Below are 115,981 nucleotides of genomic sequence, written 5' to 3'. Positions count from 1 at the left end.
CTACTTTGAGCTCGCTCTGCTGAATAACCAGCCGTATGGCCATGGTTTTACTGCTCACAGCTCAGTGGATGAGCCCAATTTATGTTTCATAGCAATCGTTTAGCTTAAGCAAATGCATACTAGAAATAACGAATTATCTGGAAGTATAAGGTTGCATGATTTTTAATATACTTGCTGCTTCATGTTACTTAGGAAGCTAAAATCTTTGCTGTAAAAGAAAACTTTGTAACTAATCTTTGCTAAAATCTGGAGCTGTAAAGTTCTGCTCATATTTACCAAAAGCACCTACAAACTACACTGAAGACTTGCAAGATAAGGTCTGGTTCACACTTTGCTGGGAAGAACGGAACTGACTGGGGAAAAAAATAACAATGCAAGGCTAACGTGGAGGCATCACAGACGTCTGCAGAACGGGGCCTGTTTGGCACTTTGCTGAGAAGAAAAGGATTTATTCACACAAACAGTACCCGGAAGGCTATGGACCATAAACAGTGTCTACAGCTGAACTAAACAAAGGCACACGTGATATCAGTGAAAAGACCCAGTGAGAAGCCAGAAGACCCCAAAGGGAAATATTACTCTTATTGTTATCAAATAATTTTGAGATCAATGCTAAAATAATTTTGAGGTGCAGTGCTAAAATGGAGATATTGTCTTGAATAAGTAACTGTGATCCAACTGCATATTTGAACTTGGTACTTGGTTGTCATATCTGAGCTCAGTATTTTAGTTGGCATATATATATATATATGTATTTCGTACCAAAAGAATTTTGTTTGGGGAGATAATTACGAAATGGGAACCGGTTCCGCTGCTAAAATACCACCTTGCTCCCCCTTAGGATGCATCCTTACGCATTAGAGTAACTTTTGGGGAAATATTCTGATAAAAGAAACTTGAAACGATACTGTACTCGAATGTGGCTTAAATGTGGAATTCTGGGTTTTAGTGCTGTATTGCAATTAATGTTGTTCTGCAGAACTTTGGAAAAAATGGGATGAAGTATGGTACTCTAAGTTAATTTACTCTTATTGTTATCTAATAATTTTTAGACCAGGAAAGAATTTAAATTGTTAAACTCTGATTCCGATTGGGGGGGAAAAAAAATCCACAAAAACCCCCCACAAAACCAAAACCAAAACAAACCCGAAATGCTATGATGGATGGGAACTTGATATTGTATGAGGTTGTATTTAAAAGTTGCTGGAATGTGAACTGATTTGGATCTAGGAATCTCCGTGAGTCTGTGTGTATTGTCTGAAGGCCTCTAACGCTTTGGGGAAGGAAGGGGTGTTTATATTTTTTAGGATAGTGATTGCTGTTAACTTCTTGAATGTCAAACACATCTGTGTGACATTTTATTCACAGAAACAGCCCCTCCCACCCCCAAATTCACGCACAGTTTCCCTTCTCACTGAATTACCCAGACTGCAATCTGATTTGCTCAAATCTTGTTTGCCAAAGGGTGAAAGTTGTACTTTCTTGTACTTCCATATGGTGCCTCAGCTTGTCCTACGCTTTCTCCAGCCCCCGCCTTGGGCAAGCGCAGGAACACTACAGGAGAAACAGGACTATGATTTCTGCAAGTGACTTCTCGCTACATTTTATATCCATCTTGAAGACTGCAAAAGACCTGATTTACAGAGTAGCAACGACTGCAGGTTTCTGTCTCTCAGTGATCCAGACTCTCTTCCAGTGCAAAGAAAGGTGATCCTGTGTGCGGCACGTCAAGATAAAGCAAAGTGGGTGTCTGAAGTCACTGGCATCATAGGGAAGAAATCCCGTTTCTGCCTACTAGAGCAGGAGGGGAAGCAGGTAGGTAACTCAGGGGCAGGTGTTTGCATGGCACCTATCTACATAAGTCTTCATATATACATATATATATCCATATATTCCTTAGCTGCTTAGAGTCACCTAAGAAGAGGCAAGCCATTCTTGTTGACCGTTGGCCAACCTCACGCGTGGTGCCATGAGAAAGGCACAGCTGTTTAGAGTGTAAATGGCAGTAGGAATTACTCCTATGGAGGCAAAGTCAGGATGCCCAAAAATCAGGGCTTTTCAGGAAAAAATATCCCACAGAGGTCTGACAAATGGGCCCGATCTCTCGTAGCGCGGTTAAGCCTGCCTGGGCTCTGCCAGCATCGCTGACACCCGCTGCGTGGAGTCCCCACAGAGCACGGGCAGGGTGAGGGTGCCCAACAGCCAGCAGTTTCGAACTTCCTTCCCTCCTGCCACACAGCCGCTCTCAGGCCCCTGTGACACGCTTTATGCCAACCCAGGGGTCCGCAGAGGAGCTTTCGGAGGTGTCCCCATCCCACCTCGGCTCCAGCCTGCCTTTCCTGCCAGGGGCTGTGGAACAAAAGGGTCGGGAGCCCCAGCAGAGCTTTGGCAGAGCCCAGCTGCCCGCCATGGCTTTCCTCTCCCCAGGCACGGCTCCTGCCTGGGGTGCCATTGTCCCTGTGGCACACGGTGGTTCCTGCACAGCTCTGGGCGCCCCGCAGTGCCCTGGCTGGGCGAGCCCCCGGATGCTTTCCCCTGCAGCTCGGCTCCCCAGGGTGCCCAGGCTCTTCCTCCTCCTCCTCTTCCTCCTCCTCCTCCCGCTCCTGTCCGGGATGTGCAGCTGCGGCAGGCTCCGTGCCAGGGACGCGGGGTGCAGGGGCACAAAGAGCAGGGCCGCAGCCGAGCCGGTACAGCAGAGCCTTGGGGAGGGCTGCCCTTGGAGCAGGGCTGAGGCTGAGGCTCCAGCCCTCTTCCCTGCAGTGGCCTTTCCCTGCGCCACTGCCCAGCGCAGCTTCCACAGCCGCCAAGGAAACACCCACAGTGTCAGACCCAGCGGTTTGCAGGTGGGGCTTTACTGAACAGAAGGGAGAGCTGGTGTCAGCAGCCTGGCTGGCCGGCACTGGCGCTCGTCACGCCGGAGGAGGCTCTTGCTGGACGTGTCTCTCGCGAGCCTCAGCGCCTGAGACGGTCTCCTGGCACTGGCCGACGTGGAGTAGATCTCGTACCGCTTCTGGGGGACGCTGTTGTCCTCAGGGACGCTGGGGGGCTCTTCTCCGGCCTCTTCCCAGCCCTCCATGTTCATCTCCAGCAGGTCACAGCTGGACTCGTCTGACTCCACGCTGCTCGAGGAGCTGTCTGAGGAGCACTCGGGGGAGCTGGATTCCTGCACAGGAGGAGACTCTCATACAACAGCCCTGCACCCGGAGGGTGCTGCTTCCCAGCACGCAGACCCCAGAACACTTCTGAATGGACCACACGGGACGGGGAGAGCCGGGAGAAGGAGCTCAGCAGGCCCTGGGGTGACCTCTGAGTGTCACCAGGGTTTCACTGCAACTCTGTGTCCCCCTTCTTGCTCAGGAAGGGCAGCATCACCCGCCCGGTTCTGCTGCAGCAAGGCTGCTATGACGGCTTGGGTACCAGGGTACTTTGCAGTCTCAGCCGCCCCACGGGAGAAAGTGCTCTTTTTCTGCAGGAATCCCAAGTACCTGGCTCCTCTGCATCTCCTTTGGCTTTTCTCCATTTCCTTCCACATTGGGCATCTCCTCTTCTGCCTCGGCCTCTGCCAGCTCTGTTTCCTTCTCTTCCTGTTCTTCCAGGTATTTCTGGATATACGGTGGAAGCTGCTCCTCCTTCTTCTCCCATTTATTCTGGGGGACAAACAAAATGCAATAGCAGGCAGCATTAGCCTTCCCTGCCACGGCTGAGCTGTTTTCCTTCCTTCCTTCCTTCCTTCCTTCCTTCCTTCCTTCCTTCCTTCCTTCCTTCCTTCCTGCCTCCCTCCCTCCCTCCCTCCCTCCCTCCCCCCCTCCCTTCTCTTCTGCCTTGCTGTCCACGCTGGTTTGCTCCCAGGTTCCCGCAGGCTCCACCGAGGAGCCCGTCTGGAATGACCAGGGAGATAAGCCACCACTGGGCTACAAACCAGCCGGCAGCTGGCGAGCCCAGACAAGCCCTGCAGTCACCTGGCCGACAGAAACGGCCTCAAGTGAGGGCTCTGGGGGTGTTTCCAGGCTACTGGAAGTGACAAGTGTATTCTCAACTGACAGTGACCCGCCTCCCTTCAAGCAAACACCAAAGCAACTGGTCAGTGGTCCCGTGAACACCCAGTGAAGAATCTTGTGAGCACTGGCACGTGTGGAGCAACGCTGCTCTACAGTCCAGTACGATGTGCTCCTGCAGCATCCGGTGTCGGGTACCTTTTCTCTCCTCTCAATGGCTCTGGCTATGAAGTCCACTTCTCTGGGTGCAACCAGAGGCGGTAGCTTTCCTTTCTCCTCCTTTTCCTTCAAGCAGCTCCTCTGGATGACCGGTAGCTGCCTGCAAAGACACAACAGGGCGTGTTGGCAGGAGCGCAGGAGGAGCTGGTTCTGCATCCTGTGCTTCCAGGTGGCGCACCTGCTTCTGCAGCAGAACGTGCTCTGCTCGCATCCTTGTGATCAAGTCCCCAGACACAGAGAAGACCCCAAGCTGTCAGCCTCGGATGGGCCCAACAGCCCCCCCTGCAACCCAGGATGCCCAGGTCTCGGCCCTCTCTTGCTGGAGCAACCAGAGGAACAGGGTCCTGTGCCCGGAGATAGCGCTATGCCCTGTACGGGCAGGTTGGGCGCTGGGGACACAGTGTCAAAGGGAGGAGGACACGACCCCACGAGAAGGGCCATCCTGCCACTGGGCTCTGCGTAAGACAGGCGTCAGCGTAGAAGAGGCTCCTGGTTGCTCAGGGCAATCCTCTGCAGTAACTAACTGCAGAACTCTGTTCTCAGCAAACAGAAAGGCCAGGCTCATTTCAACCTGAAGGGAAAGCCAAAATGACCTTCTGCTCCTGGAATCAACCTTTGCACTTGGTTACTCAAGAGATCTGCACATCGGAAGGGAAGAAAGAAATAGTGGTGCCAGCAGAGTCTGCCAAGAAGCTACAAGACACTGCCATGACCAAGAAACCATGAGTTAGTGGGACATGGGAAAAGCGCACTTGGGGTGTTTCCAGGAGAAACGTCTCGCTCCCACAGAGCCCGGAGCAGGGGGTCACGCTCACCCATTTATGCGAGTGTCTCACCTGGCGCGAGGCTCACTCCCCTCAGCTTTCTGACCCTGCTCCGGCTTCACAGTCAGGGCAGGTAACCGATTTGGAGGAAGCCTTGCTCGACGGAGGAGGCGCTTCTCGGCAGCATCCTCTAGAAACGGGAAAGGAGACGGTTCTTCAGAACAGCATCTCGGTGTTGTTCTGGGAACCGGGTGCCACTTGTGTGCCAGTTCCAAGGAGAGTGACGTGCGGGTCTGCTCAGGGCTGTGGTAACACTGGGGAAGGTGGTCCTTTTCATCCCTTTGGGGGAAAGCCATGTTTCCTGGGAGGTCTTAGGCCTTTTCTGACACTGTTTTAACATCCAATGCCCCATGCCTACAGTGCACCGTTATTCCCTGGGGAAGACTGTTTGCATGGCTTTCTCTCATCCGTGTGCTGAAACGGGGGGTTCCATGGGAGATACTCGTGCTGTCCAGGAGCCATTCTGGGGAGGGGAATCATTTATCTCAAGGGAATCCGGCTCTGGGGTTTCTGCATTGGTCCCGTGCACACAGATTTGCTGCTGGGGCAGGTTCACACCACAGGCCATCACCTTTTCCCTTCACACATCCTTTCAGGTCTATCAGCGCTGGCATTTTCGGCACGGTCTCAAGTTGGTACCTGGAAGAGCAAGAAGGTACCAGGCTGAAGAAAGGACACCACATTGTTTCCCAAGGCAGCCCAACCCGGAGGGCTGCAGTAGAAACTCCAGTGCCGGGAGGGCTAGGTGAGACCCCGTCAGCCTGTGCCCACTTTTTTCCATCCTTCCCGTGAGAATGGCCGTCCTCCCACAAAACCCCCTTGCTGCTTCTGGGGAAATGATCCTGCTCACAGTGCACATGGAGAGCAGAATATTATCTAGTGCTCTGATTTTCTAACACCCTTTCGAATTCTGATCTTGCCCTCCAAGTTCCTTGTAGAGCCTTGCAGATTAACGTTTCCGGACCTAAGAGCAGTCTCTCCCACAGAGGAAAGAAAAGGAGCAGGAGAAACGTAGTGGGAAATGTTGCCTAAATGCGTCTCTAGCTCCACAGTAGGACAGATGCATAAGCCGTGCCACTGTCCCACGTTCCTCCAAGTGAAGTCAAACATACCATGGCAGGACGATAACACGTCCAGAGGAGGTCTGGGAAGCAGCGGTGTCATGGCGTGAGATGACTGAGTCCCTCATCTCCGGCATCTGCAACGAGGACAGAGACGGATGACGGGAGGAGCGGACACTGGGAAGGGCCGGCTGCTCGCTCCGCCTCAGCCCAGCGCCAGCAAAGAGCCAGAGCCGCCCAAGGGCTCTGGGCTCAGCAAGCCTTGCTCTGCCTGTGCCTCTGCTCCCGGCCCCCAGAGTGGGGCACGCAGCGCTCCGCGCCATCAACGCCGGCCTTTTCTCGCAAAGTGCAGCTCCTCTGGGGGTGGCTCTTGCAAAGCCAGGCCATTGCACGCCAGGGAGGTGCTCTGCAGAGAGCCTGCTGTGCTCTAGAGCTCCAGGAGCCCAGGTGACTGAACAAGGCATGGTCGGCCAGGGGAAAGCAGCCCCCAGAAAGCATTTCAGAAGCAGCAGGAGTGGGGCTGGGAAAGTGAAAATCCTACCTCGAGAAGAGCTTGCAGCATCTTGCCAGTGCCATTCAGCCTTTCCAAAAAGTGTAAGTAAAATCTCTTTTTTATCTCTTTTCCCTCGGCAATCAGCATGCCCACGTCCCTCCAGATGATGGCAACGTTCTTCCTGTTCTCTAGGCAGGCATGGAAAAGGTGCGTGGTCCTTTCCATGTAGAGCTGCACGGTGCCCTCAGAGACAGCGTTCTCTGAGGCTATCTCAGCATACGGCAGTTGTTCGAAATCTTGATGGCCTGAAAGACAAGAGAAGAGGAACACATGAGCTTGCAGACCTGCTGGGCAGGCTACAATCAAAGGTCTGCAGCCTCCAGGCCCTCGGGCAACACTTTGGTACTGGGCTGTCTGGCTGGGCCAGCGCCTCTGAGGAGACGCTCGGCTTGTCCTTTCCTCTTAAAGTGGACAGTGAGGTGCGGAGCAGACAGCTGTGGTTTCTCTGATACAGAAAGGGAAACAAAGAGTCTTAGGCACTTGGTGGGAAGAAGAGTGACTGCGGGACAAAGTGGGGAGATAGGCACCAGGTCCCAGGGCAAGCTGGAGGGTGCCAGCCCACACTCGGTGCTGTCTTTGTCTTTAGAGAGAAACGCACCCCAAACACAGCCCCAAGCTCTGGGTGCTCCCCAGGGTCCCACAACAGCTGCCCCAAAGGCAGTAGTGACTAGAAGGCGCAGGTGTCGCCGTCACTGGCTTTTGGAAGGAACCATCTTACCCCCCTGGGTTTCCCCTGCTTTTCCCCCGTGCAAGGAGGCTGAGGGAGCTGGGAAGAGCCCCGGCATTTGCCTGGAGGAGGTCTAGTGCAGCGGAAAGGGGGAGCAAGAGTTGAAGCATCACGGAACCAGAAGACACCACACCAAGGAAGCTGTGAGGGAACCTGTTGTTGAAGCAGGACAAAGAGAGTGCGCTCTTAGCTGTATTGTCCTCTGGTGATTCTTTAAAACAAACAGCTAGGCAGGGTCCTTTCACAGCCGGCTGGTTTTGTCGAGTGAAGCTCTTGGCAGGACCGCGGTGGGTGGCTGGTACTCCCCTCAGTCACCTCTGGGGAGCAGAGCACCCCTCCCCACCCTGCTCAAGGGCCAGCGCCGCTTTCACGCTGCTTACCAGGGAAGTCTTTGCAACCATAGCGGAGCTCATGGTCCTGCACAACAGCCTTTTCAGGTCGAAACACGGGTCTCTCCACGATCACCAGATCCTGCTCGCTGAGGGCTACTCGCTTTCTGACAACCGCAAAAGTCCCGATTCCGGGAATGCGGACAGCCTGGAACAGAGGAGATGGCGGATGGGAAGAAGTCTTGGAGGGGCAGACGGGTGACTTGTCAGAGGAGGCTGATGGCGTTTAGTGCCCTGCCCTGGCCTGAGGCACAAAGGAGCAAGATGGGCTCCTTGGGAGAACACAAACAGGGGCTGCGCTTTTCCCTCTCACCCCCCTTCAGCTACGAAGAACCAAATAGGTGAGGGAAAGCTGACAAACACCCTCTGGCTCAATCAGATAGAAGGCAGGGGGTTCCCACGCTTGGAATAAATCCAGATGTGTCCCAGGCTTCCAGGTTTTCACATGCAACTCTGACGGGGGGACCTTCTTGTACATCTGAATGGACAGAGAAGGTGTCCATGTCACTGTGTGCATTGCAGTGTCGTGCTGGGGCGTTGCTCCCGCTTTCAACGCAGGGGAAGAACAGCTGCACCCCATGGCAAAGGGCTGTCAGGACTTGATCAGCGTTCATCAGGGTGTGAGGGGAGAAGGAGGTAAGGCCCACCTGGTGGAGAGCCAGCTGCAGGCTGAGGTGATACGATGTGCTGGCCCAAATCTTAGCGAACTCTGGAAAAACAAGGGAAAGACCTGTCATGCTCTGAGGCAGCAAGCTCAAGACCATTCGGCCCACTCCTGTCCAAGGAGCGATGCATCTTTCACTCAGGCATTTCAGGTGGTCTCTCTCCAGCCCGGCAAGAACCAAAGGACACCTCATGCTGCCTCCAAGGGGCTCCTTTCCTTGCAGGTGCAGCTCTCCAGGGTGTGACCCACTCCCACGGGAAGCCGGCAGTGCTTTGCCATGCCCGCGGGGGCACGGGGCTGTGCTCCACGCGGCTCTCGGAGGCTCAGGGCAGGCCCTGGTGTCTCCCCAGCAGGGGCCAGTTTTGCCGGGTCACATCTCTGAACACACAGAGCCCACGTGGCCCACGAGCACCTTCAGCTCTTCCATTCAGACATGAGCTCAGCGTGGGCAATGCCCAGCGCCAGGCAAGGGCAGCCCTTTGGGGTCAGGGGTTTCTGCCTGGGCTGCCCCAGGAAGGCAGGGGCCACGTCAGGAAGGGAACCAGGAGCCCTGGCTGCCACATCAGCCCCTCAGCCCTTTGGGATGGTCAAGCAGGTCCCTCCTTGCAGTCACCACTCCTGAGCAACCACCCCCCACAGTCCTTGGGTTTCCATCCTGATTTCAGAGATGTCCTTGACCCAGACACACATGTGAAATTGGGCCTGAAGGCCTTACCATAACGCTCGAGCTTCTCAATAGTTGGGCTCAGGTGAGGCTGCAAGAAGAGCTGTCTTGCCATCTTAGTTCCACTGCTGCTTCAAGTCAACAACTGCAGCAAGTGGCTGGACAATGGCTTTACTGCTTCTCCTTGTCCTCCTCCTTCTCCTCCTCCTCCTTCTCCTCCTCCTCCTCCTCCTTCTTTTTCTCTTCTCCTCCTCCTCCTCCTTCTCCTTCTCCTCCTCCTCCTCCTTCTCCTTCTCCTTCTCCTCCTCCTCCTCCTTCTCCTTCTCCACCTTTCACACTCCTTGGTGCTGTCGTGCTCCCTCTCTCCGCCTTCTCCTCCTCACTGCAGAGCAGCTACTCCAGAGCAGAGCGGTGGCGAGAGCAGCTCTCAGCACTTGGAGTCGACTCGGCCTCACCGGGGTGAGTGGGGCAGATGCTGGTCACGACAGGGAAAGGGGGACTGTCACCACTGTGACGTCTGGCTGTCCCACTGTGACCTCGGACCGTGTCACAGAGGGGCTGCACACACCTGCCCCCCAGGCCCTGCCAGGGGCTCTGCAGTGGGCAGGGGTTTCTGGGAGCTGCCCCCACCCCACTGTCTCCCGAGCGGGAGGGGTTTCCCCAGGCCGCCCCTGCCATGTCCCCACATGGGGACACCGGGCTGCAAGCGCCGATGGGCTTTCTTCTACCCTTCCCCGCTTCTTCCTGCCTCTCTCACCCAACGTGTCTGCAGCGGGGAGCGCGGCTGCCCTGCCACAGTAGGGGCGTGCAGAGAAGACGTGAAGCTTCTAGACCGCCCACAGTCAGATCTGACACGGATATAAACGGGGTCCCGTTGAATGGCCGTTTGTGGTCTTCTCGGAGCTGCGGGTCTGTCTGCCTGAAGCCTCCCCTTAGGCAGGATCGCCACCTAAAGTAGCCTCCCGGGATTGGGTCAGCCTCGTCGCCTCGCTGGGGTGAGCGATAACTTACTAGGTAGAACTGAGCTATTTCCTCACCAGATCAGCGAGTGTATTAAATAATTCCTCGCCGCTTGGGCGGGTGTTTTCCTCATTATAAACCCGTGGATTTTCTTGAATAATTCCTTGCCAGATTCAGGCAAGCGTATATCCGTAATATAATTTCTCACTAAACACGTGGGTGTATTTTTCCTGGGGTTAGAGACTGTAATAGACTTAACGATATATTTGTTAATCAAACTGGCCTAAATGGATATGTTATCAGTGGCTGTGAAACCTGAGCATATAATATTAGTACATGCTGCCATTAAACAATGCAACCTGTATGTAGTCTTTGTAGAAAAAAACCTGTTCCACAGATATGTCTAAAAGCCTAATTTAGCATACCCTGCAGAACATTCGGGAAGAGGGTGACAGAGAGAAGGGCTCAGGGTCATTAGGAGATGGGAGTGCCGAGGCGCCAGTGAGCCGCTGGGTGCCCGCGGCCAGTGTGGGGGATGTTTGGAGGCTTCAGGGGCACCCCACAACCGGTGTGGGGGTGCAGAGAAGCTTCTAGAATGCCTAGAGTCAGGTCTGATCAGCCTATAAAAAACGGGACTCTCGTCGAGACTCCGCCCATTGTCGCGGGTCTCTCGGAGCACGGGCGAGATGCTGCCGCCGAGAGCCCTCCTCCCCGGGATGGAGACTCCGCTTGCCTTGCCGCCACGGGTGTGAGTAAAACGGCTCGCAGGATTGCGAGTATATTTATACTTTCCGTGCACATTTGCACCTGTAACTTCCCGTGCTTAATATAAGCATGTATAAAATTATTTGCTCGCATAATCGCGAGTGTATTTATACTTTCCGTGCACATATGCACGAGTAACCTTCTGTGCACATTTGCACACGTATAAAATTATTTCCTCGCATAATCGCGAGTGTATTTTCCTCCCGTGCTTCCATATAAGCACGTGTAGTATTCCGTGCACATTTGCACGTGTAAGTAAATTAACCCTCGCAGGATTGCGAGTGTATTATAAATTTACCCTCGCGGAATCGCGAGCGTACACTTTCCGTACTCACTACGAGTACCTATATCCCTTTAAGAATAATCCCGCACCGTGTTCAGGCAAGCGTGTACTCCTCTGGGCCTCAGGGGCGGTTCCGGCATTGTTTTGGGTGAAGCCACGTGCATGCACACTGTGGACCTCCTGTTGTACTAGTTGCTGCCCCTTCATAATTTTCCTCAACTGATACCCGAACCTATATTTAAGTCACTTTTGGAGGGCTAAAACCCTGTTTCTCACCGGTTTAATAAAAGTTGTTTTGGACCCTCTTGTCCCTTAAACTAATCTCGGGGTGCATTCCGTGACACGCTGGCTGTCTTCTTGCTTTGGATCAGCAGCTGCCCCTCCCTCTTGATGTCTTCCCGGGTGGGGACGTGCTCGTCATCTTCGTCATCAGATTTAGAGGATTCTGGAGGAGGGAACAGAGAGAAACGGGCCGGGGAGGGTCTGCAGGGCCACTTCTGCTGTGCCCATGTCACCAGGGAGAGCCAGCACGCTTTGGAGGGCTGGTGACATCACAGGGAGCTTTCCTGCCAAGCCCTGGCTCTTCCTGCCCAGCATCCCAGGCTGACCTGCAGGGCCTGGCAGTGCCGCTGCTGTGGCCCATCCCCAGCTGCTGGGGCTTCCCAGAAAGGTCTGGAGCCACGCGGTGCTGGACGCAGCTCCAGCTTCATTCAAAACAGGTGGCAAGCTCAGAAACTCAGTGGCTCCTCCAAGAGCATCCAATAGGAAGAGGCCACAGACAGACCCCAGCACTGGTTGTTCTTCACAACCAGGTGATTTCGAAGACAAGGCTCTCCCTCCTTGCCCCACAGCATCTTTTCTTGTTCCTTCTGTGGTTCGATGCTCACCACCCCGCCAGCTGCCTTCATGCTCCCACATCCCCACCTAAAAGCACCACCCATGCTCAAAGCCTTGGAGACAGCCCCAAGGTCTGGAGAGAACTCATGGGCTGGGCTCTGCTGGGACAGGGAGAGACAGGCGAGGATGGTCACAAATCCCAACAGGCAGGGGCAGGGACAGTCGCCGTGGGACACGTCCCCGCTAAGCTCTCCTACCGTCATCGCTGCTGTCTCTCTCCTCAAAGGAAACCACCACGTTCTGAGGATCACTCGACATTTTTTTCTCCAGAAAATCCCTGGCCTTCACAAAAATCTGTGAAAGACACCCTGGGTTAATTGCTGAAGGGGAGGTGGGTGTTACAACCCAAGAGGTGCCCTTGATGTCCCCCTGGGGGACACTTGGGACGGGCCATCAGGAGGAGCCTGCTGCGGGTCCCCGAAGACCCCAGCAGGGATGGACATCCCACGTATCTCGTTGCTCTTATCCAGGATCTTGCACTCAGGGGGCAGGTGGGCCGCCCGCTGTGCCAGGTACTGCAGCTTCTGGCCCAGGTACTGGAGCTTCTCCTCCACCCCCCGGGACAGGAGAGAGTCATCCTGGAGACGGAGAGAACCACCTTGGTGGGCAAAATGAGCCACCTGGGGTGACGGTGGCTGCGCCAAGTGTCACCGCGCTGCGTCACTGCGCCACCCAGCGCTGGGTGAATACCTGGCCAGGCACGGTGATGCCGTGCAGATGGAAGAGGAGGCGGTCGATTCTGTTTTCAAATTCAAGGAGAAGCTCCTCGTTCTTCAGCAGCTGGGCTCGCGACCGGTCTCGCCGGGCCTCTTCGGACTGCAGTTTTGCCCTCAGCTCCTCCTCCAGCATCCTGCAGCCAAGCACAGTCACATCCATACAACTGCACAGGGGTGCAGAGACACCACAAATCCGTTGCAAAAGCTGCCCAAGTTGCAACCCACCACACCCCCTGCCCTGAGTAGGGACATTGTCACCAGCTCAGGTTGCTCAGAGCCCCGTCCAGCCTGGCCTGGGATGTCTCCAGGGACGGGGCATCCACCACCTCTCTGGCCAACCTGGGCCAGGCTCTCACCACCCTAAGCGTAACAAGCGATAAGACAAACAGAAATGGCCTCAAGTTGCGCCGGGGGAAGTTGAGGTTGGATCTGGGGAACAATTTCTTCCCCAAACGGCTGTCAGGCATTGGAACAGGCTGCCCAGGGCAGTGGTGGGGTCACCATCCCTGGAGGGTTGGACAGACGGAGATGAGGTTCTCAGGGACGTGGGTTAGTGCCAGGGCTGGGTTAACGGTTGGACTCAATGATCTTGAGGGTCTTTCCCAACCAAAATGAGTCTGTGATTCTATGACACGGCTGTCCCAAGGGACATACAGGGATGGTGACTCCACCACTGCCATGGGCAGCCTGTTCCAATGCCCGACAGCCCTTTTCAGGAAGAAATTGTCCCCTATATCCCACCTAAAACCTCCCCTGGTGCCAGTTGTTTCAGGCTCTTGGTCTGGTCTTTGCACTCTGGCCAACAGAGAAGCCACAAAACGTGTTGAAGACTTCTCTCTGACAAAGCTGGACTCCATTTTTCCATCTCAGTTTTTGGAGAATCCGGTCTGTGGCCTGTTTGCCAGATGCAAGGGAACACTGAGATGCTTTAGCTGCCTTGAAAGGAGGGGAAGAGCAACGACACGCAGCAACACAGGAATTTCAGGTCTCCTGAAACTGTTAAGTTGTGAGCAGAAGATAAAGGCCAACTGCTTTATCATGAGCATTCCCTGAATGTGTTCAGACACCGCATCCCAACTCCTCACCATGTCTGCGAGGCGAGGAGAAGACGTCACCCCACCAGCGAGCTCCTGCCCGGGAGACAACACTGGGTGCAATCGGACTGACTGCCGCTGTCTTAGCCTGGCCCGGGAGAGGCGCCCGTGGAAATGGATGTGACAAGTGGCAAAAAGGTACAGGAGCGAGTGGGAAGACACCAGAGGCAATGCCTGGGTTTCTAGAGTAAGAAAACACCAAAATACAACCAACCAGGAAGGCAGCAGCAGGGTCAGGAGCATCCCTCTGCCAAAGTGACCCCTGAGCCACACAGGACAGCCCTGCCTGGGACAGCCTGCCTGCACTGGGCAGGGGAGCTGCATGGGGCACAGTAGGGCACTGTCCCCACCCCATGGGGGCCATGGGGCAGTAGAGCCCATGTCGGGGCGTCCCCATGATGGAGGTCATAAAATCATTGAATTATTTTGGCTGGAAGAGACCCTCAAGATCATGGAATCCAACCATAACCCACCCCTAGCACTAACCCATGTCCCTGAGAACCTCATCTCTGCATCTGTCCAACCCCTCCAATGATGGTGACGCCACCAGTGCGCAGGGGAGCACACACATTCCCAAACACTGGAAAAAGAAAGGTTGCACGGTGCCCTCCAATATAGGAAAATTAATAATGTAAGGAATAAATTAAAAAATGCAGGGGAGGGAAAGGGCTGATGCCATTGGGGTTTCATTAGGTGGCAGGTGGGGGGGGGTGACACAGCCCAGGGAAGGAAAGGAGAGATTTCCTCTTCTGCCCTGAGAGACCCTTATTCCTTCCACAACAACCACTGCCAAAGGCTTGACAGGAGCTCCAGCGCAGTTGTCTGCAGCCGCTGCCGGTGAGAAACCTAAAATAGGACACGGGAGAATTTGCACGGGAGCGTTCACCACGCGGAAATATCTCTGCCCTGGGAGGGCTGAGGTTGAGTGCGTTGGAGGTTTGTTTTTGTTTTCAAGGATGTGATCAAAATCACATGAAATGACACACAACGAAGGATAGGCACAGGCTGGGACTGACACCGGAGCCTCAGCACCGGGTTTTATCACTCATGGAGAAAGGGAACCAGGCTAAATCAGCCAGCTGGAGGCCAAAACAAGCAGCTCCTTTGGCTGTTCTGGGACGGGAGATGCAGGCAGGGCCACCAGTGTGGGGTCTGTCCTGGAGCTGCAAGGGTGGGATGTGGGAGGAGGCAGCCAGAGCTGCTTCCACACAAGGAGGCACAAACATCTGCCATTTCCATGTTGGTTTTAGGAGGGTTAATATAAGTGTGGGTCAAAACTCACCATCACATCGCCTGGGTTGGCATTGCCAGCCACAGGTTGGGTTTTAGCATCGTTCTAAAATGCTGGAGGGCCTGAGGCAGCACTGGTGACAGAGGGACAGACCCCCTGGGGTCCATGTCTGTCTTGCGCTGGGGACCCCAGAGCTGGACTCAGTTCTCTGGGGGGCCCCAGGAGAGCAGAGCAGAGGGGGAAGCATCCCCTCCCTCCACCTGCTGGTGATGTGGCCCAGGACACACTTGGCTTTCTGGGCTGCAAGAGCACACTGCCAGCTTATGGCCCTTTTGTTACCCACCAGCCCTTCTCCACAGGGTTGCTGCCCATCCGTCTGACCCTCCCTCCCTCCCCCAGTCTGTGCTGGTACTGGGTATTGCCCTGACCCAGGTGCAGGACCTCGCACTTGGCCTGGATGAATTTCACAAGATTCACATGGACCCCCCAGCCTGTCCAGGTCCCTCTGGATGTCACCCCTTCCCTCCAGTGCATCGACTGCACCACTCAGCTTGGTGGAAAACCAAAAGTGAAGTGTCTTGGGTGATGCAGACATCAGAGAAAGGCATCTGGCTTTAGCTCTCTGCCAAGCACAGCTGGGGAAACCCTTTGAAATGCTTCAGCCACTTTAGCAGAGAAAAATAACACTCCCACACAGTTGCCAGGCTTTATCGCTTACAATTTCTAACTGTTGGTGGAAATCTTCATTCTCAATCACTTTAATCAGCACCTTGAGCTTCTCTTTCAGTTTCTTCCCCTCCCTTGCTGGAAGAATAAATCGCAGCCTCATGTGAGCACGTTTGATTTGCATGGTCTCCTTTAACTGTCTGATCACTTCCAGTGCCTACAAAGGTGTTAAAAACAAAGAGCATTTACACACCTGCTTGAAAACCATCACACAGACCAAAACCTCAAATCCTTCGCATCAGCTTCTGACACTTTTGTCAGCGCTGCAGGGAGTTTGCTCGAACGCTGCTTTGGTAGATTAACAAGGAAAGGCAGAGTTCTTGTTATTCGTGATCCCTCCAACACTTAAAAAACCCGTCTGAAATCTTAAATAGCACTTATACTGCAAACCAACATGTGGCTCAGATGCAAGGCCCAATCTATTACCTCAATCAAACTAAAGGACAAAACTTTTCTTTCTGTTCCAGGCGTATCACTGTTGCTGCTTTAATTAGTTTCTTTCTTTCTTTCTCCCTTCCCTGAATTGTTAGAAAACAAACTGCACGAGTTTCAGCAGCTGTTTGCATCCAGCATTCAACCACCGGCTGGATGAAGAATCACTCTGCAGAATTCAGCCCCCAGGGCTTTGCTGATCCCTCTGTGGCTGCAAACAGAGAAATTACACTTGAAGCCACCACCTCTGACCTGAAACCGATTTTGCAAGAAAACAGACCTGCTGCTTCGTGCTCTTGTTTGGTTTGACGGAGTAGTGAATGTCCTTCACGGCTCTTTCTATGACGATCACTGTGTACGGCCTCTTTGTTTTGGGATTCACGCATTTGTCAGCGACAATGGTCGCGATGTCTCTAAACATCTACTCCAGCTGCGTGTGCCGTTCTTTGTCCGATACCTGCAGCTCTCCTTCTGTTAAAATCTGGACAGTAAATAACTAAAAAAACCCAGTTAATAAATGTCATGGGTTTGACTACAGAGTGAAAAATCTAGTAACTCTGTTAAATTTAACAATTGCTTGAATGGTTTGGTCAGATGTGAAGTGGATAAAAAAAATAACAGTATTAATAATGTATGTCATTATGACAGACAGCACGGAGAGACTTCAAAGAAAAAACTCACCACAGAAAAACTACAAAAAAAGATGCGCAGATTTCCTTGAATTCACAACAAGCCCACAGTTCATATCCTACCAAGAAGGACTAAGAAATTAGATCTGTTCTTAACATTTCATTGGACTTCCCCAAGTGAGCAACTGTCCCCTTTGCATCCCCTGCATCCTTAAAAATATACCTTAGGTGAGAAACTCTTCAGCACTGGTAATTCTTTTTTTTTCTGTGTCCACAGACATCAGTGTATAAAAGCTGTATATTCTACAGAGTATTCAGAACTCTTTTCAGCTAAATACATATCAAATATTCAAGACTTGGAGCACAAGTGTGATGGGAGCAGCTGAGGGACCTGGGGGGTTCAGCTGGAGAACAGGAGCTGAGGGGAGACCTTCTGATCTCTGAACTGCCTGAAAGGAGCTTGGCGCCAGGGGGGTCGGGCTCTGCTCCCCAGGAACAAGCGCCAGGAGCAGAGGAAACGGCCTCAAGTTGCCCCAGGGGAGGCTGAGGTTGGATCTTGGAACAATTTCTTCCCCAAAGGGCTGTGGGGCATTGGAACAGGCTGCCCAGGGCAGTGCTGGAGTCACCAGCCCTGGAGGGGAAAGTCTTCTCCAAGCTTTTATAAAGCTGCTAACCGCGAAGTGGTTGAAACCTACCATCTTACAGATTTCTGTTTGGTCATCCGTCACAAATGCTTTAACAAGATCATCTTTCTTTGCCACCTGGCCTTTGAAAATGTTGACAAACACTCTGTGTGTCTGCAGGACCTCATCAAAATCTTTCTCTAAGAGATTAGGGCACGGTTAGAAAATTTGTGAAGTCAACAATATAAAAAAGAACATGAGTTTTTAGCAAGGAGGAACAACCTGTGCTGCCAACGAGCCTGGAAACTTCTACTCCTGAGATGTAACTCCCCAGGAAAGCGCAGGGCACTGCCCTGTGCCCAAGGGCGCTCCGCGTACCCGGATTCACACAGATCCCACCACCTTCCTGGGCTGGAGAGCCGCGTACCACAAAAGCTCCCCGGCTCCACAGCCAGGCCCCACCTGGGCCTCTCCCCTGCCACAGCTGGGTGCCCACACGGGGCTGCCCCACAAAACTGGGTCATAGAATCACAGAATGTGCTGACTTGGAAGGCACCTACACGGATCACAGAATAGTTTGGCTTGAAAGGGGCCTTCCCAGCTCCCCCAGTGCCACCAGGATCACGGAGTCCAACTCCTGTCCCTGCACAGGACACCCCACAGGTCACCTCGTGTGCCTGAGGACATTGTCCAGTCTCTCCTTGAACACTGCCAGACTTGGGGCCATGACACCTCCCTGGGAGCCTGTTCAGTGTCCAGCACCTCTGGGTGAAGAACCTTTTCCTCATGTCCCACTGACCCTCCCTGGCACATCTTCTGCCATTCCCCGGGCTCTGTCACTGTCACAGAGAAGAGCTCAGACCTGCCCCTCCTGCTCCTGCTGAGGAACCTGCAGCCCATGAGCTCTGCCCTCAGTCTGCTCTGCTCCAGCTGAACAAACCCAGGGACTTCAGCCGCTGCTCATCCGGCTTCCCCTCCAAACCTTCACCAGCTTCGCAGCCTCCTCTGGACACGCTGCAGTAGCTTTGTCTCCTTTTCTCCTGTGTCCCCAGCCTTGCACACAGTGGATGCTCCAGGTGAGGCCGCCCCAGCGCAGAGTAGAGCGGGACAATCCCCCCCTGCCCGCCTGGCCGTGCTGTGCTGGGTGCACCAGGACACGGGGCCCTCTTGGCTCCAGGGACACCGGTGGCTCACGTTCAACTTGCCGTCCACCAGAACCCCCGATCCCTCTCCATGGAGCTGCTCTCCAGCAGCTCGTCCCCCAGTCTGTCTGTACAGCCGGGGTTGGCTCAGGTGCAGGATCCGGCACTTGCTCTTGTTGAACTTCATGTGCTTAGTGATTGCCCAGCTCTGCAATTTGTCCCGGTCCCTCTGCAGGGCCCCTCTGCTCTTCAGAGTGTCCAAGGGAGGTCCACACAAGCCCCCCCCCAGCCGGGCCCCACACGGGCCTGCGCCCCACACGGGCCTGCGCCCCACACGGGCCTGCGCCCCACACGGGCCGGCCGGCCGGCCTCCCTCCCGCCCTCGGGCAGGCCCCGGGCCGGCACTCACGCTCCGCTGCGCCATCCCATGGCCTTGTTGCGGTAACAGGCGATCCCGAAGCGCCTCCCGGCGCTTTCCCCCTGGTTGGTGGGGGTGAAGACGGACACGGCGGCGGCCGCCGCTGCGCCACGGCCGAGGGGCCGCCTCACGCTGCCTTCCCATTGGTGGCCGCCGCCCCCAGGAGCGCCAGCAAGAACCGTCCGGCGGGAAACGGTGGCCGGAAGGGGCGGGGGTCTGGGGAGCTTGCGGTGTATGGGGGGGAGGAATAACCGTGAGGGACGTGAACCTGTGAGGACTGTGGGGGGTGACCGTAGGGTTTGGGCTAAATAACTCTGAGGGCCAGTGGTAATAACGGGGCGGGGGAAGGGGTGTGTGTGAGGGGCGGAGTAATGACCATGAGAGGAGGGTGGGTGTGGGGGGTTGATAGCGGCGGGGTCGGGGGTAATGACTTGGGGAGGTGTGAGTGGGAACCGTAGGGTGTGTGGGGGTAATAACGGGGCGAAGCAATAACCCTGAGGGGGGAGTGCATGTGTGTGTGTGGGGGTAATAGCTGTGCATGTGGGGGTAATAACTGGGGGGATGCGAGGGGTAGTAACTGTGAGAGGGACAAATAACGGTGTTGGTGATGACTGTGTGTGTGTGAGTGATAACCCCGGGGGGGTGTGTGTGGGGTAATAACTGTGCGTGAAGGTAATAACTGGGCTGGGGGGGCGGGGGGTGTGAGGGAGGGAAGAGTAATAACCCTTGGGGGCAATAATTGTGGGGAGGGGAGAAGTGTGTGGGGGTAATAACTGGGGGGGCTGTGAGGGGTGGGTGTGGGTAATAACTATGGAGGGGGCAATAACTGTGTGTGTGAATAATAGCCATGGGGGGGTGGGTGATAGCTGTAGGGTGGGGGGTGATAACTGGGGGTGTAATGATGTTGAGGTGGGGAGAGTGTGTGTGTGTGGGGGTAATAACTGGGAGTGTGTGTGTGTGAGGGGGGAAGGGTAATAACCACGGGGCGGGAAAATGTGTGTGTGTGTGTGTGGGGGGGTGATATCTGGGGGTATGTGAAGGGGTAATAACTGGGGGGGGTGGTTCTGAGGCAGTTACTGGGGTGTGGGATGTGGGGGTCAGTGTGAGGGGTTTGTATGGGGGGTTAGAGGGGTGGGTGAACACGGGAGGGATGGGCTGGGGGTGCAGGATGGCGCGTGCTGGGGTGGGCACAGGGTGTGGGGTACTTGGGCTGCTGCAGGTTTCTGGAGCCCCCTGGAGGGGTAAAACCCACCCCTGTGGGCTGCCCACATAAACCAGTCGTGCTGGAGGCACAGGATGAGCTGCTGAACGGGCCTGGGAGCCCCTCGGCTCTTTTCTTTTTTGGGGTTCAGTATTAACTGTGGAGGGGTGAGGGGGAAAGAAGCTTTTTTAGCATTAGTAACAGCCCAGGGGAAAAATAAGTTAGCAAAGCTTCCAGCCTCTTGGAAATGCTCGGTTTCTGAGCTCGTCTCACGTCTGCAGAAACAAGATCCAAGAGGACTGTGGATAACAGCAGGAGGGTGTCATCTGCGTTCCTCAGTCCATCAGTGTTGCAAACAAACCTTATTTAAACTCTTAAATGCTTTTTTTTTTTTTTTTGAGCTAGGTAGTGTCGGTGACTGCACAGGTGCACTCCTGGCTGCAGCGTTATGTACCCTGAATTTTTAAGTTGGTTCAGAACAGTGTGGGTTGTTCTGAACCAACCGTCACCCACATGATAGAATTCTGAAAAAGTACTTTGAAGGTTTCCAGGTTTCAGTCTGGCCTTGAAACTCTGGGTCGAAGCTGTTGTTGTAACCAGTGTGGTGTCTCATGTACACAAGCAAGGGCTGTGTTCGGCAGCAGCCTCTGTGGCAGTGATTTCTCCCCTGACATGGAGCTTTTTAGCTCCAGAGATCTGCCTGTGTCAGGTCCGCGCAAAACTAAGGCCAGCGAACGTTTTGCAAGGACTCTTTACTTTCAGGCACTTGCACAGCACAAAAGTATTTTCTGCCTTTCCTTAGAACAGAACCTGTATGATTATTTTTCTTGTGTGCTTACACTGAATTCATCCTGTAGGAATCTGCTTTCGCTAAATCTGTTATTTATTCCAGATCTAGATGTCTCAATGGATACGTGGAACTTCTTCTATACTTCCCTGGTGTCCTTATGGCTGCACAGACTTTACGTTGATTCTGTTGTTGCTGTTGGTGAGGCGTGGAATGACCTTACAACCCTTGAGGTTATAAGGAAGGTATGTATTTAGGTACGATGCCGGACACACGGGGAATCATTTCACCTAATACGTGTGTAAAATTACAGTAGCTGTGAGCTTGATTAAATGCAGTAAAGCGTTACATATTCACGGAAGTTTTAGGAACACCTGTACATATTCATAACCTGTCCCCGAGAAGGCGGTTCTTATTGCAATGAGTTCAGGAGACCATTTCCAGAGTCTCCGGCTCCTCCTGGTTGCAGCTGCGCAGTGATCGTGACCCCGGGTCCTCTTCTCTGTACCCGATCACCTTTGGTCCAGTGTGATGAGTTGGTTGGGTCTCAGACTGCTGAGTTGGTTAAAACTGTGTCCAAGTTTCTGTAATCTAGTTCACCCAAGGATGCACCCGAGGATTGTGATCTTTGCAAGGCGTCAGTGAAGTCCTGTTTTTCGTACAATAAGTTACACAGAGTTAAACAAGGCTAGGCAATAGTGATGTGGGTTAAAGGGTTAGCTCTCTAAGTGTCTTTAGTGATGTGGGGTAGGGTTAGTTCCTTAAGTGTCAAGTGTTAATTAGTTAATTGTCAGTTCCCTGTATCATTCCCCCCTTTGCTAAGAGGTTAGTAAATTCTTTTACTAATGTGATGATTGTCTATGTTTTCTCTGGCCGCAGGTAAGAAGGCTACTTCTACCTGAGAAAACCCATCTCTATCCTTCAACAGATTTTTAATGTTAATGCAAAAGTCAGGCTCCTGGTGTTTGTCTTCTGCGCTGCTGAGCTCTTTGGGGGCAGCTGACAGCCATGTGGCTGGTGCTCCGGCAGGAATGGCATCTTCTGGGCTGCGACGGGAGCTTGCGTTCTTTGGCGTGGTGACCCCGCTCACTGCAGCTGTAGCATTTGTCTTCTCTTTCGGGTTTCTTCTTGCTGAGGTAGGAAGTGCCGTTTGGGTTGGTCACCCAGAAGGACCAAAGGGACCAAAAGGTTACCCAGAAGGTCCAGAAGGACCAAAACATGTCAGGGTGGACATAACCTAATTTCTTTGATAGAATTTCAGAAAGGTTTTGGTTAATTACTACAAATGTAAAGCTTTCTTCTGCGGAAGTGGGCAATGTAATATATACACTCTGATGGTTTTGATTCCAAAGCACCAATTTAAAGCGTTCCCCCATGGTTTTATTCAGATCTTGCTCATGGCAATTTTCGTCCCATCCGTGTGCTAGGGTTATGACCGTAAGAAACGGCATTTTCCAGGTTGCGCCTGGGTTACCCTTCGTGGTGCTTTGCAGACTTTCTTCACTCTAGAATGATGGATTCGGGCATTCCGTTCTTTAATCTTGGTAGCAGTGAAGGATGCCAGGAGGACTTGAAATGGGCTTCCTGTTGTGATTCCAAAGTCCTTTTCTGCAAGAGACTTCACAGACACATAATCGCCCAATTGGATGTTATGTACTGGCCCATCCAGACCCCTACTCCAAGTTCCAAACACTCTTCCCAATTTTGTTAAGTTGTTTACGCAATATAACCATATAAAAAGTCATAATTTCATCCCCTTCTTGTGCAGACATCCCCTTCTGTACACTATAGGGTCTCCCATCCAGGATTTCAAAAGGATTTAACCCTTCTTTGCCCTTGGCCTTGTTCATATGCAAGAGGGACAAAGGTGAAGATTGAGACCAAGCCAAATTTGCCTCCTGCCCCAGATTTACAATTTGTTGTTCAATTAGATGACTCACTTCATCTTTTTTTTTTTCTTTCTACCTGGCCACTGGAGGAAGAATGATAAGGTGTATGTAGTTGCCAGTCTATTCTCAAGTGCTGACTGATTTGCTGTACAATTTTTGATTTAAAATGTGGCCCTTTATCAGAGGATATATCAGCTGGAACACCAAGCCTTGGTATTGTTTCTTGTGCTCATGTTTTAGTTACCTCCCGAGCTTTTGCTGTTCTGGTAGGGAGTGCTTCTGGCCAACCTGAAAAGGTATCAGTTAGTACCAACCAATATCAGCACCCCCCTTTTCTTGGGAGTTCCGAAAAATCAATTTACCATTATTGCCCAGGTCCGTTTCCTTTCCCAATTTGACCCATTTCTAGCTTAGGTATATTCTTAGGATTAGTCTGGAGGCAAAGAGCGCGTTGCTGTGTCACCTGTCTTACAGTAGTGTACCAATTTGTAGTTACTATTTTTGATCAAATGTTCGTATAATGTTTCTGCTACTAAAGGGCAAACTAAATAGGAGGTAACAATAAGTTTTCTCTTGTGGGGCGTGAGCCCACCCTTCCTCATGATATGATTCCTCTAAATCTATACTAAGTTTCTGGTCTTCCTTAGTATATTCTGGCTTACCTTCTAAAATAACCTGCCCGTCGGGGACTAGGGCACTTTCCGCTTTTACCTTTTGCTTAGGCACCAGTTTTGCCTCCCTGTCCACCAGCTCATTTCCTTTTTTCCAATTCCGAGCTCGCTTTCTGGTGCGCCTGGATATGCATGATTGCCACCTTCTTAGGAAGTTGAGCTGCCGATATTTCTCCTGCACGTTTGATATGTGTGCCTTGAGAGTTCAAGAGTCCTTCTTCTTTCCAAATTGTTCCGTGCACGACCCTGAAAGCATACTTAGAGTCCATATAAACGTTCACAGTTTTACCTTCGGCTAGTTCCAGAGCACAGGTAAGGGCGATTATTTCTGCCTTTTGTGCTGAAGTACTTTCAGACAGAGGCCCAGATTCCATCACTTCATGGCTAGTAGTTATAGCATAACCAGCGTGCCTTTCACCGTTCAGGATATTGCTGCTTTCGTCCGTAAGGCAGTTCTCAGTGTTCTCCATAATCCTATGTCCTTTAGATCTGCTTGGCTGGATTATGTTGTTTCAATGGTTTCCAGGCAATTATGATGAACTGGTTTTCCAGTGTTGTCACTGAGGAAAGAAGCTGGCTTGACAGTGTTAGTGAGGATGATTTAGCTTGATATTTGAGAAATCTTTGTGGGGAAAGCCAACGTCCCCCTTTTTCTTTTAGAACTGTAGGCACCGTGTGGGATACCAGCACAGCCATTTTCTGACCCATGGTAAATTTCCGGGCCTCCTGTATGTTCAGTACCGCTGCAGCAACTGCCCGCGGGCATCCCGGCCACCCTTTTGCAGTTGCATCTGATTGTCTGGAGAAATAGGCCGCTGCTCATCGGTACGGGCCAAGATCCTGTGCCAGTGTACCCAAGGCTATTCCCTGCTTCTCGTGAGAGAATAGAAAAAATGGTTTACTCACACCTGGGAGTCCTAGAGCAGGCGCTGTCAAAGCCTTACCAAGTTCTTCAAAGGCTCGTGTAGCTCCTTTATTCCATTGCAGGTGTTCCTGATCTGTGGCTGCTGGCACATACAGTGGCTTGACAAACAATCCATAATTATAAATACACAACCGGCACCACTCTGTCATGCCCAAGAAGGGTCCGTAATTCTTTTACAGTTTGAGGCTTTGATGTTTGGCATACGGCCTCCTTTCGAGCCTGGCCCAGGGTCCTCTGCCCTACGCTGATTTCATAGCCCAAATGAGTTACTCATGAGTTGCTGTATCATCTGGGCTGTCTTCTGTGATACCTGGTATCCTTGGAGCCCCCAAAGTTCAATAAGCTTACAGTTCAGGTTATGCATGTCTTCTGTGTCCTGGTAGCGATCATCCACATATTGTTGCATCTGTCCTTCATCAGATGGGGCTTCCCAAGATTCAAGATCTTTAGCGAGCTGATTTCCTAGTACTGTTGGGCTGTTTTTAAATCCTTGTAGCAACACCATCCAGGTGAGCTGGGTTTTACATAAATATTGTCTGGCTGGCTTCACGGAGAGAGAGGCAAAAAGGCATCTTTCAAATCTAAAACAGTAAGCCAAATCAAATTAGAGTTAATACAGTCAGAAAGGTGTTTGCTACCACTGGGTAGAGGTCCTTTATTATTCTGTTTATAACCTGACTTGTATTAATTTCTCTATTACTGGCCAAATTCCTTCTCCCAAAAAGGTTGGAAGGAATTGGACATATATAGAAATTTATCAATACCTACTTGTTTACCCAATTTGTATTTCAAAGGTTCACAAAAATATGCCCGTTCACTTTGGCCAGTGACTCCCTTTACCTACTATGTAATTGTTACTTGTTGTCAATCCACCAAAAATTCCACTTGTTTCTGTTCATTCCAGGTTCCCATCAGTCTTTTTCAAAACTTGCTACTGTCTGTTTCTCTCTCTGCCTACTTCCTCTGTACCTTCCCCAACGTTCATTTTCCCAACATATATACTGACCTCTCTCTAAAGGCTTTCAAAGCCTTCCAACCTCTTCAGTTCCATACTTACTTATCCTTTCAAGAATCTTCCTTGTCCCTGTTACTGAATACTCTCCAAGCTTCATCTAACAACCTTTCCAAATTTCTACTTTCTGTTGCCCTCAGTTTCTACAACTTCTCCAGGGGAGAAGGTCAATTCCCTGTATCATTGGGATCAGCATTTGGATCATCGTTCAGTTCCTCACCACCAAAACCAGAAAGAAGGCAAGGGAAGATGGAAGTGCTTTTGTCCAAGAAGGCCCCGAAATCTGCGTGTGGAGGCGAGTGGCTGCCGGGTGACGGTCCCCACTGGTGCAGTGACACGTGCTGCCCCACTGTGGGCCCCCCCGTGGGTCACTGCGGAGCCCAGGTGTGGTCGTGTAGGAAACGATCACCTTGCCAATAGAACAGGCCCAGGCAGGATCTCTCAGCAAAGCACATTTTGTTAATGATTTTGCAAGACCGGGTGTTCTCCCTAAAGGCAGGCACGCATAATAGGGCAAAAAGCCCCCGTTTATATCCCCCCAAACCCTGGGTGCAATTTCCCTCCCCTGTTGCCCACTGGTCGGTTCTTCAGGGTTTACAGAGCACCCGACACCTGCCTCAGTTTACGTATTTCATTCATCTAATCCGAACAACACCCTTTCCCTTATTGATCTATTTAAAAATGGGTTCCTGGCTCTTTGGCCGTCCTTCCCTCTAGATTAACTTGTAAATACAGGTGTCAGTTTGCATTCTGGGATTAGTTTGAAGAGATTTTGTTTTACATTCAGGATTCACAGTCTGATGTGTCTCGGTCCCTTCCCTCGCGGGGGTCAGGTGCCAGCTCCCCAGTTTTGTGAAAACAACGTTTCTTCCTTGAACGTTCCTTACAGTTCAGTGCACCTGAGGGTTATAATCCGCAGCCTGGACGGTCTCATGTTTGTGGGTGACTCGGTGCCCTCGTTGCTCTGATGTTGGAGCAGCTCTCTGCTGAACGCTTCTCCCGTCGTTACTGAGAGATCGTGTCAGCCTGGGTTGCTCTGTCACTGCAAATCAATCACTCTACTTGTGCTGGAGTTCTCGGGTTCCTCTTTCCATTGATGTTACTGATGAGGTTGGGCTGGTTTTAGGACGGGAGTGGGATTAGGCTGTTCAGGATGGTAAAAGCTCCTTGCGCAGGTGAGCAAAGTTCTGCTGCGCGAGTTGGGAGGTTCCTGCGTTCAGCTGGATCCGGCTGCGTGTGACCTGAGTTTATTGGAGCGTGGCCTAGTTCAGAGACGTGGTTGTGTCTTTCTCTGGGTGTGAGAAGCTAAAATGCTTTGATAGCCTCATTTAATTAGTGCTGAGAGTCTGTTCACAGGATAGGTGTTTTAAGTGGTTTTGGGAGAATGGGGTTAACATCACTTTGAAAAGGGATTGAATGAGAAGTGGTGCTTGTTTCTTAGGGTGAAAAATCCAATGGGAATCCAGCTTCTTCTGAAGGAATAGAAGACAAACTCGTAAATGGATCAGCCACCCTGGAGGCAAAGTAAAGATTTTCTATGGGTCTCAGACTGGCACAGCAAAGGTATCAGTTACTTTTTTTTTTCCCCACCTACGTGAAGTAATTTGAAATATTGAGACTCAAGTCTGTTGCTTGCCTTAGAAGTATTGCACAGTGTAAACATCAGAAAGTTCATTAGCTCATGAGAAGTCATTGCCCAACATGAAAGATAACGTAAAATTATGTAAAAATAACATTTTTTTCTACTTGCTTTAAATGGCGCATGCAGTAGAGACATTGATGATGAAGTTTAAAGTTTACTCTTGCCGTACCCGTAGTTGCGAGCGGGTCTTCTCAGAGACAAGTACTGGTTTAGGTGCTTTTGAAAAAAATGGTGTGTGTAAATGTGAAATCATTAGTCATTAAAATTCATGTCACTCTCTTCTTGCAGCCAATATACTTGATTTTTTTTTTTCTTAACATGAGGAATTCTAGGTCCAGTGTCCAGTTCTCGGATGTCTTTGTTCTTTCTGTTGTGGGAGGTGTCTTGTGACTGGGCGTGTGGGGGTTGTTTGGTCGCTACCATGCTTGGGTTGAAGCAATTGATAAATTCCTATTTTTTTTTTTTTTTGGAGGTTTGCCAGAGGTCTGGCTGAAGCCGTTATCTCACTTTGCTTGCCTGTGGAAGTCATCAGCATGGGAGATTATGATCCAGAGGAGGTAAGTACCTTATAAATATGACTAATAAAGAAAAGCTTTTCCTTGTGTTGCGAAGGCTCTTTTCCCCTTGTATTTCTCTCCTATTATTCTGGAAATTCCCAATGCTGTGTGTTAAAAGTCGCTTCCCTTCTGTATAAGTGTAGCCCATCAACCCTCAGCAGAAAACACCTAAATTTTGAATATTCCTAGGAGAGGATTGCCTAGAGTATTTTGATGGTGACAGTGACTTGGTATGAGCTGGTTCTGTAACTCAGGTGTGAGTTCAGTGAGAGCGGTTGCACCAGGTCCCTCTGTTCTGTCTCTGTATCCCCAGGGAAGGGTTCAAAGCCAGAACAAGCAGATGGTGACAATTTGCAGCCTTCACAGGCTCATAAGCTAAAAACTCCTTGCTGGTCATATTTAGATGGAGTAATCCTTGAGGCATTTTTCTTCTGTGAATATTGATAGTTGTTTTTTTGAATCAGTGAGAAACTTGATTGCTGCAAGAGTCTGCTCAAGAAGCTGTTGATTGGGGTGGGGAAGGGAGATGTTCTGTTCTCTTGTACCACCTCTGTGAAGCAGCAGACAGACAGTTTGATCTCTCCTGGCTAATTTAAGGCGTCTCTGCAGGGGGGATGGCCGTTCGCCACTGTTGGGGTTATCACCTGCAGCATCCCACACCAAAATCCCACTTAGAAAAAACCTCATCTTTTAACTTCTTCCAACTCCCCATGTGTTCCAGTTGTCTTACTAATGGGAAGCGTTCTGAGAAATGCACCGATCTCTTCTATTCTCTTGATATTATTAGACAACCGGCAGGAACGTTTGTGTGTTCTTGGTAGCTACGTACACTGACGGGCAGCCAACCGAGAGTGCAGCGTGGTTCTGCAAGGGGTTAGAAGAGGCAGCGCGTGACTTTCGCTTTGGGAAAACGTATCTGAAAGGCCTGAGATACGCTGTGTTTGGCTTGGGAAATGCGGTTTATGTCGATCATTACAACACTGTAAGTATCTGCTCTGCACCTTTCTGAAGTTTCTGCTCCGCTGAAAGGCTGAGCTTCCCAAAATGCTCCAAAACTGAATGATAACTGGTAGCTTGTGTGAGATTTGCAGCCTTTGTGTGGACTGGGTTTAGGGCACAGGCAGTGCAGTTTTGAAGCAAGTGTGCTGCCCCTTGAAATGGGAAAGGAGGTTGTTAGCCAATCTTGCAGCCTGAGAAAATGCTGATTCCCTTTCCATCAGTGTTCAGTCTTGCATAAAAATACAAATACAGCACAAACTAAGTGCCTGCAAGCAACACAGAGCTGGAGAGAGGCTGATGGTTCAGGTATTTGGCTGGGTTCTATTTGCAGTGCTTCCATTTTGCTGTGTGAACGCTTTAGTAATTTAATCTGTTCAGGTAGGTGTCAGGAACTAAAATGCAGATAGAAGCACTTTTCATATTAGTGTCTCCTGTGGTGATTAGTAGGTACAGCCTAACACGTTCTTATTTGTTTCTGCAGTTGCTTGTAGCTGCTTGAAACAGTTCCTGCTGGGCTCAAAGTTTGGGTGGTGGGTTTTTTGTGTGGTTTTCTTTTTCCCAGGAAGTACATTTAAATCTTTCTTCAGCCTTAGAGGGAGGCTCAAGCTGCTGTTCTCATAGGAAAGATGACTGGGGGAAAAAAAGGCACTCAACCAAAACCAAAATGGGCCCAAACAAACAAAACAACCAAAAAAAAAACCCAAACTAAAAACAAGAGCAGCAAAAACCCCAAACAAACCCCCAGTGTGACTCCACAGATATTCCTTCAGTGTCCTCTTATTTTATGGGTGCAAAAATATTGATTGTCTTTTAGACTTCCCTGCTGCTGTAAAGTCAGCACAGACCTGTGCTCTGGTGGGTTGTTCACCATCGTTAGTTTTAACCGCTCCTTGATTTGCCAAATGATTTATTGGGAGCGATAGCTGGATATGAGGCTGGGCTGTGGTGGGCGCTGGAGGAACCCAGATGTCCTTTCGTGGGGAGAGTAGATGGGTGTGAGGGGAAAGCCCAGGGTCCCGTTGCTCTGGCCCTGGCAGGGGAGCTGGGACCGGGAAACTGGTTCTTCTGTGACACAACCTGTTCTCGAGTCCCATCCTGTGGTTTTATTTGGATTTTTCTTTTCTGCTTGCTTTGCAGCCCAAACGTGAACTGCGTGCGCTCTTGTGTCTTCCCAACCTCCCCGTGGGGACCCTTTGAGGGGATTTTGTCTTGCTGGTCTTTTTCTTGGGTGCAGTGTCCAAGAGCAGTTGGAAGATGGTTTTTGGAGGTGGCTGGTTAGTTCTGTTTTCTTAGGATTGTTCTGGCGGATGGTGATGGGTTTTAAATCTAAAATCTCTTGGCAAAAGTTTGGCCTCAAACTTCAGGTAAGGGCAGAGAACTCATCAGTCAAGTGTGATACAGATGATAGTGATGTCCTCACACTATCTATGGAGTATCTCTCATTTATTTTATGTGGATAGTGGTGATACACTTCAATAATCATTGTAGATTCTGTTCTCCAAATAAGGAAATATGTGACATCTTCATAGGTCTTCCGAATTCTTCTGTGGGCAATCTAACAGCACAGGTGCGTGACACAGCTGCTGTTAATGGACAAAATGGCCTGAGAAGATGATCTGCCAGTGTCTATTAGTTTCAGAATGCTTTTATTATAGCAATAGGTTTTTTTCATTCAAATTAGTTGCTAAAAGAGTAACAGTTCCTCCAGAATCTAATTCAAGAATTGAAGGGAGCAGCCTGGGATGGCGAAGCCAATGTAGGAATTAGTGAATCTACTTGGGCTGAGGGACGGATGTCTCTTCTCCATCTCACCTGGGTGAGAGGAGCTCTCAAGAACTTGCAGGTAGATTTGGGGGAGGGATTGAAATGGGATGAGCTGCCGTGTGGTCGATACCCATGGCCTCACTTCCATAAGACACGGTTTGCCGTGGTTGCCACTAGTGGAGGTCACCAATGTGAGATCTTCATGGCAGATGTTTTGCGACAGGCTCAGCAAGCGTTCTGACTTACCACGGGGCTTATTGTGAAAGGTCCAGGATTTTGGTTTTTCTTCAGTACTAGTTGATGGAGGTGAAAGTATCATCTAGATCTTTTACTTAGGTGACACATCTTACCGTCTTTGGTGGAGCAATTTGAATCCCAGAATGTCCAGTAAGAGGAAGATTGATGTGGAAGGAAGGCGATTTATTGATAGATGGGAAAGCAAATACGTGTTTGTGTTTCAGGGAGGAAAAGCCAGTATGTCTTTTGTGTTACGAGACAGAGTCGGCGATACAGGAGCACGATGCACATAACAAACACAAGCCCTGTGGGCCAAATCCTCAATTTGAATGCAACTGCGGGGCTGCTGTGGCCTCCGGTGAAAATGTTCGACAGCCCATCATAGGCTTAGTTTGACAAGAAATTATGCGCTTATGTATTGGAAATTTTTGTTATTCCTGTTGTCCCCTGCTGCAAAGCAGAAGGGGCTCTTGGATTAAAATGGGCATCTGGGTTTAGGCAAAAAGCCAGATCCTAACAATCTTTTAGCTCTTTTCTGCTCAGCTGTTGAGGTTGGTATTTCTTACAGCTCCTGGCATTCCCAGCCCTGAACTCTGCCAGTCTCGTTTTCTTGACACCAGGTTCGGCTTGGCTTGCCTGCTGAAGCAGCTGCATTTTTCACTGACCTTAGCAGGCTTTTACTACGTGTTAAAAATGTCCAAGGTGTTCTTAGTTTCCTGTATGACGAGAAGGATCTGAAGCAGCATCACGGAAAGACCAAGCTTTCCATCCATTTTGCGACTGCAGTATTTTTGCGTGTCAAGTAGAGCCCTGTAATATCCCCTCTCGTGTTCTCACTCCTGCTTTCAGTTCACGGAAGCAAACCCTTCCACAAATCTCAAGCCTTTTATACTTTTCAACAGCGCTTTCTTTTCTTTTAAGGGAAAGAGGAAGCCTAAAGAATAGCTCTTGGTGGCCTTTCAAGGGTTTCTCAAAGACTGAGCAGCCCTAGGAATGAAACTGGAGTTTTCTCCTGTCGCACTTGGGCAAACTGAAAAATTCCGCTGCCCGGATTCCACTTCTATTCTGGTATAAAAAGCTGAAATAATTTGAACAGGTTCCTTTCACCAACAGTGACATTTTCTCGCTTTAGTCAGAACATTCTTTTGGGTGGTGGCTCAAGTGCAGCAATTGTGTTCCAGCCAATGCTCCTGAAGTCGGTGGTGATGGATTTGCCGCTGTGTCTGACCTTCGGCTCCGGCACACTCCTGTAAAACAGCGGGAAACTGGGACGTTTTTTCCCCCTGTAAAGATCTCCTGCTGTGAAGCTCCCTTTTCTGCACCGAAATGTTTCAGCTTTAACAGACAATCATTGCTTCCAACCCCAGGGCTTTTGTGGAGGTTGCTTGGTAGACCCACACTGATTTGCCAGCTGTGTATTTCCCTCCTCAGAAGAAAAGCCCTCTGGAGGTCGTTGAGGAGTTTGTGAAGCACAATGTGACATCAGATGGGCTATAACCGAGCTCATGGTGGCTGCATTTTTGGAGGAGGATGGCTGAGTCTTTCTTGTGACTTCTGGGCATTTTTCAACCACTGCTCTACTTCATTCCTTTGTAATTATGCCTTTTTGTGTATGCTTTCCAAGCCTTTTCTTGCAATGAGTTTTTGGTGGTGTAGAGATCTGTGCCGGAAGGTGTCTTTGGGTTTTCTTCTGGACTTTTTGCCATGTTGGGATGCTCAGCAACCTGGTCCAGTGGAAGGTGTCCCTGCCCATGGCTGGGGGGTGGACACTAGATGATTTTTAAGGTCCCTTCCATCCCAAACCACTTCATGAGGGACCTGGGGGGGTTCAGCTGGAGAACAGGAGCTGAGGGGAGACCTTCTGATCTCTGAACTGCCTGAAAGGAGCTTGGAGCCAGGGGGGTCGGGCTCTGCTCCCCAGGAACAAGCGCCAGGAGCAGAGGAAACGGCCTCAAGTTGCACCGGGGAGGCTGAGGTTGGATGTGGGGAACAATTTCTTCCCCAAAGGGCTGTGGGGCATTGGAGCAGGCTGCCCAGGGCAGTGCTGGAGTCACCATCCCTGGAGGGGTTTAAAAGGTGTTTAAATGAGGTTCTCAGGGACATGGGGCAGTGCCAGGCGTGGGTTATGGTTGGACTCCCTGATCTTGAGGGGCTTTTCCAACCAAAATGATTCTATGACTATTGACCTGCTGCAGGTGAAATGGGTTTTCAGCTGCTGGATTTTCCATATGCACTGCAGCTGCCTGTCTTCTCAGATCTCTACTGAGGAGGAAGACTTAAAGGTTAATTTTGACACTCATCTCAAGTCTCACATCATGCACACCTTAAGCTTGATGTAAAGCAGAACTGAAGCTTTCTCTGCTTGTTGTTTCTTTTTTAGACCCTGTGGTTGGGGTGTTACAGCCTCTGTGTGGCTGTGAGCTGTGCTGGTCATTTGATTTGGTGCAGGGAGACAGGAATTCCATACCCACGCTCCTCTCTACTGGTTGCATGTCAGCACAGCTTACTAATCCTCCAGCCAGGACTAGCTGTACGCTTTCTGCTTTAAACCACGTTTGCAGATTCTTAGTCACGCAAGACTGAATGTAGAACTGCAGGGACCAGTGACTGGGTAGGATAAACGTTACCTTCTATTAGCAGGTACCACCTGTGCCATTGGAGACGTATGAAGTGATAGTCTGGATCTACTGTTGGCAAAATGTTTTTAATACAAATGTCATGCCTCACCGTTCTTGTCTCGTGTGCACAAAGTTGCAGATAAGGCGGCTGCAATTCTTTTTCTTTTTCTGGATCTCTTCTTTTAGGCTTTTGACACTTGTAGATTCTGCCAATGTTTCCGACCGCTGCAGCTCCCCCAAGATCTCTGAGGAAGAGTCCGAGGAGCCTGTTTGTTCTCTGTGCATCACTTTGGCAAGAAATGCTGCAGTTCAGCCACTTTCCTGGGAACTGGGTATCGTTGTGTTTGCCTGGTTGTGACTGACACATTTTGGCCCCGTGCCAGCCGGCACGTGCGGAGCCAGCATCCAAACAGACTCAGAAAATTGGGGGTATTTGTAAAAAATGTGGCTTGACTCTGCACTGGAGCCCTTCCCCCTCATTCCTGGAAGTGCTACAGCCCTGATAGATGCCAAACAGATGCAGATTTAGCACGTGGCAGCTTTTTTGGAGGGCAGGAAAAGCAGATAATTCGTTGGTGTGGTTCCCTGCAAGGCAGCGATTGTGCAGCGTTGAGCTCCTGAGGCTGCTGCATCGGGAGCCAAGGGGAGACAAAACCCGCTTTAGTTACTGCAACATCGCTAAGTCCTAATTCTCCCTAGAAAAATAGACTGAAAAGATCCATTATTGCTCTCAGCTGGTCTTGCTGCGTTTGTAGTGTCTCTTTAGCTTAATTGTCTATATAGAAATGTGCGAGTGACCAAATGTTTTAATCAATTAGAGCAAGTGTGGGGACTGGGGGTTTCTGGCACTGCTATGGCGCAGTCACCAGGCAAACCTGATTTGATTGTGTTTTCTGGCTGAGTGTCTAAAGCCCAATCAATTATTGCAGAGAGATGGAACAGCTAAATAAGACTTAAATTAATAGGGTTTATTATTTTTGCGCCTGAGGAGGCGGCAAACCAGACAGAGTGAGATATCCTGTAAAGAAATTGGTTCATATTTCTTCTTCTGTAACTTTCTGGTGTTTATACCTGTACTTGGATGTTCAGCTCTAACTTACAGGCAACAGCTGAAGTTCTGTTCGGATGAGCTGAATAAGTGTGTGGCCAAAAGCCAGCAATCACAGTAAGCCCTGCAAAATGAAGAGATGAGTAACAGGAGGGCTAATTAAAGAGGTCTTTTAAAAAAAAATGAAGAAGAAACTGAAAACATAGATTAAAACAAAAGTTTCTTCTCATTAAGTAACTTGACTCAAGGGCCTAAATTCTTCAGGGAAATATAAATTTTATGATATTAAAGGAGTGGACACTGCAGGTTTGTGAAACTCAGGACCTGAGCCTGAAAGTTCAGAGTCTCTGTCCATCTCCAGCCACCAGTCCTTGTTCTGCTGAGTTAATAATCTCTTCTCCCAGTGTTTCAATCTGCTTATTTTTTGTTTCCAGAATTAATACATTGTGACCCAAGCTTCCTTGTTTCCTTCCGATTAGATTATTTGCTGGTTTCTTGACCTTTGGGCCTGCCTGTCTTCCAGGAGCTCTTGAAATAACCCTCTAGATGGGGTGAGGGACAGGACATGAGAGAATACACCTAATTCATGCCCCTGTGAATGGTAAAAGTGAAGTCTTGGTGCCTTTCTGTGCTGCTCTGCCAGCACTGTAACAACCTGAGGCTTTTCTAGGAGGAAATGTGAAGGTGGTCGGTGGGGTGAGATGGGTGCGGACCCTGGTGAGCGGCTCAGCCGGGTGTGTATGTGTGTGGGTTTAACCATCCAAGTGAAAACATTGCATTTAGATTAAATATCTCTGACCTGTCCTCTCCCTACTCCTGTCTGGGCTCTTCCTTGTTAGCCCTTTTGGATGTCCTTTGTTAGTTTTATCTGATTTTCTGCCTTGACCTTTCTGATTATGACCCTGTCTTCTTGTGCTTTTCCTTTTATTTTCAGCTGGAGGATCACAAGGGTGCAGAAGAGCCTGTGATTCTGCCAGATTGGTTTCTTGTTACGCTTGCGATCTTCGCTTTATTATTGGCACCGTTTGCACTGAACAGGGTTTGAAAAACTGCCAGTTGTCCTGAACTCCTTTGCCCTTCAACTCTCCTCCTCTGGGATCTCACCTGTGGTTCAGGGAAGTCTCATTTCTTGAGTTTTCATGTTCATTGTTCTTCTTCTCCTTTCGTGGTCACCACCACCAGCATCTCCCCACCTTCTTGGTCCCCAGCAGGTATCCACGTCAATCACTACATCACTGGAGTCAATGATACTTTATACCTGTGCTGCATTTTCCCTCAAAGTTTCTTCCAAGACTCCACAGCACTAAGCATTGCTCAAGGAACAGAGCAACCATTATAGGAGGGGATAAAGCAAAAGCTGATAAAAATAATACCCAGGGGAGTGGGGAGGGGGATGCGCTGCATCTCTACTAAAAATGAAATATTCTGCGGGCAGCTGGGACAAGTCTCTAATAAAATACGGGCTTACGATCGTGAGACTTCTCTAATAAAAATCTTTGTGGTGTGGGGGGTTTTGAGTGAGATTTTTTGCTTATTTTTGGAAGGGCAGGAATATTGTGCACAGTTATGTGGGACTATGGTGGGTCTGTGGATTCCCTGACGGAGGGCATGGGAACAAAAATTAGCCTTGAAGATATGAAGGCCTACCCATGAGAAAGATGGGAGTGATGGAGTATCCGGAGATGTTAAGGATGTACCCGGGAGGGAGAAGGGAGTAAAAGAGTAACATTGATGACAGCAAAAATAGCCAAAGAGATGTTACTGCTGTAACTTGTAACCAATAGTGAAGAGACACTTGAATTGGTAAAACTGTATAAAAATGCACTTGTGGCAATAAATGGCATCTGCTGCTTTTATCCTCAGAGAACTTGGTCTATGCCATTTGTCCGTCTCAACCGTGACACAGGAGGCTCCATGTGAACATGAGCAGAAACTTGTTTGCTGGGAGGTGCCAGAGCCTGGCCCAGGCTGCCCAGAGCGGGTGTGGAGTCTCCTTCTCTGAGACATCCAAAGCCGCCTGGACCCACCTGTGTGATCTGCTCTGTGACCCTGTGTGAGCAGGGCTGGGCTGGGGATCTGCAGAGCTCCTGCAGCCCAACCACTCTGATTCTGTGACTCCCAAGAGGACCACGTGGTGATCAGGCTGCTGGGGTGGATGGAGTCCATCCTGGGGCTGGCTCCAGGGAAGGGACCGGGGCAGCTGTGGTGCACGAGGAGGAACGATACAGGTTCCCAGGTGTGGTGGATGCACTTGACCCCCTCCAGCCAGCCCAGCGGCAGTTTGGTTCAGACTCCAGAGGAGGGAAAGGCCTGGGCTGCAGCCAGGCCAAGAGCTCCTTCCAGGAGACCCACAGGGAAGCAGAACAGCAGCTGAACACCAATGGGTTGTGGGTGCAGGGGGTCTTGTGCAGACCTTTCCCACTGTCTGCAATTTGACTATGAGCCAACAACTTTATTTTATAAATATGACAGCCTGGATGAGCCTACTTTGAGCTCGCTCTGCTGAATAACCAGCCGTATGGCCATGGTTTTACTGCTCACAGCTCAGTGGATGAGCCCAATTTATGTTTCATAGCAATCGTTTAGCTTAAGCAAATGCATACTAGAAATAACGAATTATCTGGAAGTATAAGGTTGCATGATTTTTAATATACTTGCTGCTTCATGTTACTTAGGAAGCTAAAATCTTTGCTGTAAAAGAAAACTTTGTAACTAATCTTTGCTAAAATCTGGAGCTGTAAAGTTCTGCTCATATTTACCAAAAGCACCTACAAACTACACTGAAGACTTGCAAGATAAGGTCTGGTTCACACTTTGCTGGGAAGAACGGAACTGACTGGGGAAAAAAATAACAATGCAAGGCTAACGTGGAGGCATCACAGACGTCTGCAGAACGGGGCCTGTTTGGCACTTTGCTGAGAAGAAAAGGATTTATTCACACAAACAGTACCCGGAAGGCTATGGACCATAAACAGTGTCTACAGCTGAACTAAACAAAGGCACACGTGATATCAGTGAAAAGACCCAGTGAGAAGCCAGAAGACCCCAAAGGGAAATATTACTCTTATTGTTATCAAATAATTTTGAGATCAATGCTAAAATAATTTTGAGGTGCAGTGCTAAAATGGAGATATTGTCTTGAATAAGTAACTGTGATCCAACTGCATATTTGAACTTGGTACTTGGTTGTCATATCTGAGCTCAGTATTTTAGTTGGCATATATATATATATATGTATTTCGTACCAAAAGAATTTTGTTTGGGGAGATAATTACGAAATGGGAACCGGTTCCGCTGCTAAAATACCACCTTGCTCCCCCTTAGGATGCATCCTTACGCATTAGAGTAACTTTTGGGGAAATATTCTGATAAAAGAAACTTGAAACGATACTGTACTCAAATGTGGCTTAAATGTGGAATTCTGGGTTTTAGTGCTGTATTGCAATTAATGTTGTTCTGCAGAACTTTGGAAAAAATGGGATGAAGTATGGTACTCTAAGGTAATTTACTCTTATTGTTATCTAATAATTTTTAGACCAGGAAAGAATTTAAATTGTTAAACTCTGATTCCGATTGGGGGGAAAAAAAAATCCACAAAAACCCCCCACAAAACCAAAACCAAAACAAACCCGAAATGCTATGATGGATGGGAACTTGATATTGTATGAGGTTGTATTTAAAAGTTGCTGGAATGTGAACTGATTTGGATCTAGGAATCTCCGTGAGTCTGTGTGTATTGTCTGAAGGCCTCTAACGCTTTGGGGAAGGAAGGGGTGTTTATATTTTTTAGGATAGTGATTGCTGTTAACTTCTTGAATGTCAAACACATCTGTGTGACATTTTATTCACAGAAACAGCCCCTCCCACCCCCAAATTCACGCACAGTTTCCCTTCTCACTGAATTACCCAGACTGCAATCTGATTTGCTCAAATCTTGTTTGCCAAAGGGTGAAAGTTGTACTTTCTTGTACTTCCATATGGTGCCTCAGCTTGTCCTACGCTTTCTCCAGCCCCCGCCTTGGGCAAGCGCAGGAACACTACAGGAGAAACAGGACTATGATTTCTGCAAGTGACTTCTCGCTACATTTTATATCCATCTTGAAGACTGCAAAAGACCTGATTTACAGAGTAGCAACGACTGCAGGTTTCTGTCTCTCAGTGATCCAGACTCTCTTCCAGTGCAAAGAAAGGTGATCCTGTGTGCGGCACGTCAAGATAAAGCAAAGTGGGTGTCTGAAGTCACTGGCATCATAGGGAAGAAATCCCGTTTCTGCCTACTAGAGCAGGAGGGGAAGCAGGTAGGTAACTCAGGGGCAGGTGTTTGCATGGCACCTATCTACATAAGTCTTCATATATACATATATATATCCATATATTCCTTAGCTGCTTAGATTCACCTAAGAAGAGGCAAGCCATTCTTGTTGACCGTTGGCCAACCTCACGCGTGGTGCCATGAGAAAGGCACAGCTGTTTAGAGTGTAAATGGCAGTAGGAATTACTCCTATGGAGGCAAAGTCAGGATGCCCAAAAATCAGGGCTTTTCAGGAAAAAATATCCCACAGAGGTCTGACAAATGGGCCCGATCTCTCGTAGCGCGGTTAAGCCTGCCTGGGCTCTGCCAGCATCGCTGACACCCGCTGCGTGGAGTCCCCACAGAGCACGGGCAGGGTGAGGGTGCCCAACAGCCAGCAGTTTCGAACTTCCTTCCCTCCTGCCACACAGCCGCTCTCAGGCCCCTGTGACACGCTTTATGCCAACCCAGGGCTCCGCAGAGGAGCTTTCGGAGGTGTCCCCATCCCACCTCGGCTCCAGCCTGCCTTTCCTGCCAGGGGCTGTGGAACAAAAGGGTCGGGAGCCCCAGCAGAGCTTTGGCAGAGCCCAGCTGCCCGCCATGGCTTTCCTCTCCCCAGGCACGGCTCCTGCCTGGGGTGCCATTGTCCCTGTGGCACACGGTGGTTCCTGCACAGCTCTGGGCGCCCCGCAGTGCCCTGGCTGGGCGAGCCCCCGGATGCTTTCCCCTGCAGCTCGGCTCCCCAGGGTGCCCAGGCTCTTCCTCCTCCTCCTCTTCCTCCTCCTCCTCCTTCTCCTCCCGCTCCTGTCCGGGATGTGCAGCTGCGGCAGGCTCCGTGCCAGGGACGCGGGGTGCAGGGGCACAAAGAGCAGGGCCGCAGCCGAGCCGGTACAGCAGAGCCTTGGGGAGGGCTGCCCTTGGAGCAGGGCTGAGGCTGAGGCTCCAGCCCTCTTCCCTGCAGTGGCCTTTCCCTGCGCCACTGCCCAGCGCAGCTTCCACAGCCGCCAAGGAAACACCCACAGTGTCAGACCCAGCGGTTTGCAGGTGGGGCTTTACTGAACAGAAGGGAGAGCTGGTGTCAGCAGCCTGGCTGGCCGGCACTGGCGCTCGTCACGCCGGAGGAGGCTCTTGCTGGACGTGTCTCTCGCGAGCCTCAGCGCCTGAGACGGTCTCCTGGCACTGGCCGACGTGGAGTAGATCTGTTCTCCAGAACTGAGGAGTTGAATACAAAGCTCTGTAGTCTTGTATGCACAGAGAGGTGCAGAGCAACAAGTCTGGTCAGGACACATGTGGTGGGATCTGCTGCTGTCTGGAGAGAGCAGGTCCAGGTCCCTGGGATGCAGTCCCACCCTGCTGCTCTCCGTGCCCCCAGGGCTGTCAGGAAAACACCCTCTTTGCCCAGCTCTGGCCTGAAGCTGGCCCACACCCCCTTTTTCAGAGGCGAGCACTCCAAAAGGCAAACACTCAACTGGGAATGCTCTTTCCCCAGTTGTTTTTCACTGCCTGCGGTACCTGGGCCTCCCATTGCTCTGGCTCTTTTTTCCAGGCCTTTGGCGGTGCCACTGCTGCGCTTCTGCTCTATCTTGCTGCACAAGGACTCCCAGAGCTTGCGTGTTTCCTCCTCCGTGCACACGCGGGGCTGCGCCTGCAGGACCACAGCAATGCAGCAGCAGGCAGTGTTAGTGTCCCTGGCAAGGGCTGGGGGGATTTCAGCGCTCCCCCTCCCTCCTGCCCCTTCTTTTCAGCCTCTCCATCAGCCCTGCTTTGCTCACGGTCCTGACTGCAGAGCCTTTCTGCAACGACCCCTGAGCCAAGGGAGCGCGGGGCTGAAAGCAACCCGGCTGCTTGCTGTCCCAGACCAGCCTGGCCGCACCGTTGCGCCGTCGCCATTACAAACGCCACCACATCAAGCCTTGGGGACGTACCGGTCCTGCCCTCCTCTTCCCCGCCTTGGCAGGGGGTGCAGCTTGGGGTGCAGCTTCCCGCAGGTGTTGGCTGCTGCCTGCCTCTTTCCCCGACCGTTCCCACCGCAGCACTGCCAGCTCGCTGCAGACACACAGCGGGAAGAGGTGGTGTGAGCACAGGAGAGCGCTCCAGCCGGGCTCCCAGCTGGGCGCCAGCCGCGGCCGCAGGAGCGGCTCTGCCGAGAGGCCGGTGCCAGGAGAAGCGGCTCTCTCCCGCGGGGCTGCGGGGAGCAGGAGGAAGGGACTGCGGGAGAGGAAGCACTGCCCGTGTCCGGAGAGATTTACCACTGGAGCTTGTCCTGCAGATCCAGCTGCTCATCCCTCTCCCCTCTTCTCTTGCGGGCCACCTGCCCCAGGATGCAGGTCACCACCTCCCGCAGGGCCCGGTCTGTCCGTGGGGAAAGGCTCCTGCAACAGCAAGGACAAAGTCTCCCTGACTCTGCAGCTGGGACCGTCCTGCCTCTTCCCACACTCAGCCCCACACCTGCTTTGGCCCCTGCCGTGGGGTCTAACCCAGCCCGTTCCCGTGGCTGCAGAAATCCCGGGGCGTCCTGTGCAGCCCCGTGGCTCAGGGTTTGGCTCCCCGTACCCACCACCACCGGCTCACGCCCCACCGCCCCCGGGGCTCGGCTGGAGCGGGCACACTCGTACCGCTTCTGGGGGACGCTGTTGTCCTCAGGGACGCTGGGGGGCTCTTCTCCGGCCTCTTCCCAGCCCTCCATGTTCATCTCCAGCAGGTCACAGCTGGACTCGTCTGACTCCACGCTGCTCGAGGAGCTGTCTGAGGAGCACTCGGGGGAGCTGGATTCCTGCACAGGAGGAGACTCTCATACAACAGCCCTGCACCCGGAGGGTGCTGCTTCCCAGCACGCAGACCCCAGAACACTTCTGAATGGACCACACGGGACGGGGAGAGCCGGGAGAAGGAGCTCAGCAGGCCCTGGGGTGACCTCTGAGTGTCACCAGGGTTTCACTGCAACTCTGTGTCCCCCTTCTTGCTCAGGAAGGGCAGCATCACCCGCCCGGTTCTGCTGCAGCAAGGCTGCTATGACGGCTTGGGTACCAGGGTACTTTGCAGTCTCAGCCGCCCCACGGGAGAAAGTGCTCTTTTTCTGCAGGAATCCCAAGTACCTGGCTCCTCTGCATCTCCTTTGGCTTTTCTCCATTTCCTTCCACATTGGGCATCTCCTCTTCTGCCTCGGCCTCTGCCAGCTCTGTTTCCTTCTCTTCCTGTTCTTCCAGGTATTTCTGGATATACGGTGGAAGCTGCTCCTCCTTCTTCTCCCATTTATTCTGGGGGACAAACAAAATGCAATAGCAGGCAGCATTAGCCTTCCCTGCCACGGCTGAGCTGTTTTCCTTCCTTCCTCCCTCCCTTCCTTCCTTCCTCCCTTCCTCCCTTCCTCCCTTCCTCCCTCCCTCCCTTCCTTCCTTCCTTCCTCCCTTCCTTCCTTCCTTCCTTCCTTCCTTCCTTCCTTCCTTCCTTCCTTCCTTCCTTCCTTCCTTCCTTCCTTCCCTCCCTCCCTCCCTCCCTCCCTCCCTCCCTCCCTCCCTCCCTCCCTCCCTCCCTCCCTCCTCTTCTGCCTTGCTGTCCACGCTGGTTTGCTCCCAGGTTCCCGCAGGCTCCACCGAGGAGCCCGTCTGGAATGACCAGGGAGATAAGCCACCACCGGGCTACAAACCAGCCGGCAGCTGGCGAGCCCAGACAAGCCCTGCAGTCACCTGGCCGACAGAAACGGCCTCAAGTGAGGGCTCTGGGGGTGTTTCCAGGCTACTGGAAGTGACAAGTATATTCTCAACTGACAGTGACCCGCCTCCCTTCAAGCAAACACCAAAGCAACTGGTCAGTGGTCCCGTGAACACCCAGTGAAGAATCTTGTGAGCACTGGCACGTGTGGAGCAACGCTGCTCTACAGTCCAGTAGGATGTGCTCCTGCAGCATCCGGTGTCGGGTACCTTTTCTCTCCTCTCAATGGCTCTGGCTATGAAGTCCACTTCTCTGGGTGCAAGCAGAGGCGGTAGCTTTCCTTTCTCCTCCTTTTCCTTCAAGCAGCTCCTCTGGATGACCGGTAGCTGCCTGCAAAGACACAACAGGGCGTGTTGGCAGGAGCGCAGGAGGAGCTGGTTCTGCATCCTGTGCTTCCAGGTGGCGCACCTGCTTCTGCAGCAGAACGTGCTCTGCTCACATCCTTGTGATCAAGTCCCCAGACACAGAGAAGACCCCAAGCTGTCAGCCTCGGATGGGCCCAACAGCCCCCCTGCAACTCAGGATGCCCAGGTCTCGGCCCTCTCTTGCTGGAGCAACCAGAGGAACAGGGTCCTGTGCCCGGAGATAGCGCTACGCCCTGTACGGGCAGGTTGGGCGCTGGGGACACAGTGTCAAAGGGAGGAGGACACGACCCCACGAGAAGGGCCATCCTGCCACTGGGCTCTGCGTAAGACAGGCGTCAGCGTAGAAGAGGCTCCTGGTTGCTCAGGGCAATCCTCTGCAGTAACTAACTGCAGAACTCTGTTCTCAGCAAACAGAAAGGCCAGGCTCATTTCAACCTGAAGGGAAAGCCAAAATGACCTTCTGCTCCTGGAACGAGCCTTTGCACTTGGCTACTCAAGAGTTCTGCACATCGGAAGGGAAGAAAGAAATAGTGGTGCCAGCAGAGTCTGCCAAGAAGCTACAAGACACTGCCATGAGCAAGAAACCATGAGTTAGTGGGACGTGGGAAAAGCGCACTTGGGGTGTTTCCAGGAGAAACGTCTCGCTCCCACAGAGCCCGGAGCAGGGGGTCACGCTCACCCATTTATGCGAGTGTCTCACCTGGCGCGAGGCTCACTCCCCTCAGCTTTCTGACCCTGCTCCGGCTTCACAGTCAGTGCAGGTAACCGATTTGGAGGAAGCCTGGTTCGACGGAGGAGGCGCTTCTCGGCAGCATCCTCTAGAAAGGGGAAAGGAGACGGTTCTTCAGAACAGCATCTCGGTGTTGTTCTGGGAACCGGGTGCCACTTGTGTGCCAGTTCCAAGGAGAGTGACGTGCGGGTCTGCTCAGGGCTGTGGTAACACTGGGGAAGGTGGTCCTTTTCATCCCTTTGGGGGAAAGCCATGTTTCCTGGGAGGTCTTAGGCCTTTTCTGACACTGTTTTTCTGGTCCAGCTCCTCGTGCCTACAGTGCACTATTATTCCCTGGGGTTCCCTGGGGAAAACTATCTGGATGGCTTTCTCTCATCCTTGTGCTGAAACAGGGGGTTCCCTGGCAGAGCCGGTGGTCTCCGGGAGTCATTCTGGGAAGGGGAATCATTTTGCTCAAGGGAACCCAGCTCTGGGATTTCTGCATTGGTCCTGTGTACACACATTTGCTGCTGGAGCAGGTTCACACCACAGGCATTGCCTCTGAGACATCTGAGCACATGATGGAAAGAAGCAGGCTTAGAGCTTTGCACTGTTTGCAGCCCAAGCAGGGAGTGGAGGCCACTGGAAAGGTGTCCTTCAGCAGTCCAAGAGGCCCTTTGTGGTGCAGGACTGTCCTGAGACCTTGTCCCATGATGGGGCACCGGAGCATTACCATGATGGGTCCAGAGAGTCACAGGAGGAGCCTCTCCCTCTTCCAGGCCTCCTGGGGTAACCTCAGTTCTGATCCCCTCCATGTGCCGTGGAAGGAAACCCTGCAGCCCCCTGCCAGCAACCCACTGGTCCCCGACCTTTCTTTCCACTGCCATCACCTTTTCCCTGCACACGTCCCGTCAGGTCTATCAGCGTTGGCATCTTAGGCACGGTCTCAAGTTGGCACCTGAAGAGCAAGAAGGTACCAGGCTGAAGAAAGGACACCACATTGTTTCCCAAGGCAGCCCAACCCGGAGGGCTGCAGTAGAAACTCCAGTGCCGGGAGGGCTAGGTGAGACCCCGTCAGCCTGTGCCCGCTTTTTTCCATCCTTCCCGTGAGAATGGTCGTCCTCCCACAAAACCCCCTTGCTGCTTCTGGGGAAATGATCCTGCTCACAGTGCACATGGAGAGCAGAATATTATCTAGTGCTCTGATTTTCTAACACCCTTTTGAATTCTGATCTTGCCCTCCAAGTTCCTGTAGAGCCTTGCAGATTAACGTTTCCGGACCTAAGAGCAGTCTCTCCCACAGAGGAAAGAAAAGGAGCAGGAGAAACGTAGTGGGAAATGTTGCCTAAATGCGTCTCTAGCTCCACAGTAGGACAGATGCATAAGCCGTGCCACTGTCCCACGTTCCTCCAAGTGAAGTCAAACATACCATGGCAGGACGATAACACGTCCAGAGGAGGTCTGGGAAGCAGCGGTGTCATGGCGTGAGATGACTGAGTCCCTCATCTCCGGCATCTGCAACGAGGACAGAGACGGATGACGGGAGGAGCGGACACTGGGAAGGGCCGGCTGCTTGCTCCGCCTCAGCCCAGCGCCAGCAAAGAGCCAGAGCCGCCCAAGGGCTCTGGGCTCAGCAAGCCTTGCTCTGCCTGTGCCTCTGCTCCCGGCCCCCAGAGTGGGGCACGCAGCGCTCCCCGCCATCAACGCCGGCCTTTTCTCGCAAAGTGCAGCTCCTCTGGGGGTGGCTCTTGCAAAGCCAGGCCATTGCACGCCAGGGAGGTGCTCTGCAGAGAGCCTGCTGTGCTCTAGAGCTCCAGGAGCCCAGGTGACTGAACAAGGCATGGTCGGCCAGGGGAAAGCAGCCCCCAGAAAGCATTTCAGAAGCAGCAGGAGTGGGGCTGGGAAAGTGAAAATCCTACCTCGAGAAGAGCTTGCAGCATCTTGCCAGTGCCATTCAGCCTTTCCAAAAAGTGTAAGTAAAATCTCTTTTTTATCTCTTTTCCCTCGGCAATCAGCATGCCCACGTCCCTCCAGATGATGGCAACGTTCTTCCTGTTCTCTAGGTAGGCATGGAAAAGGTGCGTGGTCCTTTCCATGTAGAGCTGCACGGTGCCCTCAGAGACAGCGTTCTCTGAGGCTATCTCAGCATACGGCAGTTGTTCGAAATCTTGATGGCCTGAAAGACAAGAGAAGAGGAACACATGAGCTTGCAGACCTGCTGGGCAGGCTACAATCAAAGGTCTGCAGCCTCCAGGCCCTCAGGCAACACTTTGGTACTGGGCTGCCTGGCTGGGCCAGCGCCTCTGAGGAGACGCTCGGCTTGTCCCTTCCTCTTAAAGTGGACAGTGAGGTGCGGAGCAGACAGCTGTGGCTTCTCTGATACAGAAAGGGAAACAAAGAGTCTTAGGCACTTGGTGGGAAGAAGAGTGACTGCGGGACAAAGTGGGGAGATAGGCACCAGGTCCCAGGGCAAGCTGGAGGGTGCCAGCCCACACTCGGTGCTGTCTTTGTCTTTAGAGAGAAACGCACCCCAAACACAGCCCCAAGCTCTGGGTGCTCCCCAGGGTCCCACAACAGCTGCCCCAAAGGCAGTAGTGACTAGAAGGCGCAGGTGTCGCCGTCACTGGCTTTTGGAAGGAACCGTCTTACCCCCCTGGGTTTCCCCTGCTTTTCCCCTGTGCAAGGAGGCTGAGGGAGCTGGGAAGAGCCCTGGCATTTGCCTGGAGGAGGTCTAGTGCAGCGGAAAGGGGGAGCAAGAGTTGAAGCATCACAGAACCAGAAGACACCACACCAAGGAAGCTGTGAGGGAACCTGTTGTTGAAGCAGGACAAAGAGAGTGCGCTCTTAGCTGTATTGTCCTCTGGTGATTCTTTAAAACAAACAGCTAGGCAGGGTCCTTTCACAGCCGGCTGGTTTTGTCGAGTGAAGCTCTTGGCAGGACCGCGGTGGGTGGCTGGTACTCCCCTCAGTCACCTCTGGGGAGCAGAGCACCCCTCCCCACCCTGCTCAAGGGCCAGCGCCGCTTTCACGCTGCTTACCAGGGAAGTCTTTGCAACCATAGCGGAGCTCATAGTCCTGCACAACAGCCTTGTCAGGTCGAAACACGGGTCTCTCCACGATCACCAGATCCTGCTCGCTGAGGGCTACTCGCTTTCTGACAACCGCAAAAGTCCCGATTCCGGGAATGCAGACAGCCTGGAACAGAGGAGATGGCGGATGGGAAGAAGTCTTGGAGGGGCAGACGGGTGACTTGTCAGAGGAGGCTGATGGTGTTTAGTGCCCTGCCCTGGCCTGAGGCACAAAGGAGCAAGATGGGCTCCTTGGGAGAACACAAACAGGGGCTGCGCTTTTCCCTCTCACCCCCCTTCAGCTACGAAGAACCAAATAGGTGAGGGAAAGCTGACAAACACCCTCTGGCTCAATCAGATAGAAGGCAGGGGGTTCCCACACTTGGAATAAATCCAGATGTGTCCCAGGCTTCCAGGTTTTCACATGCAACTCTGACGGGGGGACCTTCTTGTACATCTGAATGGACAGAGAAGGTGTCCATGTCACTGTGTGCATTGCAGTGTCGTGCTGGGGCGTTGCTCCTGCTTTCAACGCAGGGGAAGAACAGCTGCACCCCATGGCAAAGGGCTGTCAGGACTTGATCAGCGTTCATCAGGGTGTGAGGGGAGAAGGAGGTAAGGCCCACCTGGTGGAGAGCCAGCTGCAGGCTGAGGTGATACGATGTGCTGGCCCAAATCTTAGCGAACTCTGGAAAAACAAGGGAAAGACCTGTCATGCTCTGAGGCAGCAAGCTCAAGACCATTCGGCCCACTCCTGTCCAAGGAGCGATGCATCTTTCACTCAGGCATTTCAGGTGGTCTCTCTCCAGCCCGGCAAGAACCAAAGGACACCTCATGCTGCCTCCAAGGGGCTCCTTTCCTTGCAGGTGCAGCTCTCCAGGGTGTGACCCACTCCCACGGGAAGCCGGCAGTGCTTTGCCATGCCCGCGGGGGCACGGGGCTGTGCTCCACGCGGCTCTCGGAGGCTCAGGGCAGGCCCTGGTGTCTCCCCAGCAGGGGCCAGTTTTGCCGGGTCACATCTCTGAACACACAGAGCCCACGTGGCCCACGAGCACCTTCAGCTCTTCCATTCAGACATGAGCTCAGCGTGGGTAATGCCCAGCGCCAGGCAAGGGCAGCCCTTTGGGGTCAGGGGTTTCTGCCTGGGCTGCCCCAGGAAGGCAGGGGCCACGTCAGGAAGGGAACCAGGAGCCCTGGCTGCCACATCAGCCCCTCAGCCCTTTGGGATGGTCAAGCAGGTCCCTCCTTGCAGTCACCACTCCTGAGCAACCACCCCCCACAGTCCTCGGGTTTCCATCCTGATTTCAGAGATGTCCTTGACCCAGACACACATGTGAAATTGGGCCTGAAGGCCTTACCATAACGCTCGAGCTTCTCAATAGTTGGGCTCAGGTGAGGCTGCAAGAAGAGCTGTCTTGCCATCTTAGTTCCACTGCTGCTTCAAGTCAACAACAGCAGCAAGTGGCTGGACAATGGCTTTACTGCTTCTCCTTGTCCTCCTCCTTGTCCTCCTCCTTCTTCTCCTTCTTCTCCTCCTTCTCCTCCTTCTTTTTCTCTTCTCCTCCTCCTCCTCCTCCTTCTTTTTCTCTTCTCCTCCTCCTCCTCCTTCTCCTTCTCCTCCTCCTCCTCCTTCTCCTTCTCCTCCTCCTCCTCCTTCTCCTTCTCCACCTTTCACACTCCTTGGTGCTGTCGTGCTCCCTCTCTCCACCTTCTCCTCCTCACTGCAGAGCAGCTACTCCAGAGCAGAGCGGTGGCGAGAGCAGCTCTCAGCACTTGGAGTCGACTCGGCCTCACCGGGGTGAGTGGGGCAGATGCTGGTCACGACAGGGAAAGGGGGACTGTCACCACTGTGACGTCTGGCTGTCCCACTGTGACCTCGGACCGTGTCACAGAGGGGCTGCACACACCTGCCCCCCAGGCCCTGCCAGGGGCTCTGCAGTGGGCAGGGGTTTCTGGGAGCTGCCCCCACCCCACTGTCTCCTGAGTGGGAGGGGTTTCCCCAGGCCGCCCCTGCCATGTCCCCACATGGGGACACAGGGCTGCAAGCGCCGATGGGCTTCCTTCTACCCTTCCCCGCTTCTTCCTGCCTCTCTCACCCAACGTGTCTGCAGCGGGGAGCGCGGCTGCCCTGCCACAGTAGGGGCGTGCAGAGAAGACGTGAAGCTTCTAGACCGCCCACAGTCAGATCTGACACGGATATAAACGGGGTCCCGTTGAATGGCCGTTTGTGGTCTTCTCGGAGCTGCGGGTCTGTCTGCCTGAAGCCTCCCCTTAGGCAGGATCGCCACCTAAAGTAGCCTCCCGGGATTGGGTCAGCCTCGTCGCCTCGCTGGGGTGAGCGATAACTTACTAGGTAGAACTGAGCTATTTCCTCACCAGATCAGCGAGTGTATTAAACAATTCCTCGCCGCTTGGGCAGGTGTTTTCCTCATTATAAACCCGTGGATTTTCTTGAATAATTCCTTGCCAGATTCAGGCAAGCGTATATCCATAATATAATTTCTCACTAAACACGTGGGTGTATTTTTCCTGGGGTTAGAGACTGTAATAGACTTAACGATATATTTGTTAATCAAACTGGTCTAAATGGATATGTTATCAGTGGCTGTGAAACCTGAGCATATAATATTAGTACATGCTGCCATTAAACAATGCAACCTGTATGTAGTCTTTGTAGAAAAAAACTGTTCCACAGATATGTGTAAAAGCCTAATTTAGCGTACCCTGCAGAACATTCGGGAAGAGGCTGACAGAGAGAAGGGCTCAGGGTCATTAGGAGACGGGAGTGCCGAGGCGCCAGTGAGCCGCTGGGTGCCCGCGGCCAGTGTGGGGGATGTTTGGAGGCTTCAGGGGCACCCCACAACCGGTGTGGGGGTGCAGAGAAGCTTCTAGAATGCCTAGAGTCAGGTCTGATCAGCCTATAAAAAACGGGACTCTCGTCGAGACTCCGCCCATTGTCGCGGGTCTCTCGGAGCACGAGCGAGATGCTGCCGCCGAGAGCCCTCCTCCCCGGGATGGAGACTCCGCTTGCCTTGCCGCCACGGGTGTGAGTAAAACGGCTCGCAGGATTGCGAGTATATTTATACTTTCCGTGCACATTTGCACCTGTAACTTCCCGTGCTTAATATAAGCATGTATAAAATTATTTGCTCGCATAAGCGCGAGTGTATTTATACTTTCCGTGCACATATGCACGAGTAACCTTCTGTGCACATTGGCACACGTATAAAATTATTTCCTCGCATAATCGCGAGTGTATTTTCCTCCCGTGCTTCCATATAAGCACGTGTAGTATTCCGTGCACATTTGCACGTGTAAGTAAATTAACCCTCGCAGGATTGCGAGTGTATTATAAATTTACCCTCGCGGAATCGCGAGCGTACACTTTCCGTACTCACTACGAGTACCTATATCCCTTTAAGAATAATCCCGCACCGTGTTCAGGCAAGCGTGTACTCCTCTGGGCCTCAGGGGCGGTTCCGGCATTGTTTTGGGTGAAGCCACGTGCATGCACACTGTGGACCTCCTGTTGTACTAGTTGCTGCCCCTTCATAATTTTCCTCAACTGATACCCGAACCTATATTTAAGTCACTTTTGGAGTTCTAAAACCCTGTTTCTCACCGGTTTAATAAAAGTTGTTTTGGACCCTCTTGTCCCTTAAACTAATCTCGGGGTGCATTCCGTGACACGCTGGCTTTCTTCTTGCTTTGGATCAGCAGCTGCCCCTCCCTCTTGATGTCTTCCCGGGTGGGGACGTGCTCGTCATCTTCGTCATCAGATTTAGAGGATTCTGGAGGAGGGAACAGAGAGAAACGGGCTGGGGAGGGTCTGCAGGGCCACTTCTGCTGTGCCCATGTCACCAGGGAGAGCCAGCACGTTTTGGAGGGCTGGTGACATCACAGGGAGCTTTCCTGCCAAGCCCTGGCTCTTCCTGCCCAGCATCCCAGGCTGACCTGCAGGGCCTGGCAGTGCCGCTGCTGTGGCCCATCCCCAGCTGCTGGGGCTTCCCAGAAAGGTCTGGAGCCACGCGGTGCTGGACGCAGCTCCAGCTTCATTCAAAACAGGTGGCAAGCTCAGAAACTCAGTGGCTCCTCCAAGAGCATCCAATAGGAAGAGGCCACAGACAGACCCCAGCACTGGTTGTTCTTCACAACCAGGTGATTTCGAAGACAAGGCTCTCCCTCCTTGCCCCACAGCATCTTTTCTTGTTCCTTCTGTGGTTCGATGCTCACCACCCCGCCAGCTGCCTTCATGCTCCCACATCCCCACCTAAAAGCACCACCCATGCTCAAAGCCTTGGAGACAGCCCCAAGGTCTGGAGAGAACTCATGGGCTGGGCTCTGCTGGGACAGGGAGAGACAGGCGAGGATGGTCACAAATCCCAACAGGCAGGGGCAGGGACAGTCGCCGTGGGACACGTCCCCGCTAAGCTCTCCTACCGTCATCGCTGCTGTCTCTCTCCTCAAAGGAAACCACCACGTTCTGAGGATCACTCGACATTTTTTTCTCCAGAAAATCCCTGGCCTTCACAAAAATCTGTGAAAGACACTCTGGGTTAATTGCTGAAGGGGAGGTGGGTGTTACAACCCAAGGGATGCCCTTGATGTCCCCCTGGGGGACACTTGGGATGGGCCATCAGGAGGAGCCTGCTGCGGGTCCCCGAAGACCCCAGCAGGGATGGACATCCCACGTATCTCGTTGCTCTTATCCAGGATCTTGCACTCAGGGGGCAGGTGGGCCGCCCGCTGTGCCAGGTACTGCAGCTTCTGGCCCAGGTACTGGAGCTTCTCCTCCACCCCCCGGGACAGGAGAGAGTCATCCTGGAGACGGAGAGAACCACCTTGGTGGGCAAAATGAGCCACTTGGGGTGAATACCTGGCCAGGCACGGTGATGCCATGCAGATGGAAGAGGAGGCGGTCGATTCTGTTTTCAAATTCAAGGAGAAGCTCCTCGTTCTTCAGCAGCTGGGCTCGCGACCGGTCTCGCCGGGCCTCTTCGGACTGCCGTTTTGCCCTCAGCTCCTCCTCCAGCATCCTGCAGCCAAGCACAGTCACATCCATACAACTGCACAGGGGTGCAGAGACACCACAAATCCGTTGCAAAAGCTGCCCAAGTTGCAACCCACCACACCCCCTGCCATGAGTAGGGACATCGTCACCAGCTGAGGTTGCTCAGAGCCCTGTCCAGCCTGGCCTGGGATGTCTCCAGGGACGGGGCATCCACCACCTCTCTGGCCAACCTGGGCCAGGCTCTCACCACCCTAAGCGTAACAAGCGATAAGACAAACAGAAATGGCCTCAAGTTGCGCCGGGGGAAGTTGAGGTTGGATCTGGGGAACAATTTCTTCCCCAAAGGGCTGTCAGGCATTGGAACAGGCTGCCCAGGGCAGTGGTGGGGTCACCATCCCTGGAGGGTTGGACAGACGGAGATGAGGTTCTCAGGGACGTGGGTTAGTGCCAGGGCTGGGTTAACGGTTGGACTCAATGATCTTGAGGGTCTTTCCCAACCAAAATGAGTCTGTGATTCTATGACATGGCTGTCCCAAGGGACACACAGGGATGGTGACTCCACCACTGCCATGGGCAGCCTGTTCCAATGCCCGACAGCCCTTTTCAGGAAGAAATTGTCCCCTATATCCCACCTAAAACCTCCCCTGGTGCCAGTTGTTTCAGGCTCTTGGTCTGGTCTTTGCACTCTGGCCAACAGAGAAGCCACAAAACGTGTTGAAGACTTCTCTCTGACAAAGCTGGACTCCATTTTTCCATCTCAGTTTTTGGAGAATCCGGTCTGTGGCCTGTTTGCCAGACGCAAGGGAACACTGAGATGCTTTAGCTGCCTTGAAAGGAGGGGAAGAGCAACGACATGCAGCAACACAGGAATTTCAGGTCTCCTGAAACTGTTAAGTTGTGAGCAGAAGATAAAGGCCAACTGCTTTATCATGAGCATTCCCTGAATGTGTTCAGACACCGCATCCCAACTCCTCACCATGTCTGTGAGGCGAGGAGAAGACGTCACCCCACCAGCGAGCTCCTGCCCGGGAGACAACACTGGGTGCAATCGGACTGACTGCCGCTGTCTTAGCCTGGCCCGGGAGAGGCGCCCGTGGAAATGGATGTGACAAGTGGCAAAAAGGTACAGGAGCGAGTGGGAAGACACCAGAGGCAATGCCTGGGTTTCTAGAGTAAGAAAACACCAAAATACAACCAACCAGGAAGGCAGTGGCAGGGTCAGGAGCATCCCTCTGCCAAAGTGACCCCTGGGCCACACAGGACAGCCCTGCCTGGGACAGCCTGCCTGCACTGGGCAGGGGAGCTGCATGGGGCACAGTAGGGCACTGTCCCCACCCCATGGGGGCCATGGGGCAGTAGAGCCCATGTCGGGGCGTCCCCAAGATGGAGGTCATAAAATCATTGAATTATTTTGGCTGGAAGAGACCCTCAAGATCATGGAATCCAACCATAACCCACCCCTAGCACTAACCCATGTCCCTGAGAACCTCATCTCTGCATCTGTCCAACCCCTCCAATGATGGTGACGCCACCAGTGCGCAGGGGAGCACACACATTCCCAAACACTGGAAAAAGAAAGGTTGCACGGTGCCCTCCAATATAGGAAAATTAATAATGTAAGGAATAAATTAAGAAATGCAGGGGAGGGAAAGGGCTGATGCCATTGGGGTTTCATTAGGTGGCAGGTGGGGGGGGGTGACACAGCCCAGGGAAGGAAAGGAGAGATTTCCTCTTCTGCCCTGAGAGACCCTTATTCCTTCCACAACAACCACTGCCAAAGGCTTGACAGGAGCTCCAGCGCAGTTGTCTGCAGCCGCTGCCGATGAGAAACCTAAAATAGGACATGGGAGAATTTGCACGGGAGCGTTCACCACGCGGAAATCTCTCTGCCCTGGGAGGGCTGAGGTTGAGTGCGTTGGAGGTTTGTTTTTGTTTTCAAGGATGTGATCAAAATCACATGAAATGACACACAACGAAGGATAGGCACAGGCTGGGACTGACACCGGAGCCTCAGCACCGGGTTTTATCGCTCATGGAGAAAGGGAACCAGGCTAAATCAGCCAGCTGGAGGCCAAAACAAGCAGCTCCTTTGGCTGTTCTGGGACGGGAGATGCAGGCAGGGCCACCAGTGTGGGGTCTGTCCTGGAGCTGCAAGGGTGGGATGTGGGACGAGGCAGCCAGAGCTGCTTCCACACAAGGAGGCACAAACATCTGCCATTTCCATGTTGGTTTTAGGAGGGTTAATATATGTGTGGGTCAAAACTCACCATCACATCGCCTGGGTTGGCATTGCCAGCCACAGGTTGGGTTTTAGCATCGTTCTAAAATGCTGGAGGGCCTGAGGCAGCACTGGTGACAGAGGGACAGACCCCCTGGGGTCCATGTCTGTCTTGCGCTGGGGACCCCAGAGCTGGACTCAGTTCTCTGGGGGGCCCCAGGAGAGCAGAGCAGAGGGGGAAGCATCCCCTCCCTCCACCTGCTGGTGATGTGGCCCAGGACACACTTGGCTTTCTGGGCTGCAAGAGCACACTGCCAGCTTATGGCCCTTTTGTTACCCACCAGCCCTTCTCCACAGGGTTGCTGCCCATCCGTCTGACCCTCCCTCCCTCCCCCAGTCTGTGCTGGTACTGGGTATTGCCCTGACCCAGGTGCAGGACCTCGCACTTGGCCTGGATGAATTTCACAAGATTCACATGGACCCCCCAGCCTGTCCAGGTCCCTCTGGATGTCACCCCTTCCCTCCAGTGCATCGACTGCACCACTCAGCTTGGTGGAAAACCAAAAGTGAAGTGTCTTGGGTGATGCAGACATCAGAGAAAGGCATCTGGCTTTAGCTCTCTGCCAAGCACAGCTGGGGAAACCCTTTGAAATGCTTCAGCCACTTTAGCAGAGAAAAATAACACCCCCACACAGTTGCCAGGCTTTATCGCTTACAATTTCTAACTGTTGGTGGAAATCTTCATTCTCAATCACTTTAATCAGCACCTTGAGCTTCTCTTTCAGTTTCTTCCCCTCCCTTGCTGGAAGAATAAATCGCAGCCTCATGTGAGCACGTTTGATTTGCATGGTCTCCTTTAACGGTCTGATCACTTCCAGTGCCTACAAAGGTGTTAAAAACAAAGAGCATTTACACACCTGCTTGAAAACCATCACACAGACCAAAACCTCAAATCCTTCGCATCAGCTTCTGACACTTTTGTCAGCGCTGCAGGGAGTTTGCTCGAACGCTGCTTTGGTAGATTAACAAGGAAAGGCAGAGTTCTTGTTATTCGTGATCCCTCCAACGCTTAAAAAACCCGTCTGAAATCTTAAATAGCACTTATACTACAAACCAACATGTGGCTCAGATGCAAGGCCCGATTTATTACCTCAATCAAACTAAAGGACAAAACTTTTCTTTCTGTTCCAGGCGTATCACTGTTGCTGCTTTAATTAGTTTCTTTCTTTCTTTCTCCCTTCCCTGAATTGTTAGAAAACAAACTGCACGAGTTTCAGCAGCTGTTTGCATCCAGCATTCAACCACCGGCTGGATGAAGAATCACTCTGCAGAATTCAGCCCCCAGGGCTTTGCTGATCCCTCTGTGGCTGCAAACAGAGAAATTACACTTGAAGCCACCACCTCTGACCTGAAACCGATTTTGCAAGAAAACAGACCTGCTGCTTCGTGCTCTAGTTTGGTTTGACAGAGTAGTGAATGTCCTTCACGGCTCTTTCTATGACGATCACTGTGTACGGCCTCTTTGTTTTGGGATTCACGCATTTGTCAGCGACAATGGTCGCGATGTCTCTAAACATCTACTCCAGCTGCGTGTGCCGTTCTTTGTCCGATACCTGCAGCTCTCGTTCTGTTAAAATCTGGACAGTAAGTAACTAAAAAAACCCAGTTAATAAATGTCATGGGTTTGACTACAGAGTGAAAAATCTAGTAACTCTGTTAAATTTAACAATTGCTTGAATGGTTTGGTCAGATGTGAAGTGGATAAAAAAATAACAGTATTAATAATGTACGTCATTATGACAGACAGCACGGAGAGATTTCAAAGAAAAAACTCACCACAGAAAAACTACAAAAAAAGATGCACAGATTTCCTTGAATTCACAACAAGCCCACAGTTCATATCCTACCAAGAAGGACTAAGAAATTAGATCTGTTCTTAACATTTCATTGGACTTCCCCAAGTGAGCAACTGTCCCCTTTGCATCCCCTGCAGCCTTAAAAATATACCTTAGGTGAGAAACTCTTCAGCACTGGTAATTCTTTTTTTTTCTGTGTCCACAGACATCAGTGTATAAAAGCTGTATATTCTACAGAGTATTCAGAACTCTTTTCAGCTAAATACATATAAAATATTCAAGACTTGGAGCACAAGTGTGATGGGAGCAGCTGAGGGACCTGGGGGGGTTCAGCTGGAGAACAGGAGCTGAGGGGAGACCTTCTGATCTCTGAACTGCCTGAAAGGAGCTTGGAGCCAGGGGGGGTCGGGCTCTGCTCCCCAGGAACAAGTGCCAGGAGCAGAGGAAACGGCCTCAAGTTGCCCCAGGGGAGGCTGAGGTTGGATCTTGGAACAATTTCTTCCCCAAAGGGCTGTGGGGCATTGGAACAGGCTGCCCAGGGCAGTGCTGGAGTCACCAGCCCTGGAGGGGAAAGTCTTCTCCAAGCTTTTATAAAGCTGCTAACCGCGAAGTGGTTGAAACCTACCATCTTACAGATTTCTGTTTGGTCATCCGTCACAAATGCTTTAACAAGATCATCTTTCTTTGCCACCTGGCCTTTGAAAATGTTGACAAACACTCTGTGTGTCTGCAGGACCTCATCAAAATCTTTCTCCCTAGAGATTAGGGCACGGTTAGAAAATTTGTGAAGTCAACAATATAAAAAAGAACATGAGTTTTTAGCAAGGAGGAACAACCTGTGCTGCCAACGAGCCTGGAAACTTCTACTCCTGAGATGTAACTCCCCAGGAAAGCGCAGGGCACTGCCCTGTGCCCAAGGGCGCTCCGCGTACCCGGATTCACACAGATCCCACCACCTTCCTGGGCTGGAGAGCCGCGTACCACAAAAGCTCCCCGGCTCCACAGCCAGGCCCCACCTGGGCCTCTCCCCTGCCACAGCTGGGTGCCCACACGGGGCTGCCCCACAAAACTGGGTCATAGAATCACAGAATGTGCTGACTTGGAAGGCACCTACACGGATCACAGAATAGTTTGGCTTGAAAGGGGCCTTCCCAGCTCCCCCAGTGCCACCAGGATCACGGAGTCCAACTCCCGTCCCTGCACAGGAAACCCCACAGGTCACCTCGTGTGCCTGAGGACATTGTCCAGTCTCTCCTTGAACACTGCCAGGCTTGGGGCCGTGACACATCCCTGGGAGCCTGTTCAGTGTCCAGCACGTCTGGGTGAAGAACCTTTTCCTCATGTCCCACTGACCCTCCCTGGCACATCTTCTGCCATTCCCCGGGCTCTGTCACTGTCACAGAGAAGAGCTCAGCCCTGCCCCTCCTGCTCCTGCTGAGGAACCTGCAGCCCATGAGCTCTGCCCTCAGTCTGCTCTGCTCCAGCTGAACAAACCCAGGGACTTCAGCCGCTGCTCATCCGGCTTCCCCTCCAAACCTTCACCAGCTTCGCAGCCTCCTCTGGACACGCTGCAGTAGCTTTGTCTCCTTTGTCCCCAGCCTTGCACACAGTGGATGCTCCAGGTGAGGCCGCCCCAGCGCAGAGTAGAGCGGGACAATCCCCCCCTGCCCGCCTGGCCGTGCTGTGCTGGGTGCACCAGGACACGGGGCCCTCTTGGCTCCAGGGACACCGGTGGCTCACGTTCAACTTGCCGTCCACCAGAACCCCCGATCCCTCTCCATGGAGCTGCTCTCCAGCACCTTGTCCCCCAGTCTGTCTGTACAGCCGGGGTTGGCTCAGGTGCAGGATCCGGCACTTGCTCTTGTTGAACTTCATGTGCTTGGTGATTGCCCAGCTCTGCAATTTGTCCCGGTCCCTCTGCAGGGCCCCTCTGCTCTTCAGAGTGTCCAAGGGAGGTCCACACAAGCCCCCCCCAGCCGGGCCCCACACGGGCCTGCGCCCCACACGGGCCTGCGCCCCACACGGGCCTGCGCCCCACACGGGCCTGCGCCCCACACGGGTCGGCCGGCCGGCCTCCCTCCCGCCCTCGGGCAGGCCCCGGGCCGGCACTCACGCTCCGCTGCGCCATCCCATGGCCTTGTTGCGGTAACAGGCGATCCCGAAGCGCTTCCCGGCGCTTTCCCCCTGGTTGGTGGGGGTGAAGACGGACACGGCGCCGGCCGCCGCTGCGCCACGGCCGAGGGGCCGCCTCACGCTGCCTTCCCATTGGTGGCCGCCGCCCCCAGGAGCGCCAGCAAGAACCGTCCGGCGGGAAACGGTGGCCGGAAGGGGCGGGGGTCTGGGGAGCTTGCGGTGTATGGGGGGAGGAATAACCGTGAGGGGCGTGAACCTGTGAGGACTGTGGGGGGTGACCGTAGGGTTTGGGCTAAATAACTCTGAGGGCCAGTGGTAATAACGGGGCGGGGGAAGGGGTGTGTGTGAGGGGCGGAGTAATGACCATGAGAGGAGGGTGGGTGTGGGGGGTTGATAGCGGCGGGGTGAGTGATAACCCCGGAGGGGTGTGTGTGGGGTAATAACTGTGTGTGAAGGTAATAACTGGGCTGGGGGGGCGGGGGGTGTGAGGGAGGGAAGAGTAATAACCCTTGGGGGCAATAATTGTGGGGAGGGGAGAAGTGTGTGGGGGTAATAACTGGGGGGGCTGTGAGGGGTGGGTGTGGGTAATAACTATGGAGGGGGCAATAACTGTGTGTGTGAATAATAGCCATGGGGGGGTGGGTGATAGCTGTAGGGTGGGGGGTGATAACTGGGGGTGTAATGATGTTGAGGTGGGGAGAGTGTGTGTGTGTGGGGGTAATAACTGGGAGTGTGTGTGTGTGAGGGGGGAAGGGTAATAACCACGGGGCGGGAAAATGTGTGTGTGTGTGTGTGGGGGGGTGATATCTGGGGGTATGTGAAGGGGTAATAACTGGGGGGGGTGGTTCTGAGGCAGTTACTGGGGTGTGGGATGTGGGGGTCAGTGTGAGGGGTTTGTATGGGGGGTTAGAGGGGTGGGTGAACACGGGAGGGATGGGCTGGGGGTGCAGGATGGCGCGTGCTGGGGTGGGCACAGGGTGTGGGGTACTTGGGCTGCTGCAGGTTTCTGGAGCCCCCTGGAGGGGTAAAACCCACCCCTGTGGGCTGCCCACATAAACCAGTCGTGCTGGAGGCACAGGATGAGCTGCTGAACGGGCCTGGGAGCCCCTCGGCTCTTTTCTTTTTTGGGGTTCAGTATTAATTGTGGAGGGGTGAGGGGGAAAGAAGCTTTTTTAGCATTAGTAACAGCCCAGGGGAAAAATAAGTTAGCAAAGCTTCCAGCCTCTTGGAAATGCTCGGTTTCTGAGCTCGTCTCACGTCTGCAGAAACAAGATCCAAGAGGACTGTGGATAACAGCAGGAGGGTGTCATCTGCGTTCCTCAGTCCATCAGTGTTGCAAACAAACCTTATTTAAACTCTTAAATGCTTTTTTTTTTTCTGAGCTAGGTAGTGTCGGTGACTGCACAGGTGCACTCCTGGCTGCAGCGTTATGTACCCTGAATTTTTAAGTTGGTTCAGAACAGTGTGGGTTGTTCTGAACCAACCGTCACCCACATGATAGAATTCTGACAAAGTACTTTGAAGGTTTCCAGGTTTCAGTCTGGCCTTGAAAGTCTGGGTCGAAGCTGTTGTTGTAACCAGTGTGGTGTCTCATGTACACAAGCAAGGGCTGTGTTCGGCAGCAGCCTCTGTGGCAGTGATTTCTCCCCTGACATGGAGCTTTTTAGCTCCAGAGATCTGCCTGTGTCAGGTCCGCGCAAAACTAAGGCCAGCGAACGTTTTGCAAGGACTCTTTACTTTCAGGCACTTGCACAGCACAAAAGTATTTTCTGCCTTTCCTTAGAACAGAACCTGTATGATTATTTTTCTTGTGTGCTTACACTGAATTCATCCTGTAGGAATCTGCTTTCGCTAAATCTGTTATTTATTCCAGATCTAGATGTCTCAATGGATACGTGGAACTTCTTCTATACTTCCCTGGTGTCCTTATGGCTGCACAGACTTTACGTTGATTCTGTTGTTGCTGTTGGTGAGGCGTGGAATGACCTTACAACCCTTGAGGTTATAAGGAAGGTATGTATTTAGGTACGATGCCGGACACACGGGGAATCATTTCACCTAATACGTGTGTAAAATTACAGTAGCTGTGAGCTTGGTTAAATGCAGTAAAGCGTTACATATTCACGGAAGTTTTAGGAACACCTGTACATATTCATAACCTGTCCCCGAGAAGGCGGTTCTTATTGCAATGAGTTCAGGAGACCATTTCCAGAGTCTCCGGCTCCTCCTGGTTGCAGCTGCGCAGTGATCGTGACCCCGGGTCCTCTTCTCTGTACCCGATCACCTTTGGTCCAGTGTGATGAGTTGGTTGGGTCTCAGACTGCTGAGTTGGTTAAAACTGTGTCCAAGTTTCTGTAATCTAGTTCACCCAAGGATGCACCCGAGGATTGTGATCTTTGCAAGGCGTCAGTGAAGTCCTGTTTTTCGTACAATAAGTTACACAGAGTTAAGCAAGGCTAGGCAATAGTGATGTGGGTTAAAGGGTTAGCTCTCTAAGTGTCTTTAGTGATGTGGGGTAGGGTTAGTTCCTTAAGTGTCAAGTGTTAATTAGTTAATTGTCAGTTCCCTGTATCATTCCCCCCTTTGCTAAGAGGTTAGTAAATTCTTTTACTAATGTGATGATTGTCTATGTTTTCTCTGGCCGCAGGTAAGAAGGCTACTTCTACCTGAGAAAACCCATCTCTATCCTTCAACAGATTTTTAATGTTAATGCAAAAGTCAGGCTCCTGGTGTTTGTCTTCTGCGCTGCTGAGCTCTTTGGGGGCAGCTGACAGCCATGTGGCTGGTGCTCCGGCAGGAATGGCATCTTCTGGGCTGCGACGGGAGCTTGCGTTCTTTGGCGTGGTGACCCCGCTCACTGCAGCTGTAGCATTTGTCTTCTCTTTCGGGTTTCTTCTTGCTGAGGTAGGAAGTGCCGTTTGGGTTGGTCACCCAGAAGGACCAAAGGGACCAAAAGGTTACCCAGAAGGTCCAGAAGGACCAAAACATGTCAGGGTGGACATAACCTAATTTCTTTGATAGAATTTCAGAAAGGTTTTGGTTAATTACTACAAATGTAAAGCTTTCTTCTGCGGAAGTGGGCAATGTAATATATACACTCTGATGGTTTTGATTCCAAAGCACCAATTTAAAGCGTTCCCCCATGGTTTTATTCAGATCTTGCTCATGGCAATTTTCGTCCCATCCGTGTGCTAGGGTTATGACCGTAAGAAACGGCATTTTCCAGGTTGCGCCTGGGTTACCCTTCGTGGTGCTTTGCAGACTTTCTTCACTCTAGAATGATGGATTCGGGCATTCCGTTCTTTAATCTTGGTAGCAGTGAAGGATGCCAGGAGGACTTGAAATGGGCTTCCTGTTGTGATTCCAAAGTCCTTTTCTGCAAGAGACTTCACAGACACATAATCGCCCAATTGGATGTTATGTACTGGCCCATCCAGACCCCTACTCCAAGTTCCAAACACTCTTCCCAATTTTGTTAAGTTGTTTACGCAATATAACCATATAAAAAGTCATAATTTCATCCCCTTCTTGTGCAGACATCCCCTTCTGTACACTATAGGGTCTCCCATCCAGGATTTCAAAAGGATTTAACCCTTCTTTGCCCTTGGCCTTGTTCATATGCAAGAGGGACAAAGGTGAAGATTGAGACCAAGCCAAATTTGCCTCCTGCCCCAGATTTACAATTTGTTGTTCAATTAGATGACTCACTTCATCTTTTTTTTTTTCTTTCTACCTGGCCACTGGAGGAAGAATGATAAGGTGTATGTAGTTGCCAGTCTATTCTCAAGTGCTGACTGATTTGCTGTACAATTTTTGATTTAAAATGTGGCCCTTTATCAGAGGATATATCAGCTGGAACACCAAGCCTTGGTATTGTTTCTTGTGCTCATGTTTTAGTTACCTCCCGAGCTTTTGCTGTTCTGGTAGGGAGTGCTTCTGGCCAACCTGAAAAGGTATCAGTTAGTACCAACCAATATCAGCACCCCCCTTTTCTTGGGAGTTCCGAAAAATCAATTTACCATTATTGCCCAGGTCCGTTTCCTTTCCCAATTTGACCCATTTCTAGCTTAGGTATATTCTTAGGATTAGTCTGGAGGCAAAGAGCGCGTTGCTGTGTCACCTGTCTTACAGTAGTGTACCAATTTGTAGTTACTATTTTTGATCAAATGTTCGTATAATGTTTCTGCTACTAAAGGGCAAACTAAATAGGAGGTAACAATAAGTTTTCTCTTGTGGGGCGTGAGCCCACCCTTCCTCATGATATGATTCCTCTAAATCTATACTAAGTTTCTGGTCTTCCTTAGTATATTCTGGCTTACCTTCTGAAATAACCTGCCCGTCGGGGACTAGGGCACTTTCCACTTTTACCTTTTGCTTAGGCACCAGTTTTGCCTCCCTGTCCACCAGCTCATTTCCTTTTTTCCAATTCCGAGCTCGCTTTCTGGTGCGCCTGGATATGCATGATTGCCACCTTCTTAGGAAGTTGAGCTGCCGATATTTCTCCTGCACGTTTGATATGTGTGCCTTGAGAGTTCAAGAGTCCTTCTTCTTTCCAAATTGTTCCGTGCACGACCCTGAAAGCATACTTAGAGTCCATATAAACGTTCACAGTTTTACCTTCGGCTAGTTCCAGAGCACAGGTAAGGGCGATTATTTCTGCCTTTTGTGCTGAAGTACTTTCAGACAGAGGTCCAGATTCCATCACTTCATGGCTAGTAGTTATAGCATAACCAGCGTGCCTTTCACCGTTCAGGATATTGCTGCTTTCGTCCGTAAGGCAGTTCTCAGTGTTCTCCATAATCCTATGTCCTTTAGATCTGCTTGGCTGGATTATGTTGTTTCAATGGTTTCCAGGCAATTATGATGAACTGGTTTTCCAATGTTGTCACTGAGGAAAGAAGCTGGCTTGACAGTGTTAGTGAGGATGATTTAGCTTGATATTTGAGAAATCTTTGTGGGGAAAGCCAACGTCCCCCTTTTTCTTTTAGAACTGTAGGCACCGTGTGGGATACCAGCACAACCATTTTCTGACCCCTGGTAAATTTCCGGGCCTCCTGTATGTTCAGTACCGCTGCAGCAACTGCCCGCGGGCATCCCGGCCACCCTTTTGCAGTTGCATCTAATTGTCTGGAGAAATAGGCCGCTGCTCGTCGGTACGGGCCAAGATCCTGTGCCAGTGTACCCAAGGCTATTCCCTGCTTCTCGTGAGAGAATAGAAAAAATGGTTTACTCACACCTGGGAGTCCTAGAGCAGGCGCTGTCAAAGCCTTACCAAGTTCTTCAAAGGCTCGTGTAGCTCCTTTATTCCATTGCAGGTGTTCCTGATCTGTGGCTGCTGGCACATACAGTGGCTTGACAAACAATCCATAATTATAAATCCACAACCGGCACCACTCTGTCATGCCCAAGAAGGGTCCGTAATTCTTTTACAGTTTGAGGCTTTGATGTTTGGCATACGGCCTCCTTTCGAGCCTGGCCCAGGGTCCTCTGCCCTACGCTGATTTCATAGCCCAAATGAGTTACTCATGAGTTGCTGTATCATCTGGGCTGTCTTCTGTGATACCTGGTATCCTTGGAGCCCCCAAAGTTCAATAAGCTTACAGTTCAGGTTATGCATGTCTTCTGTGTCCTGGTAGCGATCATCCACATATTGTTGCATCTGTCCTTCATCAGATGGGGCTTCCCAAGATTCAAGATCTTTAGCGAGCTGATTTCCTAGTACTGTTGGGCTGTTTTTAAATCCTTGTGGCAACACCATCCAGGTGAGCTGGGTTTTACATAAATATTGTCTGGCTGGCTTCACGGAGAGAGAGGCAAAAAGGCATCTTTCAAATCTAAAACAGTAAGCCAAATCAAATTAGAGTTAATACAGTCAGAAAGGTGTTTGCTACCACTGGGTAGAGGTCCTTTATTATTCTGTTTATAACCTGACTTGTATTAATTTCTCTATTACTGGCCAAATTCCTTCTCCCAAAAAGGTTGGAAGGAATTGGACATATATAGAAATTTATCAATACCTACTTGTTTACCCAATTTGTATTTCAAAGGTTCACAAAAATATGCCCGTTCACTTTGGCCAGTGACTCCCTTTACCTACTATGTAATTGTTACTTGTTGTCAATCCACCAAAAATTCCACTTGTTTCTGTTCATTCCAGGTTCCCATCAGTCTTTTTCAAAACTTGCTACTGTCTGTTTCTCTCTCTGCCTACTTCCTCTGTACCTTCCCCAACGTTCATTTTCCCAACATATATACTGACCTCTCTCTAAAGGCTTTCAAAGCCTTCCAACCTCTTCAGTTCCATACTTACTTATCCTTTCAAGAATCTTCCTTGTCCCTGTTACTGAATACTCTCCAAGCTTCATCTAACAACCTTTCCAAATTTCTACTTTCTGTTGCCCTCAGTTTCTACAACTTCTCCAGGGGAGAAGGTCAATTCCCTGTATCATTGGGATCAGCATTTGGATCATCGTTCAGTTCCTCACCACCAAAACCAGAAAGAAGGCAAGGGAAGATGGAAGTGCTTTTGTCCAAGAAGGCCCCGAAATCTGCGTGTGGAGGCGAGTGGCTGCCGGGTGACGGTCCCCACTGGTGCAGTGACACGTGCTGCCCCACTGTGGGCCCCCCCGTGGGTCACTGCGGAGCCCAGGTGTGGTCGTGTAGGAAACGATCACCTTGCCAATAGAACAGGCCCAGGCAGGATCTCTCAGCAAAGCACATTTTGTTAATGATTTTGCAAGACCGGGTGTTCTCCCTAAAGGCAGGCACGCATAATAGGGCAAAAAGCCCCCGTTTATATCCCCCCAAACCCTGGGTGCAATTTCCCTCCCCTGTTGCCCACTGGTCGGTTCTTCAGGGTTTACAGAGCACCCGACACCTGCCTCAGTTTACGTATTTCATTCATCTAATCCGAACAACACCCTTTCCCTTATTGATCTATTTAAAAATGGGTTCCTGGCTCTTTGGCCGTCCTTCCCTCTAGATTAACTTGTAAATACAGGTGTCAGTTTGCATTCTGGGATTAGTTTGAAGAGATTTTGTTTTACATTCAGGATTCACAGTCTGATGTGTCTCGGTCCCTTCCCTCGCTGGGGTCAGGTGCCAGCTCCCCAGTTTTGTGAAAACAACGTTTCTTCCTTGAACGTTCCTTACAGTTCAGTGCACCTGAGGGTTATAATCCGCAGCCTGGACGGTCTCATGTTTGTGGGTGACTCGGTGCCCTCGTTGCTCTGATGTTGGAGCAGCTCTCTGCTGAACGCTTCTCCCGTCGTTACTGAGAGATCGTGTCAGCCTGGGTTGCTCTGTCACTGCAAATCAATCACTCTACTTGTGCTGGAGTTCTCGGGTTCCTCTTTCCATTGATGTTACTGATGAGGTTGGGCTGGTTTTAGGACGGGAGTGGGATTAGGCTGTTCAGGATGGTAAAAGCTCCTTGCGCAGGTGAGCAAAGTTCTGCTGCGCGAGTTGGGAGGTTCCTGCGTTCAGCTGGATCCGGCTGCGTGTGACCTGAGTTTATTGGAGCGTGGCCTAGTTCAGAGACGTGGTTGTGTCTTTCTCTGGGTGTGAGAAGCTAAAATGCTTTGATAGCCTCATTTAATTAGTGCTGAGAGTCTGTTCACAGGATAGGTGTTTTAAGTGGTTTTGGGAGAATGGGGTTAACATCACTTTGAAAAGGGATTGAATGAGAAGTGGTGCTTGTTTCTTAGGGTGAAAAATCCAATGGGAATCCAGCTTCTTCTGAAGGAATAGAAGACAAACTCGTAAATGGATCAGCCACCCTGGAGGCAAAGTAAAGATTTTCTATGGGTCTCAGACTGGCACAGCAAAGGTATCAGTTACTTTTTTTTTTCCCCACCTACATGAAGTAATTTGAAATATTGAGACTCAAGTCTGTTGCTTGCCTTAGAAGTATTGCACAGTGTAAACATCAGAAAGTTCATTAGCTCATGAGAAGTCATTGCCCAACATGAAAGATAACGTAAAATTATGTAAAAATAACATTTTTTTCTACTTGCTTTAAATGGCGCATGCAGTAGAGACATTGATGATGAAGTTTAAAGTTTACTCTTGCCGTACCCGTAGTTGTGAGCGGGTCTTCTCAGAGACAAGTACTGGTTTAGGTGCTTTTGAAAAAAATGGTGTGTGTAAATGTGAAATCATTAGTCATTAAAATTCATGTCACTCTCTTCTTGCAGCCAATATACTTGATTTTTTTTTTTCTTAACATGAGGAATTCTAGGTCCAGTGTCCAGTTCTCGGATGTCTTTGTTCTTTCTGTTGTGGGAGGTGTCTTGTGACTGGGCGTGTGGGGGGTTGTTTGGTCGCTACCATGCTTGGGTTGAAGCAATTGATAAATTCCTATTTTTTTTTTTTTTTGGAGGTTTGCCAGAGGTCTGGCTGAAGCCGTTATTTCACTTTGTTTGCCTGTGGAAGTCATCAGCATGGGAGATTATGATCCAGAGGAGGTAAGTACCTTATAAATATGACTAATAAAGAAAAGCTTTTCCTTGTGTTGCGAAGGCTCTTTTCCCCTTGTATTTCTCTCCTATTATTCTGGAAATTCCCATGCTGTGTGTTAAAAATCGCTTCCCTTCTGTATAAGTGTAGCCCATCAACCCTCAGCAGAAAACACCTAAATTTTGAATATTCCTAGGAGAGGATTGCCTAGAGTATTTTGATGGTGACAGTGACTTGGTATGAGCTGGTTCTGTAACTCAGGTGTGAGTTCAGTGAGAGCGGTTGCACCAGGTCCCTCTGTTCTGTCTCTGTATCCCCAGGGAAGGGTTCAAAGCCAGAACAAGCAGATGGTGACAATTTGCAGCCTTCACAGGCTCATAAGCTAAAAACTCCTTGCTGGTCATATTTAGATGGAGTAATCCTTGAGGCATTTTTCTTCTGTGAATATTGATAGTTGTTTTTTTGAATCAGTGAGAAACTTGATTGCTGCAAGAGTCTGCTCAAGAAGCTGTCGATTGGGGTGGGGAAGGGAGATGTTCTGTTCTCTTGTACCACCTCTGTGAAGCAGCAGACAGACAGTTTGATCTCTCCTGGCTAATTTAAGGCGTCTCTGCAGGGGGGATGGCCGTTCGCCACTGTTGGGGTTATCACCTGCAGCATCCCACACCAAAATCCCACTTAGAAAAAACCTCATCTTTTAACTTCTTCCAACTCCCCATGTGTTCCAGTTGTCTTACTAATGGGAAGCGTTCTGAGAAATGCACCGATCTCTTCTATTCTCTTGATATTATTAGACAACCGGCAGGAACGTTTGTGTGTTCTTGGTAGCTACGTACACTGACGGGCAGCCAACCGAGAGTGCAGCGTGGTTCTGCAAGGGGTTAGAAGAGGCAGCGCGTGACTTTCGCTTTGGGAAAACGTATCTGAAAGGCCTGAGATACGCTGTGTTTGGCTTGGGAAATGCGGTTTATGTCGATCATTACAACACTGTAAGTATCTGCTCTGCACCTTTCTGAAGTTGCTGCTCCGCTGAAAGGCTGAGCTTCCCAAAATGCTCCAAAACTGAATGATAACTGGTAGCTTGTGTGAGATTTGCAGCCTTTGTGTGGACTGGGTTTAGGGCACAGGCAGTGCAGTTTTGAAGCAAGTGTGCTGCCCCTTGAAATGGGAAAGGAGGTTGTTAGCCAATCTTGCAGCCTGAGAAAATGCTGATTCCCTTTCCATCAGTGTTCAGTCTTGCATAAAAATACAAATACAGCACAAACTAAGTGCCTGCAAGCAACACAGAGCTGGAGAGAGGCTGATGGTTCAGGTATTTGGCTGGGTTCTATTTGCAGTGCTTCCATTTTGCTGTGTGAACGCTTTAGTAATTTAATCTGTTCAGGTAGGTGTCAGGAACTAAAATGCAGATAGAAGCACTTTTCATATTAGTGTCTCCTGTGGTGATCAGTAGGTACAGCCTAACACGTTCTTATTTGTTTCTGCAGTTGCTTGTAGCTGCTTGAAACAGTTCCTGCTGGGCTCAAAGTTTGGGTGGTGGGTTTTTTGTGTGGTTTTCTTTTTCCCAGGAAGTACATTTAAATCTTTCTTCAGCCTTAGAGGGAGGCTCAAGCTGCTGTTCTCATAGGAAAGATGACTGGGGGAAAAAAAGGCACTCAACCAAAACCAAAATGGGCCCAAACAAACAAAACAACCAAAAAAAAAAACCAAACTAAAACCAAGAGCAGCAAAAACCCCAAACAAACCCCCAGTGTGACTCCACAGATATTCCTTCAGTGTCCTCTTATTTTATGGGTACAAAAATATTGATTGTCTTTTAGACTTCCCTGCTGCTGTAAAGTCAGCACAGACCTGTGCTCTGGTGGGTTGTTCACCATCGTTAGTTTTAACCGCTCCTTGATTTGCCAAATGATTTATTGGGAGCGATAGCTGGATATGAGGCTGGGCTGTGGTGGGCGCTGGAGGAACCCAGATGTCCTTTCGTGGGGAGAGTAGATGGGTGTGAGGGGAAAGCCCAGGGTCCCGTTGCTCTGGCCCTGGCAGGGGAGCTGGGACCGGGAAACTGGTTCTTCTGTGACACAACCTGTTCTCGAGTCCCATCCTGTGGTTTTATTTGGATTTTTCTTTTCTGCTTGCTTTGCAGCCCAAACGTGAACTGCGTGCGCTCTTGTGTCTTCCCAACCTCCCCGTGGGGACCCTTTGAGGGGATTTTGTCTTGCTGGTCTTTTTCTTGGGTGCAGTGTCCAAGAGCAGTTGGAAGATGGTTTTTGGAGGTGGCTGGTTAGTTCTGTTTTCTTAGGATTGTTCTGGCGGATGGTGATGGGTTTTAAATCTAAAATCTCTTGGCAAAAGTTTGGCCTCAAACTTCAGGTAAGGGCAGAGAACTCATCAGTCAAGTGTGATACAGATGATAGTGATGTCCTCACACTATCTATGGAGTATCTCTCATTTATTTTATGTGGATAGTGGTGATACACTTCAATAATCATTGTAGATTCTGTTCTCCAAATAAGGAAATATGTGACATCTTCATAGGTCTTCCGAATTCTTCTGTGGGCAATCTAACAGCACAGGTGCGTGACACAGCTGCTGTTAATGGACAAAATGGCCTGAGAAGATGATCTGCCAGTGTCTATTAGTTTCAGAATGCTTTTATTATAGCAATAGGTTTTTTTCATTCAAATTAGTTGCTAAAAGAGTAACAGTTCCTCCAGAATCTAATTCAAGAATTCAAGGGAGCAGCCTGGGATGGCGAAGCCAATGTAGGAATTAGTGAATCTACTTGGGCTGAGGGACGGATGTCTCTTCTCCATCTCACCTGGGTGAGAGGAGCTCTCAAGAACTTGCAGGTAGATTTGGGGGAGGGATTGAAATGGGATGAGCTGCCGTGTGGTCGATACCCATGGCCTCACTTCCATAAGACACGGTTTGCCGTGGTTGCCACTAGTGGAGGTCACCAATGTGAGATCTTCATGGCAGATGTTTTGCGACAGGCTCAGCAAGCGTTCTGACTTACCACGGGGCTTATTGTGAAAGGTCCAGGATTTTGGTTTTTCTTCAGTACTAGTTGATGGAGGTGAAAGTATCATCTAGATCTTTTACTTAGGTGACACATCTTACCGTCTTTGGTGGAGCAATTTGAATCCCAGAATGTCCAGTAAGAGGAAGATTGATGTGGAAGGAAGGCGATTTATTGATAGATGGGAAAGCAAATACGTGTTTGTGTTTCAGGGAGGAAAAGCCAGTATGTCTTTTGTGTTACGAGACAGAGTCGGCGATAAAGGAGCACGATGCACATAACAAACACAAGCCCTGTGGGCCAAATCCTCAATTTGAATGCAACTGCGGGGCTGCTGTGGCCTCCGGTGAAAATGTTCGACACCCCATCATAGGCTTAGTTTGACAAGAAATTATGCGCTTATGTATTGGAAATTTTTGTTATTCCTGTTGTCCCCTGCTGCAAAGCAGAAGGGGCTCTTGGATTAAAATGGGCATCTGGGTTTAGGCAAAAAGCCAGATCCTAACAATTTGTTAGCTCTTTTCTGCTCAGCTGTTGAGGTTGGTATTTCTTACAGCTCCTGGCATTCCCAGCCCTGAACTCTGCCAGTCCCGTTTTCTTGACACCAGGTTCGGCTTGGCTTGCCTGCTGAAGCAGCTGCATTTTTCACTGACCTTAGCAGGCTTTTACTACGTGTTAAAAATGTCCAAGGTGTTCTTAGTTTCCTGTATGACGAGAAGGATCTGAAGCAGCATCACGGAAAGACCAAGCTTTCCATCCATTTTGCGACTGCAGTATTTTTGCGTGTCAAGTAGAGCCCTGTAATATCCCCTCTCGTGTTCTCACTCCTGCTTTCAGTTCACGGAAGCAAACCCTTCCACAAATCTCAAGCCTTTTATACTTTTCAACAGCGCTTTCTTTTCTTTTAAGGGAAAGAGGAAGCCTAAAGAATAGCTCTTGGTGGCCTTTCAAGGGTTTCTCAAAGACTGAGCAGCCCTAGGAATGAAACTGGAGTTTTCTCCTGTCGCACTTGGGCAAACTGAAAAATTCCGCTGCCCGGATTCCACTTCTATTCTGGTATAAAACGCTGAAATAATTTGAACAGGTTCCTTTCACCAACAGTGACATTTTCTCGCTTTAGTCAGAACATTCTTTTGGGTGGTGGCTCAAGTGCAGCAATTGTGTTCCAGCCAATGCTCCTGAAGTCGGTGGTGATGGATTTGCCGCTGTGTCTGACCTTCGGCTCCGGCACACTCCTGTAAAACAGCGGGAAACTGGGACGTTTTTTCCCCCTGTAAAGATCTCCTGCTGTGAAGCTCCCTTTTCTGCACCGAAATGTTTCAGCTTTAACAGACAATCATTGCTTCCAACCCCAGGGCTTTTGTGGAGGTTGCTTGGTAGACCCACACTGATTTGCCAGCTGTGTATTTCCCTCCTCAGAAGAAAAGCCCTCTGGAGGTCGTTGAGGAGTTTGTGAAGCACAATGTGACATCAGATGGGCTATAACCGAGCTCATGGTGGCTGCATTTTTGGAGGAGGATGGCTGAGTCTTTCTTGTGACTTCTGGGCATTTTTCAACCACTGCTCTACTTCATTCCTTTGTAATTATGCCTTTTTGTGTATGCTTTCCAAGCCTTTTCTTGCAATGAGTTTTTGGTGGTGTAGAGATCTGTGCCGGAAGGTGTCTTTGGGTTTTCTTCTGGACTTTTTGCCATGTTGGGATGCTCAGCAACCTGGTCCAGTGGAAGGTGTCCCTGCCCATGGCTGGGGGGTGGACACTAGATGATTTTTAAGGTCCCTTCCATCCCAAACCACTTCATGAGGGACCTGGGGGGGTTCAGCTGGAGAACAGGAGCTGAGGGGAGACCTTCTGATCTCTGAACTGCCTGAAAGGAGCTTGGAGCCAGGGGGGTCGGGCTCTGCTCCCCAGGAACAAGCGCCAGGAGCAGAGGAAACGGCCTCAAGTTGCACCGGGGAGGCTGAGGTTGGATGTGGGGAACAATTTCTTCCCCAAAGGGCTGTGGGGCATTGGAGCAGGCTGCCCAGGGCAGTGCTGGAGTCACCATCCCTGGAGGGGTTTAAAAGGTGTTTAAATGAGGTTCTCAGGGACATGGGGCAGTGCCAGGCGTGGGTTATGGTTGGATTCCCTGATCTTGAGGGGCTTTTCCAACCAAAATGATTCTATGACTATTGACCTGCTGCAGGTGAAATGGGTTTTCAGCTGCTGGATTTTCCATATGCACTGCAGCTGCCTGTCTTCTCAGATCTCTACTGAGGAGGAAGACTTAAAGGTTAATTTTGACACTCATCTCAAGTCTCACATCATGCACACCTTAAGCTTGATGTAAAGCAGAACTGAAGCTTTCTCTGCTTGTTGTTTCTTTTTTAGACCCTGTGGTTGGGGTGTTACAGCCTCTGTGTGGCTGTGAGCTGTGCTGGTCATTTGATTTGGTGCAGGGAGACAGGAATTCCATACCCACGCTCCTCTCTACTGGTTGCATGTCAGCACAGCTTACTAATCCTCCAGCCAGGACTAGCTGTACGCTTTCTGCTTTAAACCACGTTTGCAGATTCTTAGTCACGCAAGACTGAATGTAGAACTGCAGGGACCAGTGACTGGGTAGGATAAACGTTACCTTCTATTAGCAGGTACCACCTGTGCCATTGGAGACGTATGAAGTGATAGTCTGGATCTACTGTTGGCAAAATGTTTTTAATACAAATGTCATGCCTCACCGTTCTTGTCTCGTGTGCACAAAGTTGCAGATAAGGCGGCTGCAATTCTTTTTCTTTTTCTGGATCTCTTCTTTTAGGCTTTTGACACTTGTAGATTCTGCCAATGTTTCCGACCGCTGCAGCTCCCCCAAGATCTCTGAGGAAGAGTCCGAGGAGCCTGTTTGTTCTCTGTGCATCACTTTGGCAAGAAATGCTGCAGTTCAGCCACTTTCCTGGGAACTGGGTATCGTTGTGTTTGCCTGGTTGTGACTGACACATTTTGGCCCCGTGCCAGCCGGCACGTGCGGAGCCAGCATCCAAACAGACTCAGAAAATTGGGGGTATTTGTAAAAAATGTGGCTTGACTCTGCACTGGAGCCCTTCCCCCTCATTCCTGGAAGTGCTACAGCCCTGATAGATGCCAAACAGATGCAGATTTAGCACGTGGCAGCTTTTTTGGAGGGCAGGAAAAGCAGATAATTCGTTGGTGTGGTTCCCTGCAAGGCAGCGATTGTGCAGCGTTGAGCTCCTGAGGCTGCTGCATCGGGAGCCAAGGGGAGACAAAACCCGCTTTAGTTACTGCAACATCGCTAAGTCCTAATTCTCCCTAGAAAAATAGACTGAAAAGATCCATTATTGCTCTCAGCTGGTCTTGCTGCGTTTGTAGTGTCTCTTTAGCTTAATTGTCTGTATAGAAATGTGCGAGTGACCAAATGTTTTAATCAATTAGAGCAAGTGTGGGGACTGGGGGTTTCTGGCACTGCTATGGCGCAGTCACCAGGCAAACCTGATTTGATTGTGTTTTCTGGCTGAGTGTCTAAAGCCCAATCAATTATTGCAGAGAGATGGAACAGCTAAATAAGACTTAAATTAATAGGGTTTATTATTTTTGCGCCTGAGGAGGCGGCAAACCAGACAGAGTGAGATATCCTGTAAAGAAATTGGTTCATATTTCTTCTTCTGTAACTTTCTGGTGTTTATACCTGTACTTGGATGTTCAGCTCTAACTTACAGGCAACAGCTGAAGTTCTGTTCGGATGAGCTGAATAAGTGTGTGGCCAAAAGCCAGCAATCACAGTAAGCCCTGCAAAATGAAGAGATGAGTAACAGGAGGGCTAATTAAAGAGGTCTTTTAAAAAAAAATGAAGAAGAAACTGAAAACATAGATTAAAACAAAAGTTTCTTCTCATTAAGTAACTTGACTCAAGGGCCTAAATTCTTCAGGGAAATATAAATTTTATGATATTAAAGGAGTGGACACTGCAGGTTTGTGAAACTCAGGACCTGAGCCTGAAAGTTCAGAGTCTCTGTCCATCTCCAGCCACCAGTCCTTGTTCTGCTGAGTTAATAATCTCTTCTCCCAGTGTTTCAATCTGCTTATTTTTTGTTTCCAGAATTAATACATTGTGACCCAAGCTTCCTTGTTTCCTTCCGATTAGATTATTTGCTGGTTTCTTGACCTTTGGGCCTGCCTGTCTTCCAGGAGCTCTTGAAATAACCCTCTAGATGGGGTGAGGGACAGGACATGAGAGAATACACCTAATTCATGCCCCTGTGAATGGTAAAAGTGAAGTCTTGGTGCCTTTCTGTGCTGCTCTGCCAGCACTGTAACAACCTGAGGCTTTTCTAGGAGGAAATGTGAAGGTGGTCGGTGGGGTGAGATGGGTGCGGACCCTGGTGAGCGGCTCAGCCGGGTGTGTATGTGTGTGGGTTTAACCATCCAAGTGAAAACATTGCATTTAGATTCAATATCTCTGACCTGTCCTCTCCCTACTCCTGTCTGGGCTCTTCCTTGTTAGCCCTTTTGGATGTCCTTTGTTAGTTTTATCTGATTTTCTGCCTTGACCTTTCTGATTATGACCCTGTCTTCTTGTGCTTTTCCTTTTATTTTCAGCTGGAGGATCACAAGGGTGCAGAAGAGCCTGTGATTCTGCCAGATTGGTTTCTTGTTACGCTTGCGATCTTCGCTTTATTATTGGCACCGTTTGCACTGAACAGGGTTTGAAAAACTGCCAGTTGTCCTGAACTCCTTTGCCCTTCAACTCTCCTCCTCTGGGATCTCACCTGTGGTTCAGGGAGGTCTCATTTCTTGAGTTTTCATGTTCATTGTTCTTCTTCTCCTTTCGTGGTCACCACCACCAGCATCTCCCCACCTTCTTGGTCCCCAGCAGGTATCCACGTCAATCACTACATCACTGGAGTCAATGATACTTTATACCTGTGCTGCATTTTCCCTCAAAGTTTCTTCCAAGACTCCACAGCACTAAGCATTGCTCAAGGAACAGAGCAACCATTATAGGAGGGGATAAAGCAAAAGCTGATAAAAATAATACCCAGGGGAGTGGGGAGGGGGATGCGCTGCATCTCTACTAAAAATGAAATATTCTGCGGGCAGCTGGGACAAGTCTCTAATAAAATACGGGCTTACGATCGTGAGACTTCTCTAATAAAAATCTTTGTGGTGTGGGGGGTTTTGAGTGAGATTTTTTGCTTATTTTTGGAAGGGCAGGAATATTGTGCACAGTTATGTGGGACTATGGTGGGTCTGTGGATTCCCTGACGGAGGGCATGGGAACAAAAATTAGCCTTGAAGATATGAAGGCCTACCCATGAGAAAGATGGGAGTGATGGAGTATCCGGAGATGTTAAGGATGTACCCGGGAGGGAGAAGGGAGTAAAAGAGTAACATTGATGACAGCAAAAATAGCCAAAGAGATGTTACTGCTGTAACTTGTAACCAATAGTGAAGAGACACTTGAATTGGTAAAACTGTATAAAAATGCACTTGTGGCAATAAATGGCATCTGCTGCTTTTATCCTCAGAGAACTTGGTCTATGCCATTTGTCCGTCTCAACCGTGACACAGGAGGCTCCATGTGAACATGAGCAGAAACTTGTTTGCTGGGAGGTGCCAGAGCCTGGCCCAGGCTGCCCAGAGCGGGTGTGGAGTCTCCTTCTCTGAGACATCCAAAGCCGCCTGGACCCACCTGTGTGATCTGCTCTGTGACCCTGTGTGAGCAGGGCTGGGCTGGGGATCTGCAGAGCTCCTGCAGCCCAACCACTCTGATTCTGTGACTCCCAAGAGGACCACGTGGTGATCAGGCTGCTGGGGTGGATGGAGTCCATCCTGGGGCTGGCTCCAGGGAAGGGACCGGGGCAGCTGTGGTGCACGAGGAGGAACGATACAGGTTCCCAGGTGTGGTGGATGCACTTGACCCCCTCCAGCCAGCCCAGCGGCAGTTTGGTTCAGACTCCAGAGGAGGGAAAGGCCTGGGCTGCAGCCAGGCCAAGAGCTCCTTCCAGGAGACCCACAGGGAAGCAGAACAGCAGCTGAACACCAATGGGTTGTGGGTGCAGGGGGTCTTGTGCAGACCTTTCCCACTGTCTGCAATTTGACTATGAGCCAACAACTTTATTTTATAAATATGACAGCCTGGATGAGCCTACTTTGAGCTCGCTCTGCTGAATAACCAGCCGTATGGCCATGGTTTTACTGCTCACAGCTCAGTGGATGAGCCCAATTTATGTTTCATAGCAATCGTTTAGCTTAAGCAAATGCATACTAGAAATAACGAATTATCTGGAAGTATAAGGTTGCATGATTTTTAATATACTTGCTGCTTCATGTTACTTAGGAAGCTAAAATCTTTGCTGTAAAAGAAAACTTTGTAACTAATCTTTGCTAAAATCTGGAGCTGTAAAGTTCTGCTCATATTTACCAAAAGCACCTACAAACTACACTGAAGACTTGCAAGATAAGGTCTGGTTCACACTTTGCTGGGAAGAACGGAACTGACTGGGGAAAAAAATAACAATGCAAGGCTAACGTGGAGGCATCACAGACGTCTGCAGAACGGGGCCTGTTTGGCACTTTGCTGAGAAGAAAAGGATTTATTCACACAAACAGTACCCGGAAGGCTATGGACCATAAACAGTGTCTACAGCTGAACTAAACAAAGGCACACGTGATATCAGTGAAAAGACCCAGTGAGAAGCCAGAAGACCCCAAAAGGAAATATTACTCTTATTGTTATCAAATAATTTTGAGATCAATGCTAAAATAATTTTGAGGTGCAGTGCTAAAATGGAGATATTGTCTTGAATAAGTAACTGTGATCCAACTGCATATTTGAACTTGGTACTTGGTTGTCATATCTGAGCTCAGTATTTTAGTTGGCATATATATATATATATGTATTTCGTACCAAAAGAATTTTGTTTGGGGAGATAATTACGAAATGGGAACCGGTTCCGCTGCTAAAATACCACCTTGCTCCCCCTTAGGATGCATCCTTACGCATTAGAGTAACTTTTGGGGAAATATTCTGATAAAAGAAACTTGAAACGATACTGTACTCGAATGTGGCTTAAATGTGGAATTCTGGGTTTTAGTGCTGTATTGCAATTAATGTTGTTCTGCAGAACTTTGGAAAAAATGGGATGAAGTATGGTACTCTAAGTTAATTTACTCTTATTGTTATCTAATAATTTTTAGACCAGGAAAGAATTTAAATTGTTAAGCTCTGATTCCGATTGGGGGGGAAAAAAAATCCACAAAAACCCCCCACAAAACCAAAACCAAAACAAACCCGAAATGCTATGATGGATGGGAACTTGATATTGTATGAGGTTGTATTTAAAAGTTGCTGGAATGTGAACTGATTTGGATCTAGGAATCTCCGTGAGTCTGTGTGTATTGTCTGAAGGCCTCTAACGCTTTGGGGAAGGAAGGGGTGTTTATATTTTTTAGGATAGTGATTGCTGTTAACTTCTTGAATGTCAAACACATCTGTGTGACATTTTATTCACAGAAACAGCCCCTCCCACCCCCAAATTCACGCACAGTTTCCCTTCTCACTCAATTACCCAGACTGCAATCTGATTTGCTCAAATCTTGTTTGCCAAAGGGTGAAAGTTGTACTTTCTTGTACTTCCATATGGTGCCTCAGCTTGTCCTACGCTTTCTCCAGCCCCCGCCTTGGGCAAGCGCAGGAACACTACAGGAGAAACAGGACTATGATTTCTGCAAGTGACTTCTCGCTACATTTTATATCCATCTTGAAGGCTGCAAAAGACCTGATTTACAGAGTAGCAACGACTGCAGGTTTCTGTCTCTCAGTGATCCAGACTCTCTTCCAGTGCAAAGAAAGGTGATCCTGTGTGCGGCACGTCAAGATAAAGCAAAGTGGGTGTCTGAAGTCACTGGCATCATATGGAAGAAATCCCGTTTCTGCCTACTAGAGCAGGAGGGGAAGCAGGTAGGTAACTCAGGGGCAGGTGTTTGCATGGCACCTATCTACATAAGTCTTCATATATACATATATATATCCATATATTCCTTAGCTGCTTAGATTCACCTAAGAAGAGGCAAGCCATTCTTGTTGACCGTTGGCCAACCTCACGCGTGGTGCCATGAGAAAGGCACAGCTGTTTAGAGTGTAAATGGCAGTAGGAATTACTCCTATGGAGGCAAAGTCAGGATGCCCAAAAATCAGGGCTTTTCAGGAAAAAATATCCCACAGAGGTCTGACAAATGGGCCCGATCTCTCGTAGCGCGGTTAAGCCTGCCTGGGCTCTGCCAGCATCGCTGACACCCGCTGCGTGGAGTCCCCACAGAGCACGGGCAGGGTGAGGGTGCCCAACAGCCAGCAGTTTCGAACTTCCTTCCCTCCTGCCACACAGCCGCTCTCAGGCCCCTGTGACACGCTTTATGCCAACCCAGGGCTCCGCAGAGGAGCTTTCGGAGGTGTCCCCATCCCACCTCGGCTCCAGCCTGCCTTTCCTGCCAGGGGCTGTGGAACAAAAGGGTCGGGAGCCCCAGCAGAGCTTTGGCAGAGCCCAGCTGCCCGCCATGGCTTTCCTCTCCCCAGGCACGGCTCCTGCCTGGGGTGCCATTGTCCCTGTGGCACACGGTGGTTCCTGCACAGCTCTGGGCGCCCCGCAGTGCCCTGGCTGGGCGAGCCCCCGGATGCTTTCCCCTGCAGCTCGGCTCCCCAGGGTGCCCAGGCTCTTCCTCCTCCTCCTCTTCCTCCTCCTCCTCCCGCTCCTGTCCGGGATGTGCAGCTGCGGCAGGCTCCGTGCCAGGGACGCGGGGTGCAGGGGCACAAAGAGCAGGGCCGCAGCCGAGCCGGTACAGCAGAGCCTTGGGGAGGGCTGCCCTTGGAGCAGGGCTGAGGCTGAGGCTCCAGCCCTCTTCCCTGCAGTGGCCTTTCCCTGCGCCACTGCCCAGCGCAGCTTCCACAGCCGCCAAGGAAACACCCACAGTGTCAGACCCAGCGGTTTGCAGGTGGGGCTTTACTGAACAGAAGGGAGAGCTGGTGTCAGCAGCCTGGCTGGCCGGCACTGGCGCTCGTCACGCCGGAGGAGGCTCTTGCTGGACGTGTCTCTCGCGAGCCTCAGCGCCTGAGACGGTCTCCTGGCACTGGCCGACGTGGAGTAGATCTGTTCTCCAGAACTGAGGAGTTGAATACAAAGCTCTGTAGTCTTGTATGCACAGAGAGGTGCAGAGCAACAAGTCTGGTCAGGACACATGTGGTGGGATCTGCTGCTGTCTGGAGAGAGCAGGTCCAGGTCCCTGGGATGCAGTCCCACCCTGCTGCTCTCCGTGCCCCCAGGGCTGTCAGGAAAACACCCTCTTTGCCCAGCTCTGGCCTGAAGCTGGCCCACACCCCCTTTTTCAGAGGCGAGCACTCCAAAAGGCAAACACTCAACTGGGAATGCTCTTTCCCCAGTTGTTTTTCACTGCCTGCGGTACCTGGGCCTCCCATTGCTCTGGCTCTTTTTTCCAGGCCTTTGGCGGTGCCACTGCTGCGCTTCTGCTCTATCTTGCTGCACAAGGACTCCCAGAGCTTGCGTGTTTCCTCCTCCGTGCACACGCGGGGCTGCGCCTGCAGGACCACAGCAATGCAGCAGCAGGCAGTGTTAGTGTCCCTGGCAAGGGCTGGGGGGATTTCAGCGCCCCCCCTCCCTCCTGCCCCTTCTTTTCAGCCTCTCCATCAGCCCTGCTTTGCTCACGGTCCTGACTGCAGAGCCTTTCTGCAACGACCCCTGAGCCAAGGGAGCGCGGGGCTGAAAGCAACCCGGCTGCTTGCTGTCCCAGACCAGCCTGGCCGCACCGTTGCGCCGTCGCCATTACAAACGCCACCACATCAAGCCTTGGGGACGTACCGGTCCTGCCCTCCTCTTCCCCGCCTTGGCAGGGGGTGCAGCTTGGGGTGCAGCTTCCCGCAGGTGTTGGCTGCTGCCTGCCTCTTTCCCCGACCGTTCCCACCGCAGCACTGCCAGCTCGCTGCAGACACACAGCGGGAAGAGGTGGTGTGAGCACAGGAGAGCGCTCCAGCCGGGCTCCCAGCTGGGCGCCAGCCGCGGCCGCAGGAGCGGCTCTGCCGAGAGGCCGGTGCCAGGAGAAGCGGCTCTCTCCCGCGGGGCTGCGGGGAGCAGGAGGAAGGGACTGCGGGAGAGGAAGCACTGCCCGTGTCCGGAGAGATTTACCACTGGAGCTTGTCCTGCAGATCCAGCTGCTCATCCCTCTCCCCTCTTCTCTTGCGGGCCACCTGCCCCAGGATGCAGGTCACCACCTCCCGCAGGGCCCGGTCTGTCCGTGGGGAAAGGCTCCTGCAACAGCAAGGACAAAGTCTCCCTGACTCTGCAGCTGGGACCGTCCTGCCTCTTCCCACACTCAGCCCCACACCTGCTTTGGCCCCTGCCGTGGGGTCTAACCCAGCCCGTTCCCGTGGCTGCAGAAATCCCGGGGCGTCCTGTGCAGCCCCGTGGCTCAGGGTTTGGCTCCCCGTACCCACCACCACCGGCTCACGCCCCACCGCCCCCGGGGCTCGGCTGGAGCGGGCACACTCGTACCGCTTCTGGGGGACGCTGTTGTCCTCAGGGACGCTGGGGGGCTCTTCTCCGGCCTCTTCCCAGCCCTCCATGTTCATCTCCAGCAGGTCACAGCTGGACTCGTCTGACTCCACGCTGCTCGAGGAGCTGTCTGAGGAGCACTCGGGGGAGCTGGATTCCTGCACAGGAGGAGACTCTCATACAACAGCCCTGCACCCGGAGGGTGCTGCTTCCCAGCACGCAGACCCCAGAACACTTCTGAATGGACCACACGGGACGGGGAGAGCCGGGAGAAGGAGCTCAGCAGGCCCTGGGGTGACCTCTGAGTGTCACCAGGGTTTCACTGCAACTCTGTGTCCCCCTTCTTGCTCAGGAAGGGCAGCATCACCCGCCCGGTTCTGCTGCAGCAAGGCTGCTATGACGGCTTGGGTACCAGGGTACTTTGCAGTCTCAGCCGCCCCACGGGAGAAAGTGCTCTTTTTCTGCAGGAATCCCAAGTACCTGGCTCCTCTGCATCTCCTTTGGCTTTTCTCCATTTCCTTCCACATTGGGCATCTCCTCTTCTGCCTCGGCCTCTGCCAGCTCTGTTTCCTTCTCTTCCTGTTCTTCCAGGTATTTCTGGATATACGGTGGAAGCTGCTCCTCCTTCTTCTCCCATTTATTCTGGGGGACAAACAAAATGCAATAGCAGGCAGCATTAGCCTTCCCTGCCACGGCTGAGCTGTTTTCCTTCCTTCCTCCCTCCCTTCCTTCCTTCCTCCCTTCCTCCCTCCCTTCCTTCCTTCCTCCCTTCCTCCCTCCCTTCCTTCCTTCCTTCCTTCCTTCCTTCCTTCCTTCCTCCCTTCCTCCCTCCCTTCCTCCCTTCCTTCCTTCCTTCCTTCCTTCCTTCCTTCCTTCCCTCCCTCCCTCCCTCCCTCCCTCCCTCCCTCCCTCCCTCCTCTTCTGCCTTGCTGTCCACGCTGGTTTGCTCCCAGGTTCCCGCAGGCTCCACCGAGGAGCCCGTCTGGAATGACCAGGGAGATAAGCCACCACCGGGCTACAAACCAGCCGGCAGCTGGCGAGCCCAGACAAGCCCTGCAGTCACCTGGCCGACAGAAACGGCCTCAAGTGAGGGCTCTGGGGGTGTTTCCAGGCTACTGGAAGTGACAAGTATATTCTCAACTGACAGTGACCCGCCTCCCTTCAAGCAAACACCAAAGCAACTGGTCAGTGGTCCCGTGAACACCCAGTGAAGAATCTTGTGAGCACTGGCACGTGTGGAGCAACGCTGCTCTACAGTCCAGTAGGATGTGCTCCTGCAGCATCCGGTGTCGGGTACCTTTTCTCTCCTCTCAATGGCTCTGGCTATGAAGTCCACTTCTCTGGGTGCAAGCAGAGGCGGTAGCTTTCCTTTCTCCTCCTTTTCCTTCAAGCAGCTCCTCTGGATGACCGGTAGCTGCCTGCAAAGACACAACAGGGCGTGTTGGCAGGAGCGCAGGAGGAGCTGGTTCTGCATCCTGTGCTTCCAGGTGGCGCACCTGCTTCTGCAGCAGAACGTGCTCTGCTCACATCCTTGTGATCAAGTCCCCAGGCACAGAGAAGACCCCAAGCTGTCAGCCTCGGATGGGCCCAACAGCCCCCCTGCAACTCAGGATGCCCAGGTCTCGGCCCTCTCTTGCTGGAGCAACCAGAGGAACAGGGTCCTGTGCCCGGAGATAGCGCTACGCCCTGTACGGGCAGGTTGGGCGCTGGGGACACAGTGTCAAAGGGAGGAGGACACGACCCCACGAGAAGGGCCATCCTGCCACTGGGCTCTCCGTAAGACAGGCGTCAGCGTAGAAGAGGCTCCTGGTTGCTCAGGGCAATCCTCTGCAGTAACTAACTGCAGAACTCTGTTCTCAGCAAACAGAAAGGCCAGGCTCATTTCAACCTGAAGGGAAAGCCAAAATGACCTTCTGCTCCTGGAATCAGCCTTTGCACTTGGCTACTCAAGAGTTCTGCACATCGGAAGGGAAGAAAGAAATAGTGGTGCCAGCAGAGTCTGCCAAGAAGCTACAAGACACTGCCATGAGCAAGAAACCATGAGTTAGTGGGACGTGGGAAAAGCGCACTTGGGGTGTTTCCAGGAGAAACGTCTCGCTCCCACAGAGCCCGGAGCAGGGGGTCACGCTCACCCATTTATGCGAGTGTCTCACCTGGCGCGAGGCTCACTCCCCTCAGCTTTCTGACCCTGCTCCGGCTTCACAGTCAGTGCAGGTAACCGATTTGGAGGAAGCCTGGTTCGACGGAGGAGGCGCTTCTCGGCAGCATCCTCTAGAAACGGGAAAGGAGACGGTTCTTCAGAACAGCATCTCGGTGTTGTTCTGGGAACCGGGTGCCACTTGTGTGCCAGTTCCAAGGAGAGTGACGTGCGGGTCTGCTCAGGGCTGTGGTAACACTGGGGAAGGTGGTCCTTTTCATCCCTTTGGGGGAAAGCCATGTTTCCTGGGAGGTCTTAGGCCTTTTCTGACACTGTTTTTCTGGTCCAGCTCCTCGTGCCTACAGTGCACTATTATTCCCTGGGGTTCCCTGGGGAAAACTATCTGGATGGCTTTCTCTCATCCTTGTGCTGAAACAGGGGGTTCCCTGGCAGAGCCGGTGGTCTCCGGGAGTCATTCTGGGAAGGGGAATCATTTTGCTCAAGGGAACCCAGCTCTGGGATTTCTGCATTGGTCCTGTGTACACACATTTGCTGCTGGAGCAGGTTCACACCACAGGCATTGCCTCTGAGACATCTGAGCACATGATGGAAAGAAGCAGGCTTAGAGCTTTGCACTGTTTGCAGCCCAAGCAGGGAGTGGAGGCCACTGGAAAGGTGTCCTTCAGCAGTCCAAGAGGCCCTTTGTGGTGCAGGACTGTCCTGAGACCTTGTCCCATGATGGGGCACCGGAGCATTACCATGATGGGTCCAGAGAGTCACAGGAGGAGCCTCTCCCTCTTCCAGGCCTCCTGGGGTAACCTCAGTTCTGATCCCCTCCATGTGCCGTGGAAGGAAACCCTGCAGCCCCCTGCCAGCAACCCACTGGTCCCCGACCTTTCTTTCCACTGCCATCACCTTTTCCCTGCACACGTCCCGTCAGGTCTATCAGCGTTGGCATCTTAGGCACGGTCTCAAGTTGGCACCTGAAGAGCAAGAAGGTACCAGGCTGAAGAAAGGACACCACATTGTTTCCCAAGGCAGCCCAACCCGGAGGGCTGCAGTAGAAACTCCAGTGCCGGGAGGGCTAGGTGAGACCCCGTCAGCCTGTGCCCGCTTTTTTCCATCCTTCCCGTGAGAATGGTCGTCCTCCCACAAAACCCCCTTGCTGCTTCTGGGGAAATGATCCTGCTCACAGTGCACATGGAGAGCAGAATATTATCTAGTGCTCTGATTTTCTAACACCCTTTTGAATTCTGATCTTGCCCTCCAAGTTCCTGTAGAGCCTTGCAGATTAACGTTTCCGGACCTAAGAGCAGTCTCTCCCACAGAGGAAAGAAAAGGAGCAGGAGAAACGTAGTGGGAAATGTTGCCTAAATGCGTCTCTAGCTCCACAGTAGGACAGATGCATAAGCCGTGCCACTGTCCCACGTTCCTCCAAGTGAAGTCAAACATACCATGGCAGGACGATAACACGTCCAGAGGAGGTCTGGGAAGCAGCGGTGTCATGGCGTGAGATGACTGAGTCCCTCATCTCCGGCATCTGCAACGAGGACAGAGACGGATGACGGGAGGAGCGGACACTGGGAAGGGCCGGCTGCTTGCTCCGCCTCAGCCCAGCGCCAGCAAAGAGCCAGAGCCGCCCAAGGGCTCTGGGCTCAGCAAGCCTTGCTCTGCCTGTGCCTCTGCTCCCGGCCCCCAGAGTGGGGCACGCAGCGCTCCCCGCCATCAACGCCGGCCTTTTCTCGCAAAGTGCAGCTCCTCTGGGGGTGGCTCTTGCAAAGCCAGGCCATTGCACGCCAGGGAGGTGCTCTGCAGAGAGCCTGCTGTGCTCTAGAGCTCCAGGAGCCCAGGTGACTGAACAAGGCACGGTCGGCCAGGGGAAAGCAGCCCCCAGAAAGCATTTCAGAAGCAGCAGGAGTGGGGCTGGGAAAGTGAAAATCCTACCTCGAGAAGAGCTTGCAGCATCTTGCCAGTGCCATTCAGCCTTTCCAAAAAGTGTAAGTAAAATCTCTTTTTTATCTCTTTTCCCTCGGCAATCAGCATGCCCACGTCCCTCCAGATGATGGCAACGTTCTTCCTGTTCTCTAGGTAGGCATGGAAAAGGTGCGTGGTCCTTTCCATGTAGAGCTGCACGGTGCCCTCAGAGACAGCGTTCTCTGAGGCTATCTCAGCATACGGCAGTTGTTCGAAATCTTGATGGCCTGAAAGACAAGAGAAGAGGAACACATGAGCTTGCAGACCTGCTGGGCAGGCTACAATCAAAGGTCTGCAGCCTCCAGGCCCTCAGGCAACACTTTGGTACTGGGCTGCCTGGCTGGGCCAGCGCCTCTGAGGAGACGCTCGGCTTGTCCCTTCCTCTTAAAGTGGACAGTGAGGTGCGGAGCAGACAGCTGTGGCTTCTCTGATACAGAAAGGGAAACAAAGAGTCTTAGGCACTTGGTGGGAAGAAGAGTGACTGCGGGACAAAGTGGGGAGATAGGCACCAGGTCCCAGGGCAAGCTGGAGGGTGCCAGCCCACACTCGGTGCTGTCTTTGTCTTTAGAGAGAAACGCACCCCAAACACAGCCCCAAGCTCTGGGTGCTCCCCAGGGTCCCACAACAGCTGCCCCAAAGGCAGTAGTGACTAGAAGGCGCAGGTGTCGCCGTCACTGGCTTTTGGAAGGAACCGTCTTACCCCCCTGGGTTTCCCCTGCTTTTCCCCTGTGCAAGGAGGCTGAGGGAGCTGGGAAGAGCCCTGGCATTTGCCTGGAGGAGGTCTAGTGCAGCGGAAAGGGGGAGCAAGAGTTGAAGCATCACAGAACCAGAAGACACCACACCAAGGAAGCTGTGAGGGAACCTGTTGTTGAAGCAGGACAAAGAGAGTGCGCTCTTAGCTGTATTGTCCTCTGGTGATTCTTTAAAACAAACAGCTAGGCAGGGTCCTTTCACAGCCGGCTGGTTTTGTCGAGTGAAGCTCTTGGCAGGACCGCGGTGGGTGGCTGGTACTCCCCTCAGTCACCTCTGGGGAGCAGAGCACCCCTCCCCACCCTGCTCAAGGGCCAGCGCCGCTTTCACGCTGCTTACCAGGGAAGTCTTTGCAACCATAGCGGAGCTCATAGTCCTGCACAACAGCCTTGTCAGGTCGAAACACGGGTCTCTCCACGATCACCAGATCCTGCTCGCTGAGGGCTACTCGCTTTCTGACAACCGCAAAAGTCCCGATTCCGGGAATGCGGACAGCCTGGAACAGAGGAGATGGCGGATGGGAAGAAGTCTTGGAGGGGCAGACGGGTGACTTGTCAGAGGAGGCTGATGGCGTTTAGTGCCCTGCCCTGGCCTGAGGCACAAAGGAGCAAGATGGGCTCCTTGGGAGAACACAAACAGGGGCTGCGCTTTTCCCTCTCACCCCCCTTCAGCTACGAAGAACCAAATAGGTGAGGGAAAGCTGACAAACACCCTCTGGCTCAATCAGATAGAAGGCAGGGGGTTCCCACACTTGGAATAAATCCAGATGTGTCCCAGGCTTCCAGGTTTTCACATGCAACTCTGACGGGGGGACCTTCTTGTACATCTGAATGGACAGAGAAGGTGTCCATGTCACTGTGTGCATTGCAGTGTCGTGCTGGGGCGTTGCTCCTGCTTTCAACGCAGGGGAAGAACAGCTGCACCCCATGGCAAAGGGCTGTCAGGACTTGATCAGCGTTCATCAGGGTGTGAGGGGAGAAGGAGGTAAGGCCCACCTGGTGGAGAGCCAGCTGCAGGCTGAGGTGATACGATGTGCTGGCCCAAATCTTAGCGAACTCTGGAAAAACAAGGGAAAGACCTGTCATGCTCTGAGGCAGCAAGCTCAAGACCATTCGGCCCACTCCTGTCCAAGGAGCGATGCATCTTTCACTCAGGCATTTCAGGTGGTCTCTCTCCAGCCCGGCAAGAACCAAAGGACACCTCATGCTGCCTCCAAGGGGCTCCTTTCCTTGCAGGTGCAGCTCTCCAGGGTGTGACCCACTCCCACGGGAAGCCGGCAGTGCTTTGCCATGCCCGCGGGGGCACGGGGCTGTGCTCCACGCGGCTCTCGGAGGCTCAGGGCAGGCCCTGGTGTCTCCCCAGCAGGGGCCAGTTTTGCCGGGTCACATCTCTGAACACACAGAGCCCACGTGGCCCACGAGCACCTTCAGCTCTTCCATTCAGACATGAGCTCAGCGTGGGTAATGCCCAGCGCCAGGCAAGGGCAGCCCTTTGGGGTCAGGGGTTTCTGCCTGGGCTGCCCCAGGAAGGCAGGGGCCACGTCAGGAAGGGAACCAGGAGCCCTGGCTGCCACATCAGCCCCTCAGCCCTTTGGGATGGTCAAGCAGGTCCCTCCTTGCAGTCACCACTCCTGAGCAACCACCCCCCACAGTCCTCGGGTTTCCATCCTGATTTCAGAGATGTCCTTGACCCAGACACACATGTGAAATTGGGCCTGAAGGCCTTACCATAACGCTCGAGCTTCTCAATAGTTGGGCTCAGGTGAGGCTGCAAGAAGAGCTGTCTTGCCATCTTAGTTCCACTGCTGCTTCAAGTCAACAACAGCAGCAAGTGGCTGGACAATGGCTTTACTGCTTCTCCTTGTCCTCCTCCTTGTCCTCCTCCTTCTTCTCCTTCTTCTCCTCCTTCTCCTCCTTCTTTTTCTCTTCTCCTCCTCCTCCTCCTCCTTCTTTTTCTCTTCTCCTCCTCCTCCTCCTTCTCCTTCTCCTCCTCCTCCTCCTTCTCCTTCTCCTCCTCCTCCTCCTTCTCCTTCTCCACCTTTCACACTCCTTGGTGCTGTCGTGCTCCCTCTCTCCACCTTCTCCTCCTCACTGCAGAGCAGCTACTCCAGAGCAGAGCGGTGGCGAGAGCAGCTCTCAGCACTTGGAGTCGACTCGGCCTCACCGGGGTGAGTGGGGCAGATGCTGGTCACGACAGGGAAAGGGGGACTGTCACCACTGTGACGTCTGGCTGTCCCACTGTGACCTCGGACCGTGTCACAGAGGGGCTGCACACACCTGCCCCCCAGGCCCTGCCAGGGGCTCTGCAGTGGGCAGGGGTTTCTGGGAGCTGCCCCCACCCCACTGTCTCCTGAGTGGGAGGGGTTTCCCCAGGCCGCCCCTGCCATGTCCCCACATGGGGACACAGGGCTGCAAGCGCCGATGGGCTTCCTTCTACCCTTCCCCGCTTCTTCCTGCCTCTCTCACCCAACGTGTCTGCAGCGGGGAGCGCGGCTGCCCTGCCACAGTAGGGGCGTGCAGAGAAGACGTGAAGCTTCTAGACCGCCCACAGTCAGATCTGACACGGATATAAAAGGGGTGCCGTTGAATGGCCGTTTGTGGTCTTCTCGGAGCTGCGGGTCTGTCTGCCTGAAGCCTCCCCTTAGGCAGGATCGCCACCTAAAGTAGCCTCCCGGGATTGGGTCAGCCTCGTCGCCTCGCTGGGGTGAGCGATAACTTACTAGGTAGAACTGAGCTATTTCCTCACCAGATCAGCGAGTGTATTAAACAATTCCTCGCCGCTTGGGCAGGTGTTTTCCTCATTATAAACCCGTGGATTTTCTTGAATAATTCCTTGCCAGATTCAGGCAAGCGTATATCCGTAATATAATTTCTCACTAAACACGTGGGTGTATTTTTCCTGGGGTTAGAGACTGTAATAGACTTAACGACATATTTGTTAATCAAACTGGTCTAAATGGATATGTTATCAGTGGCTGTGAAACCTGAGCATATAATATTAGTACATGCTGCCATTAAACAATGCAACCTGTATGTAGTCTTTGTAGAAAAAAACTGTTCCACAGATATGTGTAAAAGCCTAATTTAGCGTACCCTGCAGAACATTCGGGAAGAGGCTGACAGAGAGAAGGGCTCAGGGTCATTAGGAGACGGGAGTGCCGAGGCGCCAGTGAGCCGCTGGGTGCCCGCGGCCAGTGTGGGGGATGTTTGGAGGCTTCAGGGGCACCCCACAACCGGTGTGGGGGTGCAGAGAAGCTTCTAGAATGCCTAGAGTCAGGTCTGATCAGCCTATAAAAAACGGGACTCTCGTCGAGACTCCGCCCATTGTCGCGGGTCTCTCGGAGCACGAGCGAGATGCTGCCGCCGAGAGCCCTCCTCCCCGGGATGGAGACTCCGCTTGCCTTGCCGCCACGGGTGTGAGTAAAACGGCTCGCAGGATTGCGAGTATATTTATACTTTCCGTGCACATTTGCACCTGTAACTTCCCGTGCTTAATATAAGCATGTATAAAATTATTTGCTCGCATAAGCGCGAGTGTATTTATACTTTCCGTGCACATATGCACGAGTAACCTTCTGTGCACATTGGCACACGTATAAAATTATTTCCTCGCATAATCGCGAGTGTATTTTCCTCCCGTGCTTCCATATAAGCACGTGTAGTATTCCGTGCACATTTGCACGTGTAAGTAAATTAACCCTCGCAGGATTGCGAGTGTATTATAAATTTACCCTCGCGGAATCGCGAGCGTACACTTTCCGTACTCACTACGAGTACCTATATCCCTTTAAGAATAATCCCGCACCGTGTTCAGGCAAGCGTGTACTCCTCTGGGCCTCAGGGGCGGTTCCGGCATTGTTTTGGGTGAAGCCACGTGCATGCACACTGTGGACCTCCTGTTGTACTAGTTGCTGCCCCTTCATAATTTTCCTCAACTGATACCCGAACCTATATTTAAGTCACTTTTGGAGTTCTAAAACCCTGTTTCTCACCGGTTTAATAAAAGTTGTTTTGGACCCTCTTGTCCCTTAAACTAATCTCGGGGTGCATTCCGTGACACGCTGGCTTTCTTCTTGCTTTGGATCAGCAGCTGCCCCTCCCTCTTGATGTCTTCCCGGGTGGGGACGTGCTCGTCATCTTCGTCATCAGATTTAGAGGATTCTGGAGGAGGGAACAGAGAGAAACGGGCTGGGGAGGGTCTGCAGGGCCACTTCTGCTGTGCCCATGTCACCAGGGAGAGCCAGCACGTTTTGGAGGGCTGGTGACATCACAGGGAGCTTTCCTGCCAAGCCCTGGCTCTTCCTGCCCAGCATCCCAGGCTGACCTGCAGGGCCTGGCAGTGCCGCTGCTGTGGCCCATCCCCAGCTGCTGGGGCTTCCCAGAAAGGTCTGGAGCCACGCGGTGCTGGATGCAGCTCCAGCTTCATTCAAAACAGGTGGCAAGCTCAGAAACTCAGTGGCTCCTCCAAGAGTATCCAATGGGAAGAGGCCACAGACAGACCCCAGCACTGGTTGTTCTTCACAACCAGGTGATTTCGAAGACAAGGCTCTCCCTCCTTGCCCCACAGCATCTTTTCTTGTTCCTTCTGTGGTTCGATGCTCACCACCCCGCCAGCTGCCTTCATGCTCCCACATCCCCACCTAAAAGCACCACCCATGCTCAAAGCCTTGGAGACAGCCCCAAGGTCTGGAGAGAACTCATGGGCTGGGCTCTGCTGGGACAGGGAGAGACAGGCGAGGATGGTCACAAATCCCAACAGGCAGGGGCAGGGACAGTCGCCGTGGGACACGTCCCCGCTAAGCTCTCCTACCGTCATCGCTGCTGTCTCTCTCCTCAAAGGAAACCACCACGTTCTGAGGATCACTCGACATTTTTTTCTCCAGAAAATCCCTGGCCTTCACAAAAATCTGTGAAAGACACTCTGGGTTAATTGCTGAAGGGGAGGTGGGTGTTACAACCCAAGGGATGCCCTTGATGTCCCCCTGGGGGACACTTGGGATGGGCCATCAGGAGGAGCCTGCTGCGGGTCCCCGAAGACCCCAGCAGGGATGGACATCCCACGTATCTCGTTGCTCTTATCCAGGATCTTGCACTCAGGGGGCAGGTGGGCCGCCCGCTGTGCCAGGTACTGCAGCTTCTGGCCCAGGTACTGGAGCTTCTCCTCCACCCCCCGGGACAGGAGAGAGTCATCCTGGAGACGGAGAGAACCACCTTGGTGGGCAAAATGAGCCACTTGGGGTGAATACCTGGCCAGGCACGGTGATGCCATGCAGATGGAAGAGGAGGCGGTCGATTCTGTTTTCAAATTCAAGGAGAAGCTCCTCGTTCTTCAGCAGCTGGGCTCGCGACCGGTCTCGCCGGGCCTCTTCGGACTGCAGTTTTGCCCTCAGCTCCTCCTCCAGCATCCTGCAGCCAAGCACAGTCACATCCATACAACTGCACAGGGGTGCAGAGACACCACAAATCCGTTGCAAAAGCTGCCCAAGTTGCAACCCACCACACCCCCTGCCATGAGTAGGGACATCGTCACCAGCTGAGGTTGCTCAGAGCCCCGTCCAGCCTGGCCTGGGATGTCTCCAGGGACGGGGCATCCACCACCTCTCTGGCCAACCTGGGCCAGGCTCTCACCACCCTAAGCGTAACAAGCGATAAGACAAACAGAAATGGCCTCAAGTTGCGCCGGGGGAAGTTGAGGTTGGATCTGGGGAACAATTTCTTCCCCAAACGGCTGTCAGGCATTGGAACAGGCTGCCCAGGGCAGTGGTGGGGTCACCATCCCTGGAGGGTTGGACAGACGGAGATGAGGTTCTCAGGGACGTGGGTTAGTGCCAGGGCTGGGTTAACGGTTGGACTCAATGATCTTGAGGGTCTTTCCCAACCAAAATGAGTCTGTGATTCTATGACATGGCTGTCCCAAGGGACACACAGGGATGGTGACTCCACCACTGCCATGGGCAGCCTGTTCCAATGCCCGACAGCCCTTTTCAGGAAGAAATTGTCCCCTATATCCCACCTAAAACCTCCCCTGGTGCCAGTTGTTTCAGGGTCTTGGTCTGGTCTTTGCACTCTGGCCAACAGAGAAGCCACAAAACGTGTTGAAGACTTCTCTCTGACAAAGCTGGACTCCATTTTTCCATCTCAGTTTTTGGAGAATCCGGTCTGTGGCCTGTTTGCCAGACGCAAGGGAACACTGAGATGCTTTAGCTGCCTTGAAAGGAGGGGAAGAGCAACGACATGCAGCAACACAGGAATTTCAGGTCTCCTGAAACTGTTAAGTTGTGAGCAGAAGATAAAGGCCAACTGCTTTATCATGAGCATTCCCTGAATGTGTTCAGACACCGCATCCCAACTCCTCACCATGTCTGTGAGGCGAGGAGAAGACGTCACCCCACCAGCGAGCTCCTGCCCGGGAGACAACACTGGGTGCAATCGGACTGACTGCCGCTGTCTTAGCCTGGCCCGGGAGAGGCGCCCGTGGAAATGGATGTGACAAGTGGCAAAAAGGTACAGGAGCGAGTGGGAAGACACCAGAGGCAATGCCTGGGTTTCTAGAGTAAGAAAACACCAAAATACAACCAACCAGGAAGGCAGTGGCAGGGTCAGGAGCATCCCTCTGCCAAAGTGACCCCTGGGCCACACAGGACAGCCCTGCCTGGGACAGCCTGCCTGCACTGGGCAGGGGAGCTGCATGGGGCACAGTAGGGCACTGTCCCCACCCCATGGGGGCCATGGGGCAGTAGAGCCCATGTCGGGGCGTCCCCAAGATGGAGGTCATAAAATCATTGAATTATTTTGGCTGGAAGAGACCCTCAAGATCATGGAATCCAACCATAACCCACCCCTAGCACTAACCCATGTCCCTGAGAACCTCATCTCTGCATCTGTCCAACCCCTCCAATGATGGTGACGCCACCAGTGCGCAGGGGAGCACACACATTCCCAAACACTGGAAAAAGAAAGGTTGCACGGTGCCCTCCAATATAGGAAAATTAATAATGTAAGGAATAAATTAAGAAATGCAGGGGAGGGAAAGGGCTGATGCCATTGGGGTTTCATTAGGTGGCAGGTGGGGGGGGGTGACACAGCCCAGGGAAGGAAAGGAGAGATTTCCTCTTCTGCCCTGAGAGACCCTTATTCCTTCCACAACAACCACTGCCAAAGGCTTGACAGGAGCTCCAGCGCAGTTGTCTGCAGCCGCTGCCGATGAGAAACCTAAAATAGGACATGGGAGAATTTGCACGGGAGCGTTCACCACGCGGAAATCTCTCTGCCCTGGGAGGGCTGAGGTTGAGTGCGTTGGAGGTTTGTTTTTGTTTTCAAGGATGTGATCAAAATCACATGAAATGACACACAACGAAGGATAGGCACAGGCTGGGACTGACACCGGAGCCTCAGCACCGGGTTTTATCGCTCATGGAGAAAGGGAACCAGGCTAAATCAGCCAGCTGGAGGCCAAAACAAGCAGCTCCTTTGGCTGTTCTGGGACGGGAGATGCAGGCAGGGCCACCAGTGTGGGGTCTGTCCTGGAGCTGCAAGGGTGGGATGTGGGACGAGGCAGCCAGAGCTGCTTCCACACAAGGAGGCACAAACATCTGCCATTTCCAGGTTGGTTTTAGGAGGGTTAATATATGTGTGGGTCAAAACTCACCATCACATCGCCTGCGTTGGCATTGCCAGCCACAGCTTGGGTTTTAGCATCGTTCTAAAATGCTGGAGGGCCTGAGGCAGCACTGGTGACAGAGGGACAGACCCCCTGGGGTCCATGTCTGTCTTGCGCTGGGGACCCCAGAGCTGGACTCAGTTCTCTGGGGGGCCCCAGGAGAGCAGAGCAGAGGGGGAAGCATCCCCTCCCTCCACCTGCTGGTGATGTGGCCCAGGACACACTTGGCTTTCTGGGCTGCAAGAGCACACTGCCAGCTTATGGCCCTTTTGTTACCCACCAGCCCTTCTCCACAGGGTTGCTGCCCATCCGTCTGACCCTCCCTCCCTCCCCCAGTCTGTGCTGGTACTGGGTATTGCCCTGACCCAGGTGCAGGACCTCGCACTTGGCCTGGATGAATTTCACAAGATTCACATGGACCCCCCAGCCTGTCCAGGTCCCTCTGGATGTCACCCCTTCCCTCCAGTGCATCGACTGCACCACTCAGCTTGGTGGAAAACCAAAAGTGAAGTGTCTTGGGTGATGCAGACATCAGAGAAAGGCATCTGGCTTTAGCTCTCTGCCAAGCACAGCTGGGGAAACCCTTTGAAATGCTTCAGCCACTTTAGCAGAGAAAAATAACACCCCCACACAGTTGCCAGGCTTTATCGCTTACAATTTCTAACTGTTGGTGGAAATCTTCATTCTCAATCACTTTAATCAGCACCTTGAGCTTCTCTTTCAGTTTCTTCCCCTCCCTTGCTGGAAGAATAAATCGCAGCCTCATGTGAGCACGTTTGATTTGCATGGTCTCCTTTAACGGTCTGATCACTTCCAGTGCCTACAAAGGTGTTAAAAACAAAGAGCATTTACACACCTGCTTGAAAACCATCACACAGACCAAAACCTCAAATCCTTCGCATCAGCTTCTGACACTTTTGTCAGCGCTGCAGGGAGTTTGCTCGAACGCTGCTTTGGTAGATTAACAAGGAAAGGCAGAGTTCTTGTTATTCGTGATCCCTCCAACGCTTAAAAAACCCGTCTGAAATCTTAAATAGCACTTATACTACAAACCAACATGTGGCTCAGATGCAAGGCCCGATTTATTACCTCAATCAAACTAAAGGACAAAACTTTTCTTTCTGTTCCAGGCGTATCACTGTTGCTGCTTTAATTAGTTTCTTTCTTTCTTTCTCCCTTCCCTGAATTGTTAGAAAACAAACTGCACGAGTTTCAGCAGCTGTTTGCATCCAGCATTCAACCACCGGCTGGATGAAGAATCACTCTGCAGAATTCAGCCCCCAGGGCTTTGCTGATCCCTCTGTGGCTGCAAACAGAGAAATTACACTTGAAGCCACCACCTCTGACCTGAAACCGATTTTGCAAGAAAACAGACCTGCTGCTTCGTGCTCTAGTTTGGTTTGACAGAGTAGTGAATGTCCTTCACGGCTCTTTCTATGACGATCACTGTGTACGGCCTCTTTGTTTTGGGATTCACGCATTTGTCAGCGACAATGGTCGCGATGTCTCTAAACATCTACTCCAGCTGCGTGTGCCGTTCTTTGTCCGATACCTGCAGCTCTCCTTCTGTTAAAATCTGGACAGTAAATAACTAAAAAAACCCAGTTAATAAATGTCATGGGTTTGACTACAGAGTGAAAAATCTAGTAACTCTGTTAAATTTAACAATTGCTTGAATGGTTTGGTCAGATGTGAAGTGGATAAAAAAATAACAGTATTAATAATGTACGTCATTATGACAGACAGCACGGAGAGATTTCAAAGAAAAAACTCACCACAGAAAAACTACAAAAAAAGATGCACAGATTTCCTTGAATTCACAACAAGCCCACAGTTCATATCCTACCAAGAAGGACTAAGAAATTAGATCTGTTCTTAACATTTCATTGGACTTCCCCAAGTGAGCAACTGTCCCCTTTGCATCCCCTGCAGCCTTAAAAATATACCTTAGGTGAGAAACTCTTCAGCACTGGTAATTCTTTTTTTTTCTGTGTCCACAGACATCAGTGTATAAAAGCTGTATATTCTACAGAGTATTCAGAACTCTTTTCAGCTAAATACATATAAAATATTCAAGACTTGGAGCACAAGTGTGATGGGAGCAGCTGAGGGACCTGGGGGGGTTCAGCTGGAGAACAGGAGCTGAGGGGAGACCTTCTGATCTCTGAACTGCCTGAAAGGAGCTTGGAGCCAGGGGGGGTCGGGCTCTGCTCCCCAGGAACAAGTGCCAGGAGCAGAGGAAACGGCCTCAAGTTGCCCCAGGGGAGGCTGAGGTTGGATCTTGGAACAATTTCTTCCCCAAAGGGCTGTGGGGCATTGGAACAGGCTGCCCAGGGCAGTGCTGGAGTCACCAGCCCTGGAGGGGAAAGTCTTCTCCAAGCTTTTATAAAGCTGCTAACCGCGAAGTGGTTGAAACCTACCATCTTACAGATTTCTGTTTGGTCATCCGTCACAAATGCTTTAACAAGATCATCTTTCTTTGCCACCTGGCCTTTGAAAATGTTGACAAACACTCTGTGTGTCTGCAGGACCTCATCAAAATCTTTCTCCCTAGAGATTAGGGCACGGTTAGAAAATTTGTGAAGTCAACAATATAAAAAAGAACATGAGTTTTTAGCAAGGAGGAACAACCTGTGCTGCCAACGAGCCTGGAAACTTCTACTCCTGAGATGTAACTCCCCAGGAAAGCGCAGGGCACTGCCCTGTGCCCAAGGGCGCTCCGCGTACCCGGATTCACACAGATCCCACCACCTTCCTGGGCTGGAGAGCCGCGTACCACAAAAGCTCCCCGGCTCCACAGCCAGGCCCCACCTGGGCCTCTCCCCTGCCACAGCTGGGTGCCCACACGGGGCTGCCCCACAAAACTGGGTCATAGAATCACAGAATGTGCTGACTTGGAAGGCACCTACACGGATCACAGAATAGTTTGGCTTGAAAGGGGCCTTCCCAGCTCCCCCAGTGCCACCAGGATCACGGAGTCCAACTCCCGTCCCTGCACAGGAAACCCCACAGGTCACCTCGTGTGCCTGAGGACATTGTCCAGTCTCTCCTTGAACACTGCCAGGCTTGGGGCCGTGACACATCCCTGGGAGCCTGTTCAGTGTCCAGCACGTCTGGGTGAAGAACCTTTTCCTCATGTCCCACTGACCCTCCCTGGCACATCTTCTGCCATTCCCCGGGCTCTGTCACTGTCACAGAGAAGAGCTCAGCCCTGCCCCTCCTGCTCCTGCTGAGGAACCTGCAGCCCATGAGCTCTGCCCTCAGTCTGCTCTGCTCCAGCTGAACAAACCCAGGGACTTCAGCCGCTGCTCATCCGGCTTCCCCTCCAAACCTTCACCAGCTTCGCAGCCTCCTCTGGACACGCTGCAGTAGCTTTGTCTCCTTTGTCCCCAGCCTTGCACACAGTGGATGCTCCAGGTGAGGCCGCCCCAGCGCAGAGTAGAGCGGGACAATCCCCCCCTGCCCGCCTGGCCGTGCTGTGCTGGGTGCACCAGGACACGGGGCCCTCTTGGCTCCAGGGACACCGGTGGCTCACGTTCAACTTGCCGTCCACCAGAACCCCCGATCCCTCTCCATGGAGCTGCTCTCCAGCACCTTGTCCCCCAGTCTGTCTGTACAGCCGGGGTTGGCTCAGGTGCAGGATCCGGCACTTGCTCTTGTTGAACTTCATGTGCTTGGTGATTGCCCAGCTCTGCAATTTGTCCCGGTCCCTCTGCAGGGCCCCTCTGCTCTTCAGAGTGTCCAAGGGAGGTCCACACAAGCCCCCCCCAGCCGGGCCCCACACGGGCCTGCGCCCCACACGGGCCTGCGCCCCACACGGGCCTGCGCCCCACACGGGCCTGCGCCCCACACGGGTCGGCCGGCCGGCCTCCCTCCCGCCCTCGGGCAGGCCCCGGGCCGGCACTCACGCTCCGCTGCGCCATCCCATGGCCTTGTTGCGGTAACAGGCGATCCCGAAGCGCTTCCCGGCGCTTTCCCCCTGGTTGGTGGGGGTGAAGACGGACACGGCGCCGGCCGCCGCTGCGCCACGGCCGAGGGGCCGCCTCACGCTGCCTTCCCATTGGTGGCCGCCGCCCCCAGGAGCGCCAGCAAGAACCGTCCGGCGGGAAACGGTGGCCGGAAGGGGCGGGGGTCTGGGGAGCTTGCGGTGTATGGGGGGAGGAATAACCGTGAGGGGCGTGAACCTGTGAGGACTCTAAGGGGTGACCGTAGGGTTTGGGCTAAATAACTCTGAGGGCCAGTGGTAATAACGGGGCGGGGGAAGGGGTGTGTGTGAGGGGCGGAGTAATGACCATGAGAGGAGGGTGGGTGTGGGGGGTTGATAGCGGCGGGGTGAGTGATAACCCCGGAGGGGTGTGTGTGGGGTAATAACTGTGTGTGAAGGTAATAACTGGGCTGGGGGGGCGGGGGGTGTGAGGGAGGGAAGAGTAATAACCCTTGGGGGCAATAATTGTGGGGAGGGGAGAAGTGTGTGGGGGTAATAACTGGGGGGGCTGTGAGGGGTGGGTGTGGGTAATAACTATGGAGGGGGCAATAACTGTGTGTGTGAATAATAGCCATGGGGGGGTGGGTGATAGCTGTAGGGTGGGGGGTGATAACTGGGGGTGTAATGATGTTGAGGTGGGGAGAGTGTGTGTGTGTGGGGGTAATAACTGGGAGTGTGTGTGTGTGAGGGGGGAAGGGTAATAACCACGGGGCGGGAAAATGTGTGTGTGTGTGTGTGGGGGGGTGATATCTGGGGGTATGTGAAGGGGTAATAACTGGGGGGGGTGGTTCTGAGGCAGTTACTGGGGTGTGGGATGTGGGGGTCAGTGTGAGGGGTTTGTATGGGGGGTTAGAGGGGTGGGTGAACACGGGAGGGATGGGCTGGGGGTGCAGGATGGCGCGTGCTGGGGTGGGCACAGGGTGTGGGGTACTTGGGCTGCTGCAGGTTTCTGGAGCCCCCTGGAGGGGTAAAACCCACCCCTGTGGGCTGCCCACATAAACCAGTCGTGCTGGAGGCACAGGATGAGCTGCTGAACGGGCCTGGGAGCCCCTCGGCTCTTTTCTTTTTTGGGGTTCAGTATTAATTGTGGAGGGGTGAGGGGGAAAGAAGCTTTTTTAGCATTAGTAACAGCCCAGGGGAAAAATAAGTTAGCAAAGCTTCCAGCCTCTTGGAAATGCTCGGTTTCTGAGCTCGTCTCACGTCTGCAGAAACAAGATCCAAGAGGACTGTGGATAACAGCAGGAGGCTGTCATCTGCGTTCCTCAGTCCATCAGTGTTGCAAACAAACCTTATTTAAACTCTTAAATGCTTTTTTTTTTTCTGAGCTAGGTAGTGTCGGTGACTGCACAGGTGCACTCCTGGCTGCAGCGTTATGTACCCTGAATTTTTAAGTTGGTTCAGAACAGTGTGGGTTGTTCTGAACCAACCGTCACCCACATGATAGAATTCTGAAAAAGTACTTTGAAGGTTTCCAGGTTTTAGTCTGGCCTTGAAAGTCTGGGTCGAAGCTGTTGTTGTAACCAGTGTGGTGTCTCATGTACACAAGCAAGGGCTGTGTTCGGCAGCAGCCTCTGTGGCAGTGATTTCTCCCCTGACATGGAGCTTTTTAGCTCCAGAGATCTGCCTGTGTCAGGTCCGCGCAAAACTAAGGCCAGCGAACGTTTTGCAAGGACTCTTTACTTTCAGGCACTTGCACAGCACAAAAGTATTTTCTGCCTTTCCTTAGAACAGAACCTGTATGATTATTTTTCTTGTGTGCTTACACTGAATTCATCCTGTAGGAATCTGCTTTCGCTAAATCTGTTATTTATTCCAGATCTAGATGTCTCAATGGATACGTGGAACTTCTTCTATACTTCCCTGGTGTCCTTATGGCTGCACAGACTTTACGTTGATTCTGTTGTTGCTGTTGGTGAGGCGTGGAATGACCTTACAACCCTTGAGGTTATAAGGAAGGTATGTATTTAGGTACGATGCCGGACACACGGGGAATCATTTCACCTAATACGTGTGTAAAATTACAGTAGCTGTGAGCTTGGTTAAATGCAGTAAAGCGTTACATATTCACGGAAGTTTTAGGAACACCTGTACATATTCATAACCTGTCCCCGAGAAGGCGGTTCTTATTGCAATGAGTTCAGGAGACCATTTCCAGAGTCTCCGGCTCCTCCTGGTTGCAGCTGCGCAGTGATCGTGACCCCGGGTCCTCTTCTCTGTACCCGATCACCTTTGGTCCAGTGTGATGAGTTGGTTGGGTCTCAGACTGCTGAGTTGGTTAAAACTGTGTCCAAGTTTCTGTAATCTAGTTCACCCAAGGATGCACCCGAGGATTGTGATCTTTGCAAGGCGTCAGTGAAGTCCTGTTTTTCGTACAATAAGTTACACAGAGTTAAACAAGGCTAGGCAATAGTGATGTGGGTTAAAGGGTTAGCTCTCTAAGTGTCTTTAGTGATGTGGGGTAGGGTTAGTTCCTTAAGTGTCAAGTGTTAATTAGTTAATTGTCAGTTCCCTGTATCATTCCCCCCTTTGCTAAGAGGTTAGTAAATTCTTTTACTAATGTGATGATTGTCTATGTTTTCTCTGGCCGCAGGTAAGAAGGCTACTTCTACCTGAGAAAACCCATCTCTATCCTTCAACAGATTTTTAATGTTAATGCAAAAGTCAGGCTCCTGGTGTTTGTCTTCTGCGCTGCTGAGCTCTTTGGGGGCAGCTGACAGCCATGTGGCTGGTGCTCCGGCAGGAATGGCATCTTCTGGGCTGCGACGGGAGCTTGCGTTCTTTGGCGTGGTGACCCCGCTCACTGCAGCTGTAGCATTTGTCTTCTCTTTCGGGTTTCTTCTTGCTGAGGTAGGAAGTGCCGTTTGGGTTGGTCACCCAGAAGGACCAAAGGGACCAAAAGGTTACCCAGAAGGTCCAGAAGGACCAAAACATGTCAGGGTGGACATAACCTAATTTCTTTGATAGAATTTCAGAAAGGTTTTGGTTAATTACTACAAATGTAAAGCTTTCTTCTGCGGAAGTGGGCAATGTAATATATACACTCTGATGGTTTTGATTCCAAAGCACCAATTTAAAGCGTTCCCCCATGGTTTTATTCAGATCTTGCTCATGGCAATTTTCGTCCCATCCGTGTGCTAGGGTTATGACCGTAAGAAACGGCATTTTCCAGGTTGCGCCTGGGTTACCCTTCGTGGTGCTTTGCAGACTTTCTTCACTCTAGAATGATGGATTCGGGCATTCCGTTCTTTAATCTTGGTAGCAGTGAAGGATGCCAGGAGGACTTGAAATGGGCTTCCTGTTGTGATTCCAAAGTCCTTTTCTGCAAGAGACTTCACAGACACATAATCGCCCAATTGGATGTTATGTACTGGCCCATCCAGACCCCTACTCCAAGTTCCAAACACTCTTCCCAATTTTGTTAAGTTGTTTACGCAATATAACCATATAAAAAGTCATAATTTCATCCCCTTCTTGTGCAGACATCCCCTTCTGTACACTATAGGGTCTCCCATCCAGGATTTCAAAAGGATTTAACCCTTCTTTGCCCTTGGCCTTGTTCATATGCAAGAGGGACAAAGGTGAAGATTGAGACCAAGCCAAATTTGCCTCCTGCCCCAGATTTACAATTTGTTGTTCAATTAGATGACTCACTTCATCTTTTTTTTTTTCTTTCTACCTGGCCACTGGAGGAAGAATGATAAGGTGTATGTAGTTGCCAGTCTATTCTCAAGTGCTGACTGATTTGCTGTACAATTTTTGATTTAAAATGTGGCCCTTTATCAGAGGATATATCAGCTGGAACACCAAGCCTTGGTATTGTTTCTTGTGCTCATGTTTTAGTTACCTCCCGAGCTTTTGCTGTTCTGGTAGGGAGTGCTTCTGGCCAACCTGAAAAGGTATCAGTTAGTACCAACCAATATCAGCACCCCCCTTTTCTTGGGAGTTCCGAAAAATCAATTTACCATTATTGCCCAGGTCCGTTTCCTTTCCCAATTTGACCCATTTCTAGCTTAGGTATATTCTTAGGATTAGTCTGGAGGCAAAGAGCGCGTTGCTGTGTCACCTGTCTTACAGTAGTGTACCAATTTGTAGTTACTATTTTTGATCAAATGTTCGTATAATGTTTCTGCTACTAAAGGGCAAACTAAATAGGAGGTAACAATAAGTTTTCTCTTGTGGGGCGTGAGCCCACCCTTCCTCATGATATGATTCCTCTAAATCTATACTAAGTTTCTGGTCTTCCTTAGTATATTCTGGCTTACCTTCTGAAATAACCTGCCCGTCGGGGACTAGGGCACTTTCCACTTTTACCTTTTGCTTAGGCACCAGTTTTGCCTCCCTGTCCACCAGCTCATTTCCTTTTTTCCAATTCCGAGCTCGCTTTCTGGTGCGCCTGGATATGCATGATTGCCACCTTCTTAGGAAGTTGAGCTGCCGATATTTCTCCTGCACGTTTGATATGTGTGCCTTGAGAGTTCAAGAGTCCTTCTTCTTTCCAAATTGTTCCGTGCACGACCCTGAAAGCATACTTAGAGTCCATATAAACGTTCACAGTTTTACCTTCGGCTAGTTCCAGAGCACAGGTAAGGGCGATTATTTCTGCCTTTTGTGCTGAAGTACTTTCAGACAGAGGTCCAGATTCCATCACTTCATGGCTAGTAGTTATAGCATAACCAGCGTGCCTTTCACCGTTCAGGATATTGCTGCTTTCGTCCGTAAGGCAGTTCTCAGTGTTCTCCATAATCCTATGTCCTTTAGATCTGCTTGGCTGGATTATGTTGTTTCAATGGTTTCCAGGCAATTATGATGAACTGGTTTTCCAATGTTGTCACTGAGGAAAGAAGCTGGCTTGACAGTGTTAGTGAGGATGATTTAGCTTGATATTTGAGAAATCTTTGTGGGGAAAGCCAACGTCCCCCTTTTTCTTTTAGAACTGTAGGCACCGTGTGGGATACCAGCACAACCATTTTCTGACCCCTGGTAAATTTCCGGGCCTCCTGTATGTTCAGTACCGCTGCAGCAACTGCCCGCGGGCATCCCGGCCACCCTTTTGCAGTTGCATCTAATTGTCTGGAGAAATAGGCCGCTGCTCGTCGGTACGGGCCAAGATCCTGTGCCAGTGTACCCAAGGCTATTCCCTGCTTCTCGTGAGAGAATAGAAAAAATGGTTTACTCACACCTGGGAGTCCTAGAGCAGGCGCTGTCAAAGCCTTACCAAGTTCTTCAAAGGCTCGTGTAGCTCCTTTATTCCATTGCAGGTGTTCCTGATCTGTGGCTGCTGGCACATACAGTGGCTTGACAAACAATCCATAATTATAAATCCACAACCGGCACCACTCTGTCATGCCCAAGAAGGGTCCGTAATTCTTTTACAGTTTGAGGCTTTGATGTTTGGCATACGGCCTCCTTTCGAGCCTGGCCCAGGGTCCTCTGCCCTACGCTGATTTCATAGCCCAAATGAGTTACTCATGAGTTGCTGTATCATCTGGGCTGTCTTCTGTGATACCTGGTATCCTTGGAGCCCCCAAAGTTCAATAAGCTTACAGTTCAGGTTATGCATGTCTTCTGTGTCCTGGTAGCGATCATCCACATATTGTTGCATCTGTCCTTCATCAGATGGGGCTTCCCAAGATTCAAGATCTTTAGCGAGCTGATTTCCTAGTACTGTTGGGCTGTTTTTAAATCCTTGTGGCAACACCATCCAGGTGAGCTGGGTTTTACATAAATATTGTCTGGCTGGCTTCACGGAGAGAGAGGCAAAAAGGCATCTTTCAAATCTAAAACAGTAAGCCAAATCAAATTAGAGTTAATACAGTCAGAAAGGTGTTTGCTACCACTGGGTAGAGGTCCTTTATTATTCTGTTTATAACCTGACTTGTATTAATTTCTCTATTACTGGCCAAATTCCTTCTCCCAAAAAGGTTGGAAGGAATTGGACATATATAGAAATTTATCAATACCTACTTGTTTACCCAATTTGTATTTCAAAGGTTCACAAAAATATGCCCGTTCACTTTGGCCAGTGACTCCCTTTACCTACTATGTAATTGTTACTTGTTGTCAATCCACCAAAAATTCCACTTGTTTCTGTTCATTCCAGGTTCCCATCAGTCTTTTTCAAAACTTGCTACTGTCTGTTTCTCTCTCTGCCTACTTCCTCTGTACCTTCCCCAACGTTCATTTTCCCAACATATATACTGACTTCTCTCTAAAGGCTTTCAAAGCCTTCCAACCTCTTCAGTTCCATACTTACTTATCCTTTCAAGAATCTTCCTTGTCCCTGTTACTGAATACTCTCCAAGCTTCATCTAACAACCTTTCCAAATTTCTACTTTCTGTTGCCCTCAGTTTCTACAACTTCTCCAGGGGAGAAGGTCAATTCCCTGTATCATTGGGATCAGCATTTGGATCATCGTTCAGTTCCTCACCACCAAAACCAGAAAGAAGGCAAGGGAAGATGGAAGTGCTTTTGTCCAAGAAGGCCCCGAAATCTGCGTGTGGAGGCGAGTGGCTGCCGGGTGACGGTCCCCACTGGTGCAGTGACACGTGCTGCCCCACTGTGGGCCCCCCCGTGGGTCACTGCGGAGCCCAGGTGTGGTCGTGTAGGAAACGATCACCTTGCCAATAGAACAGGCCCAGGCAGGATCTCTCAGCAAAGCACATTTTGTTAATGATTTTGCAAGACCGGGTGTTCTCCCTAAAGGCAGGCACGCATAATAGGGCAAAAAGCCCCCGTTTATATCCCCCCAAACCCTGGGTGCAATTTCCCTCCCCTGTTGCCCACTGGTCGGTTCTTCAGGGTTTACAGAGCACCCGACACCTGCCTCAGTTTACGTATTTCATTCATCTAATCCGAACAACACCCTTTCCCTTATTGATCTATTTAAAAATGGGTTCCTGGCTCTTTGGCCGTCCTTCCCTCTAGATTAACTTGTAAATACAGGTGTCAGTTTGCATTCTGGGATTAGTTTGAAGAGATTTTGTTTTACATTCAGGATTCACAGTCTGATGTGTCTCGGTCCCTTCCCTCGCTGGGGTCAGGTGCCAGCTCCCCAGTTTTGTGAAAACAACGTTTCTTCCTTGAACGTTCCTTACAGTTCAGTGCACCTGAGGGTTATAATCCGCAGCCTGGACGGTCTCATGTTTGTGGGTGACTCGGTGCCCTCGTTGCTCTGATGTTGGAGCAGCTCTCTGCTGAACGCTTCTCCCGTCGTTACTGAGAGATCGTGTCAGCCTGGGTTGCTCTGTCACTGCAAATCAATCACTCTACTTGTGCTGGAGTTCTCGGGTTCCTCTTTCCATTGATGTTACTGATGAGGTTGGGCTGGTTTTAGGACGGGAGTGGGATTAGGCTGTTCAGGATGGTAAAAGCTCCTTGCGCAGGTGAGCAAAGTTCTGCTGCGCGAGTTGGGAGGTTCCTGCGTTCAGCTGGATCCGGCTGCGTGTGACCTGAGTTTATTGGAGCGTGGCCTAGTTCAGAGACGTGGTTGTGTCTTTCTCTGGGTGTGAGAAGCTAAAATGCTTTGATAGCCTCATTTAATTAGTGCTGAGAGTCTGTTCACAGGATAGGTGTTTTAAGTGGTTTTGGGAGAATGGGGTTAACATCACTTTGAAAAGGGATTGAATGAGAAGTGGTGCTTGTTTCTTAGGGTGAAAAATCCAATGGGAATCCAGCTTCTTCTGAAGGAATAGAAGACAAACTCGTAAATGGATCAGCCACCCTGGAGGCAAAGTAAAGATTTTCTATGGGTCTCAGACTGGCACAGCAAAGGTATCAGTTACTTTTTTTTTTCCCCACCTACATGAAGTAATTTGAAATATTGAGACTCAAGTCTGTTGCTTGCCTTAGAAGTATTGCACAGTGTAAACATCAGAAAGTTCATTAGCTCATGAGAAGTCATTGCCCAACATGAAAGATAACGTAAAATTATGTAAAAATAACATTTTTTTCTACTTGCTTTAAATGGCGCATGCAGTAGAGACATTGATGATGAAGTTTAAAGTTTACTCTTGCCGTACCCGTAGTTGTGAGCGGGTCTTCTCAGAGACAAGTACTGGTTTAGGTGCTTTTGAAAAAAATGGTGTGTGTAAATGTGAAATCATTAGTCATTAAAATTCACGTCACTCTCTTCTTGCAGCCAATATACTTGATTTTTTTTTTTCTTAACATGAGGAATTCTAGGTCCAGTGTCCAGTTCTCGGATGTCTTTGTTCTTTCTGTTGTGGGAGGTGTCTTGTGACTGGGCGTGTGGGGGGTTGTTTGGTCGCTACCATGCTTGGGTTGAAGCAATTGATAAATTCCTATTTTTTTTTTTTTTTGGAGGTTTGCCAGAGGTCTGGCTGAAGCCGTTATTTCACTTTGTTTGCCTGTGGAAGTCATCAGCATGGGAGATTATGATCCAGAGGAGGTAAGTACCTTATAAATATGACTAATAAAGAAAAGCTTTTCCTTGTGTTGCGAAGGCTCTTTTCCCCTTGTATTTCTCTCCTATTATTCTGGAAATTCCCATGCTGTGTGTTAAAAATCGCTTCCCTTCTGTATAAGTGTAGCCCATCAACCCTCAGCAGAAAACACCTAAATTTTGAATATTCCTAGGAGAGGATTGCCTAGAGTATTTTGATGGTGACAGTGACTTGGTATGAGCTGGTTCTGTAACTCAGGTGTGAGTTCAGTGAGAGCGGTTGCACCAGGTCCCTCTGTTCTGTCTCTGTATCCCCAGGGAAGGGTTCAAAGCCAGAACAAGCAGATGGTGACAATTTGCAGCCTTCACAGGCTCATAAGCTAAAAACTCCTTGCTGGTCATATTTAGATGGAGTAATCCTTGAGGCATTTTTCTTCTGTGAATATTGATAGTTGTTTTTTTGAATCAGTGAGAAACTTGATTGCTGCAAGAGTCTGCTCAAGAAGCTGTCGATTGGGGTGGGGAAGGGAGATGTTCTGTTCTCTTGTACCACCTCTGTGAAGCAGCAGACAGACAGTTTGATCTCTCCTGGCTAATTTAAGGCGTCTCTGCAGGGGGGATGGCCGTTCGCCACTGTTGGGGTTATCACCTGCAGCATCCCACACCAAAATCCCACTTAGAAAAAACCTCATCTTTTAACTTCTTCCAACTCCCCATGTGTTCCAGTTGTCTTACTAATGGGAAGCGTTCTGAGAAATGCACCGATCTCTTCTATTCTCTTGATATTATTAGACAACCGGCAGGAACGTTTGTGTGTTCTTGGTAGCTACGTACACTGACGGGCAGCCAACCGAGAGTGCAGCGTGGTTCTGCAAGGGGTTAGAAGAGGCAGCGCGTGACTTTCGCTTTGGGAAAACGTATCTGAAAGGCCTGAGATACGCTGTGTTTGGCTTGGGAAATGCGGTTTATGTCGATCATTACAACACTGTAAGTATCTGCTCTGCACCTTTCTGAAGTTTCTGCTCCGCTGAAAGGCTGAGCTTCCCAAAATGCTCCAAAACTGAATGATAACTGGTAGCTTGTGTGAGATTTGCAGCCTTTGTGTGGACTGGGTTTAGGGCACAGGCAGTGCAGTTTTGAAGCAAGTGTGCTGCCCCTTGAAATGGGAAAGGAGGTTGTTAGCCAATCTTGCAGCCTGAGAAAATGCTGATTCCCTTTCCATCAGTGTTCAGTCTTGCATAAAAATACAAATACAGCACAAACTAAGTGCCTGCAAGCAACACAGAGCTGGAGAGAGGCTGATGGTTCAGGTATTTGGCTGGGTTCTATTTGCAGTGCTTCCATTTTGCTGTGTGAACGCTTTAGTAATTTAATCTGTTCAGGTAGGTGTCAGGAACTAAAATGCAGATAGAAGCACTTTTCATATTAGTGTCTCCTGTGGTGATTAGTAGGTACAGCCTAACACGTTCTTATTTGTTTCTGCAGTTGCTTGTAGCTGCTTGAAACAGTTCCTGCTGGGCTCAAAGTTTGGGTGGTGGGTTTTTTGTGTGGTTTTCTTTTTCCCAGGAAGTACATTTAAATCTTTCTTCAGCCTTAGAGGGAGGCTCAAGCTGCTGTTCTCATAGGAAAGATGACTGGGGGAAAAAAAGGCACTCAACCAAAACCAAAATGGGCCCAAACAAACAAAACAACCAAAAAAAAAAACCAAACTAAAACCAAGAGCAGCAAAAACCCCAAACAAACCCCCAGTGTGACTCCACAGATATTCCTTCAGTGTCCTCTTATTTTATGGGTACAAAAATATTGATTGTCTTTTAGACTTCCCTGCTGCTGTAAAGTCAGCACAGACCTGTGCTCTGGTGGGTTGTTCACCATCGTTAGTTTTAACCGCTCCTTGATTTGCCAAATGATTTATTGGGAGCGATAGCTGGATATGAGGCTGGGCTGTGGTGGGCGCTGGAGGAACCCAGATGTCCTTTCGTGGGGAGAGTAGATGGGTGTGAGGGGAAAGCCCAGGGTCCCGTTGCTCTGGCCCTGGCAGGGGAGCTGGGACCGGGAAACTGGTTCTTCTGTGACACAACCTGTTCTCGAGTCCCATCCTGTGGTTTTATTTGGATTTTTCTTTTCTGCTTGCTTTGCAGCCCAAACGTGAACTGCGTGCGCTCTTGTGTCTTCCCAACCTCCCCGTGGGGACCCTTTGAGGGGATTTTGTCTTGCTGGTCTTTTTCTTGGGTGCAGTGTCCAAGAGCAGTTGGAAGATGGTTTTTGGAGGTGGCTGGTTAGTTCTGTTTTCTTAGGATTGTTCTGGCGGATGGTGATGGGTTTTAAATCTAAAATCTCTTGGCAAAAGTTTGGCCTCAAACTTCAGGTAAGGGCAGAGAACTCATCAGTCAAGTGTGATACAGATGATAGTGATGTCCTCACACTATCTATGGAGTATCTCTCATTTATTTTATATGGATAGTGGTGATACACTTCAATAATCATTGTAGATTCTGTTCTGCAAATAAGGAAATATGTGACATCTTCATAGGTCTTCCGAATTCTTCTGTGGGCAATCTAACAGCACAGGTGCGTGACACAGCTGCTGTTAATGGACAAAATGGCCTGAGAAGATGATCTGCCAGTGTCTATTAGTTTCAGAATGCTTTTATTATAGCAATAGGTATTTTTCATTCAAATTAGTTGCTAAAAGAGTAACAGTTCCTCCAGAATCTAATTCAAGAATTCAAGGGAGCAGCCTGGGATGGCGAAGCCAATGTAGGAATTAGTGAATCTACTTGGGCTGAGGGACGGATGTCTCTTCTCCATCTCACCTGGGTGAGAGGAGCTCTCAAGAACTTGCAGGTAGATTTGGGGGAGGGATTGAAATGGGATGAGCTGCCGTGTGGTCGATACCCATGGCCTCACTTCCGTAAGACACGGTTTGCCGTGGTTGCCACTAGTGGAGGTCACCAATGTGAGATCTTCATGGCAGATGTTTTGCGACAGGCTCAGCAAGCGTTCTGACTTACCACGGGGCTTATTGTGAAAGGTCCAGGATTTTGGTTTTTCTTCAGTACTAGCTGATGGAGGTGAAAGTATCATCTAGATCTTTTACTTAGGTGACACATCTTACCGTCTTTGGTGGAGCAATTTGAATCCCAGAATGTCCAGTAAGAGGAAGATTGATGTGGAAGGAAGGCGATTTATTGATAGATGGGAAAGCAAATACATGTTTGTGTTTCAGGGAGGAAAAGCCAGTATGTCTTTTGTGTTACGAGACAGAGTCGGCGATAAAGGAGCACGATGCACATAACAAACACAAGCCCTGTGGGCCAAATCCTCAAATTACATTCGGCCCTTTGAATGCAACTGCGGGGCTGCTGTGGCCTCCGGTGAAAATGTTCGACACCCCATCATAGGCTTAGTTTGACAAGAAATTATGCGCTTATGTATTGGAAATTTTTGTTATTCCTGTTGTCCCCTGCTGCAAAGCAGAAGGGGCTCTTGGATTAAAATGGGCATCTGGGTTTAGGCAAAAAGCCAGATCCTAACAATCTTTTAGCTCTTTTCTACTCAGCTGTTGAGGTTGGTATTTCTTACAGCTCCTGGCATTCCCAGCCCTGAACTCTGCCAGTCTCGTTTTCTTGACACCAGGTTCGGCTTGGCTTGCCTGCTGAAGCAGCTGCATTTTTCACTGACCTTAGCAGGCTTTTACTACGTGTTAAAAATGTCCAAGGTGTTCTTAGTTTCCTGTATGACGAGAAGGATCTGAAGCAGCATCACGGAAAGACCAAGCTTTCCATCCATTTTGCGACTGCAGTATTTTTGCGTGTCAAGTAGAGCCCTGTAATATCCCCTCTCATGTTCTCACTCCTGCTTTCAGTTCACGGAAGCAAACCCTTCCACAAATCTCAAGCCTTTTATACTTTTCAACAGCGCTTTCTTTTCTTTTAAGGGAAAGAGGAAGCCTAAAGAATAGCTCTTGGTGGCCTTTCAAGGGTTTCTCAAAGACTGAGCAGCCCTAGGAATGAAACTGGAGTTTTCTCCTGTCGCACTTGGGCAAACTGAAAAATTCCGCTGCCCGGATTCCACTTCTATTCTGGTATAAAACGCTGAAATAATTTGAACAGGTTCCTTTCACCAACAGTGACATTTTCTCGCTTTAGTCAGAACATTCTTTTGGGTGGTGGCTCAAGTGCAGCAATTGTGTTCCAGCCAATGCTCCTGAAGTCGGTGGTGATGGATTTGCCGCTGTGTCTGACCTTCAGCTCCGGCACACTCCTGTAAAACAGCGGGAAACTGGGACGTTTTTTCCCCCTGTAAAGATCTCCTGCTGTGAAGCTCCCTTTTCTGCACCGAAATGTTTCAGCTTTAACAGACAATCATTGCTTCCAACCCCAGGGCTTTTGTGGAGGTTGCTTGGTAGACCCACACTGATTTGCCAGCTGTGTATTTCCCTCCTCAGAAGAAAAGCCCTCTGGAGGTCGTTGAGGAGTTTGTGAAGCACAATGTGACATCAGATGGGCTATAACCGAGCTCATGGTGGCTGCATTTTTGGAGGAGGATGGCTGAGTCTTTCTTGTGACTTCTGGGCATTTTTCAACCACTGCTCTACTTCATTCCTTTGTAATTATGCCTTTTTGTGTATGCTTTCCAAGCCTTTTCTTGCAATGAGTTTTTGGTGGTGTAGAGATCTGTGCCGGAAGGTGTCTTTGGGTTTTCTTCTGGACTTTTTGCCATGTTGGGATGCTCAGCAACCTGGTCCAGTGGAAGGTGTCCCTGCCCATGGCTGGGGGGTGGACACTAGATGATTTTTAAGGTCCCTTCCATCCCAAACCACTTCATGAGGGACCTGGGGGGGTTCAGCTGGAGAACAGGAGCTGAGGGGAGACCTTCTGATCTCTGAACTGCCTGAAAGGAGCTTGGAGGCAGGGGGGTCGGGCTCTGCTCCCCAGGAACAAGCGCCAGGAGCAGAGGAAACGGCCTCAAGTTGCACCGGGGAGGCTGAGGTTGGATGTGGGGAACAATTTCTTCCCCAAAGGGCTGTGGGGCATTGGAGCAGGCTGCCCAGGGCAGTGCTGGAGTCACCATCCCTGGAGGGGTTTAAAAGGTGTTTAAATGAGGTTCTCAGGGACATGGGGCAGTGCCAGGCGTGGGTTATGGTTGGACTCCCTGATCTTGAGGGGCTTTTCCAACCAAAATGATTCTATGACTATTGACCTGCTGCAGGTGAAATGGGTTTTCAGCTGCTGGATTTTCCATATGCACTGCAGCTGCCTGTCTTCTCAGATCTCTACTGAGGAGGAAGACTTAAAGGTTAATTTTGACACTCATCTCAAGTCTCACATCATGCACACCTTAAGCTTGATGTAAAGCAGAACTGAAGCTTTCTCTGCTTGTTGTTTCTTTTTTAGACCCTGTGGTTGGGGTGTTACAGCCTCTGTGTGGCTGTGAGCTGTGCTGGTCATTTGATTTGGTGCAGGGAGACAGGAATTCCATACCCACGCTCCTCTCTACTGGTTGCATGTCAGCACAGCTTACTAATCCTCCAGCCAGGACTAGCTGTACGCTTTCTGCTTTAAACCACGTTTGCAGATTCTTAGTCACGCAAGACTGAATGTAGAACTGCAGGGACCAGTGACTGGGTAGGATAAACGTTACCTTCTATTAGCAGGTACCACCTGTGCCATTGGAGACGTATGAAGTGATAGTCTGGATCTACTGTTGGCAAAATGTTTTTAATACAAATGTCATGCCTCACCGTTCTTGTCTCGTGTGCACAAAGTTGCAGATAAGGCGGCTGCAATTCTTTTTCTTTTTCTGGATCTCTTCTTTTAGGCTTTTGACACTTGTAGATTCTGCCAATGTTTCCGACCGCTGCAGCTCCCCCAAGATCTCTGAGGAAGAGTCCGAGGAGCCTGTTTGTTCTCTGTGCATCACTTTGGCAAGAAATGCTGCAGTTCAGCCACTTTCCTGGGAACTGGGTATCGTTGTGTTTGCCTGGTTGTGACTGACACATTTTGGCCCCGTGCCAGGCGGCACGTGCGGAGCCAGCATCCAAACAGACTCAGAAAATTGGGGGTATTTGTAAAAAATGTGGCTTGACTCTGCACTGGAGCCCTTCCCCCTCATTCCTGGAAGTGCTACAGCCCTGATAGATGCCAAACAGATGCAGATTTAGCACGTGGCAGCTTTTTTGGAGGGCAGGAAAAGCAGATAATTCGTTGGTGTGGTTCCCTGCAAGGCAGCGATTGTGCAGCGTTGAGCTCCTGAGGCTGCTGCATCCAGAGCAAAGGGGAGACAAAACCCGCTTTAGTTACTGCAACATCGCTAAGTCCTAATTCTCCCTAGAAAAATAGACTGAAAAGATCCATTATTGCTCTCAGCTGGTCTTGCTGCGTTTGTAGTGTCTCTTTAGCTTAATTGTCTGTATAGAAATGTGCGAGTGACCAAATGTTTTAATCAATTAGAGCAAGTGTGGGGACTGGGGGTTTCTGGCACTGCTATGGCGCACTCACCAGGCAAACCTGATTTGATTGTGTTTTCTGGCTGAGTGTCTAAAGCCCAATCAATTATTGCAGAGAGATGGAACAGCTAAATAAGACTTAAATTAATAGGGTTTATTATTTTTGCGCCTGAGGAGGCGGCAAACCAGACAGAGTGAGATATCCTGTAAAGAAATTGGTTCATATTTCTTCTTCTGTAACTTTCTGGTGTTTATACCTGTACTTGGATGTTCAGCTCTAACTTACAGGCAACAGCTGAAGTTCTGTTCGGATGAGCTGAATAAGTGTGTGGCCAAAAGCCAGCAATCACAGTAAGCCCTGCAAAATGAAGAGATGAGTAACAGGAGGGCTAATTAAAGAGGTCTTTTAAAAAAAAATTAAGAAGAAACTGAAAACATAGATTAAAACAAAAGTTTCTTCTCATTAAGTAACTTGACTCAAGGGCCTAAATTCTTCAGGGAAATATAAATTTTATGATATTAAAGGAGTGGACACTGCAGGTTTGTGAAACTCAGGACCTGAGCCTGAAAGTTCAGAGTCTCTGTCCATCTCCAGCCACCAGTCCTTGTTCTGCTGAGTTAATAATCTCTTCTCCCAGTGTTTCAATCTGCTTATTTTTTGTTTCCAGAATTAATACATTGTGACCCAAGCTTCCTTGTTTCCTTCCGATTAGATTATTTGCTGGTTTCTTGACCTTTGGGCCTGCCTGTCTTCCAGGAGCTCTTGAAATAACCCTCTAGATGGGGTGAGGGACAGGACATGAGAGAATACACCTAATTCATGCCCCTGTGAATGGTAAAAGTGAAGTCTTGGTGCCTTTCTGTGCTGCTCTGCCAGCACTGTAACAACCTGAGGCTTTTCTAGGAGGAAATGTGAAGGTGGTCGGTGGGGTGAGATGGGTGCGGACCCTGGTGAGCGGCTCAGCCGGGTGTGTATGTGTGTGGGTTTAACCATCCAAGTGAAAACATTGCATTTAGATTAAATATCTCTGACCTGTCCTCTCCCTACTCCTGTCTGGGCTCTTCCTTGTTAGCCCTTTTGGATGTCCTTTGTTAGTTTTATCTGATTTTCTGCCTTGACCTTTCTGATTATGACCCTGTCTTCTTGTGCTTTTCCTTTTATTTTCAGCTGGAGGATCACAAGGGTGCAGAAGAGCCTGTGATTCTGCCAGATTGGTTTCTTGTTACGCTTGCGATCTTCGCTTTATTATTGGCACCGTTTGCACTGAACAGGGTTTGAAAAACTGCCAGTTGTCCTGAACTCCTTTGCCCTTCAACTCTCCTCCTCTGGGATCTCACCTGTGGTTCAGGGAGGTCTCATTTCTTGAGTTTTCATGTTCATTGTTCTTCTTCTCCTTTCGTGGTCACCACCACCAGCATCTCCCCACCTTCTTGGTCCCCAGCAGGTATCCACGTCAATCACTACATCACTGGAGTCAATGATACTTTATACCTGTGCTGCATTTTCCCTCAAAGTTTCTTCCAAGACTCCACAGCACTAAGCATTGCTCAAGGAACAGAGCAACCATTATAGGAGGGGATAAAGCAAAAGCTGATAAAAATAATACCCAGGGGAGTGGGGAGGGGGATGCGCTGCATCTCTACTAAAAATGAAATATTCTGCGGGCAGCTGGGACAAGTCTCTAATAAAATACGGGCTTACGATCGTGAGACTTCTCTAATAAAAATCTTTCTGGTGTGGGGGGTTTTGAGTGAGATTTTTTGCTTATTTTTGGAAGGGCAGGAATATTGTGCACAGTTATGTGGGACTATGGTGGGTCTGTGGATTCCCTGACGGAGGGCATGGGAACAAAAATTAGCCTTGAAGATATGAAGGCCTACCCATGAGAAAGATGGGAGTGATGGAGTATCCGGAGATGTTAAGGATGTACCCGGGAGGGAGAAGGGAGTAAAAGAGTAACATTGATGACAGCAAAAATAGCCAAAGAGATGTTACTGCTGTAACTTGTAACCAATAGTGAAGAGACACTTGAATTGGTAAAACTGTATAAAAATGCACTTGTGGCAATAAATGGCATCTGCTGCTTTTATCCTCAGAGAACTTGGTCTATGCCATTTGTCCGTCTCAACCGTGACACAGGAGGCTCCATGTGAACATGAGCAGAAACTTGTTTGCTGGGAGGTGCCAGAGCCTGGCCCAGGCTGCCCAGAGCGGGTGTGGAGTCTCCTTCTCTGAGACATCCAAAGCCGCCTGGACCCACCTGTGTGATCTGCTCTGTGACCCTGTGTGAGCAGGGCTGGGCTGGGGATCTGCAGAGCTCCTGCAGCCCAACCACTCTGATTCTGTGACTCCCAAGAGGACCACGTGGTGATCAGGCTGCTGGGGTGGATGGAGTCCATCCTGGGGCTGGCTCCAGGGAAGGGACCGGGGCAGCTGTGGTGCACGAGGAGGAACGATACAGGTTCCCAGGTGTGGTGGATGCACTTGACCCCCTCCAGCCAGCCCAGCGGCAGTTTGGTTCAGACTCCAGAGGAGGGAAAGGCCTGGGCTGCAGCCAGGCCAAGAGCTCCTTCCAGGAGACCCACAGGGAAGCAGAACAGCAGCTGAACACCAATGGGTTGTGGGTGCAGGGGGTCTTGTGCAGACCTTTCCCACTGTCTGCAATTTGACTATGAGCCAACAACTTTATTTTATAAATATGACAGCCTGGATGAGCCTACTTTGAGCTCGCTCTGCTGAATAACCAGCCGTATGGCCATGGTTTTACTGCTCACAGCTCAGTGGATGAGCCCAATTTATGTTTCATAGCAATCGTTTAGCTTAAGCAAATGCATACTAGAAATAACGAATTATCTGGAAGTATAAGGTTGCATGATTTTTAATATACTTGCTGCTTCATGTTACTTAGGAAGCTAAAATCTTTGCTGTAAAAGAAAACTTTGTAACTAATCTTTGCTAAAATCTGGAGCTGTAAAGTTCTGCTCATATTTACCAAAAGCACCTACAAACTACACTGAAGACTTGCAAGATAAGGTCTGGTTCACACTTTGCTGGGAAGAACGGAACTGACTGGGGAAAAAAATAACAATGCAAGGCTAACGTGGAGGCATCACAGACGTCTGCAGAACGGGGCCTGTTTGGCACTTTGCTGAGAAGAAAAGGATTTATTCACACAAACAGTACCCGGAAGGCTATGGACCATAAACAGTGTCTACAGCTGAACTAAACAAAGGCACACGTGATATCAGTGAAAAGACCCAGTGAGAAGCCAGAAGACCCCAAAAGGAAATATTACTCTTATTGTTATCAAATAATTTTGAGATCAATGCTAAAATAATTTTGAGGTGCAGTGCTAAAATGGAGATATTGTCTTGAATAAGTAACTGTGATCCAACTGCATATTTGAACTTGGTACTTGGTTGTCATATCTGAGCTCAGTATTTTAGTTGGCATATATATATATATATGTATTTCGTACCAAAAGAATTTTGTTTGGGGAGATAATTACGAAATGGGAACCGGTTCCGCTGCTAAAATACCACCTTGCTCCCCCTTAGGATGCATCCTTACGCATTAGAGTAACTTTTGGGGAAATATTCTGATAAAAGAAACTTGAAACGATACTGTACTCAAATGTGGCTTAAATGTGGAATTCTGGGTTTTAGTGCTGTATTGCAATTAATGTTGTTCTGCAGAACTTTGGAAAAAATGGGATGAAGTATGGTACTCTAAGTTAATTTACTCTTATTGTTATCTAATAATTTTTAGACCAGGAAAGAATTTAAATTGTTAAACTCTGATTCCGATTGGGGGGGAAAAAAAATCCACAAAAACCCCCCACAAAACCAAAACCAAAACAAACCCGAAATGCTATGATGGATGGGAACTTGATATTGTATGAGGTTGTATTTAAAAGTTGCTGGAATGTGAACTGATTTGGATCTAGGAATCTCCGTGAGTCTGTGTGTATTGTCTGAAGGCCTCTAACGCTTTGGGGAAGGAAGGGGTGTTTATATTTTTTAGGATAGTGATTGCTGTTAACTTCTTGAATGTCAAACACATCTGTGTGACATTTTATTCACAGAAACAGCCCCTCCCACCCCCAAATTCACGCACAGTTTCCCTTCTCACTGAATTACCCAGACTGCAATCTGATTTGCTCAAATCTTGTTTGCCAAAGGGTGAAAGTTGTACTTTCTTGTACTTCCATATGGTGCCTCAGCTTGTCCTACGCTTTCTCCAGCCCCCGCCTTGGGCAAGCGCAGGAACACTACAGGAGAAACAGGACTATGATTTCTGCAAGTGACTTCTCGCTACATTTTATATCCATCTTGAAGACTGCAAAAGACCTGATTTACAGAGCAGCAACAACTGCAGGTTTCTGTCTCTCAGTGATCCAGACTCTCTTCCAGTGCAAAGAAAGGTGATCCTGTGTGCGGCACGTCAAGATAAAGCAAAGTGGGTGTCTGAAGTCACTGGCATCATATGGAAGAAATCCCGTTTCTGCCTACTAGAGCAGGAGGGGAAGCAGGTAGGTAACTCAGGGGCAGGTGTTTGCATGGCACCTATCTACATAAGTCTTCATATATACATATATATATCCATATATTCCTTAGCTGCTTAGATTCACCTAAGAAGAGGCAAGCCATTCTTGTTGACCGTTGGCCAACCTCACGCGTGGTGCCATGAGAAAGGCACAGCTGTTTAGAGTGTAAATGGCAGTAGGAATTACTCCTATGGAGGCAAAGTCAGGATGCCCAAAAATCAGGGCTTTTCAGGAAAAAATATCCCACAGAGGTCTGACAAATGGGCCCGATCTCTCGTAGCGCGGTTAAGCCTGCCTGGGCTCTGCCAGCATCGCTGACACCCGC

General features: G+C 50.8%; 6 protein-coding genes across 59 annotated transcripts; 3 read left to right on the top strand and 3 right to left on the bottom strand.

The window, feature by feature from the left end:
• Positions 1-2,825: 2,825 nt before the first annotated feature.
• On the bottom strand, positions 2,826-9,307 carry LOC139826675 (uncharacterized). The gene is made up of 10 exons (XM_071803069.1): positions 9,148-9,307; positions 8,416-8,477; positions 7,760-7,916; positions 6,641-6,897; positions 6,151-6,236; positions 5,610-5,677; positions 5,051-5,168; positions 4,194-4,314; positions 3,486-3,647; positions 2,826-3,163 (listed from the first exon to the last, which is right to left on the bottom strand). The coding sequence occupies exons 1-10, from the start codon at positions 9,209-9,211 to the stop codon at positions 2,852-2,854; spliced, it is 1,407 nt and encodes a 468-aa protein (XP_071659170.1). The 5' UTR covers positions 9,212-9,307; the 3' UTR covers positions 2,826-2,851.
• Positions 9,308-19,077: 9,770 nt separating this feature from the next.
• Positions 19,078-36,334, top strand: LOC139826678 (S-adenosyl-L-methionine-dependent tRNA 4-demethylwyosine synthase TYW1-like). 26 transcript variants are annotated; one of them, XR_011736836.1, is made up of 8 exons: positions 19,236-19,298; positions 21,106-21,245; positions 25,638-25,736; positions 26,939-27,060; positions 27,612-27,696; positions 28,484-28,678; positions 29,833-29,969; positions 33,501-34,822. XR_011736836.1 is itself a non-coding variant. In XM_071803074.1 (7 exons), exons 4-7 carry the CDS (start codon positions 26,997-26,999, stop codon positions 35,425-35,427), a joined length of 426 nt encoding a protein of 141 aa, XP_071659175.1. In that variant the 5' UTR covers positions 19,078-19,207; positions 21,106-21,245; positions 25,638-25,792; positions 26,939-26,996; the 3' UTR covers positions 35,428-36,145. The 26 variants fall into 26 exon arrangements, 21 of the variants coding, with proteins under 21 accessions (XP_071659175.1, XP_071659174.1, XP_071659189.1 ...); XR_011736838.1 differs by lacking the exon at positions 29,833-29,969 and adding an exon at positions 35,297-36,132 and having other exon boundaries at positions 19,274-19,339; positions 25,638-25,792; positions 33,501-33,646; XR_011736840.1 differs by lacking the exon at positions 33,501-34,822 and adding an exon at positions 35,297-36,132 and having other exon boundaries at positions 19,274-19,339; positions 25,638-25,792.
• Positions 36,335-39,688: 3,354 nt separating this feature from the next.
• Positions 39,689-48,058, bottom strand: LOC139826664 (uncharacterized). 2 transcript variants are annotated; one of them, XR_011736795.1, is made up of 12 exons: positions 47,865-48,058; positions 47,133-47,194; positions 46,477-46,633; positions 45,358-45,614; positions 44,868-44,953; positions 44,329-44,396; positions 43,430-43,547; positions 42,574-42,694; positions 41,749-41,910; positions 41,269-41,426; positions 40,166-41,025; positions 39,689-39,865 (listed from the first exon to the last, which is right to left on the bottom strand). XR_011736795.1 is itself a non-coding variant. In XM_071803011.1 (11 exons), the coding sequence occupies exons 1-11, from the start codon at positions 47,926-47,928 to the stop codon at positions 40,899-40,901; spliced, it is 1,380 nt and encodes a 459-aa protein (XP_071659112.1). In that variant the 5' UTR covers positions 47,929-48,058; the 3' UTR covers positions 39,689-40,898. The 2 variants fall into 2 exon arrangements, 1 of the variants encoding a protein (XP_071659112.1); XM_071803011.1 differs by having other exon boundaries at positions 39,689-41,025.
• A 9,899-nt stretch (positions 48,059-57,957) lies between these two features.
• LOC139826665 (S-adenosyl-L-methionine-dependent tRNA 4-demethylwyosine synthase TYW1-like) lies at positions 57,958-74,815 on the top strand. Of its 15 annotated transcripts, none has more exons than XR_011736803.1 (8): positions 57,958-57,998; positions 59,598-59,737; positions 64,130-64,284; positions 65,431-65,552; positions 66,105-66,189; positions 66,976-67,170; positions 68,325-68,461; positions 71,993-73,314. XR_011736803.1 is itself a non-coding variant. In XM_071803017.1 (7 exons), exons 4-7 carry the CDS (start codon positions 65,527-65,529, stop codon positions 74,772-74,774), a joined length of 363 nt encoding a protein of 120 aa, XP_071659118.1. In that variant the 5' UTR covers positions 57,974-58,039; positions 59,598-59,737; positions 64,130-64,284; positions 65,431-65,526; the 3' UTR covers positions 74,775-74,815. The 15 variants fall into 15 exon arrangements, 7 of the variants coding, with proteins under 7 accessions (XP_071659118.1, XP_071659116.1, XP_071659114.1 ...); XR_011736800.1 differs by having other exon boundaries at positions 57,965-58,004; XR_011736797.1 differs by lacking the exon at positions 71,993-73,314 and adding an exon at positions 73,789-74,169 and having other exon boundaries at positions 57,974-58,039.
• A 3,356-nt stretch (positions 74,816-78,171) lies between these two features.
• On the bottom strand, positions 78,172-86,529 carry LOC139826663 (uncharacterized). Of its 2 annotated transcripts, XR_011736794.1 has the most exons (12): positions 86,340-86,529; positions 85,608-85,669; positions 84,952-85,108; positions 83,833-84,089; positions 83,343-83,428; positions 82,804-82,871; positions 81,905-82,022; positions 81,049-81,169; positions 80,232-80,393; positions 79,752-79,909; positions 78,649-79,508; positions 78,172-78,348 (listed from the first exon to the last, which is right to left on the bottom strand). XR_011736794.1 is itself a non-coding variant. In XM_071803010.1 (11 exons), the coding sequence occupies exons 1-11, from the start codon at positions 86,401-86,403 to the stop codon at positions 79,382-79,384; spliced, it is 1,380 nt and encodes a 459-aa protein (XP_071659111.1). In that variant the 5' UTR covers positions 86,404-86,529; the 3' UTR covers positions 78,172-79,381. The 2 variants fall into 2 exon arrangements, 1 of the variants encoding a protein (XP_071659111.1); XM_071803010.1 differs by having other exon boundaries at positions 78,172-79,508.
• A 9,743-nt stretch (positions 86,530-96,272) lies between these two features.
• Positions 96,273-113,304, top strand: LOC139826667 (S-adenosyl-L-methionine-dependent tRNA 4-demethylwyosine synthase TYW1-like). 13 transcript variants are annotated; one of them, XR_011736817.1, is made up of 9 exons: positions 96,457-96,473; positions 98,073-98,212; positions 102,605-102,759; positions 103,906-104,027; positions 104,580-104,664; positions 105,451-105,645; positions 106,800-106,936; positions 110,482-110,627; positions 111,823-112,271. XR_011736817.1 is itself a non-coding variant. In XM_071803029.1 (7 exons), exons 4-7 carry the CDS (start codon positions 104,002-104,004, stop codon positions 112,386-112,388), a joined length of 417 nt encoding a protein of 138 aa, XP_071659130.1. In that variant the 5' UTR covers positions 96,273-96,383; positions 98,073-98,212; positions 102,605-102,703; positions 103,906-104,001; the 3' UTR covers positions 112,389-112,652. The 13 variants fall into 13 exon arrangements, 7 of the variants coding, with proteins under 7 accessions (XP_071659130.1, XP_071659128.1, XP_071659127.1 ...); XR_011736815.1 differs by having other exon boundaries at positions 96,471-96,514; XR_011736818.1 differs by lacking the exon at positions 96,457-96,473 and adding an exon at positions 96,537-96,575.
• The last annotated feature ends 2,677 nt before the right edge of the window (positions 113,305-115,981 follow it).

Source organism: Patagioenas fasciata (genome assembly GCF_037038585.1).
Source record: "Patagioenas fasciata isolate bPatFas1 chromosome 19 unlocalized genomic scaffold, bPatFas1.hap1 SUPER_19_unloc_2, whole genome shotgun sequence".
Lineage (NCBI taxonomy): Eukaryota > Metazoa > Chordata > Aves > Columbiformes > Columbidae > Patagioenas > Patagioenas fasciata.
The sequence above is the reverse complement of the archived record's forward strand: the minus strand, read 5'-3'. Positions and strand labels throughout refer to the sequence as shown.

Bases quoted from the DNA above. Each gene is read 5' to 3' on its own strand.
- LOC139826675 (XM_071803069.1), bottom strand. From the start codon at position 9,211: ATGGCAAGACAGCTCTTCTTGCAGCCTCACCTGAGCCCAACTATTGAG. The intron at 6,898-7,759 runs GTAAGCAGCGTG...CTTGTCTTTCAG, and splicing joins TGGTTGCAAAGACTTCCCTG to GCCATCAAGATTTCGAACAA. The intron at 3,648-4,193 runs GTACCCGACACC...TTTGTCCCCCAG, and splicing joins CCATTGAGAGGAGAGAAAAG to AATAAATGGGAGAAGAAGGA.
- LOC139826678 (XM_071803081.1), top strand. From the start codon at position 26,997: ATGGATCAGCCACCCTGGAGGCAAAGTAAAGATTTTCTATGGGTCTCA. The intron at 27,061-27,611 runs GTATCAGTTACT...TTTTTTTTGGAG, and splicing joins CTCAGACTGGCACAGCAAAG to GTTTGCCAGAGGTCTGGCTG. The intron at 27,697-33,500 runs GTAAGTACCTTA...CTCTTCTTTTAG, and splicing joins GAGATTATGATCCAGAGGAG to GCTTTTGACACTTGTAGATT.
- LOC139826664 (XM_071803011.1), bottom strand. From the start codon at position 47,928: ATGGCAAGACAGCTCTTCTTGCAGCCTCACCTGAGCCCAACTATTGAG. The intron at 46,634-47,132 runs GTGGGCCTTACC...CCTCTGTTCCAG, and splicing joins TGCAGCTGGCTCTCCACCAG to GCTGTCTGCATTCCCGGAAT. The intron at 41,911-42,573 runs GTACCCGACACC...TTTGTCCCCCAG, and splicing joins CCATTGAGAGGAGAGAAAAG to AATAAATGGGAGAAGAAGGA.
- LOC139826665 (XM_071803015.1), top strand. From the start codon at position 65,527: ATGGGTCTCAGACTGGCACAGCAAAG. The intron at 65,553-66,104 runs GTATCAGTTACT...TTTTTTTTGGAG, and splicing joins CTCAGACTGGCACAGCAAAG to GTTTGCCAGAGGTCTGGCTG. The intron at 67,171-73,788 runs GTAAGTATCTGC...TTTTATTTTCAG, and splicing joins ATGTCGATCATTACAACACT to CTGGAGGATCACAAGGGTGC.
- LOC139826663 (XM_071803010.1), bottom strand. From the start codon at position 86,403: ATGGCAAGACAGCTCTTCTTGCAGCCTCACCTGAGCCCAACTATTGAG. The intron at 85,670-86,339 runs GTAAGGCCTTCA...TTGTTTTTCCAG, and splicing joins TGAGAAGCTCGAGCGTTATG to AGTTCGCTAAGATTTGGGCC. The intron at 81,170-81,904 runs GTGAGACACTCG...GTGTCTTTGCAG, and splicing joins GGGAGTGAGCCTCGCGCCAG to GCAGCTACCGGTCATCCAGA.
- LOC139826667 (XM_071803029.1), top strand. From the start codon at position 104,002: ATGGGTCTCAGACTGGCACAGCAAAG. The intron at 104,028-104,579 runs GTATCAGTTACT...TTTTTTTTGGAG, and splicing joins CTCAGACTGGCACAGCAAAG to GTTTGCCAGAGGTCTGGCTG. The intron at 104,665-105,450 runs GTAAGTACCTTA...TGATATTATTAG, and splicing joins GAGATTATGATCCAGAGGAG to ACAACCGGCAGGAACGTTTG.